At 37.1% G+C, this 136,977-nt stretch overlaps 15 protein-coding genes across 22 annotated transcripts; 8 read left to right on the top strand and 7 right to left on the bottom strand.

Moving 5' to 3' along the window:
• The first annotated feature begins 689 nt into the window (after window positions 1-689).
• Window positions 690-11,266, top strand: arl6ip1 (ADP-ribosylation factor-like 6 interacting protein 1). Of its 2 annotated transcripts, XM_067381961.1 has the most exons (7): window positions 690-827; window positions 1,732-1,865; window positions 6,140-6,259; window positions 7,964-8,081; window positions 9,053-9,137; window positions 10,381-10,513; window positions 10,953-11,266. In XM_067381961.1, the coding sequence occupies exons 1-6, from the start codon at window positions 792-794 to the stop codon at window positions 10,497-10,499; spliced, it is 612 nt and encodes a 203-aa protein (XP_067238062.1). In that variant the 5' UTR covers window positions 690-791; the 3' UTR covers window positions 10,500-10,513; window positions 10,953-11,266. The 2 variants fall into 2 exon arrangements, with proteins under 2 accessions (XP_067238062.1, XP_067238061.1); XM_067381960.1 differs by having other exon boundaries at window positions 10,381-11,266.
• A 4,729-nt stretch (window positions 11,267-15,995) lies between these two features.
• Window positions 15,996-18,260, bottom strand: LOC137011543 (oocyte zinc finger protein XlCOF6-like). The gene is made up of 2 exons (XM_067374468.1): window positions 18,130-18,260; window positions 15,996-17,928 (listed from the first exon to the last, which is right to left on the bottom strand). The coding sequence occupies exons 1-2, from the start codon at window positions 18,203-18,205 to the stop codon at window positions 16,523-16,525; spliced, it is 1,482 nt and encodes a 493-aa protein (XP_067230569.1). The 5' UTR covers window positions 18,206-18,260; the 3' UTR covers window positions 15,996-16,522.
• si:dkey-66i24.8 (zinc finger protein 568) lies at window positions 18,253-21,560 on the bottom strand. Of its 3 annotated transcripts, XM_067374481.1 has the most exons (3): window positions 21,465-21,560; window positions 21,213-21,338; window positions 19,801-21,044 (listed from the first exon to the last, which is right to left on the bottom strand). In XM_067374481.1, exons 2-3 carry the CDS (start codon window positions 21,286-21,288, stop codon window positions 19,801-19,803), a joined length of 1,320 nt encoding a protein of 439 aa, XP_067230582.1. In that variant the 5' UTR covers window positions 21,289-21,338; window positions 21,465-21,560. The 3 variants fall into 3 exon arrangements, with proteins under 3 accessions (XP_067230578.1, XP_067230582.1, XP_067230593.1); XM_067374477.1 differs by having other exon boundaries at window positions 18,253-21,044; window positions 21,213-21,536; XM_067374492.1 differs by lacking the exon at window positions 21,213-21,338 and having other exon boundaries at window positions 21,476-21,526.
• Window positions 21,561-24,879: 3,319 nt separating this feature from the next.
• zgc:153292 (uncharacterized protein LOC100003014 homolog) lies at window positions 24,880-31,786 on the top strand. Of its 2 annotated transcripts, none has more exons than XM_067374454.1 (13): window positions 24,880-25,012; window positions 26,075-26,273; window positions 26,417-26,443; window positions 27,106-27,173; window positions 27,262-27,361; window positions 27,455-27,544; window positions 27,655-27,729; window positions 28,921-29,160; window positions 30,028-30,134; window positions 30,221-30,386; window positions 31,076-31,163; window positions 31,244-31,287; window positions 31,398-31,786. In XM_067374454.1, exons 1-12 carry the CDS (start codon window positions 24,924-24,926, stop codon window positions 31,273-31,275), a joined length of 1,281 nt encoding a protein of 426 aa, XP_067230555.1. In that variant the 5' UTR covers window positions 24,880-24,923; the 3' UTR covers window positions 31,276-31,287; window positions 31,398-31,786. The 2 variants fall into 2 exon arrangements, with proteins under 2 accessions (XP_067230555.1, XP_067230547.1); XM_067374446.1 differs by lacking the exon at window positions 24,880-25,012 and adding an exon at window positions 25,019-25,844.
• Window positions 31,787-32,225: 439 nt separating this feature from the next.
• Window positions 32,226-37,453, top strand: elob (elongin B). Its single transcript, XM_067381958.1, has 4 exons — window positions 32,226-32,368; window positions 33,441-33,575; window positions 36,329-36,437; window positions 36,521-37,453. Exons 1-4 carry the CDS (start codon window positions 32,366-32,368, stop codon window positions 36,631-36,633), a joined length of 360 nt encoding a protein of 119 aa, XP_067238059.1. The 5' UTR covers window positions 32,226-32,365; the 3' UTR covers window positions 36,634-37,453.
• A 143-nt stretch (window positions 37,454-37,596) lies between these two features.
• Window positions 37,597-42,943, top strand: LOC137017570 (uncharacterized). The gene is made up of 3 exons (XM_067381955.1): window positions 37,597-39,397; window positions 40,057-40,297; window positions 41,335-42,943. The coding sequence occupies exons 1-3, from the start codon at window positions 39,065-39,067 to the stop codon at window positions 42,054-42,056; spliced, it is 1,296 nt and encodes a 431-aa protein (XP_067238056.1). The 5' UTR covers window positions 37,597-39,064; the 3' UTR covers window positions 42,057-42,943.
• Window positions 42,944-42,965: 22 nt separating this feature from the next.
• si:dkey-66i24.7 (uncharacterized) lies at window positions 42,966-45,750 on the bottom strand. The gene is made up of 2 exons (XM_067381957.1): window positions 45,285-45,750; window positions 42,966-43,606 (listed from the first exon to the last, which is right to left on the bottom strand). Exons 1-2 carry the CDS (start codon window positions 45,376-45,378, stop codon window positions 42,975-42,977), a joined length of 726 nt encoding a protein of 241 aa, XP_067238058.1. The 5' UTR covers window positions 45,379-45,750; the 3' UTR covers window positions 42,966-42,974.
• A 64-nt stretch (window positions 45,751-45,814) lies between these two features.
• Window positions 45,815-54,367, top strand: armc5 (armadillo repeat containing 5). Of its 2 annotated transcripts, XM_067381954.1 has the most exons (8): window positions 45,844-45,895; window positions 46,222-46,782; window positions 46,877-46,907; window positions 48,166-48,276; window positions 48,491-49,388; window positions 50,233-51,044; window positions 51,135-51,267; window positions 52,359-54,367. In XM_067381954.1, the coding sequence occupies exons 2-8, from the start codon at window positions 46,360-46,362 to the stop codon at window positions 53,605-53,607; spliced, it is 3,657 nt and encodes a 1,218-aa protein (XP_067238055.1). In that variant the 5' UTR covers window positions 45,844-45,895; window positions 46,222-46,359; the 3' UTR covers window positions 53,608-54,367. The 2 variants fall into 2 exon arrangements, with proteins under 2 accessions (XP_067238054.1, XP_067238055.1); XM_067381953.1 differs by having other exon boundaries at window positions 45,815-46,782.
• Window positions 54,368-54,483: 116 nt separating this feature from the next.
• Window positions 54,484-56,994, bottom strand: cox6a2 (cytochrome c oxidase subunit 6A2). Its single transcript, XM_067381959.1, has 4 exons — window positions 56,858-56,994; window positions 55,212-55,289; window positions 54,860-55,002; window positions 54,484-54,732 (listed from the first exon to the last, which is right to left on the bottom strand). The coding sequence occupies exons 2-4, from the start codon at window positions 55,285-55,287 to the stop codon at window positions 54,643-54,645; spliced, it is 309 nt and encodes a 102-aa protein (XP_067238060.1). The 5' UTR covers window positions 55,288-55,289; window positions 56,858-56,994; the 3' UTR covers window positions 54,484-54,642.
• An 11,479-nt stretch (window positions 56,995-68,473) lies between these two features.
• On the top strand, window positions 68,474-86,280 carry LOC137004403 (uncharacterized). The gene is made up of 20 exons (XM_067364688.1): window positions 68,474-68,663; window positions 69,310-69,336; window positions 69,455-69,511; window positions 72,027-72,098; window positions 72,207-72,359; window positions 72,450-72,482; window positions 72,791-72,826; window positions 78,916-78,975; window positions 79,078-79,128; window positions 80,949-81,005; window positions 81,088-81,141; window positions 81,462-81,542; window positions 82,323-82,472; window positions 82,697-82,729; window positions 82,816-83,025; window positions 84,022-84,072; window positions 84,159-84,209; window positions 84,306-84,794; window positions 85,994-86,105; window positions 86,209-86,280. The coding sequence occupies exons 1-18, from the start codon at window positions 68,474-68,476 to the stop codon at window positions 84,308-84,310; spliced, it is 1,371 nt and encodes a 456-aa protein (XP_067220789.1). The 3' UTR covers window positions 84,311-84,794; window positions 85,994-86,105; window positions 86,209-86,280.
• prf1.1 (perforin 1.1) lies at window positions 85,373-90,172 on the bottom strand. Of its 2 annotated transcripts, XM_067381951.1 has the most exons (5): window positions 90,041-90,172; window positions 88,550-89,106; window positions 88,282-88,420; window positions 87,932-88,149; window positions 85,373-86,587 (listed from the first exon to the last, which is right to left on the bottom strand). In XM_067381951.1, exons 2-5 carry the CDS (start codon window positions 89,059-89,061, stop codon window positions 85,717-85,719), a joined length of 1,740 nt encoding a protein of 579 aa, XP_067238052.1. In that variant the 5' UTR covers window positions 89,062-89,106; window positions 90,041-90,172; the 3' UTR covers window positions 85,373-85,716. The 2 variants fall into 2 exon arrangements, with proteins under 2 accessions (XP_067238052.1, XP_067238053.1); XM_067381952.1 differs by lacking the exon at window positions 90,041-90,172 and having other exon boundaries at window positions 88,550-89,942.
• A 591-nt stretch (window positions 90,173-90,763) lies between these two features.
• prf1.9 (perforin 1.9) lies at window positions 90,764-94,869 on the bottom strand. Its single transcript, XM_067381950.1, has 4 exons — window positions 94,314-94,869; window positions 92,780-92,918; window positions 92,461-92,675; window positions 90,764-91,643 (listed from the first exon to the last, which is right to left on the bottom strand). Exons 1-4 carry the CDS (start codon window positions 94,841-94,843, stop codon window positions 90,764-90,766), a joined length of 1,764 nt encoding a protein of 587 aa, XP_067238051.1. The 5' UTR covers window positions 94,844-94,869.
• Window positions 94,870-99,931: 5,062 nt separating this feature from the next.
• paqr4a (progestin and adipoQ receptor family member IVa) lies at window positions 99,932-117,046 on the top strand. Its single transcript, XM_067374434.1, has 3 exons — window positions 99,932-101,600; window positions 113,074-113,292; window positions 115,429-117,046. The coding sequence occupies exons 1-3, from the start codon at window positions 101,426-101,428 to the stop codon at window positions 115,860-115,862; spliced, it is 828 nt and encodes a 275-aa protein (XP_067230535.1). The 5' UTR covers window positions 99,932-101,425; the 3' UTR covers window positions 115,863-117,046.
• A 5,054-nt stretch (window positions 117,047-122,100) lies between these two features.
• Window positions 122,101-130,337, top strand: coro1a (coronin, actin binding protein, 1A). The gene is made up of 11 exons (XM_067381947.1): window positions 122,101-122,267; window positions 123,961-124,164; window positions 126,109-126,231; window positions 126,680-126,809; window positions 127,086-127,267; window positions 127,931-128,050; window positions 128,135-128,239; window positions 128,324-128,469; window positions 128,564-128,621; window positions 129,634-129,849; window positions 129,968-130,337. Exons 2-11 carry the CDS (start codon window positions 123,967-123,969, stop codon window positions 130,055-130,057), a joined length of 1,368 nt encoding a protein of 455 aa, XP_067238048.1. The 5' UTR covers window positions 122,101-122,267; window positions 123,961-123,966; the 3' UTR covers window positions 130,058-130,337.
• A 109-nt stretch (window positions 130,338-130,446) lies between these two features.
• cldni (claudin i) lies at window positions 130,447-134,566 on the bottom strand. Of its 2 annotated transcripts, XM_067381949.1 has the most exons (3): window positions 134,472-134,566; window positions 133,011-133,143; window positions 130,447-131,398 (listed from the first exon to the last, which is right to left on the bottom strand). In XM_067381949.1, the coding sequence occupies exons 2-3, from the start codon at window positions 133,140-133,142 to the stop codon at window positions 130,895-130,897; spliced, it is 636 nt and encodes a 211-aa protein (XP_067238050.1). In that variant the 5' UTR covers window position 133,143; window positions 134,472-134,566; the 3' UTR covers window positions 130,447-130,894. The 2 variants fall into 2 exon arrangements, with proteins under 2 accessions (XP_067238050.1, XP_067238049.1); XM_067381948.1 differs by lacking the exon at window positions 134,472-134,566 and having other exon boundaries at window positions 133,011-133,489.
• Between the last annotated feature and the right edge of the window lie 2,411 nt (window positions 134,567-136,977).

The raw sequence follows: 136,977 nt of genomic DNA, 5'->3' as shown, positions 1-136,977 counted from the left end.
GGGGTTAACCTAATGTTGAATGTTTTTGAGCATTACATATTTTCCATCCGGTTACACACTACTATTGAAATGTTTTGGATCAGTAAGGTTTTTTTTATATAAAGAAATTAATACTTTTATACAGAAAAGATCCATTAAACTTGTAATATTTAACACTTTTAATCAAGTAAATGCAGCCTTGGTGAGCATAAGACGCTTAAAACGATCTAACTGACCTCAAACATTTTAACGTGTATGGGTATTTTTTCACTCAGCAATTGATTGCACTGAAGATTGTATCCATTTACCAGAACTAATATTTAACTTGACGCATGATTTTACAAAACTTCTAACGTTACATCCAGGAAATAACATATGACACTTTCTAAGGATGGTTTGTATGCCATTTTTTCACACAGATTGTAAGTTACTTCAAAGTCCGCTATCCGAGCATGTTAAACAAGATGTACTACAATTTAGAGGAAATGTAATTTTATCAGTAATTTAAAAACCAACATTTGGTTTCAAACTATTTAAGCGCTACTGAGTGACAGCTTCATTTAGATTTCATTTTACAGTTACCGACTGTTTTTCAGCAATTAACTGAGCACATTTTAAGCGCCGTTCATTTTGATGATCAAGCGCCATTTTGTTTTTAATGTGAACTACATTTCCCATGACTCCTTATTCCGAGTTTCAGATAAAAACATCCTGAAAATAACGGTCGGTTGACAGACTGCGGCAGTAGAGGGGAAGCGGGTTCATATCGTTCTCTCCGAGGAACACAATTCTGAAATTCCCCTAAATAAACCATGGCTGAGGGCGATAATAAAAGTGCAAATCTGTTGGTAAGTGGTCTGTCGATGGTACTTTTTACAAGCACTCCGACTGCTGTCGAAATATATTTCCTATCATGGTAGTCTATTTTAGCAATATGGTACGTTACGCGGACATCTAACGTTACTGCTGTCACCATCTTAACACGATTATAAAAATAAGCGACAGGTCACCATAAAACCATAAAGCTTAATATGTCTCTTATTTGTAATGTTTAGTCCTGTTAACGCAGCGAACGGAAGGTAAGTTAAATACGCCACGGAAATGAAGCGCGTGCTAAGATGTTAGCAAGCTAATGCAGTGCTAACGAAAAGGATTACTCTCTATATCTAGCGTCTTACTAAATGGGTTTTCCCACACAAATCTTGGATTTATTTGTTATTCATCAAAAAGTTAATTTATTAAACATATATTTTAAGTTGTACCTTTTAGAAAGAATGGAGCGTTGCTGGGGATAAGCGTGACGAAATCTCCATATGCGGCTCTAAATGGTTTTGAGATTAGTTGTAAAGCCTCCAAGAATTCTGGTTGAAGTTGATGCTTTAGCCTTTTAAAATTGAAACCACTTTTATTGTTACGTTATATGTCTCAGAATGGATGTAACTGGGCTGGCCATTTAAACTTTAACTTGCCTGCTAGTTTAAACAGAACATTTCACAGTTCCTGTCTTTAAATAAAGACATCATGTGTTCCTTTTTTGGTTTTATGTATTATATTTACCATTTTATTTGTTTCTCATAAGCGACTATTTTGTGTTTGTATCAATTTTTAACATTACTGACATTCCAGCTGGATGTGCCCATCCCAAGACTTAATGACACTCCCATTTTTCAACAATCCCCGATAATGGCATGCCACATGACAAAAGAGGGCTCATTGTTTTAACAGTAATATTGACTAGAAGCATTTCTCTAGGCTCAGGAGACGAGTCAGCTGGAAGAGCAGTTGCAAGGATGGGGAGAGGTCATCCTGGCTGGAGATCAGTTCCTGCGCTGGGAGAAGCCGTGGTACCCTGCAGCGTTAGTGGCCGCCACCACAATCCTCTTCACGTGAGTCTGCCGTTCATAGTGTGCGTTAGTGCTGCTTCTTGACTTGAGGCCTAATTTTTCCCTTCAGTTAATCACATAAGGTCACACACTAAAAGCATAAGTCCTTCAAGTATTTAAGGATTTTACAATCATTGCTTTCTTTCTCAGATAGGTATATAGGATTTACGTATTCTAAACCTACTTGTATATAACAACATATATTGCAATCAATCTGATATTCAGAACAACATCACAATTGCCAGTGTAATTGCTTTTAAACAAGTATTGAGCAATTTGCATTTTAGAATAATATTAAATATAAAATTTAAAATAATATTGCCAGTGTCGTGTCTATTTTTGCTTTGGTGAAGGAAGTCAGTTGAGTAAATGATTCAGTGACTCACTCGTAAAGACAGTGGCAGCATTTGAAATTGCTTACTCTGATTAGTAAAAAAAAATAATAATAATAAATTGTCATGTGATGATCTAGGGTCAGTTGCATCATTTCACTGCCATTTACAAATCCTCTCCCGGGGCCTTGTGGGATACTATTGTATGTGCACTTCAGAATCTTGCTAGAACTTATAAGTCATCTGGGTACTTTTTGCCTACTGTTTTTTGAATACAGTTAATTTGGACATACTACACTTTTTATGGACTGTTTTTTGCCCAAAATATTAGGGAAGTATGCATGTTTGGATACAGCCAGTCAGTTGTTGCTGATTGAATCAGAGTTTTTGAATGAATTGGTTGATTTACTGATTCAACGACTGTTTTATAAAGACAGTGATGTCCCAAATCACATACTCTTTTGTGTAGGTACTTATTTTGAATAATTAATTACTTTGCGACTGAGGCCAGAGTGATCCATCCAAATCCATTCATAAATATGTTTGGAAACCTTAAAACTGATGTAAACTACATATTCAAAGAAATAAATATTCTCAGGGACTGCTATTTGTAGTGCAACATCTTACACGAATTCAGCTGTTAATGTACAAATGTAAAACTTTAATGTAAATGTTAATGTAAAACTTGCTAATAGACCATGCTAATGAGATGCACAGGGGAAAGAAGGGTGCCCCCCTCTGATGCCAGCAGCTAATCGCAACACTGGAGTGGAGAAGCACCAAATTGCAATCTCCTCCTCGTCGGAAAGAGATAAATGTCCCTTTCAACAGACACTACTTGCTCTGAGCCTCCGGCATATAACAGAAGGCAGCAATGGATACATTCAGGTTCTTCTGAGTCTCCCAGTTGGTGAGACACTAACAAATACGCCGTCTTGAGTCTTTAGCCTGCAAAAGTGACACAGAAACCAGTTCCATGCTCTGAATTGACAGCTTGTGAGGCAGAAACAGATACAACCAGACTCTGAGGAAAGAGACATTAACAAACACTATGTTCAAAGTCTTCGTCCAGCAAGACGGTAACAATTACAGCATGTCCCGAGTCTCCATGCCAGAGAGAGTGAAGCGGACTGACCCAGTTCCGAGTGTCTGGCCCAGAGGCAGAAGATATACAGACACATTTGCAACAAGGTTAAGCACAGCAGAGCAAACCTTCACTTCAAGGTACCTTCGTCTGCGTGTTCCAAATTAAGGAACTTCTGCACCTACTTCAGGGCCTCATTTGCGTGTTCCAGATTTTAGGACCCTTTTTAGTGCTTTAGCAGATCAGCATCCCACAGAGCTATGTGTTCAAGGCTGTTGAACCGGATTACGGCTCCTTTACCCACTGCATTGTCACCCAGTACAACCAGTGGAAGACGTCACCGCCAACAGACTGCTCACTTGACCATGTAAAACGTAAATATCACTTTACCAAACCTCTTTCCAGAGACCTTGGCATTGTTGTATATTATCAGTATATGTTTTTCTAATTTACATTAGAGGTAATATAACTGATGCTAGTTAATAACAAATAATCTTTCATTTGTTTGTAAAATTAAATTGATCTTTAAAAATGATTGGATTGCACAATGCATTCTAAACTGCCAGCAGGCAGTGAAGCTGCCGGAAGTGTTCAGGCGGCCATATTAGTATTCCCTACCGACAGAGGGCAGAATTAGTTTTTAGGATACATGTATGTAAATTAATTGTTGCTTCGGACATCATCTGTAAAGTTTATGGTGTTTTTTTTTTGGGCTGGATAAATAATATATAGAAATCATCAAGATGGGTGTGTCTACTGCACACTGCCGACACACATAACTGAACTAACAAAAAATAGGTTACTTTATGTACGTAATTATGCAGGGACATATATTTGGGACTATTTGCAGAAATTAATTAGTTATTATACAATAACTATTATAATATATGCTTTGTACTATATTGTATTCAAATCCAAGGATTACCATGCGTCATCTTGCTCTGAGTTACAGTATGCTTGGAAATAAAGCTTCATGTCTTTAAATCCATACACAGTCAGCATTATTTCTCTGATTAAATTGTGAAGCATGTATATTATTTCCTAATGTCTTTTTGTTTGACAAACATCCACCTCAGACTCTTAGATATCTTGTAATCCATTAAAAAGCCACAGGTCAGCTCAAATTCTATGGCTTTTTACTAGCATGACAGTTTGCATATGAATTAAGTGTTGTTTGTATATATTATTAATTTAACCAACATTTAAGTTATTTTTACTGCCTCGAAATGCATGCTGTTAATGAAAACACTGAGTAATTTAAAGAATAAAAACAATATTATAGGCTACAACACAACATTATTACATAACCAGTAAATGACTGTACATGGCAAATGAAGTTGTATCAGTGTGCATGACTTGCAATCATAAATCTTTATTCATTTTTCAGAAGAATTAGTTTGACATTTGTATTATAAATGCTGAGGTGTCTTGTCCGTCAGCTGATCTTATATTCACTACTATAATGAAGATGAATGTAACTTTTAATAAGCATTGGAAATTCCCAACTTAAAACAAATTATCATTTAAATGTTTAATTAAGATGTTTGCATTGTAAGAATGTAAATGGAGATTCTGACTCATTAGGTAATGTTTTCTCATTAAAATCTGATGATTAGAATGTGAGGAAGTATTAGGGAATACCAATATGGCAGCCCAGTGGCTTCACTTTTTATGACGTCATGAGTAATCCTTTCATTTATATAGATCAGTGGTCTTCACCTTGTTAATTTTATCTTTCCATAAGATAACGTAACTTTGTCATAGCCACACCCAACTTAATCTCTTGTATTTTATGAATCTTATGCACTTTATTCCTTTATCATTCATTTAGTAGTTGTTGATTTACTTTTGTTTATCTTTTTGGTAATAAATTGTATTTTATCACACTTCTGTCTTCTTTGTGCTGATAATACAGAAGAGGCTCTACAACTTAAAGGGTTAGTTCACCCCAAAAATGACATTTCTGTCATTAATTACTCACCCTCATGTCGTTCCAAACCCGTAAGACCTTTATTCATCTTCAGAACACAAATTAAGATATTTTTGATGAAATCCGAGAGCTTTCTGATCTCCCTATAAACAGCAATGTCATTGCACTTTTTAAGGCCCAGAAAGGTAGTAAAGACAATGTTAAAACAGTCCATGTGACTGCAGTGGTTCAACCTTAAGTTTGTGAAGCGACGAGAATACCAGCATCAGTTGTGCTGCTTTACTGCTGTTCATAAATCCTCTCCTGTGGCCTCCTGGGATAGTAAAGTGTCCATCATATGCACACTTCAGAATCTCACCGGAAGTAGTAGGTCATCTGGGTACTTTTTGGTCATCCGGAGATGCTTCTTTTGTCACATACTGTTTTTTTTGCCTACTATATAGTAGGGAAATATGTGATTTCAGATGCAGCCGTCAGTTGTTTTGTTGCTGAATGAATTTGTATTTGACTGAATCTGTTCAGTCAGTGATTCAATGACTCGGTCTTTTCACTGGTCTCTACCTACTGGCTTAACCATGTAACCTACTGAAAGAGTCTCTTAAAGTACCCACCATTAAAACACAGGCCAGCAGTCTCAAAGTAAACAAACATTTACACTCTTTAGCTTTAAAATTTAACCTGTTTCATGAGCTTTATCTTTAAGCTCAAATTTTGCATGTTTGCTTAAATGAAGTGTAATATGCTACAACGATTAGGAGAATAAGCAAGTTCTTAGTAGTGATGTCTTTCCCCTTCCCCTTTTACTTTCAAGAACATCCAGTGCTATGAAGTAATGGTGCGTCATTCTGTGTTTTCTGTTGTGACTGTTTGTGTACAGTCACAAATAATGAAATGAATGCAAGAGTTTAATTTCCACTCTCTTCATTGGCAGGCTGATCTACTACTTGGACCCTTCTGTGCTTACTGGTCTGTCCTGCAGTGTCATGATCCTGTGCCTGGCTGATTACCTGGTGCCCACTCTTGCCCCCCGTGTCTTTGGTTCCAACAAATGGTGAGTGAAGGGATAACAACAAGCCACAGGTTTGACCACAGGCTCTCATTGCAATCTCTTCATCTACTAGCAAGATTAATGTCAAATAGCATGTTTCTCTTCAGAACTTGGGTGTTTATTTCTCAATGTAATATACGGCAAAAACTTCAGATCCCCTGAGAACACATGCAGGTGTTTTCACAGCATGTATGTTCTTGCCTCTTTTGGGTTCATTTTAGTATGTCATCCTAGGCAACTTCCCTTGCTCTATAGTTCAGGACCCAGGGTCTCTGGTGTCTTTGAGTGACAAGTTGCAGTTGCTGCTGAGTATCCTGTGTCAGGCAGTGTTGATTTGACTCAGCAGATCTTCACTGTGCTGATCCCATCTGTTTTCTCTGCAGTGAGGGGTCTTGCTATGCGAGATCAGAGCCCTGGCGTTTATTTTAGTGTCTGGCAGCTTCCTGTGGCTCTAAGCTGTAAGCCTTCAATATGGTCATGTTTTATGCACTGAAATAAAATGCATTGACCAAGCAGAAATGGAAGCAGATTTCTAGGGCTGCAACTAATGATTATTTTGATAATCGATTAATCTGTCACTTATTTATTTATTTATATATATTTTATTTATTTTTTATTAATTGGATTTAAAAAAATCTAACAATTATTATACTTTAAAAAATAATTTTTTATCCATTATTTTAAACAATGTTATTCCACATCCTGCCCAATGCTGTCCCCCAAACAGTGTGTAATAAAAAGCCTATGGAAACAAATATAGTGAAAATATCTATGTAGGCTATGCTGTACATTATAAGCAAAAAAGTGTTAAAATACAAATATAACATTCCAAACCAAAAAACAACTGATTTTGACTGCTTGCTATTTTTAAAGCAGAAATTAAAATGACTAAATTAAAAATCATAATAAATAAAAACCAAAGCACAAAATGTTAACTTTGTATGTGGTATGAGGAATACGCATTTACTCATCTGAACATAGTAATTATATTACATTAATGGGCTATTCCAACAACAGTACCGTTACTGCTTTCATACATATGATTACTTGTTACATGTAGAATTTTAATTACTAAATTTCTAACAAATATTTTTGCAAAACGTGTATTTTAGTCAGAATTATTGTTCCTATTCTACCGCTCTCCATCTGTCGTTCATTCAAGTCAGTTAAGTTTAACAAGACTCGCTTGTTGTCAGAATATGCAAACTGGAAATGATTGGGGACTTTCTAACATTTACAGATAAGGATGTAACCATAAAATGTAAGTTATGTGCTGAGGAAAACGCGTGTCAGAGGCATTAAAAGCACACGCATCTGTTAAAGCATGACAGGGCAAGACGTGGTAAATGCTTGCTTTTGTTTAAAGTGCTTATAAAGCATTTATGTTTCTGACAACGTGAATCGTGTCCCGCAGCAGCTTACTTTGTGTCCTCTGCTATTTTCCATGTGCGTTTTGTCCATAGAAATGGGTTATTCACTACTGTAAAGTGACGTGACTGGCTAATGGATTCCCGGGCACAGCGTGTAGACGCAACTAATCGATAATCAAATTCGTTGCCGCTTATTTTCATTATCGATTAGTTGTTGTAGCCCTACCAATTTCCTCATAATTTATGATGTGTGTATTACCCATAAAGACACTTTCATTGAAGAATAAAGATATTGTCATGCATGTTTTCTGAGGTGTGTTGTTTTGTTCCTGCACAGGACCACAGAACAGCAGCAGCGTTTCCATGAGATCTGTGGGAACCTTGTGAAGACTCAGCGCCGTGTGCTTGGCTGGTGGAAACGTCTGTTTGCCCTGAAGGAAGAAAAGCCAAAAATGGTATGCTTCCTCGACTCGTTGAACAACAATTTCCTTGTTTCATGTCTAAGAACTCATTAGTGACTCATAAGCTTTTCGCACTCTTTGTAAGCTGCCATTTCACACTACAAAGTTTGCTTTCACCCTGTTACCCAGCAGTAAGAACAAACAAACATGAGCCTTGCCTTAGTGCATCATTCTACCCATACATAATTAAAGAGCAGTGCACTTGATGCCCTTAAGAGAACATATTTAAAGGCACAGTCAATATTCAGTATTACTGTGTTGTACAAATACAACAGACATCGTTTAATAATGACTACAGGAGTCGGAAACATAAATACATTTGTTAATCGTTAATAATCAGGATATAATTCTCAACTAATCAACAGTTCTTAAGCATTTAAATATGCATATTTGGGGTCAGTAAGGTTTTTTTTTTTAAGCCTTTTATGAAATTACATTTATATTTTAATAAAATAATGTTCTTTTGATATTTCTATTCATCAAAGAATCCTGGAAAAAAATAAAACATCTATCATGGTTTTCATAATGGGGTAATGGCTGCTGAATGCATTGCATTTTAAAATATATTCAAATATGGAACAGTTATTTTAAATTGTAATAATATTTCACAATATTGCTGTTTATCTCTATTTTTGCACAAATAAGTGCAGCATTGGTGACCATGAATGGCTTCTCTCAGAAACATTAAAAAAATCTTAACCTCAAATTTAGTAAAGTGGTAATTTATGTATCTGTTAATGCAACTTTGATACATGTCAATTTTAATGTTTTATCAAATGAGATTTGCACAAACTACCTAATTTTTAATTCGAGATGTCTATATGCTTCTATAGTTCTGCTAAGCTGAAGGCCTGACTCATAAATATTTATTACATCACTTGACTGGATAAGAACTTTATGATATACAAATATGATTGGATGTCAGATGTTGCTCACACATTGTCATTTCTTCTACTTCTCTACAGTATTTCCTCTCTGTGATCAGCAGTCTTGTGGCTGTGGCCTGGATCGGACAACAAGTGCATAACCTCTTCCTTACTTACTTGATCGGTACGTACATTGTTTATCTGGGCTAAAAATTAAGCAAACTGCACGAGAGAAATCCCCCCGTGTTGAAAGGCTGTCGTATTACATCAGAGCAATGCACTGATCATGTCCTGCCTGTTACAACATCACAAATGCATTTGAAGTTTTAAAATCCTAAACTAGCAGGAAAAAGCTGTACGATCTGTGACACGCCAGTGTGCCAACTGCAGAGTCACTGTATTTTATCAGAGCTTAGCTCATGCAAAACGGTGACTAGGCTGCGTGACAAAGAGGCCATTGTATTTAGGTCATGGAAAGCCAAAGTTCTATTCCAGAAATATACTGCCTCTTTCCCTTCCTGCACACAAAATTTGTTAAATGTCTGTACCAATTAGGTGAAATGTTCTTGGACACTTTTTATTTGTTATAAAATTGTTACCACCTTATGAAATGAATAATACTTTTGAAAAATATGAAGACTCCAGTCATACCAGTAGCCTGATAAGAGGTATTTTGTTACATGAAGCGAGTCACCTCATGGGGAACAGTAATTTGAAGTGTTTTTTGTTTTTGTTTTTGGTTTGGTTTTGTTTGGTTTTGTTTTGTTTTGGGGTTTTTTTGGCCTGCCTTTTGTCATGCCCTATGCCATACTACACCACAATTCCATAATTCAGAAGATTACGTATTTTGAAATGTCTGTGGCACAGATGAGTTGGGTAGAGCAAGCTTTAGCAAAGTCCCTTTAAGACAAGTCATTTCACTCGGCGGCCATCTTTGAAATGCCTCTCGGGCATCCTGGGCATCATGCGATGTCTTTGAATGGGGAAACATCAAATTCTCCAAAACTGTTCGCCAACCTTACGATTAAATTTCATATTTGAAATCACCAATGAAATCTAACAACAACCGACTCATAAATTTAGTTTCTAAACGCTCGAATCATGACAAAAAAAACTATTTTTCAGGCTGGATCAAGCTACTGCGCATGCGCAGACCTAAATGCGCGTCTCTTCGGAGGCGCGTCTGACTGTTTCTATAGAAACCGGTGATTCTAACGGCTGCTGAAGAGACGCGATGACTTTACCAGTCGGCGATTGGCTCTTATTCAGAAGGCGGGACTTATTCCGCCATATTGCGCATTACACTTTCTCCCATTCAAAACAATACGAGTGACACGTCTTGTGTTATTCTATTGTCTTTGGCTTTAGTCCTTCATAGAGCCATCCTGTTAGTGACTGTCCACTCATTTTCTGTTTTGTATCCACAGTGAGTTTCCTTCTGCTTCTGCCAGGCCTCAACCAGCATGGCATCATCACCAAGTATGCTGGCATGGTGAAGAGGGAGATCAACAAACTTCTCAAGCAGAAAGAGAAGAAGAATGAGTAAAAGAAAGGGCTTAAGTAAAAAGTTATTTTCTGAAAAATTTAAGTTAAACATGGTCATCTCACCCATGCTTACAGTCAAATCTCTGAAGACCAACATAAAGCTTTTGCAGAAACTGAGCTGATAGTGAAAAGTAACATCTAGTAAACAGCTTAAACGTATGCTGAAATCTCTTGAGGTTCATGTGTAATTTTTGTTTTGTTTTTAGGTTTCATTTCAAAGTATATATTTTTTGCCATCAGAAGTATTTTTTCCAACACCTGAAATGTGTTCATTCTCACATCCATAATTATTTGCATGTCGAGTCAAATTTTAAGTCTGTGCAAAATATAAAGAGTGCTTAATTTCTTCTATCAATGAGGCAACCACCGAACATTTACTTTAACCAATTAGATGCACAGAATGCATCATCAGAAGTTTTGAAATGTAGCCTTTTTTTTTTCTTTTTTTCTTTAGACGGCTTGAAAACATGCATTTCTGCACTGTTCTGAAAATTGCACTGGAAACCACAACTGGAGTGTTTGTGTAGGGGATCTTAGATCCATACTGCTGTACTAGTGCTGTGTGGACCTCATTACTGTCCGCTAGCTCTAGCCACTTCTCAATTCAACACCTGTTTCAGGGCTCTGTGTGTATATATGTTCATTTTCGCTCCTTCTATTTCTTTGTTTCTACTGGCTTGTCTTAAGTTTGTCTTCTCTCCATGTTCTTTTAATTGTCATTTTGTGTTTGAGTGTGTTCTTCACGACAATAAACTTACTCAAAACTTACTCTGTTTCCCCAGATCAGTGTTGTTATTGTAAACCAAAACTATTAAAATAAATTTTTGGTAATTGAAAAACAGCTGAAATAAAATATAAATATTAGATGAAAGAGAAACTTACAACTGATAAGTTATTACATAGCACTAAAATAATAAAGCTAAATAGAAATATGTGGGAAAAACTAATAAAATTGGCAAAAGCACATTATATATATATATATATATATATATATATATATATATATATATATATTATATATATATATATATATATATATATATATATATATATATATATATATATATATAGTATATAAATAATAAACCCAAATATTTATTATATAAATTATATTAAATAAAATATAGCATTAAAAAATATTTACTCACACTTGCATTGTTTTAAACATGATAATTGTTCTCCACTCTCATATTTAATACATTTGCATCATTCATTTACTTTAGTTTATTACTGTGAAGCTGCTTTGAAACAATTTCTGTTGTATAAAGTGCTATAAGATAAAGTTGACTTGATAATGACATGTCCAGTTTTGAGAATATTTTATTGGCCATTTATTGGTATTGTGACTTTCTAGCTGAGAGGTTCAATACAAATGAAAAGAGTCACAATGTGTCTCCGAGCGCCGCGCTGCCCACAGAACGCTCTCCCCAGACTGTCTTCTGGGCCGCACAGGCCCCGCTGAGGTCTTCTCCTCTCCTGTTGCCCAAAAGAATAGAAATATGGATCTTTGCATGGTCATTTGCATGCTGCCACATACAAACATCTAAACTAACTACCTGTGATGATATTATGCCTGTGCCAGGAGACCGGCTGTCCGCTTGATTCATTTGTTTGATATCTGCTGGAAGTGGAGCAGTGCACTGTTCGATACGTTGTCTGGTACGTTGTGGCCTCAGTGGGGTTGGTGACCTCTTTCATCACAAAACCATCACGGTTCTGTGCCCTGTTCTGTACCCCCACTCTCTGTAGGACATGATGCTGTACACATACACGGCAGGACAGCTTAATAATAATTAGGTACATTTTGCAGTTGAACAATGTGTTTTTAGGCAGATTCTTAAATAGACAAATACACTCCGTCTGAATTAACACTTCAGGCTTACTGGTATGATGTCCTTTGGTCCATGTACATCTCTGGAGTGTGTCTGTGCTTGTGTCGCATGTATGTTACTGAGGTCCGGCTTTCTATTATGCTGAGAAGGATAACACGGATCTTGGGGTAAAAAGACCAGCTTGACCGTCACGTCCTCTCCCAGAAAAGCTCTTTAAGAAACAGTACTGAAACTTTAGTTACTGTCACCAACATTATTCGTTTAGAATAAACTTGCACATGGCTTTATTAGTGATAGTTTTCTAATATGAAATTTTGAAATAGTGTCATTACGAGTGCAATTTTCTGTCATTTGTCTCCAACTATGGCTATGTTTAGCTCTGTATGAAAAAAAAACTCACTTCACCTCAAGTTCACACCTAGGCCTACATATAATTGGGATAGAGTAGAGAGTAAACATATTTGGCATGTTGTCCAAGAGGAGGGCTCCGAGCTCGAAATTTGGCTTTAACCCAGAGTACTCTCCCCTATATCTTTAGCTGGGATAGGGAGAGTTGAGAGTAAGGAGCTGGGGTGGTGGAGGGTCATGGGACAGAGGTGAGATTGCGTAGAAGAGTATCTGAACATGCTCCTCCCGGACTTTGTTAATAAAACATAATTTAAATCACACAATTCAGACTGACCAGTTTATTTAATTTGTCCACTATCAATGTGCAACCGGGAATATACCTGCCTCCCTGAATAATTATGTTTCCCTGTGAATTAGCTTAAACAAATATTCATTTTTGAAAAAAAATCTCATCTTGCTAATGCTAATTTCACAGCATTATATGCATCAAAACACAAATTAATATTTTCACACTTTATTACCTTGACTGGAAATTAAGCACATTTACAATATTTTGTGATATTTACATTGATATTTGTTCCCTTAACACTTTTCTCATATTTAATATAGACCTTATTTACAGCAGCGCCATCTTTGATTTTTAACAGGTTGTGAGGGATGGACATCTCTTCAGTGGGTTGTGCTGTTAGGCTAATGTGTTTTTGTATTGTTCTGCTTACGAAACACTGCAAAATTATCTTTCCAAGAAATGTCAGTAGACAAAAAACTCTAGACAACGTGAAAAATTAGGCGCTTTATACAGGTTTTTACAGCAGATGCCATCATCTCTCACAGCCTCGCTTTCATACCTGTAACGTTATGGCGCTGCTCTGAATAAGGTCTATATTAAATATGAGAAAAGTGTGAAGGGAACAAATATCAATGTAAGTATCACAAAATATAGTAAATGTGCTTAATTTCCAGTCAAGGTAATAAAGTGTGAAAATGTGATCTTATCTTGTAATGTTGTCTCCATGTTCTTACCTCTGCATGTGTTGTATTATAAATGGATTTAGTCTGATCGCCAAGAGTCAGTGTGCTCTGATGCATTGACCTCAGGCACGGTGTGCAAATGGGACGCTCTTTGATCAAACTCATCTGATGATTTTCAAAGACACCACTGCAGTTCTCCTCTTCAGTGATGACACGACTTGAAAATAACTGAAAACCACGTTGTGATATATATATATACACTCCTCTCTTTTCGCCTTCCACTTTGATTCTCATATTGGCCAACAGATCATTTGTTGTTGATTATTAATGGTCACAATGGGCGCTAATAGCAACGTCCAAACATTAGACTTTTATCTGAAACTGAAAGCTTGAAAACGCATTTAAATGTCAATTAAAATTAAAACACTAATAATAAATAACATTCTTGAAATTCTAGAATCTAAAATAGAGGAGTACAGACATGGGTGTCTTTGTGAAACAGAGGGGTAAAATTTCGATAACCCTAATGTTGTGTTGTCGGATTGACCTTGCTTTATCTCTGCAGCTGTTCACATCATACCCAAATTATTTTTAAAATATCAGAAGAGAGACGTTCAGACATCACCAACCTTATCACATTCTACATCAATTTCGCTATGTCACAATTAATTCCAACCCACAAGAATAATATCCAGTCAAGTTCACCTCTTTGAGCACATTTTACTGTTTCATCATCCCCCATTTTATGTGAGCAAAGGGTGGAGTGGGAGAAAATGCCCCCCTTAAGGACTTTGTAATTTGTTTTCTGTGAAACAAAAGTTAAAATTGTCCAGAATAGCTATCATAGTTTTAGTGACAATGACATAAATTATAAACCAAGTATGAAAAACGTCTTCATGTATTAGATTTTTAACAAAAAATTTAATTTGTACCAAAGGGGTGTTTTCCCTCACAGGTGAGGTAAAAATGCCACCAGTCTGACAAAGCAAGTTGCTTTATAAATTTACAGCAAAGCAGCTTAAAATTAAAAAGAATATAATCAATAATTATGATTTACTAAATTATAATATCTTATTTGAAAAATACTGTTAGCTGATGCTAACTGGCTAGCTAACTAGTTACCTGATGCTAACTTGAGGTAATTTTTAAATATAAAGTCCAAATATTTTTATTCAACCACCTAGTTAGATTAAATTTGATTGAAAAACAAAGGATTTGATGTGCAGAACAGAGTAACTACAGAAATTATTGTTTTTCAGACAATGTCAGAATTTTTTTTTTCATCATTCTGAAAATATAATTATATTTTCTTTAAATAACATGTACTCCCTATCTACAGGCCTTACAATTCTCATAACAAATACAGTGGGTACGGAAAGTATACAGACCCCCTTACATTTTACATTTTGTTATATTGCAGCCATTTTCTAAAATCATTTAAGTTCTTTTTTTTTTCTCATTAATGTACACACAGCACCCCATATTGACAGAAAAACACAGAATTGTTGACATTTTTGCAGATTTATTAAAAAAGAAAAACTGAAATATCACATGAGCCTAAGTATTCAGACCCTTTGCTGTGACACTCATATATTTAACTCAAGTGTTGTCCATTTCTTCTGATCATCCTTGAGATGGTTCTACACCTTCATTTGAGTCCAGCTGTGTTTGATTATACTGATTGGACTTGATTAGGAAAGCCACACACCTGTCTATATAACACCTTACAGCTCACAGTGCATGTCAGAGCAAATGAGAATCATGAGGTCAAAGAACTGCTTGAAGAGCTCAGAGACAGAATTGTGGCAAGACACAGATCTGGCCAAGGTTACAAAACAATTTCTGCTGCACTTAAGGTTCCTAAGAGCACAGTGGCCTCCATAATCCTTAAATGGAAGACGTTTGGGATGACCAGAACCCTTCCTAGAGCTGGTCGTCCGGCCAAACTGAGCTATCGGGGGAGAAGAGCCTTGGTGAGAGAGGTAAAGAAGAACCTAAAGATCACTGTGGCTGAGCTCCAGAGATGCAGTCGGGAGATGGGAGAAAGTTGTAGAAAGTCAACCATCACTGCAGCCCTCCACCAGTTGGGGCTTTAAGCCAGAGTGGCCCGACGGAAGCCTCTCCTCAGTGCAAGACACAGGAAAGCCCGCATGTAGTTTGCCAAGATGGTGAGAAAAAAGATTCTCTGGTCTGATGAGACTAAGATAGAACTTTTTGGCCTTAATTCTAAGCAGTATGTGTGGAGAAAACCAGGCACTGCTCATCACCTGTCCAATACAGTCCCAACAGTGAAGCATGGTGGTGGCAGCATCATGCTGTGGGGGTGTTTTTCAGCTGCAGGGACAGGACGACTCGTTGCAATCGAGGGAAAGATGAATGCGGCCAAGTACAGGGATATCCTGGACGAAAACCTTCTAAAGAGTGCTCAGGACCTCAGACTGGGCCGAATAATGTAATAATGAGGGGGGGGGGTATATAGGGTATATATTATACCCTAAGTATATTATAATTTGCTGTTTGCATTAATTGATCACACATAATTTTGACAAATACTTTTTTTATTTTTATAACGCACAATCAGCACACAAACATTAGTGGCCTTGCTTAAAGAGACATATTCAATAAACGTTGGATTCAAGTGTACATCTTCTCTCCAGTGTGAATTAAACGTGACGTAACGTGTAGCCAAGTTCTTTGTCCCATACTCAGAATGTGTGCTCTGCATTTCACCGTTCAAAGTGCACACACACACCCAGAGCAGTGGGCAGCCATTTTTGCTGTGGCGCCTGGGGAGCGTTTGGAAGAAAAATGGTTTATTTCTTGGGGAGCGATTGGGGGTTAGGTGCCTTGCTCAAGGGAAAGAGAGAGCTGTTCATTCACTCCCCTCACCTACATTCCCTGCCGGTACTGACACTAGAAACTGCGAAAAGTCAGACTCTCCAACAATCAGGCCGCAACTGCCCACAAATATGTGTTTATCAAGGTTACCTTTACATATGAATCTTTTTCCACAATGAGAGCAATTGAAAAGTTTCCCTTCTTTGTGACTTAACATGTGCCTCTTAAAATTTCCTTTGTGTTGGAATGTCTTTCCGCACTGAGGGCAGGTGAAAGGCCTCTCTCCAGAGTGAGTTTTCATGTGATTTTTGAGGTTTGCGTTTCGCGCGAACGTCTTCCCACAATTAGGACACGTGTGAGGGTTTTCTTCGGTGTGAATGATCATATGTTCCTGAAGTCGTCCTTTACGTGTGTAACTCTTTCCACACTGAGGGCAGGTGAAACGCTCTTTCCCTGGTGTGACACTGAGCGACTCTCTGGTGTGCAGTTTTTCATGTGTTACCAGGTTTCCTGACTGCATGAAGCTCTTTCCACAATATGAGCAACTGTACGGTCGTTCTCCAGTGTGGACTCTTTTGTGTTTTATCAAATAGTCAACTCTACTAAAGGCTTTTCCACACTCACAGCACACATGGCTTTTCACAATCCCATGCGCCTTCTGGTGCCTTTTAAAAGAGTCCATCCATACAAAACTCTTTCCACAAGCAGAACAGTCATAAGACTTCTTTTTGGTATGAGCATTCAGGTGTCTCTTTAGGCATGATGTTGTTGCAAACTTTTTACCGCAGAGATCACAGTTAAATTCCTTTATTCCACCGTGATGGCAGCGCAGATGATATTTGAGACTGTTTCCCCATCTGAAACTCTTTCCGCACTGATGACATGTATAGGTCTTTTTGTGTGTGTGAACTCTCAAGTGAGTTTCAGCTTGAGTTTTATTTATGAAACTCTTTCCACACTGGTTTTCTCCTGTGTGAGTTTGCATGTGTTGTTTCAACTTCACTTTGAGAGTGAAACCCTTCCCACAATGATGGCATGTGAAAAGGCCCTTTCCAGTGTGAATTTTTACTTGACTTTCACGGTTTTCTTTATGAGGCCATGCGCGCGGCCTCTCTTCAGAGTGAGTTCTCATGTGATTCTTGAGGCTTGCTTTTCGTTTGAAAGTCTTTCCACATTGAGGACATGTGCGAGGACTCTCTCCAGCGTGAACTATCATGTGTTCAGAGAGGTTTCTTTTACGTGTGACAGCTTTTCCACATTGATGACTTGTGTAGGGCCCTTTAACTTCTGCTTTTTGAGTGCTGCTTTGTAAGAAACCGTTTTCATTTTGAGAGCAACTCAGTGATTGTTCTCCATTCATGGAATCATCTGCTTTCTGATGCTGGTGTTTCTCCTCCACTTCATCCAGATCTTGACTTTCCTCTTTCACTTCCATCAGGTCTGAAATTATAACATTAAAATGATGAAAATCATTTGAGATAACTAAAAAAAATAAAAGTGAGCCCCAGGGAAGATTATGATTATTTGGATGCATTTTGAGGTCATTTATCGGTTTATTTCTTTGTTATTTCTAATACCAACAGACACTAAATCTGGTGAGCTGACTGAAAATCATAAAGAAAACCAGGAATGGACACCAACCTGCTTGTTCCTCATTTTTTATTCTGCAGAGTTCTGGATCCCACATTACCTCGTTCTCCTTTTTGACAAAAATCATCTTTACAGCAGCAGATCACACAATTGTGATATTCGAGATATGTACAGGCTTTTTCTGGGCTTTATCTTAATTAGTCTTTCTACAATGAGCTATAAGTACAAATGATGGTAAAATACGTCTTTTAGATTTTATATTAGGGTATAATATCCCATTATAAACATACTACTTTGGTGCTCAGCTCCCTGCCATCCAGTTAGTTACAAGAGACTCTTCTTTTCTTGTTTAGCAGCGGCTCGCAAACTGAAATAGCGCATTAGCGCCACCTACTGTTAGCATGGACCAGACAAGCTATTTCATTCTACTGATTTATTACAGAACATTAAGCATTTGAAAACACACTGAAAAAATATCAATATGCATACATGTAACATGCCAAAGAAATCATACTTTGTACATACATTAATTTAGATTTAGCTCCATGAAAGAGATCCACAAAAAAATAAAAATCAAGTTTTTATTTTATTCAAGAGGAATAAAATGAAAGTATAGAAAAGGTGTCACATTAAAATTGTTTACGTTTTTGTTTTCTTACATACTTTAAAATCTCACTATAATGCATTCATAGTGGTTTATATTGTTTTCAATACAGTTAGGTCTTATATATGTGTGTGTGTGTGTGTGTATATATATATATATATATATATACACACACACACACACACACACACACACAGTATCGTCTGCTTACCAAGGCTGCATTTATTTAATTAAAATTACAACAAAACAGTGATATTGTGAAATATTATTACAATTTATAATAACTGTTTTCTATTTGAAAATATTTTAAAATGTAATGTATTTCTGTGATGCAAAGCTGTATTTTCAGCATCATTACTCCAGTCTTCAGTGTCACTTGGTCCTTCAGAAATCATTCTAATATGATGATTTGATGCTCAAACATTTATTGTGTACAGTTTTTTGTTTTCTTTGAAATTCTGATCTTATTTATATTTGAAATATAATTTTTTGTAACATTATAAATGTCTTTACTGTCACTTTTGATCGAATTAATGCATCCGTGCTGAATAAAAGTATTCATTTCTTTAAAAAAAAAAAAAAATTCCTACTGATCTCAAACTTTTGAACAGTTTTTTTTTTTACTGTATTTCTAATTAAATAAATGCAGCAAAAACTAAAATAAAATAAATGTCTTTTTAATGTATTCCTCCAGGCAGCTATATATGCTTGGCCCTTTCTAAATATATAGACACATTATAATAATTGTACTGCGTTTCAAACCCCACTCCGTCTACCTTGGTTGTATTTCTTTCCCTTAAAGTCGGCATGGAACAGAAGTAACTTGTGACAGACTTTGCTTCCCTATTGTGACATATATCCAAGTAAAACAGCTTCTCAAACAGGAAAAAAAAATGTAGGGAGATGTCACTGCACGAGAAGTTATTTTGATTAAAGATTACAAAGGCAAATTATTAGTTGTTTTTTTTTAAATATATAAATAATTGTAATATATAAACACTGCAATATTCTATAAAATAACAATAATTGTCCATTTAAATTTCATGATGACTTTACTTCATCTTTGATAAACGACTTCTAAATGCACTTTCTGCTTCCATTTACATTTGAATGACAGATTATTCCCCACTAAAGATTACAGGTGCTCTTTTGGCAGAAAACTCAATCTTTGTGATTTCAACAGAACATGAAGTCGGCGTGCTTTGAGAACACTGCTTTTCTCTGTGATAGCTTAGACCTTTAGCTGAAGTGAAACTGCTTCCACACTGAGCGCAAGTGTACGGCTTCTCTCCAGTATGCAGCCGCACATGTTCTCTCAGGTTTGATTTCTTACTGAATCTCTTTTCACAATACGAGCACGCGTACGGTCGCTCTCCCGTGTGCACTTTTTGGTGTTTTATCAAATAGTCGGCTCTAATAAAGGCTCTCCCGCACTCTGAGCACACGTGGGTTTTCGCACCCTCGTGTATTTTCTGGTGCGCTTTGAAACACAGTTTCCATAAAAAACCTTTTCCACAAACAGAACACACGTAAGGTTTCTCGTTTCGATGAATTTTCAGGTGCATCTTTAGGTAGGACTCCAGAACAAATCTTTTATTGCAGTACTCGCAGGTAAACTCCCTTTCTTCTGAGTGAGAGTGGCGCATATGAATTTTCAGACAGCTTGCCCATGCAAAACCCTTTCCACACTGAAGGCATTTAAAAGGCTTCTCCTCTGTGTGAATTCTCATGTGATACGTGACGTCTCGTTTACTAATGAAGCTCTTTCCACACTGAGGGCAGGCGAAAGGTCTCTCTCCGGTGTGGATTTTTGCGTGTTCCTTAAGGTGTCCGTTATTCACGAAACTCTTTCCGCACCGAGGGCATGTGTGAAGACTCTCTCCAGTGTGGATTTTTATGTGGTCATTAAGGCTTCTTTTATAACTGAAGCTCTTTCCACACTGAGAGCAGGTGAAGGGCTTGCCTCCATTGTGATTCAATAAGTGACTCTTAAAGTGTTCGTTACGTTTGTAACTCTTTCCGCACTGAGGACAGACGAAAGGCTTCTCCTCGTTGTGTATTAGTATGTGATCTTTGAGGTTTCTTCTGCGTGAGAATCTCCTTCCACACTGAGGGCATGAGAATGGCTTCTCTCCGGTGTGAGTTAACATGTGATCGTTGAGGTGGCCTCTATGGGTGCAACACTTTCCACACAGAGAGCAGGTGAAAGGCTTTTTTTGAGTGCTACTTTGTGAGAATTCTTTATCCGTTTGGGAGCAAATCAAGGATTTTTCTCCGGCGAGGACATCAAGAGCTTTCTGATGCTGATGTTTCTCATCCACTTCATTCAGATCTTGACTTTCCTCTTTCACTTCCATCAGGTCTGAAATGACAATATGGTACACATGGAAATAAGAAAGTACAAAACTGACATCATGATTATTTTTAAGTCATGTATTTGCTCTTGTGATTTTTATAGCTAGAAAGTGAAGTTTTGTCACCTTGATGCACTTCAACAGTTACTAAAAAGCAATCAAGAATAGACACCAACCTCCTTGTTGCTCATTTTTTATTTTGCAGATTTCAGCATCACTCGTGTCCTCAGTCTCCTCTTTAATAAACATCATCTTTATAGTTGCATATCACCTCGAGATATTGTTTGGAAACGTCGTCACGTCTAAGATGGCGGTAACATTACAAGAGTTTTGCTGTATTTAATATTAATTCGTGCCTTTTCTACTAATAACTTAAAAGACGATTGATTGTAAAATATGTTTTTCAAGTTTGTATCCAAAGATATAACCTGTCATTTACTGGGTTGCGTTGTTGTCATCGTCTTCTTGGTTGAGAAGCCACCTTTGGGCGCATTACTGCCACTGACTGGACTGGAGGCAGTGTGGACATGAGAGGAGAACAGCTGATGATTGCAAGGTTTTGGAAAGACATTGGCTTGAATCATGGGCGAGGCTAGCCCCTTTTTAGGGGTGCTTCAGCACCCCTAAAAAGGAGCTCAGCACCCCTAAAACTTGGAGTAAGAAAAGTCATTCTAAAATTTTTGTTCGTCTTTTACAAGGTTAAATAATGTCCAAAACATACTCCGTAGTTTGTGGTTTAAAATGTATGTGTTAAGGATGAAAATGAAAACATCCCCCTTAGCAAATGGTGTCATCCTCTTCTCTTCTTCTACTTCTCTGTATCTGCACCGCTCAGCACGACCGTCATCCAGCGCGAAACACGCAGAGTGAGAACCTGTTATTTAGTGTTGTGAATCAACTAAGTTGCTCCAAAGCTGTGTCTCCCACTTCTTTCCTTTTACCTAGAGTTGTTCCGATTCCGAAACCATATCGGTGAGTAGCCTACTGGAGTCAGTATAAAAAAAATATCCCCCCTGGGTGATGCTACTCCTCAAACCACTAACAGAGCATATAAAGTACCATAAATATAAATCTTTTTTAAAACATCGCCAAGTAAAACGCTGCGTTTATATAGAGCTGTCTCTTTATGACCACAACAAACGGGACACTTTTCAGACGCGCGTTCCGACTTCGCCTCAGCGCCAGGCGCGTCAAACGAGCGCGGAAAAGGTGCAGGTGACGACGAGGGAGCTTCAGTTGAACAACAGTGAACTGCGGTCAGATGAGATGTTGTCAGACTATGTCGGTAAAACTCAGAAAAATTAACACGACTGTCCAATCAGCCGTTATACTGTGCTCGTGGCGCGCACTCAAGAATTGCTGCGCAAATGCGCCGGCGCGCGCTGCATAATTTCTTTATTATAGCTTAAATAAAGCGCAAAAGAAACTTCGAGTAATGACCGTCGTTGTTCTGTTGTAAGTTAAGTCATGAAATTACCAAACATGCGATTAAAGCTGCCTCAAAACTGTGCATGCATGTATGTGGACATGGTTTTAAAGCTATTGTTATCCAATTTGTTGGCCTTAAAACGTATTAAAATGCACATATGTACACCAGAGAAATCTAAATTTTCTCGGGGGAGCATGCCCCCGAACCCCCCTAGCATACTAGGCTACATTTTCTGACCTCGGTAATTAAAACCCCGCGTGCGGCCCGGGTTATTCTATCTAATGAAATCTGAGGTAAACGTGCATTTCTCCAATTGTGCGCACTTTTGGACTAAAAGTTTGTGTGTATGCACTGTCATCAAAAATAAATGCGACCAAACACGATTGAATTTGTGTCTCGTTATTCAATTAATAACTAGGCTTTAAAAAAAAAGAAAAAAAAAATCTGGATTTTGGAGTTAGTTGATTCAATGTTAAAATGATAAAGTTATTTCTCAATAGACATATTTTTGGTTTTTGTGTGAAAAGAGGGTGGGTGGTGGCAGTGGGGCTCATTGGGTGCTCAGCACCCCTAAAGCTCTGACCCTAGAATCGCCCCTGGCTTGAATTATGTTTTTTTTGTTTTTTTTGTGTTTTTTTTTTTGTTTTGTAAAGAGGGAAAAGAAAGCATTGTCCATTTAGTTTATGATTGTATTTATACAAAATTATTTTGATGTGATTTTTTTTGTTTGTTAAAAAAAAGATTACAAACTTTGACATGCAACTCAGAGCAAAAATTTTATTTTTTATATGATAAAGATGTTGAATTTAAAATATGGCACTTATTATATATGGAAAATTACATACTTTTACTTATTTTAAAATAGAAGTAGGTCACTACCTTCATACTGTAACAGCAAAGAGAACAAAGCAAAAAGAGACTGTAAACTACTGTAAAGCCTTAAATCTTCTATTAATACGTATAATCGTATTATTAAATTCTACATGTTTTCTCTTCCATTAATATCCTTATGTTTATCTCAGTATCTGATTTGATCATTTTACATCATGGTTGCCGTTGATTAGGCTATATATTTAAAATGTGTGTATGCATGTGTGTGTGTGTGTGTGTGTGTGTGTGTGTGTGTGTGTGTGTGTGTGTGTGTGTGTGTGTGTGTGTGTGTGTGTGTGTGTGTGTGAGCTTATTTAAAAAGGCTACATTGTTTAAATATTGTTTACATTATTGTTAAAGTATTGTTTAAAAAAAACAAGTCAAGAACAGACTTTCTTATGAGTAAATAAATGAATAAATAGATGAAAATGAAGTTGCAGAAAAGTTTGTTTTGTTCACACCAACTCACTTTTTATCATAGCAGGACCCGGGAACAGACTTTTGTCCTCTGTAGTGGACATTATATTTCAGTGAATTTCTCTGAGACCTTACATGTCACAGTTTTAAGTCCTGTAAAGAGCACATTCAGGGTTTTTCAGAGGTTTCACCATGACCACTCACTCTAATTGGTCTTTAAAAATGGCTGACATTAATTTAGTGATCATATGTAACATCCTTATGGAAATATGATCATATTTTGTAATTATCATTTAAATTGGATTATTTTTTAAACTGTTTGTTATAAATCAGCATCTCAGGAAAATGTTATGGGGTTTCTAATCAAAATATGACTTTCTGTTACGAAACAGGACATTGATTTCATACATGTCCACTGTGGACACCAGGACTAAAATCATGTTTATCAGGCATTTTATGAGACACAACAAGTGAATAGCAAAATAAACATATCAATATTCCTATTAATTATTAGATATTATTATGAAAATGTTGCCAATTATTACTCCCATTATTGCACTTCTTTTTTCATTACAAGTTGCTCCAAGAACACATTAATATGCAAATTACATACAGCATGTAGATACATTGGGAAAACCCATGTATGGCTATTTTACCCACATATTGCATAAAGTAAAATGGCATATCGATTCATTCCATTATATCTTTCATAACATAGTTGAGAATCATCTTTAAACAAAGTTTGGTTAAAAAAAGCCTAAAAATTAATTGGTAATTCAAAAAATCCATTGTTTTTGCCTACATGTCATTTATTGTCATTTTATTTTCTAAACAACTTAGTCCTGCTGTTCACTACAGAGGACATATGAATAAATTATAATTTTTCAAAAATGTTATTTTTCCACTTTTTTCTTATGCTCTAAACATGTAATGATGTGAAACAAAATATTAAATTCAAAACCTTTTTTTTTTTTTTTTTTGGGTCCCTGGAGTATAGCCTGTCAAACTGACTGCAATAACATCCAATGTACGGTAGATGGCGGTAATGCGCCTCTCAGTGAACAACAGCATCCGGAAATACAGACAGACAGCCGATTTCTGCTGTTTCCCTAGTATGCGGCGTTAAACTGCTGGAGTTGAATGGAAGAGTGACATATTCTGGCAGAAAAAAATGCCCGTTTGTTCAGCTTATAAGTGCAAGAAACGCTCCGATGGATTATATAAAGAGGCATACAAAAGGGGCGAGTTTTCTTTCCACACGTAAGTTTTATGTGTTGCAAGTTCAACCTCAACTGCAAAGTCCCCTACAAAATATACACATATAACAACTGTTTTAATATTGTGTAGCTGCTAATCAGACATGCCACAGTTGTGAAAAACATATAAAGTAATGTAATGGTAACCATCTGCGGGACTGTTGTGTGTGTGTTGCATTTTTGAGGAGCTGATTTTAATTGATTCCATTGAGTCGAATCTTTTGAATCCATTCACCAAATAGATTCATTTACTGATTCTTTTTGTAGGTTTGGTTGCTTAGCGACAAATGTCTGGGTCGTTGACGACTTAAAAATACGTTTTTTGTTTGTTTGTTTTTAGATGCAAATTTAATAGGAGAGTTATAATTTTTGTAGTCTAAATAATATGTAACATCCTTATAATACATTTTTAGACATTCATATTCAGACTTAAGTAAACGAGAACGATAAAGATTATTTTCGTTTGAAACAAACACCGATGCTTCTTTGAAGCACCACTGGTTTAACGTTATACTGATCAGATGAAAAATAAGAGAGTCGAGGAGATGTAGAGTAGAGCAGAACAGAACAGACAATGTTCAGTAAAAAGGGGCTCCATCGAAACCGGTAGGTGGCAGTACTCGGTGTTCAATCTGTCCTAAAATCCCACTCGAAGAAGAGTTTTCTGAAACAGCAAATACACTCGCTGATGTCTGTAATGTAAAAATAGCATAGAAGTTGAATACATTTTGTCTGTAAGAAAAAAAAATGCCAGTGTGTTCAGCGTACAAGTGTAAGAAGCGTTCAGATAGAGAGTATAAAGAGGCATACAACAGGGGCGAGTTTTCTTTTCACAAGTAAGTTGTATATATCTCATATGAGTAAAGTTTCAAACAACCTTACAGAAAAACCCGTGTCTCATATTTAAATATGCACGCATTATTGTCCAACATTTGTGAAGTTTTACATTTGCACGCCTATGTCTTCTGTGTGTGTGTGTGTGTGTGTGTGTGTATGTGTGTGTGTGTGTGTGTGTGTGTGTGTGTGTGTGTGTGTTTGTTTGTTCATTCATGTGTAATACATGCAGATTCCCATTAGCTGATGGCTTGAGGGTGAGAGAGTGGCTCCGTCGGATGAGATGGCAGAACTGGTGGCCGACTGGAAACTCAGTCCTGTGCTCGGATCATTTTGAGAAGGACTGCTTTGAACAAGTGGGCAGCCACAAACGACTGAGAAAAAATGCTGTCCCGACTATCTTTAATTTCCCTAAACATCTTCAGTGGAAGGCAAGTCAAAAACAATTTTCTCTGCATGTCTTTAAATTGCATATGCGTGTATTTCTTGTGTTTGCTGCCTCATACTGCAGACTTTCCTTTCATAAACGCTTTAATTTTAGTGTCTTGTTTACTTTTTTTATGTCTACACCCAGGTGCCTGCTGTCAAGAGACGATCTCTGGTATGTATTGGAAGTTAGAGGAATCACTCTGCATCTCAAGTAAAAATCCTCGTTGATACATTTCTAGAAACAGTAGTTCTTTAGGCGTTTCTAAATAAATCAAAGTTATTGGTTTTCTTTTTCAGCCTCTGTCATGCTTGTAATTTTGCACATATTTGTGCTTATGCAGTTCAGGTATTCATAAACTTCAGTGTTTGATTATATACTTTTCTTATGACACAGTCTTTTTCATGCTCTATTGAGGGGTTTCCCAAACTGGGGTTTGTGAGTTGATTAAAAGCTAATAATTAATGAAAACATAAAAATGTAAAATAACAATAAATAATTTTAAACAATCCAAATAAAACACTTACAGTTAAAATGAAACACTCACACATGTAAGGTGACCATTAATCAAAATCCAATATGTTGTTAAATTATTGAACCTAATCTTCAGGAGTATTTAAAGATAATTTTTAGGTCAGAGGGGTTTGGCTAACAGAAAGGTTTGGGACTCTCTGCTCTATTGGGACACCACTTGATGTTTACACTTGTGGTGTAAAATCTGGCTCCTCAAATCGAAACCAGTTGAGAATTACTGTTTTAAAGCTCTTTTAGGCATTCTTTTTATCTTTTATTAAAACCATTTTATTTAAAATGTATTTTATGCTTTTTAAATCCAGAATCGTAAGCCAGTTGAAGTGCCTATCAAACCAAAACCAACCCCAGTGTCAGCGCCAGTAACACCACGGTAGTGTATTTATTATGTATATATTGTCAAATAAATAATTCTCTCTAATTGTTGTACTACTTAACATCTCTCGGTCATGGTTTGGTAGGCCTCAGGGAAAGTTTGTTCGTGTGTCTGTGGATTCTGATGGCTCCAGCCGTGGCCCCTTTCATGCTGGCAGCTTCCACGATGACTACTGCAAACCACAGGTTCATAATTGTTGATTTATTTTGTTTAAGGCTGCCGATTGTTGAACATTTTATACAGTTGTATATTATATACCACACAATGTGTTTTCACAGAGCTTTCACTGGATGAAGCTGTCGGAGGGTGACGATGATGATGATGATGAGGAGGAGGAGGAGGACGATGAGGAGGACGATGACACTAGTGTATGTGTAGACTTTTACAGTCCTTCAGGTTGTAAAAGTAAAATCTTAAGACTGACTGATCTGGAAATCTCCTGAATGGTGATTTAGCATTTTTTATTATTTATATACAGGATCCTGGAAATGATGTCGCCTATGACGATGCGCCTCTTGATACACCTGAAAATCCAAACACACAGTTTATCAGGGTATGCCTTTTACAGATTTGTATACAAGTCCTCTGTTACAGTGGTATTTATTTATGTGTGAAGACTTGAAATTGTTGCCATAATAGTTATGAAAGCTGCTTTTCTGTGAAGGCCGTGACACTAAGCCGATGGTCGCATGTTGGGCTGACGGTGAGCGTCTGTAGGGCTGGTTTTTGCAGTGTGTCCCACACGTCGGTGGCAATGCGCCTGATTCAGCATGTTGAATCTGCATCGAGGCCATCTGTGAGAGAGATCACTCTGATTGCTGTTCAGTTTAGTGAAAGAGGATGAGATTAAAAATGAAAGCGAGTCAAGACAGCACAGACAGAAGGGTGCTCTAATTTTACATCATCTTACCTGAGCATTCGAATACATAAATATTTTCATAATAACATAAGCCGCCTGGAATGAAGAAAGTCAAGTCACCTTTATTTATATAGCTCTTTATACAATATTACAGATTGTTTCAAAGCAGATTTACAGTGATAACAGGAGAATGATTCAATGATGCAAACCGTTCATTTCGGCTGTAAAGCAGCTCTAAAAGAAAACAGTTTCTTATTGCTCGGCTGAAGTCAGTTCAGTGTTGCCTCAGTTCTGTTGAAAAGATCATCAATTATTAAATTAATTAATTTAATCTATAAATCAGCTCTGCAGAAAACAGTGACGTCATCGTCCAGCTCAGTTCAGTTCTCATCCAATCGTGTCAATGCAGTTGAATCAATAAAATAGTTGAATATTAAGTGTCCCCAGCTAAGCAAGACAGAGGCAACAATGGCAAGGAAATCCATCAGGTGGAAGAATGGGAAAAATAAAAAAAAACTTTGGAAGAAACCAGGCTCAGTTGGGAGGCCAACAAACGAACACGGTGTGATCATAAAGTAATCCGCAAGAAATCGGCATGATTGATATTCAAAATGGTAAGCAAACGCTGCTTTGTTTACGGTTTGCATATCTGCAGTCCTAGTTTCGGTTTAACTTTTTGAATGACGAATAAAGACTATTGATACCTGCTGATATAGGATATATGATTTTTGTCCCAGATGAAGCTGATGTGTGGTGACAACACAGACGTTTTTTTGTCACCGTGGACTTGGTGCATCACGGCCTTAAGTCATTTGAAATGTGGCTTAAAATAGTTTTTACCTTCAGCCTCTGGTCTTCTATTACCTTAATGTCTTCTCTTTTCAGGTGACAGAGAGATGGCAGTGGCTGAGTATAGATGTAACAGGGCCATTTCAAGAAAGCAAAGGCCCCTATAGCCACATTGTGGTCATCTGTGACTATTACACAAAGTGGATTGAAATCTTTCCATCGGAAAAACCTAATTCTGACTCCATTGCCCTGCTTATGTGTGATGCCATTTCCCGATATGGTTTTCCTCTGGGATTTCTCACACCTTGGGGGGCAAGAGGGATTCAGGTCAGAACGGTAAGTCTTACATTATGATTGGCTATTCATTTATAATAGAGTGCCCCAGTGATGACGCGTTTTTATAGGCCAACCTGGAAGTTAGCGGCGCACGGGTTCCCTCGGTTGAAAGCCTATGCATTTTTCCCACAGACTTTTGGAAAATCGCAGAAAATAAGCTCTGTGTTTAACAAAGGGTTATGACACCTACACGTTTTGTCTATCAAGATATTCTTTACAAGTGAACACAGCATTTATAGATTTTGAAGCCTAAATAAAGTTGTCAGATATAAAAGGCTAACAGTAGGCTATAAACGGACTACAGCACACCATGGTCGCGGATCACCGTCGTCACCACCAAGCTTCCTCAAACTTTATTTAGAAAACAACTTTATTTACAAATATATTCGCTGATTATGATCTGTGCTGTTATGAATACTTATCCACTTTTTCATGAGAAATGCTGTCCAAATGTCCCGTTTTTAATGATGACGTCTAAAGTCCCCGCCAAAGGAAGTAGTTCCTTTTAGCAATTTGTTAGCAACCGCTGATATTAAGACACAGTAAAAGTTAAAAAAATCACAAGTGGGTTATAACTGGTGTGTTTTATGTCATAGATCAAAACGTGAAAGTATTTAGAGGCTTTGTTAACCACAGACCTTATTTCAGGCGATTTAGCAAAAACCCATTCAAAAAACCCATAGACTTTACGGCGTTGGAACCGGAAGTCCTAAAATGCTAACTCGCTTCCGGGTTTTGCCTACAAAAATGCGTCATCCCTGGAGCACTCTATTGTGAAGTGTTTTTATTTATTGACATGCTAGTTTCTAAAATGTCTCAGTGCAGTATAGTTTGTGATATTCTCCCATTTTGCTTATTTTTGTCAAGGTTAACAGAGCACTCAATAATATTCTGATGATAAAGGATATTTCCCTTGTCTCTCGGCATCACCAGGCTTCACAGCTTGAGCCTCACACACAGTACCATATTGTCAAGTGAGTTTGAAATCGTTTGGACTGCAATCATTATGTTCCAGAGCCTGTAGTTATTTTGAAATATTTGTGGTACTGTTTCTCTGCAGTATGGTAGAGAATCTGGTCAAGAAGCATCCAGACAGTTGGCATGTTCAGTTGCCTGTCAGCGTGCTGCGCTTCAACTGCAGTGTGCACCCAGAAACCAAACACAGACCTCTGTCCCTTCATCGCAGTGCGGGAACTAGACCTTATACATCACCCAGAGATCAGCCAGTATGTATTGAGTTTACTCAAATGTTACTGTGACATTGCAACAGCTTTGTTCACACTGGCAGCCCAAATCCAACTGATTATTGGTTATGATAATATCCAGAATCAAGAGCAGAATTGTTGTCATTTTGTCTAGACATGGACAAATGCGGTGGTTAGTGAAGTTTAGTTTTGTGATTCTACACATGTATGCACAACATAATTTATATACACCGCTCAAAACTTTGGAGTTGGAAAGATTTTTTAAAAATGTTTTTGAAAGAAGTCTCTTATGGTCAAATAAAAATGTAATTTATTCCTGTGATGCAAAGCTGAATTTTCAGCATCGTTACTCCAGTCTTCAGTGTCACATGATCCTTCAGAAATCATTCTATGATATGATGATTTGCTGCTCAAGAAACATTTTTTATTAAGCAGCACAATAGTTTTCAACATTAATAATACTATTTTTGTAGACACTTTTTAATGTGTTTTTTTTTTCCATTAAGTTCAAAAGAACACCAATTATTTGAAGTAGAATCTTTTCTAACATTATAAATGTCTCTACTGGCACATTTGATTAATTTAATGCATCCTTGCTGTATAAAAGTATTAATTTCTTTCTAAAATCCTACTGACCTCAAACTTTCAAATGGTACTGTATGCATAAAGTATATAATTAATTTTTAATTTTGTATTGTTTTTCAATCAAGCTCAGTGAGGATGACCTTGCAAAGTACACCTTCAGAATACAGAAACCAAACCCTTTAAAAGAAATCGAGGCACTAAAACATATATTCCGTGAGTATGATGACCTTTCATCATCAGTTTACCATTCCTTCACATCTGTGCTCATTATCATTTAACTTTTGTTAACACAGGACAATCAGCGGACTGCATTGTCGTTTCATAAGACAAAAAATTAGTAAGTGTACTTTGTTTTCTGATTTTATATCTTGTCGTTACATTTTATAACTCAGAAAATGCACTACTACGGCATATTCAGCAGTTTTACTTTGTTTCCTGTGTTGCTAGTGTGCCTGAATATTGTAACAGGTGTGTGACTTCAGACTGAAGGTCCGGTGAGGAAGAAGTGAAGAACACATGGATGAAGGGATGGAAAATAATGACCTGTTAAAGTCCATTCAGACCCAGACTGAGACATTATTTATTTATTTGTGATTTTTTCATATTGAAATGTTATGCAGCATTGTGAATAAATACCATTAAAGGTATTTAAGTGAATAGTATTAACTGTAAAATAGACTGCTGGGAAAAGACGGCTTTATTTGGTCATTTGTAGTGTTAGTAAATCAACCAAATGTTAATGCCATTACAAACTGATGATACCACAAATATTCCTGTGAGTTGCAGGCAATCCTAAAGGATATTGTGGGGGCCTGAAAGGACGTGCATGACACATCTTTTTTTTTTTTTTTTTTTAAATAAACCTTTTTATCCTGTTGACTCGAAGTTTATTCCAACAAAGTCTTATTCCGAATAAACTGTTTATACTTCTTTTGATGTCTGTCTTTGTGTATTTCATGTCCGTTTGGATTTCCAAGCCAAATACTTTCTAGAATGTACACTAAATAGCTGAAAGTATGTTGATGTCCTATACTAAAAAACAAATTTGGTAATTCCAGTAAAAACAATGTCACTGCTACATTATATACATTATATGCTACATTTCATTCTCAAGCACAAATACTACTAGATGCATTAATATTTGTTCTTCTCACTGGAATAGCCAAAAACTGTACACCAAAATAGTTGGAAATAAAATGGTTTGTGCCTAAGCAACAAGTGTTAGTTTAAAAAAAAAAAAAAAAAAAAGTAATAAATAATGTGAGACCACTAGGGCGCGACCGTCTCCCGCACAGAAAAGAGTTCACGCTGCTCGCGCAAAGACATCTGGGATCGTGGAGGACTGGCTCGAGCGCTTTGATTTCCGCAGTGCAGCGTGGGATACTGGAAGAAGTCAGCGAAACAGTCGTAGAGAAATGGTGAGTGAGCCAGCAAATGAAACCTAGATCAAATGTATTTATTCGTTTTGTGGTCTGAAAACGTAATTGTGAATGTTTTTAGCCAAACTAGCTGCTGGATGAAGTGGCTAGCTTGTGTAAGCGTAGCCTTTTCACAGACCTCTTTGTTTCGCAATATTTTTAGCAGCCCGGCTAACATTCCCAGCTAAATCCGCCCAATTTGTCGTGTAACTTGTTTGTTTGAAACCGAATCGCGCTCGACGGCGGACACGCTCAACCAATATGAAGAGTCGATGGACAATCGGGTTTGTGTTGTTTATTTGTGCGAGAGCTGCGCAGTCCCTGTAGCCGAAGCGGGGCTGTTAATCGCGGTGTTGATTTCATGACAGCTCCGTAATGTAGGAACGGGCTGGTCCTGTCATTGATCACCCCGGGCTGTGCCTTTCAGATGGCCATCTAGTGATTTAATCATACTAAAGTAGAAGAACAGCAAGAGGACTTCCGAGCGCAGATCGGTTTCTAGCCTGCCGTCGTTATCAGCTCCAGTTTGCACGTCCATTTTTAAAAGATAACTTGCGCTAGATAACCTGGCGTCAGCTGAATACACTTTGTTTCGCCGCTTTACCGTTAGTGTAACCGAGAATTCAGCTCTCCGTAACGCTGTTTGCAGTAAACAAACCGCACAGCAGCAGCGCGCTACATTTCCTATGCGTTTCCAGTAGCTAAGGGAACAACAACAACTTGACACAACTGCAGCTGTCGGCGTTTTATTTGTTGAGAGCTTTGCAGTTGTGTAGTTGATGTTTCAGCTGTTCGCCATCTGCTTTTCTTTTCATTATTTAATTTGAAAGCCAGTGGTTGTTTCAGCTGTACATTGCAAACAAACACATCTTTAGGATATTAAAGTTAGTTGTTTTGTTATTAGTATTTACCCGTGTTCAGGGTGGAGAATTGATATTTGTTTTGTGGAGGACACAATGTTCTGAAAGGTTTGAGGACTGTGGACGGTTCAGCTCAGTATAGATCACATCTCCAGTTGAAAATGAGATGGGAATGAATGTTGCGTGCCTCTGACTCCTTGTTTTCTCTTCAGGATGTCTTTTTGATGATCAGACGTCACAAGACAACCATCTTCACAGATGCTAAGGAGTCTACCACGGTCTACGAGCTGAAGCGGATTGTGGAGGGCATCCTAAAGCGAGCACCAGAGGATCAGAGGCTTTATAAGGTCAGCAAAGAAAGTTTTTATGATTATTATTTTCGTCGATGTGTTAGTCAATAATGTTACAGCTCACTTAGTATAGCCTGAAGGTTGTATTTAGTTGGCTCATTTCTGTTATGAAGAAATAAAAGTATGGCAAGTTATGTAATTTAGTTTTAAATTTTTAGTAAGGTTGGTCAGTTTTTTTTTTTTTATTAGTATTAAATTAGTATTTAAATTAGCTTTTATTCAGCAAGGATACATTGAATTGATCAAAAGGGACAGTAGAGACATTTAATGTTACAAAAGATTTACATTTCAAATACATTCTGTTCTTTTGATCTTTCTTTTCATCAGATAATCATGAAAAATGTACCATGTTTTCCACAAAAATATTAAGCAGCACAATTGTTTTCAATATTAATAATAATAATAATGATAATAAATGTTTCTTGAGCAGCAGATCATCATATCAGAATGATTTCTGAAGGATCATGTGACACTGAAGACTGGAGAAATGATGCTAAAAAATTCAGCTTTAGTCACAGGAATAAATTGCATTTTAATATATTTATTAAAATGGAGAAAACGGTTATTTTAAGTTGTAACATTTCACATTGCTGTTTTCGATCAAGTAACATTTTTGTTCCAAAAACATTGATATACTTAATTTTGACTGGTAGTGTAACCAACTAATGCCACAAACTATCACAGAATTAATAAAATCCATCGCTAATGATGGCTAAAACTGAAATTAAAACTAAGGGTTTTATTAATGTAATTGGCTTCTTTTTTAAAGATTAACAGAATGAAAAGTGAAAAACTCAAAGGTACACTGTGAAACTTATGGCGCTGTAGTGGTTAATGAACAGAGAGAAGTAACTCTCAATGTTCTTTTGCAAGATGCATGCAGTTTTGTTTATGTATTTGTCGAGTCACGCGGGTACTGGGTTAATCCACAGTGGTTGTCGTCCTGCCGGGTCTAAAATAGTACAAATATAAACACCTATTATAGGCATACCATAGTGATTAAGGACATAGGCGCCGATCCCCAGTGAAATGGCTGAGCACCCACTGAAGAACACGAGATATTCTCCATTCATTTTATCCAATCCAAAAATCGATCGAGATTGGGTTTCTCTGATTGGTGGATCTCATATTGCGTCCCGGCGGGTCATAATACACACAACTCTAATGCTATATTTAGCACTACAACATAAAAATCTGACACAAAATCTTGTGCTTTCTGTTATTTTGCACGGTGATAAATTGTATTTTACTTAACTCCAAAATCATCAGGTATATCAGTGAGAGAGCGACTCCTGACAACTCTCATGGAAAGAATGTGTTTTTGTTTGGTTGGTTATGTATTTGCAGTCCTTGTTAATCTTTGCGATGTACTAATAACTTTTGTGTAATTAATTAATCAAGCACACCATCACAGGGAGAAAATGACATTATTCTTGAAAACTAACATGAAGTGTAATTAATTGAGTAATGAGCATGGTAAAATGTTTAAAAGGATTTCAAATGAAAATTAGCCCAGGCTTTACTCACCCTTAAGCCATCCTAGGTGTATATGACTTTATTTTTCTGATGAACACAATCAAAGATATTTTAATAAATATCCTGACGCATCCGAGCTTTATAATGGCAGTGAACAGTGTCTCCATCCACATCCATACATCATAAATGTGTACTCCACACGGCTCCGGGGGTTAGTAAGGGTTAGTTAAATGTAAATTCAGTCATTAATTAATTACTCATCTTGTCGTTCCACACCTGTAAGTCCTTTGTTCATCTTCAGAACACACATTAAGATATTTTTGATAAAATCTGATAGCTCAGTGAGGCCTCTATTGCCAACAATAACACTCCCTTTTTTCAATGCCCAGAAAGCTACTAAAGACATATTTAAATCAGTTCATGTGACTACAGTGGTTCAACCTTAATGTTATGAAGCGACAAGAATACTTTTTGTGCGCCAAAAAAACTAAACGACTTTATTCAACAATATCTAGTGATGGGTGATTTCAAAACACTGCTTCATGATGTTTCGAAACCTTATGAATCTTTTGTTTCGAATCAGTGGTTCGGAGCGTGAAAGCCACATGATTTTAGTAAAAAGAGGCTTAGTTACGTCATAAGTGTTTTGAAACTTCAATGGTTCATGTGACTTTGGCAGCTTGATACGCGCTCAACCACTGATTCGACAATAAAGATTCGTAAACAAAAGGGTCATTTGTTGCGTATATGTATGTGTCACCTTGTGTACCCCAGTTATCATTTGCTCATTGATAAATGGGTATATAAACATCTTTATTCTTGGTTGGTAATGTATTTGCATTGACAAGTTTCCAACAAAGAAAGCCGTAAGTGCGTTTGTCATCAGGGGAGTGGAGGTTAGGGGTTATGAAAGATGGTACTCGCTTATATAAATTTTGAACAAAAAAAATTGTTTTAAATTGATTAATCTGAACAGCATTTCCAAGAAAACATTGTTCAACATTGTCAAACATTATAGGACATTATAGAAAGGAAAAAAGAAGACCTATCTGGGAGCATGTGGGAAAAAAATAACATCTGTACATAAATACAGCAAATTAATAGTATTTCTATCATTAAAAATTGTGCGTTTAATACTTCATCCAGTGTATTTAAGACCGTAAAGGTGTTCTGCATATCAGGAATGACCCATTTATAATGACCTCACAAATCAGGTATAGACTAGAGTTGGAGACGGAGAGATTGTTTACTAAAGTGCACTTCATGTCCCCCAGGAGGACATGCTGCTAGAAGATAGTAAGACTCTCGGAGACTGTGGCTTCACAAACCAGACAGCCAGGCCTCAGGCTCCTGCCACAGTAGGACTGGCTTTTCGCATCAGTGGTGAGTTCCCATTTCCAACACTTGCCTGTGGTATTTTTTGGTGATCTGGATTACCTTACCGTGTCTGTTTTTTTTTTTCACAGATGATGCTTTTGAGCCTCTGAGAATAGAGGCCTTCTCCAGCCCTCCTGAGCTTCCTGATGTTATGAAGCCTCAAGACTCGGGCAGCACCGCCAACGAACAAGCCGTGCAGTGAAGGAGGAACACAACGATAAAGGGTTGGGAGGGGGGAGGGAGGGGGGTGAAGGCAGAGGTAAAGAGAGTCCAAAACAGCGGACAAGCAAAACGTGTGTGTTTTAAGATGGTGGTGTGTATCAAATTACATAAAGAAGGGGGAAGCATGAGTGAGAGTGATCTTGTGTGATATTGTAACTTTGCTGAGAATTTGAATCGCTCTCCCTGTTATGCCTCACGTCCCATCCAGCACTAGCAGCTTACTCTCACTGTATTGTCGCAAACCCTTCCAATGTTCAGTGTCTGCTCAGTGCTCATCTACAGATTAATCCACCAATCACAACACCCCTTTTGGCGCAGGCACATTTTGATTTGGTAACGTTTCCCTTCATTTCTGAACGAATTGCTCATTTGTTAGTCACCCGTCAAGAGGTGGTTGGATATCTGAGTATTTAAACCTGTGCTCCTTATTTAATTCACGCAAATGTTATGTTTGGAGAGTTAAACGTTTTGTGCTTTTTGTGTGTTATGATCTGATAGGGCTGGGGTGGGTTTGTGTAAGTGGCTGCAAGGTTTTACAAATGCCCACTTTACTGATCGCATTTACAGTACGCTGTTGTGTGTTAATGAATATTGATATTATAATTCTTATTTAGATCCTTCATAATTTTATTGGGGCGCAGAAGGCCATAGGCTAAACCGTTTTATGTTACCAACTTAGTGTAAATGCACATGGAACTTACTGAACATCAGAATGGGCATGGATGCCATCAGGTTATACCTGCAGAATAATTAATTCCCAGCACATGGTTATGGTGAATTCTGACATACAGTGGTTTCATTGTAAATACATCTTTCCACATGCATTGTTGCTTCTTGAAGTGTTTTTGAATTTCTTTACAATTTTTGTGTTGGAGTTAGTGTCCGCTTGTTTCCTTTTGAATATTTGTTTGGAAGTTTAGTATTGACATTTAATGCTCTGGTTTTGTATTTAAATCAAAGGGGAGTGTAAATGCTAGTCAGGTTTTTTTTGTGTGTGTGTGTGTGCGCGTGTGTGGCATTTTAAAATGGTGGAAAGAATCAAGTAAAAATTTAAAGATCATAAGAATGAAGCCTTTGGGCGCAGTTGCTTGAACAAGTGAATGTTTTAACTTTAACACAAAAGCTGACATTGTGTTCATCCCAAAAAACAGACGCTCCTAATGTTTTTGCGAACTCACCCGTATCCTTCTCAGTGATGGCAGTGTTCCTTCACAGTGCTTTTGCAAAAAAAAAAAGAAAAGAAAAAAGGTTAGAAACTGAAAAGAAAATCATGCTGCAGTATCTGTAACTGCATTTAAATGAATTAAAATCAGCCCTTTTCCACTCCTTGTTTAATGTTCAATGTCTGCTTATTAATAGTATTGCTATTGAGGGTTTTTTATTTTTATTTATAAAGATGCACATATTTTGCAATTTAACATAACCAATAATAGAACAAAAGGCAAGGGAAAGAAAATTAAAGAGAAATAAGATAAATGCATTCAAATGATTGGAGAATTGGCATTTATGTATGTGAAACTTAGCCAAAAGAAGTAATACAAATATAAAACTCTTTTTCAATTTCTTTATCTGTATAAATTAAACCAAACAAACATCTCTTTACCAAATAAAGACAACTGACATATATATACACGTTCAAAAACGTTCCCATTTTTGTGTAATAACGGGGTGAATTGGTTGAATCGGTTCACAAAACCTGAGCGATTCAGACGCGATCGATTCGTGTATCGTCTGCTTCGTAATGAACCATAGTGTTTGAAATGTACTTGTGTAGTCATTTTATCGAAAACAGCCCATGGTTTATATATTTGTAAAACGTGCATAAATTGTGTTTTATGAGCATGACAAGTTAAATCAAGAGCAAGTTAAAAGAGAGAAAAATAATACTAAAAGGGAAGTCACGTAGGACCAAACACTGAATTTGCGCATGCGCAGTAGATCCATCTATCTAGCAACAGAAGCTAATGGATAGAGAGGATCGTCTTTTTTAAAGGTCTGTTAATTTTAGTTTCAGGTGGTAAATTGTTTCAATCATAATTCTAAGTAGTTTAGGTTTAAAGACTTTAATTTCATTTCAGGCCGCATGAAAACCATTTCAAGCCGCTGTTAACTGCCTCCTACGTTGCGCTATCCACAACATGATTAACGTTAGTTCATTAATTCTGCACGGTGAAGTTATAGCGCTATTATAGTAACGTTACCTGCATATCTAACCGGTTTTACACTCATTGTTGCTTTAACTGGTAACGTTATATTTTCTCCGGTTGCTCTATTGAATATCTTGTAATAGCACCGTTTAGCAGCGTCTAACGAGTTTTTGGAGAGACAAACTTTTTTTGTTTTGGCTAGGCTAGCTTTGACCGAAATCATCCGTTTTCTTCCACATTAATCCGATTAAAAATTATATCTAGATGGAGGTTCGTAAAAAGAAAGTGGCGGCCGCAGGACGGGTGATAATGGACGTCATCCAGGCTGAATGGGAGCCGCTGTCCCACTGGGAGCTCGATCAGCGCCTGGACCGGGCAGTGGAGGAGATGCTGGAGGCTGACCTGGTGGCGCAGGTTCAGGAGCAGGAGCAGGAGCAGTCTGCCTCTGTGACCCTGCAAGAGTCTCAACAAGAGGATTCAACGCCTCCAAATAAGGCGCAAGCAGCGACTCCTCGGCTGTTAGAGTCCGGGACACCTGCTTGCGCCTTGCAGCGTTCACATGCTACTGAAGTCATGGAGGCAAATCCTACCGTACAGGTAGGTCAGGTGTCTCGTGCACTTAACATCATTACTGTCCCCGCTTTCACAAACAACAAGGCTTAAGCTAGTCCTAGACTAAAATGCATGTTTGAACTGAAAAAAAAAAACTTGCACTGACATATCTTAAATTATGTCAGTGCCATTGTTTTGTCTCAAGATGCACACCAGTAATGTTTTTTTCTAAGACACGTTTATAAAAGTTACTAAGGCCTAATCCTGGTTTAGGTTAAGCCCTGCCTGTAAAACCGGGCCTAAATGTGATGTTTAATTCCTATCAGTGGTTCTCAACCAGGGGGCCGTGCCTCAACAAACCTCTAAGTATGATTTAAAGAAGTATTAGAATAAGCCAAAATGACTAAAATCAAGATATTTCTTATTTGAACATGTCTCCTCTTTTTTTTATTGAAGAATTAGGATTCCTGTGATCTTGGAAAACCTGAATATATGAGGGAGCCTAATTTAAAAAAGACACGAAAAAGGAATGCAAAACCCCACAGGCATTTTTTGTCACAAATGTATATTTTTCTAGTTATTCCAAGCTTAAAAATATTTTATATATCATTAATCTTTATCCTGTAAATCACAAACAACTGGAAAATCACAAGGCCTGGATTTGGAACTTACGCTTTACATAATGTTGTCTTATTTTTTTGCAGTATGTGACAAATTTTCTGCAAAGCTCCAACACGAGCTACAGCAAGAACCGATTGTCTGGAAGAGCTCGACTGTCCCTGTCTCACACTGTCCTCCTGTCCCTCACCCTCCTGTCCAAACGCATCAGCTATCGCAGCGTGTCCTCGAGTTTCCATCTGGAGAAGGGGAATATCCACAGAATCTTCTTTTCTTTCTGTGATCAAGTGATTGCACAAAAGGATCGGCTCATTCAGTGGCCTATAGGTATGAGTTGATAAGAGTTGATAAGTTCACACATTATTTCAGGTTAGAATCTACAGCTGTTTTCAGAGAACAGGGTGAAATCAGTAAAAAAAATAGATAGAAAGTGATTTATAAATAATTTAGATACAGAAGGATACATTTTGTTTAGAATTTAAGGTTAGTTTACACAGTGGCTAACTGTGTAAAAATTACATCTAAAAAAATTTCACTAAAAATGTGAAGTGGCTTTTCACTTCCCATTTTTAGAAGGAGAATGAAAATACAGTCCAGAATGCATGAATTCTTCATAGTCATCATGCGCATATCATTAACTAAAACTAAAACATAAAAAAAAAATTCATTATTTAAAATAACTGAAATAGAATATATATATATATATATATATATATATATATATATATTCTTATTTTATTTTATATATCTTACTTTATTTCAGCTAGTTGCCAATGCAGTTGAAGTACTAAAACTAAGACATTTTTATTTATGATTTATACATTGATACATATAGGGCAAAAAAAAATTAAAAAAGGAAAAAAGGCATGAAAAAGGGTAATGATGAAAATAAAATGCATAAATACATGTTCATTTACACTTGACAGTAGTACACTGAAAAGCACAAAATATAGACAAAGTAGAAGTACTAAATTCTAAATATAAATCACCCAAATCCTTCTAGTTTTGCAAGATTTATCGTCTAGCCAGTATGTGAGAAAAGCAACAATATCAAAATTGCAGGATAGTGAATGATCAGCAGGAAGGACACCAAACAGGCCAGTAGTCTAAAACGAAAACCTAAAAACTACATAGACATATTTAAAAAGGCAAAAACAAAAATACAAAAAAAAACAACCCAAAATTTTACCAAAACAAAAACAGACTATGTAAAAAATAAAACTTAATTCAAAACATTAGCAAAAACTATAATAGTATATCAATGACACTAAAACAACACTGAAGTAGACATGCTTAATAACACTTTATTGTAGTTACTTGGCAGGTTTACTCATTGTACAGCTGTTCTCTGCTTCCCCCTGTAGGACAGGAGGCCCTACAACATCTGCTTCCTTTCTCCAGTTGGCTGGGTCGCAATCAAGGTCTGGAAAAGAGAGGTCTTCCTCGAGTGCTCGGGGTGCTGGGTGACACACGCATCCCCATCCGCCTTCCCGCTGGCAAACCGGACAGTGAGAGCGAGGCTCCGGAAGCCAAGAGACTTAAGAACGAACCACATCCAGATTCATGGCTGAACTTGGAATTGGTCTGCAATGACAAGGGCCGCTTCATTTACTGCCACATCAGCAAAGGCTCAGAAAAAGACAGAGGAAGTGCGTTAGCTGAAAGGCTTCGGCAACACCCAGAGATGGTGCCTCCAGGGACCTGCCTGATAGCCGGAGTTGGATACCCGCTCACAGAACAAATACTTACTCCGTTTTCAACAGGTCAAAACCCACAGGAAAACCTCTACAACAGATCATTGGGAACCCATTTAGGCCGATTCAACCAGGTTGTGGCGGACCTAAAAGAGCGATTCCAGAAATTGAGATATTTGGATATGGGGAATTATGATAGGGCAAAAGCTGTGGTTCTGACTGCTTGTATATTACACAATGTTTTTCTGGACATGGGGGACGTGACAAAGGGTCTGATAGAGAGAAGCATATTGGAAGTTGTGAAGGAGGTAAACGAAGATGCTGCTGGGGTCAAAATGAGGGAGACTGTAGTCAATCTTCTCTATAGTGCGTTGGAATCGGGAACACAATAAGATTTTGACATTGATTCGCATATTTACAGGGACAGTTCACCCAAAAATGAAAATGTTGTCATTTACTCACCCTTATTTCATTCCAAAGCTGACTTTAATTCATCTTCAGAACACAGATGAAGATATTTTTAATATTCTCTCATTTTCATTGAAAGTACATGTATCATATGTCAAACATAATTGTAAACATAATCCATATGAATCTAGCCATTTACTTCAAATCTTCTGAAGAGACACGATCAATTAGTGACAAACATAATTAAGTTAGGCTAACAAATTAAATTGATAAGCCTAAATTAAATGTTCAGATGTCTCTTCAGAATATTTGAATTAAATTACTCAATTCATATGGATTTCTTTTCGGGTGTCTTTACAAACTTTTTGATCAATCCAAGTTTTGGTTACCTGGACTTTCAATGGAGGGACGTGTGTTTTTAAGATGAACGAAAGTCTTACGAGTTTGGAATGACGTGAGGGCGAGTAAATGACAGAATTTTAATTTTTGGGTGAACTATCCCTTTAAAGCTCTGATATAGACCTAGTTTTACAAAAGCAGTGGGTGGAAAACCCTTTTAAACTTTTATACTGAAATTCTGTGTGTAAATAATAGATATTTGGGGGTTTGAGAAAAAGCCTTGCAGAAATGTTTTGATAAACACGTTGCATGATTTTTATTAAAACACAAAAATACAATGTACAACTTGTCTTGACATCATTGCGACAATTGAAACTGTAACTCAGTGATATTTTACCGTTAATGGAGGAAAGGAAAACCGGGCATACTATATAACAAGTTAATGTTCAATTCAAGTCATTCAATTCTCAGAAAAAGAAAAAAAAAGGCATATCAGGAATTTCGCTAAAAAAATAAAAAATAAATGTAATATGAAAAGACAAGGACAAAAACATGACTAATTCCTATTGCTGGGTAGAAGAGGTGTCCGACACGCACTCTTTGGGTATTTGCATGGCATTGTTCTGGGACAGACAAGTAATGGCACGTGCCAGATTATTGATGGCCTCAATCTTCCTCTCTTCCAGAGCTTTCTGCTGAGCCCACATGTTCAGTTTCCTCTCCTGCAGCTCCAGGTACAACTGCAGCAAATCCTGAGGAGGCCTGGCATTGGGTAACTGTGAAGCTGTAGCTGTGGGTGTGGGCAGAATCGGGGTAAATCGTTTACTGGCTATGGCCTTACCCAGCTTAGTGCCGTTAAGCTTTGCCTTGCGCTGAGCCTCAACCTCCTCGTAGCTCCTTCCCAGCACTTCATGCATCTCCTTGAAGAACTCCCAGTGAACACTATTGGTTCCCAGTCTTTTGGCTCGCTCCGCATTTTTGCGGTACGTCGCTAGCATGTTTCTCCACTTCAGGTCACATTCGAAGGCTTTGACTGAAACATCGGTGCCTTCGTCGGTTCGTAGCTTTGCAGTCACCCTTTCGGCCACAGTCTCCCACAGCTTCTTCTTTTTGCACACAGGCTGGTCAAACTCTGGGTCCATGTCCAAACGAACGTGGACCAGATGCCATGTAGCTTGTAGTGTCCACACAAACTCTGAATAAAAAGACACTACAGTTATTTCAGAACAAAAATCTAACCAAATATTTAGGATTGGAAGGAAATGTAATGATTAAAGTGTGAACCATTAAAAAATGAGGACACATCACAATCAGTTTTAATTTATCATTTCAATTTTCTGAATAAAAACAAAAACTTTATATGATAAATGTATTTAATTTAGGCTAATGAATTAAAGCTAATTAAAAACAAATATAAAAGCCTAAATAAATCTGTTCATCAAATGAAGTGATCATGTTTCTTCAGAAGATTTGGTTTAAACCACTCGATTCATATGAATTTCTTTTATGATCTCTCTATGAACATTTTGAAGCATTATAGTTTTGGGTGCATGGAGGGACAGGTTTCATAAAAAAAGTGCAAAATACAGTTAAAAAGTTTAAAAAAAAAAGTGCACAATACAATAAAAAAAAGTAAATATACACTACCAGTCAAAAGTTTGGAAACATTATTATTTTTTTTTTTTTTTTTTTTTTTTTTTACAAAGTCTCTTATGCTCATTAAGGCTGCATTTATTTCATAATAAATACTGAAAAAAATATAATATTGTGAAATATTATTACAATTTAAAATTATGGTTTTCTATTTTAATATACTTTAAAATGTAATTTATTCCTGTGATGTCAAAGCTGAATTTTCAGCATCATTACTCCAGTCTTCAGTGTCACATGATCCTTCAGAAATCACTCTAATATGATGATTTATTGCTCAGTTATTATCAGTGTTGGAAAAAACAGTTGTGTTGCTTAATATTTTTATAACATGTGATACTTTTTTCCAGGATCCATTGATGAATAAAAAGTTACAAAGAACAGCATTTATTCAAAATATAAATCTTTTCTAACAATATAAATCTTTACTATCACTTTTTATCAATTTAACACATCCGTGTTGAATAAAAGTATTAATTTCTTTCAAAAAAAAAAAAAAATTACTGACCCCAAACTTTTGAACAGTAGTGTATATTGTTATAAAAGATTTCTATTTGAAAATAAATGCTGATATTTTTTCACTTTTTGTTCATTAAAAGAATCCTGAAAAAGTACCAAAGGTTATAAAAATAATATTAAGCAGCACAACTGTTTCCAACAATGATAATAAATCAGTATATTAAAGTGATTTCTGAAGGATCATGTGACACTGAAGACTGGAGTAAGGATGCTGAAAATTCAGCTTTGACATCACAGGAATACATTATATTTTAAAGTATATTAAATTAGAAAACAAATTTTAAATTTTAATAATATTTAACAATATTATTGTTTTTACTGTATTTATTATGAAATAAATGCAGCCTTAATGAGCATAAGAGACTTCATTCAAAAACATTAAAAATAGTAATGTTTCCAAACTTTTGACTGGTAGTGTATATATTATTGCATTTTATTAAACATGTGCATGTTAAGTAAACTTAATGTGATTTTGTAATGTAATAAATTAAAATAGTACATACAAAATATTACAAAAAGAAGAAATGCAATTAAACCTGACAGTTTAAAATATACCATGATAAATGTAGTGTTTGGAAGGTCTGAAGCTATCCTAAGTAACTTCAAGCTGTGAGAAGGCCAGTCGTTACCATCGGGCTCATCGTGTCCTCCTCGCTGGCGATGCCCAGTGTGCACACATCTGCAGTGACTTACTTACATCTCACCTGTTTTTGACTTCTCGGCCTCCAAAGTCGTAACCGTAGTAGTTGATTCCTCCACCTCAATGGCATCTGTGACAATTGTCTCAATTACCTCCATGCTGCATTTATTTTTATTTATCTCGTCAAGAGTTTTTGCGATTAATCGTGGATTTTAACAACTCCAGCGATGAGTTTTTTCCGCGCGTCGACAACAGCGATGATAATAACAACGACCTCGTTTGCACCGGAGCGCGCTGAACAGGGTGTTGTTGTGTTTCTCCGGAAATGGACATTGCGTGTGACGGAGGATTTGTGGGAAATGCATGCCATTGTTTTTATAAGTCTTTCGCCCGTGAGGAAGAACGTCAAAACGCGCAGTCTGTTCTGCTCCTCGTGATAAAATGAACATCTGCATACATTAATTTATACACTTATTATTGTTCCGTTATCTCAGGAATTACAAAAAAGACATTATTTGAGCTGTCCTGAAACTACAACTCCCATATGCTATAAAGAGGTCGAATCTGCGAATGCCCCTCCCTCTCTGAAAAACCCTCCTGTTTATCGCTCTGCTAAAAGATGGCGCCTGTGCAAATCTGAGGAGATTGCGCTTTGTAGCGCGTAGGAAATTTGACGTGAGTAAGATGAACAGTTAACGAAGCCTTCTCACTCTTCATCGAAACATCAAAATACACCCAAATAGATTATTATTAGGCAGCATTGTCAATGTTTTTATTTTTTGTGGCCTACCACCCACTGTAGGCCGTGATGAAATACATCGCACGGTTAAAAGACTTCTTTTCCCAGAAGTCATTGCTTTGGGCTTGCTTTGATTGGTGAACATGGTAGATGTAGTTTTTCAAATGTTTGTTTCTCTGTGGATGGAATGTTTATGTCATAGAAGAATTTTGTATTAATTCTTGATTCTTTTATTTCTTTTTCTTTCTTTTTTTATTTCTAGAAATAATAAGTGTTTGGTATTGTAGCAAACTTATTTAAAGCCACTGAAATATTGTTTATACCTTAAAATATTGTGAAGGTATTAGATTAGAAAAGAGGGGGTGGCAGTGGGGAGGTGGTTCTGGGCTCCTGATTCATCATGTCTACACCTTTAGAACAAGGAATTAAACGAAATTCAAAAGGTTCAAACAGCACCTCAGAGGCATCCACCATTCTCCCAGAATCCTCTCTGACCTGGTGTTTGGCTCAGCTGTCCAAAACAAGCACATTAGCAGACAGTCCCAGCAGTGGACTGACGGGAGCTGACAATAAGCCCATCACTGGAGGAGACAAAGCCAGGGACGCAGACAAGAGACTCAAAGCTGGTCAATGGAGGGCACTGGTGGCCATTCGGACGCAGCACATCAAGGGAGGTCGTGCCATGATAGCCCGCTACCAATCACGAGGAGGACTCCGTCCTTTGCTGGATCTCCTCAAGCGGCCAGAAAGCTCCAGAAAGTTTCTGGACCTGGCTCTTAGCATACTGGCCAACTGCTGCACTGAAAAAGGGACCAGAGTGGAAGTAAGAAACATGATGATATTGACACAAATTTTTCTCTAATGTTTATTTTTTTGTTTAATGTTTTCTGATTAATTCTTTTTTATTCTTCTCGTAGGTAAGAAAGCTTGATGGCATATCTGTTGTTGGTAAGACATATCTCTTTTTTGTGCCATTACACACTGCCATCTGACAAAGTTTTCCCTCATATTTTTTATTTATGCAGAGGGAAAACATATGGGTCAGAAAAATCCTTCAGTGACATTAACTTCTTAAAGTAAAAGTCATACTTGACATGTTTATTTTTGTTGCCTAGTTTATTATAAATGATTTATCCATGCACCTCATTATTTTTTAAGAATTCACGTGCCCTCATAATCTTTAAAGGGGTCATATGATGCTTTCTAATGTTTTCTTTTTCAGTTAGTGTATAATATATCTGTGCATGTGTAAGATCTGCAGTCATAAAGTTATATACATAGTCTCCCACAAAGCCATGTATTCGAACAGCAAACATTGATCTAAAACACCAAATATTACTTACTTCCTCAAACATCCATGTCACAATGTGAAATATTAGCGTAATGCCCGCCCAAAGACACATGCAAAGAAAGAAGGTGAGGTTTCAGCTAATTGAAGTGTTGTCGTCATGTCGAGGAGAAGCTGTGTGTTGGGATGAAAGAAAGCAAAAGCACTTTTAGAGATTAATCAGAGGTTAAAATTTATTTACAAAACTGTTCCTGAGCAGTACAACCCAAAAGTTTGCTTGTGCACAGGCACGGTACAGATTTTCAACCTGGGAGAGTACAATGCCAGCTATATACCTTAGATGCAAACTCCTCACCTTTCAGTGACAACTCACCTTTTTGAGATCAAAATAGGTCACCTATGGGATTTGCATAGATCCAATGAGAAAGCTGCAATAATGTACATTGTACAGTATAAATAATGTGATTTTTAACTATTAAAGTATGATAACCTATTCTGTTTCACCCAGTAATCAAAATAATGAACTAAATAGCATCAGATGAACCCTTTAATCGATTCCTGATGGACAGAATCAAGTCCCACTCTACATTTTTGGCTAATTTGAAAAGCCGTTTCCCTCATATATGTCACAGTAGAAAAGACAATCGCAACTTAAACTTAAATAAACGTTCTTTATTGGCTCAGATGGTTTGGTGAAGAACCTTTAACATTCATGGAACCTTTCCACTGCACAAAAGATTCTTTATATTATTAAAATGCTGCTCATTTGCACATTTCTTTTCTCATAGTTATAGTGTCACTGTCTCTCAAGTCATGAGATTTCAGTTTGCTTTGTTTTTGCAGATCACTGTCACTGTGAAAGTGATTTTTTTTTTTTTTTTTGTGGTCTGCTCACTCTGTGATCTGTAATTTTTGTAGTGGATGTCCTCAAGAGGAATGTCTCTGTGGAGACGGTGCAAAATCGAGCAGCACGAGCTCTAGGAAATCTCGCCATGGACCCAGAGGGTTCTGCTGAGGTCCACTCTGCAGGTTAGTCCCAGAATCTCCTGTGTTTAATATATATATATATATATATAATATATTAAACACATATTTCTACTCCAACATTATATACAGTCACAGATTGTAAAGCACTCTGAGCCATAAAATCATTATATATTCTCCCTCTCTCACATCAGACAAACAGAGAACTGTTTCAATGAGCTTTAAAATAATTATATTTGTGTCCCTCTCTCTCACTCAGGTGGTGTTCCCCTTCTCTTGCTCTGCCTGTCTATCTCTCCACCTCCATCCTCACCCTCTTCACTTACTCCAACACCTGAACTCAGCGCTTCTAAGGTGGAATGTCTTCAATCTGCTGCCCGGGCGCTCATCTACCTTTCTGACACGCCGGCGAACCGACTCCTGCTGCTTTCACAAGGGGCTCTTGCATCTCTTGCATTGTTCATTGCTCCAGAGTACCCTTTAGCTCTGAGACGGGCTTCTCTTCGTGCCCTTCATGAGCTCACCAGAGGTTGCAGTACGGAGTGCGCCAGGGAGATGTCCAGGTCCGGCGCATTGACTCAGCTGGGGGTCCTCGCCTCTGGAGAATGTGGTCGACATTTGGAAGAGCTAGCTTTGAAGACTCTGGCTAACTTGTGCTCTCAAGGCTGCCTGAGGCCACTGGTCGGTTCTTTGGGAGTCATTCAGAAGTTTGCAGAGGAGGTGAAGAAAGATCCTTTGAAATCGGGTGTGTTCTTCAAGGCCCTGTGCCTGTGCTGCAGAGAGGCTGTGAACAGGGCTAAAGTAAAGGAGAGCGGGGGACTGGAGGTGCTGATCAGCTTTTTATCAGCCCATCAAAACCATCCTCTCACTCGTTTCGCTTTTCTAGCTTGTGTGGACTTTGTCTACGACGAATCGGCTCTTGAACAGCTGCAGGAGCTTGGGCTGGTGCCGCTCCTGATCAAGCGGTTGGTGGAACTTGCTCAAGGAGAAGAACTGACCGCTGGAAAGATGGACACCAGCCTGTCCTTTAGCTCTCCATGCTCTGAACTGATGACCTCGTGTTTTGACTCGTTTGACTTCTCAGCCCTTGAAGGGAACAAGAGGGAAGATGTGAATAAAGACCAGACGTCAGGATCCTCCAGCTTCCTCAGCCTCAGGTCAGTTCTTCATAGCTTTATCAAAAACAGAGCACAATATCATAGATGTAATAATAATGAAAGTTTTGCACACATGGACATGCCCTTCATACCACATTTTCACACGTGGCATTGAAAAAAAAAAAGTTAAGTTTAAAAGCGTTTGATCATCATCATGATCATCAAACATTTTTGTCAGTGATGACCAAAATCATACATGCAATGATGATCGAAATGTTACACATGAACATTCCAATCATGCCATATTTTCACAATTGGCATTTTGCTGAAGCTTGGACTAATACTACACTTTAGTAATGTGATGTGCAGTGGGTTTTTTTTTGCTCTAGTCATAGGTTTGTCTTACTTTAAATTGAATACATTTTTCTTGTCAGTATTATTATTAGTTTTTGTTTCTAAATAAAATGACTTAATTTTAGTCTACAGAATTATTAAATTAATATTCTAGTTGATGAGTGCAAAATCAAACCAAATATTCAAACATTTAAATATTATTTTAAAGTATGTAACCTGTCCTTATTGGGAAAACCTGACCTTAACCTGACATTACTTTTCTAGATTCTAACATTTTTCTTCTTCAAAAAACATTGTTATTGGATTATTATCATCTTGATTTGTTTTTGTTTGTTTTTTTCTTGACAAAAGCAGAGAATACAAAATGATAGTAGCAATGATGATTGAAATTTTGCAGCTATGAACATGCCCACCTTATAATTTTTACACTTGGCAGTTTGACCATTAGTGATATGATAAATGTCTGTTATTCATATTAATATATGTGTTATATGGGGGGAAAAATGCTTTTATGGTGCTCATTTTCATCTGTGTGCTTTGCTTCTTCCAGGTCTTGGCTGGTATCTGAGGGTCTGATCTCATCTGAGGGTGAGCTGACTGAATCCCCTTGTGGAACTGATGTCTTTGGTGGCAGCCCTCAATCCTCCGTTTCATCGTCACCACTTACATCTTGCTCTGAGCTCTCCCAAACCCCGACCTTGCGTCCGCCCCACTTTTCTCCCTCCACCCGCTCTAAACCCATCCGACTGTCGTCTTCCTCTTCCACCTCCACCTCCACTCCAGTATCTCCTCGAAACATTCCAGGGTCGCCTTCCTCTTTACAGCCCTCCTGTACCTCCACCCCTCAAGTTGAGCAACCGTCTTCAGTGACAAAACCTTCCGTCACCCCCTCATCTCCCCCCCAAATCTCCTCTCCCCCCAGAAAGAGACTCCGTGCGTCTTCAACCTCTTCTGCACCCTCTTCTTGCTATGGCATGGTCGCCCTGGAGAGCCCCCCTGTGATGTCAAAAACCCCAGTCTACCATCACCCATATCACCCTGAGGCCTGGGCCCCAGAATCCCCCATTTTTCTGCTCCTTTCGCGCTTCTCCCATGCCTCAGACCCCAGCACGGCGCTCATCAACACAAACGTTTTCTCCGGGCTGTTGTACTACCTCACCCAGCACCATGACCCCAGCGGGCGGTGCTTTCGGATGCTAGGGCGGCTCAGCTGCAACCCAAACTGCTTGCAGGCTTTGGTCAGAACTGGAGCCGTGGCTCTGATCAGACAGAGACTGTGTGTGAGAGGAGAGGAGATCGGGGGATGCAACGGAGGAATAGACAGACAATCAGAAAAAGTCAAAGGCAAAATCACACAACTAGGTTTGTGACCTTTTTTAATATACAGTATTGACGACTATTATATTTAAGACTGCTGTTCGTTTGAAGCTAATATGTTTTCTGACTCCTCAGGTTTGTGTCTGCTCAGTAATCTGAGGATTCAGAGCGAGTCTGGATTCGGCTCTGGAGTTCTTACACATATCATGCTGTCAGGCTCTGAATCTGACAAGCTGTACTGTGTCCTTTCTCTGCCTCTGATTAACAGGTGTGACTTAATGCCTTCTTTAATCCACATAGGTGTGTCAGCGATAAAGAAAAGGGAAAAACTCTTTTAAAAATCTAGGCTAAAACATGTGCAAAGTTCTTAGAAATGTACTCTCTACATTCATGTTATTTTCAAATGGTTTTTACCATTTTTAAGAAAAAGTTTTAAATAAATTATTTTTGCCTTGAAAATTTTTTTTACGAATATAAATTATAGAGTTACAATGCCCAGCCACATTTACACGGGCCTTTGTTCTAGAAGTATTTTTCCCATAAAAACTGTACTTGTTAGTGAATTTTATGTGTTAAACCAAACCAACCCGCTACAAGGTTCATCAAAACATTCAAACTTTCATTTGAAGCATAAAAAAAGTTAGAAAATCAGACAAATAAGACAAAAGTACAAGACTGTGTGTACTTAACAGCTTTAATGAGGGAAATAACAGCCATAAAGCACAGCGAATGACAGTCAAAATAAAAATAATTGAGAAATATTGAATTAAGGTTTTTATTGATTAAAAAGATCTTGACTATGTATGTAAAAAAATGTATATATAGTTGGTTGGCGCTAAGGTGTTCTTTTGGTGTGATTTTGTACTTTTTGTTTCTCTGACTGGTGGTCAATTCTTTGTGGAATTATGGGTAATGTAGTTTTTCACAAGGAATTCCACTGTTGAATACTACTTTTTTTAAAAAGAAGTTTGGTCTGATGGCTTCAACAACAGCTAAATCATTAATTTGCAACCTTTTAGCTCACAGTAGATCTGTCCTTAAAGGTTTATAAGTTACTGTTAAAAAACAATTTCCCTTTGGAGAAAATGAATGGGATTTTTACTTCTGGAATACGACTGTTGCGATCTATCCAATTTTTTTGGGAATTGTACTAATTGAATTTTGAATACCAAATACATTTTAATACAAAAATTAAAAGCATGCTCATCATAGAAGAGGTGTATTCAAGTCACTGTATGTATGAATAGCATTTTTTTTTTTTTCTTTTTTTTTCACATAAATTAATGGAACAAAATATTAATGTCACATCCTTGACTCATGTAGTTGGTCTGACCACCTTCTCCTTTTTTCCTTCTTCAGCAACAGAGTTCTTTTGAAGAAGCTGCTGCTGGATAGTGGCGGACTGGCAGCTGCTCTTGAACTGATTGACTGTCACAGTGATGATGATGATGATAATGACGATGGACAGTCTGACAAATGTAGGACATTTCTTGCCGGCTGGTTGCATCCTCTTGAGCAGGTGTCCTCTTTGAGATTTAAATTCCTTTACGTCTCTCTTCTGATTGGCTGCCTCTCCAATCTGCTGTCAGGCTCCAAGGAGGACAGAAAGAATTGTAGCATAGATTCCAGAATGGAAACAACCCAAGTGCTAGATAAGTCCCAAACGCAACAGAACCAATCATGTCCCTACCTGAAAGCAACTCATGACCTAACTTTCCTTCTTGACGATGGAACCCTTCTCCCAGCCAGTCATGAGGCCGTCACCGGGGAAGAGGGAGCTAATGACGTCGGGTCTGAGTATTTCAGAGCCCTGTTGATGGGAGGGTTTGGGGAGGCACAAAAAGCTAAAGGTGAGGCCATCCGGATCAAGGATGTAAAGAGTGGAATGCTCTTACCAGTTCTGCACTACCTGCACGGATGTCGTTTGACTGATGGAAACGAAGACCACATGTCAAAGCAAGATACAAACTGCCTTGTATTGGCCTCTCTAGTCTCTGGTGGGCTGGGTAGACCACAGGACGAGGTTGAATCATGCTTGGCAGAAGAGAAGGAATTTCAGAAATCCCCACTCGCCGAAATGATGGTTGGGGCTTGTAGGTTTTTAGTACCTGGTTTACAAAGGGCAGCTGAGGACCTGTGTATCAGTCTTCTCTATTCTGTACTAAAAATCCTGACCAAGCGCTGCTGTTCAAATGGTAACACTACAACGACCAGCAGAATGGATGTGGGTTCGGTCTGCAAGGGTCCTGAAGGATCACCACAGCTGACTAAAACCGAAGTGTCAAAGTGTCACTCTAAACCCTCTCAGAGTTCCAAACAGGTTCCTTCATCATCATCATCTTCATCATCAAATTCTTCATCCAGTGACACTAAGGGAGCTTGGCTGAAGTCTCTCTTGCCACAAGTGTACTGGTTCTCACAGCGCTACTCTTACCTGCGACTGGGCCAGGTCTGTTTATCCTTACTGCTGCAACCTCAGGGGGTCCATGCTGCACCCCTTCACCCCTCTCTGTCTGCTGATTGCTTCCTGCGCTTGGCGCGAGAGGCGGACTGCGCCAAAGGCCTGAGGCATGACATCTTAAACCTTGTCAAAACAGCCCTCAGGTAGAGGGCAAACAGTAGTGAATAGTGAAATGAATGTAATGAATTATTGGTGTAAACTAATTTAGTAGCTGCTTAAATGCACACAGTATACAGAAAGGGATTGGCAATTACTGGATTTTGGGGGCATTTGGGATATAATATAATGAGAAATAGCTAAAATCTTTCTTGTTAAATTTTAGCTAGCAAGTAGTTATCAAAATATTCAGAACATTCGAAATTCATGCTCATGTTTTTTTCCAAGACATGTTTGTATATGGAGTAGAATGACCAAACTATAAGTTTTTTTTTTTGTTTTTTTTTTATTTAGAAGTTGTTTTTTGTTTTTGTATTTTGTTCATCTTTCTTTTATTCATCTTATTTTGCCAAAAAAAGGGTTTATTGCTGATGCCACTTTCATCAGTGCATCCAGATATTAGTACGTGAAGTTGTACAGTATGTTATGTGAATAAGATAATGTCATAGAGAAAGAGCCATTTATGTTTGATATATTTTTCTTTTTGTATATGGCACTGTATAATTCATTTATAGAAATCTGGATTATATATGATGTTTGTTGGAGTGCTCTCTTTTTTTTTTTCTGTAAACATGAGAAATTGAATCATGGAAATGGCCAAATGTTGGTGGAAGGCAGACGATGGTTCTCAATAAATGAGCTCTGCATTAATGTTGTCTACAGTGTCTTCTTCAAGAATTTAAATCTGATTCATTTGGATTATGAGAAATTTTCCTTAGTCCCAGACATTTTATTTGGGTTTCCCCTGAAGCATCTCTGGAGCAAATAGTAACACTGTGTAAAACATTGTGGAAACAAATAAAAGATCGTTCTAATGGCAAATTTCATTACAATTCAGGCAATTAAAGAAAACAAAGTAAAATACTATTAACTGTTTACCATTTATTGCTTGTGACCAGATACAAGGAATTCATGTGAAAACAGTTGTTTATGTCTGTTACACATGTTAAAAGTATGGCAGTCTGTCGCTGCTGAATGGAGACTGTGTTGTTTGGGATCTGTGTCAGACAGCAGGGGGTGTCCCGCTCAGTGGTGAGATCCCTCATAACCGGTGGGCAGAGGGTTTGTATGAGAGTTGTGGAAGAGGGAGTGATTCCCATCACCCCAGGGCCATGGCTGAGAAAGAAAGATGATGCTATTTGAAAATAATTCATGTCATGTCTTAATTTTTCATTCTGTGTCTTTTCAGGGATCAGAGAAGTCCACATCATGCATACTTTGAAAAACCCAAGAATATAGGCACCTTGGTTCGAATGCGGAGGTGTGGGTATGGCACAAACTCGGGGGTATCATGGGAATGGGCCTGCATCTTCATGTAAGCGTTTGCCATGCAGACACCCACACCGGGCAGGGCCAATACGAAGGACAGGATCTTCCAGGTCCTTGCTGTGTTTGATTCAAATCATTAATACATCTCATTTAATGTTAATGAGCATAATGAATAACAAACTGATCAATGATTATTGGACAAATTTTGTTTTAATAATATGAGCTGATTTTGTGTCAGTATTTCTGTCCTACATGTGGAATGTAAATAACCTGAAAAAGCCTTAATTGTACATTCTTTTTTTTTTAAACACATGAACTTCTCAAACCTCCTCCTTCATGGCTCCCTTGTGATGCAGCCGCGAGAGCCCGACGGGCCACCATAGCAGTCGGTGACATCGCCATTTCTGAAGTAAAGACAGGAAGCATGACTTCATTGTATTTATATATATATATATGTATATGTATATGTATATGTATGTGTGTGTGTGTGTGTGTGTGTGTGTGTGTGTGTGTGTGTGTATATATATATATATATATATATATATATACAGCTATGGAAAAAATTAAGAGACCACTCCAAGATCAGAAATCAATGTTAAGTGGTCTCTTAATTTTTTCCATAGCTGTATATATATATATATATATATATATATATATATATATATATATATATATATATATATATATATATGTGTGTGTGTGTATATATTTTATATAATATATATATATAAAATATATATATGTGTCTTTGTATATATATATATGTATGTATAAAGAAGATTGACATTTCATATATATTTTATGCCTTATGTTCACCATAGCTGCATTTATTTTATTAAAAATAAAGGAAAATATTAAAGTTTTGAAATAATGTGACAATTTGAAATGTTTTTTATTTGTTTTAAAAGGATATTTATTCCTGTGATGTCAAAGCTGAATTTTCAGCATCATTACTCCAGTCTTCAGTGTCACATGATCCTTCAGAAATCACTCTAACATGATTTGCTGTTTAATTTTTTTTTTTTTTTTTTTTTTGGAAACTGATCCAATTTTTAAAGGTTCTTTGAAAAAGGAAAGTTAAAAAACAGCACTTATTTGAAACAGAAGTCATTTGTAGCATAATGCATGAATGTCATCTTAATTGTACTATCACTTTTGATCAATTTAAAGCACCCTTGCTGAATAGTATTAATAAAAGTATTAATTTGTTGGAAGTATTAATTAACTTTGTACAAACTTTTTATGAAACATTCACAATATTAAAGATGAAAAGTGATGATAATTGTATGCTAGAGAAGTTAGAATCTAACAACTTTGTACTTGTTCACAAAACCATGAAATGTCAACTGTGCAAGTGATATTTGTTAACAAACTTGTATTATATAGTGCCTTCATCAAACGAAAAATGGATGAAAATGGAAGCATGGCAGAAAATGTTTACACTTTTACTGCAGTTTTGAACAGTAGCTCAAAGCAAAGGTGATGGAAAAGTCTAAGGTCAAATAACGACCAAACTTGACAAGAATCTCCATTATGTCCATGTAAACTTTGCCTGGTATCTTTATACAGTGAGAAACTGTTGAACTGTTGAATGTTACATAAATGTTCTGCAACATTGCTGTCTAAAGTTAATGAATTATTTAAATAAATAAATATTTTTATATGGTTTGATATATTAGCCAGGCTGTGGCCTGTTGCTTATCTCGTCCTCAGTAGTTTTTCCTGTCCTTCAACACTGAATGCTATTTGATATCTTAACACCCCTTAAAACTTTGCACATGTAGCATTAATACTGTCATACATTTATATTAGATTATTTTGATCAACTTCGTGGCCCATGCACAAGGACAAACAAGCGGGGTCATGTGTTGTTTTACTGCTGTTAAAAAATGAAATGCTCCAATGCTGTTAATATTTAACATTAACAGTATAAAGCAGCTAAAACTATACATCTAATGCAAAGGACACTTACGTTCTCTGCTTTCAAAGAGGGTGGTCGGGTGTTTTTGTTCTTTGTTCCTCAGTTATTAACTACTTTCTCTTTCTACACCTCTGTCTGTTTGTCCTTTGGTCTGTCCTGGCCTGGCCTGAATCATGAGACTCCTCCCTTCTGAGATCTGTCTGTCTGCCAAGAATCATGAAGTTTATATTTGGTCAAGGGAATGGGTAGATCTGTAATAGAGAGATATGGAGGAGCTGTGGGTGTATTAACTGGCTACAGAAGAAAACACTAACTGTCTTTCACTGCAGGACTATGTCAGCTCACAGGTATAGGTTTGGATATATAAACATGTAGAAAAGACAAACACAAGTAGTTAATGAAGTAAGGAAATGCAGCTGTTCAGTTGACAGCTAACTTGTAAGAGAAGTGGGTTGGGTTACTTTCTTCGTGTTTGTGTGTGTGTACGTGACTCTGTGACCGTAAGTGACCTTATGTCACCTCACCCTTGCAGTTTTTCTTTTTTTGTTTGTTTCTATATGTTCAGCACTACACTTCTCTTTTTGAGAACGGTTTAGTTCCGCAGTTTTGACGCCTCTACCACACCGCTAATTTACGAGTCCCACAACTATGATGACTGCTTTACTGTGCGTGTGACTTGACGTTGACACGTACTTATTAATATTCATGAGTTTAAATCGTAATTGGATGGCTAATTTCGTTTGAAACGAATGTTTGGTCATTTAAAGGGTTAGTTCAAATTATGTTAGTTCAAAATTCTGTCATTTATTACTTAACCTCATGCCGTCCCACACCCGTAAGACCTTGGTTAATCTTCAGAACACAAATTAAGATGTTTTAGTTGAAATCCGATGGCTCCGTGAGGCCACCATAGGGAGCAATGTCACTTCCTCTCTCAAGATCCATAAAGGTACTAAAAACATGTTTAAATCAGTTCATGTGAGTACAGTGGTTCAATATTAATATTATAAAGCGACGAGAATATTTTTGCAGCGCCAAAAATAACAAAATAACGACTTATTTAGTGATGGCCGATTTCAAAACACTTGCTCAGGAAGCATCGGAGCATAAATGAATCAGTGTGTCGAATCATGATTCAGATCGCGTGTCAAACTGCCAAAGGCTGAAATCACGTGACTTTGGCGCTACGAACAGTAGATTCGATACACTGATTCATCTGTGCTCCGATGCTTCCTGAAGCATTGTTTTGAAATCGGCCATCACTAAATAAGTCGTTATTTTGTTATTTTTGGCGCTCCAAAAATATTCTCGTCGCTTTATAATATTAATATTGAACCACTGTACTCACATGAACTGATTTAAACATGTTTTTAGCACCTTTATGGATCTTGAGAGAGGAAGTGACATTGCTCCCTATGGAGGCCTCACTGAGCCATCAGATTTCAACTAAAACATCTTAATTTGTGTTCTGAAGATTAATGAAGGTCTTACGGGTGTGGAACGACATGAGGGTGAGTCATTAATGACAGAATTGCAATACCTTTATTATTTATTCACTTCATAGTTATAAAGTAACACGTTTTAAACTTGGATATAACTGTAGATAACCCTACATTCTATTTTTATTTCAAATTATTTAGGCTAGTCATTCATTTATTTTGTATACTCAAATTATTTAGTGGTTTCCCATTTTTATGTACTCAGTGATGAACAATGAGCTACTATGTAGTATACTTACATGTCACAGGGTGGCGCTGTAAGTTTTGCATTGCTGGCATTACAACAATCTTAAAAATGTTGTAGGCCTAATTGTTAAATGTAGTATCCTTTTGTATCTTATCATAATTATTACCAAATGGAATATACAATAATCTTTATCTAGTTATACGCAGTATTATGATAATCTATCTATTATGTATTTCTATAATTTGGAAATTGTCTGGTCATGTGACTGATATTTGCTACCACATCCTTTTTTTTCTGGCTTAAAGCTGGTTTACTGGTCTTGATAGTTTTTATTAAGTTGGTGGCCCCCAATTTAAATCCTCTTGCTGTCTAAATAATAGAAGTTACTCCTTTTATTAGCATGCTTGTAAAAGGAAAAGGCCCTTCTGTTGTTCTAAAGACAATTATGCTCATCATTGCATTCACTTAAGTTCATTCATAGGAGTTTCAGTTCATAATTTCTCCCACTTAAATAAACTCACCTTCACTTTTTTTGAAGGTAGTTTTTTCCACCACAAGTATGGATGCACTTTTGCACTTCTTTTGCACTCTGTTCCATGAACCATGAAATTGTGTTTGAGTATATTTTCAATGAGTTTGTGTGCATTTGCCCACCATGAACCACAAATAGGATCTAAACATTTCCTAATGTTGAGTCTTCAACTCAAAGAAATGTTGTTTGAACAAGAGCCGTAACCTTTAGAAATGTTCCATGCATATAAATGTGGTTTTGGATGCACTGAGTAAAAGACAAATTGGCCAGCTAAATGACTAACTACAATCAATATTTTGTGATGAAAACTAGCTGTGAAATGTTTTCGCAGAATCATTTAATATATAAGCCTAATAGTGGTAGATGCTCCTGTATGTTCTTGTATATGTGCACGAATAAGTGTGATATTATTTTTCACACTTATTTTTCTTTCAACCTTGTCTTGCTTGAAAGCATCAGTGTGTGCAACCTAAATGTGTGAATCTCATTCTACAGAGTCATCTGCACATCGCTGTCTGCACAACTTCCATTTCCATGTTTGCAATGCAAACAGAAATTAGTGCCAGGCATGAAGTAATCCTGAAGCCCAGGCTGGGAAAGAGTAGCCGGGCATCGAGGATATTCGTCTGAGCGTCTGCTCCAATGTTTTTGTGGGCAGAATCGCCGTCTTGCCGCATGTACACAGACGCAGAGAGAAGCTTGTAAAAAGTGTGTTTTTCGTCAAAAGCATTTGATTGCTATGTGAGCTTGTCTATGAAGAGCTATTTTGCAAGCTCATACGGAGAATGACTTCTCTTTCTCTTGCATTCTCCAGGTTAATCTAGCATACACCTGTTTCTGTAAACTTGGCACGACCTTGAGTCTCAGGAGACATGTAGACTCAACACAGTTGAATATGTGTATAAACAGAGAGGTAAAGATTTCTTTGGTTTTGACTGGATCCACAGTAAAAACTACAGAAATCTTTAACCATGAAACTGGTCAGAAACATGAAACTATATCATCACTGGCACATGCAGTCACCCTGCGAGGAGGCCGTGGTCAGTGTCTTCAGAGGATGAATGTGACTAATATCTGCACTGAAATGTATTTACGAGACTCTTTTTCACCGCCTTCCTCTTCTTTTAAATATTTTCACACCCACTCTGTTTTCACTCACTGGTCATGCACGTTTTAATTCCAGTCTGTTTGGCTGCACATGCTGTGATAAAGGAAATCAACATTGTTATATGGTCAGTAGTTTTTAAGGTGGGATGGAGGATTCCTGTGTGAAATGGGCATTGTCATACGACAATTGTCAATACATTCTTAATGGAAAATGGTTATTTTAAATTGTAAAAATATAAGATTACTGTTTTACTGTATTTTTGAGCAAATACATGCAGCCTTTGTGAGTATAAGAGAGAAATTCTTTTAAAAAAAGAAATTCTTAAAATTGAACGGTGGTGTATGAACTGAGAACGTGTATATGACAGGATCTGAGACTCTGCATTTAAGAAAAAAAATGTATATTCATAATGGAAAAAACAAAACAAAATTAAACATAGTCTGGAATTCTTTCTTGATAACTTAAAATAACACAATTTGCTTTCTGTCTGTCCTTGACCTTCATCTCTCCCTTTCTTACTGTCTCATTTCTCTGTATGTCTTGGATCAGGACAGGACTGTGCTTGTCTGCTTTTTGTGTCTTGCTGGAGACTCTTGAGCAAATCTTTGACATGGAAGAATGCACCAACAATATTGTCCCTGTCTGACTGTGTCAGCAGGATACTGGAAAGTAGAAATATTACTGGATAGAGAAATCCTACATTTTGTCTGTCGATAGATAGATAGATAGATAGATAGATAGATAGATAGATAGATAGATAGATAGATAGATAGATAGATAGATAGATAGATAGATAGATAGATAGATAGATAGATAGATAGATAGATAGATAGATAGATTGTTTGTTCTATCCATCTGTCATCTATCTATCCTTCCGTCTGTCTATCTGTCTGTCCATCTGTATGTCTGTCTGTCTATCCATCTGTCTATCTATCTGTCTGTCTGTCTATATGTCTATCCATCTATCCGTCCGTCCGTCTGTCTGTCTGTCTATCTATCTATCTATCTATCTATCTATCTGTCTATCCATCTATCCATCTGTCTATCTATCTATCTATCTATCTATCTGTCTGTCTGTCTGTCGTCCGTCCGTCCATCCATCCATCCATCCATCCATCCATCCATCCATCCATCTAGCTATCTAGCTATCTGTCTGTCTGTCTGTCGTCCGTCCGTCCGTCCGTCCGTCCGTCTGTCTGTCTGTCTGTCTATCTATCTATCTATCTATCTATCCATCTATCTGTCCATCTATCTATTTATCCATCTATCTATCTATCTATCTATCTATCTATCTATCTATCTATCTATCTATCTATCTATCTATCTATCTATCTATCTATCTATTTATCCATCTATCTATCTATCTATCTATCTATCTATCTATCTATCTATCTATCTATCTATCTATCTATCTATCTATCTATCTATCCATCCATCCATCCATCCATCCATCCATCCATCCATCCATCCATCCATCTATCCATCCATCCATCCATCCATCCATCCATCCATCCATCCATCCATCCATCCATCCATCCATCCATCCATCCATCCATCCATCTATCTATCTATCTATCTATCTATCTATCCATCCATCCATCCATCCATCCATCCATCTATCTATCTATCTATCTATCTATCTATCTATCTATCTATCTATCTATCTATCTATCTATCTATCCATCCATCCATCCATCCATCCATCCATCTATCTATCTATCTATCTATCTATCTATCTATCTATCTATCTATCTATCTATCTATCTATCTATCTATCTATCTATCTATCTATCTATCTATCTATCTATCTGTCTGTCTGTCTATCTATCCGTCCGTCCGTCCGTCCGTCTGTCTGTCTGTCTGTGTCATTGTTTAAATTCACTGCACATTTATTTTTAAACTGCACACTATAAAAAAACAATCAATAGTCTAAACAGTCTGCCAATGATAGCAAATCAAAATAATATTTATTTTTTAGCTTTAGATTACACTGTGTAAAACAATGTCTAAAATAAAAATTTGAGAAAGGATTTAGCTTCATTGGGCCCAAATCTTCAGATAAACTAAATTTTACCAAATAATTTGACAAACAAGTGAAAACTACTTTATAAAGTATATGGGACAGAGTGTAAAAAAAATCACCATGTTTCTGTGGTTCAGTGTGTGTTCCCACCGTTTATGTTACACTCTGTGGAGCGAAACGCTAACACAGCACCTCCATCACAGGTGCAGGCAGAGTGACTGCCATACCTGTACATGGGCTGAAAACATGGAGCGCTGTGCACAGAAATACTAGGTGTGTGTGTGTGTGTAGAGTTACACTGCAGAAGTGTATTGTGCAAAATGAGGATAGAAGACTGTTGCAGTGCAATAAAAGTGATAAACACTCATAAGCTGTGTCATTTACACCAAAACACACATTCTTACACATTCATGCGAAAGGCTTCACAGAGAATGAATCTGCCCGTGATTATTTATCTTCACCTTTTCTGTGGTGGTGGCACACAGTCAAACTCCAGCAGGCCTCAAACTGTGTGTGAGGTATATTTAGAAATGGTAAATTCGCTTATTAATGGGTCTGACACCAGCTATCAGGTATTATCCTGTGGTATGGTATGTGTTCCAAACTTCTGGGTGGCTTGTGGTTAGTGTCTGGGTGTCCGTTTAAGTGGACAATAGAGCCCAAAGATTCCCAGCAACATCAGGCCTGTCTCTCTCTACATCTATATTAGAGTTGTGTATATATAATCTCTGTAACTCCATTTGAATCTTCCTTTGTTTGTAACTTTAACAACGTAACAGTGATTTTATCATGATCAGCTGGTGTTTTAGTTTGTGCACTGAGTGCAATGAAATCTTTTCAATAAACTAGGTGACTGAAGACATGGCACACTAGTTGTGCACAAGCTTGCAGTACATTAGCGCTGTTCCATTATCTTGGGCCTCATTTATAAAATGTTGTGCAGAAACCACCCTAAATTTGATCTTACAATAATTTCTCAGTCATCATTACAATCATTTCACAATCATTTCTGTGTAGAATTCATAGAATGAATGAGAAAACGAGCATACGCCTCTATTTCAGATGTGAAATCTATAAATCGCAAATGATCTTGAACTTGTGCGTGACTGAATGGTTTCAGTTCTCCACGTTGTAAACGACACCTAATTAATGTCATTTACATATAAAAGATCACCAGTCGTCATCCAAATCCTTTAATTTAGAATGGTGAGCTGCAAGAATAGCTTAGATTTCCAAAAACCTGCAGTAATCTGACCAGGAAAAGTGCGTACGTCTGCTCAGACCCTGATGTGGCGCTAAGCACTTTTGGAGTGGAGTGGATTTAAGTGTATGCACACTCTAAGATCAAATCTGTGCGTACACACGCTTTATAAACGAGGCGCATATGAGGCCACAGAGCAAATGAAATCATACAGGTTTGGAGTGAGTGTGAGTAAATAATGACAGGATTTTCATTTTTGGGTGAACTATCCATTTAGTAAGCAATTGTAAAATGGTTGGTTTTTAACTATTTATCTTTTTTAATCAATATTGTTCAGTATTAAATTAATTGCATATATAATATTATTTACAATATTTACATTGCTTTATCTATCATGTTGGAATGGTTTTGCCTTTTTTTAGCTCAACATGATGCATTTTGGGATTGCATTACATTTCTGCCTTAGAATTTGGCCAAAGAAAGCTATTTTAGGGGCCAGCACAAATTAAGTTTCATTGCTTTTTGGAACAGCCTTCGTGTTGGGACTGCTGTCTACATCTATTTAAACAAGTCCATAAATAAATAAATGAACAATATTAAATGTCATTTATTAAAATGAAAGAGAATAATGTTACTGTGCAAAATTAAAAGTGTTTTCCAGAGGGGAAAGCCAAGTTAATATTGTCCAAACAAACATATTGAGAGTTTAATGAGCATATTCATCATTCACCACACTCATATGAAGTCAGCACAAACACATGGACAACCAGACAGGACACTCGCACGTAAACAGGTGTAAGATTGGAGATAGATGGATGAATGGTGAAAAAGTCATTAGTCTAGTTCTATGCTGTTTTATGTGTGCATTGTGTCTGATGGGTGTCTGTCTGTGTTTGTACTGCTAAAGATTATAAAACAAATAGATTGTCAAGTAAAAATGGAAAGTGGAACCATGTGAGTGGAAAGTGTGAACCATGGCTACTGTGATTTACTCAGTATGTTCTATGTTCGGCGCAAGGTGCTTCTACACGCATTTTGAGAACAAATAGACGTAAAAGAACGAATGCAGACAGAAAACGTCAAAAGTCGAAATAAACTGCTGATGACGTTGTGGTGGAGGCTTTAAATTGCTGTTAAAATATGACTTCACTGGACTCGGTCTCTGCCAGTGACTGTCCTCCCGTGAAAAACAAACTTTTATAAATGCTTAATGTGGAACCTTGCATCTCCACATCCTACACTGGTTTGTATTATTCCCCTTTTTATATTTGCAAAGCTTCACTAGCAGGATATTTACACGATTTGTAATTAAAACAAAGTCGCACAAGTTTACAGAAAACTAACATGCGGACCTGTCTGGACTTGGACTTGAACTTTTTAACCTTATCCACAACAAAGTGCCCCTGTCCTTCTTCCATTGGGTGTTTTTCATCACAGGACCTGGACTGTCTGTTCTCTCTCACACAGGTCTCAACCCTAAATATTTTAGACTAACTCATTAGACAAATGCCTGCTTAGAAAACAGAACAGTATGAAACAGTATGAAAGCCTTTTTTTTTGTTTTTGTTTTTTTTTTTCTGAATTTTTGCCAACAGGAGCTACTGCAGTGACTCATATGGTGTTTTTACTGCAATAAATCATGGCACTTGATTCTCAGTGTGAGGTGAAGCCCTGTCTTGAATGTCAGGCCATGTGTTTAAGCAGACTGACCAAAACTGATCTTTGGGCCAATGCACAGACATCAATAAGTAAATTATTGGCTCTGTTTAGAGAGATCTCTAATAATGTGTGGACATGTTCAAAATCATAAATCACTTTGTTCAGATTGATTTGAGATTTTAATATCATGTTAATAATGGTATTAACAATACTTTTTAAATAAATATAATAATTTGTATTTATGTGATCTGTGTAATGATGTGATATGTATTATTGTGATATTGTTTCATAAAATTATATATTACATATTTTTCAATAATGACTGACTGACTGTACATTATTATCCCTTTTCAGATAGCTACCCAATATTCTTTGTACAAATAAATATGTGGACATATGATATTATTTTATTTTAAATTATTTTAAATGTTACCTGTATATTATCTTAAAACTTTCAATAAGAAAAAAAGGCCACTACATACCCTAAAAAAAAAAAACTGGGTTAAAAACAACCCAAGTTGGGTTGAAAATGGACAAACCCAGCGGTTGGGTTAAATATTTGCCCAACGTGCTGGGAAGTTTTATTTAACTCAAATATTGTTTAAAAATTACTATATGGCTGGCTTAAATTGAACCCAAAATAAGTTGGAAATTAAAAATCAGACACATAATTATTTACTAGAGGCAACAATAATAATCAAAAGGTGAACATTTAGTAATAAGCAATTTAATAAATGTTAATTGTTTAATTATTATTCATTAAACTGATTAAAAAAAATTTATTCATTAAACATATTAATAAATGTTCATTTCCAACATACTTTGGGTTCATTTTATGCAAGCATTGCATTAATTGCTTAATTAAAATTACCCAGCAGGTTGGGCAAACATTTAACCCAACCGCTGTTAACCCAGGGTAGGGTAGCCCATTCACTGGGCTAAAACAACCCAATTGCTGGGTTTGTCCATTTTCAACCCAACTTTGTTTGTCTTTAACCCAGCATTTTTTACAGTGCAGTGTACAAAACAATCAGCCTAAAAACAATATTACTGTAATTTTGAAGTCCTTGAGGTCATTTTCAATGCAACCAATAATGAAGACATAAGATGGCTTTCAGTTACCCAGATGAGCTGATATACATCTCTGCCGATGTGCGATGGTCAATATTAGGAAATGATAAAACTTTATTACAATGGTCAACTTTAGCAATAGTTAGTAAAAAGTTAGTAAAATGTCTATTTACTATTTACTAACTTTGCACCTACATGTCAACTACCAGTCATTAGAGTATTAGTAGACTGTCTGCTTAATATCTGCTAACAGACACTCTACTGATTATAAGTAACATTGCAACTATGTCAACTTATCTTACTAACCTGAACCCTAACACCTAACAGTCTACTAATACTGTAATGAGAGTTAGTTGATATGTAGTTGTAAAGTTACTTATAATTAGTAGAATGTCTAAAGTGGACCATCGAAATCAAGTGTAACCTAAGGAAATATGTGACCACCGTAGGCGCCATCTATAGGGGCATATCACAACAAACATCTGGATGAAGCTGGCAGTCTTCTTCAGACTTGGTAGAGCATGAGGAAAGGTGGTAAAATGAGGAGTGAGAGAAAGGGTAGGTGATTTGGTCAGGGGTGCCCAATAGCACAGCAGAGGGCAGGGCCGGTCAGAGGAAAGACAAGGGCTTCCAGAGAATAAATAAAGGCCAGACGGCAGATTGACCAGTGGTGCTGCTTTCAGCTGAGGCTGCTTGACTCTCACTTCAACTGCACTTCACCTGTGTGCATTTCTGGCTGTTCGCCGTCACCAAGTCTTATCTGTCTATCTGCAAACATGCTGGTCCGGGCACTCCTGCAGACCTCACTGGTACTGTGGCTGGTACAGAACACAATACAAGCAGGTAAGTTAGTCTTCTGAGGTGCTTTTTGAAGAAGTTTGAGGGTACAGAGAAATGAGGAGAATTTATCAATACAGGAGTGGGAAGAAAAGAAGAGTAGAATATTTTAGCACACATGGGGTCAAATCATTGTAATTATGAATTAAAAGGAAACCAGATTATCTTAAAATGGGACTAAATGTGATGGAAGAGAATCAGTATGATATGTAAATATGCATGAAAAGATCAAAGAGAAAAATCATAAGAAATAAGGAATGACTACATTTCTTTCAACCAGAAAAATACATTACAAATCTTTTATAACAATATTACTGTATAATACATGATATATATTTACTGTATAATTTAGAACTGCAATAGCATTCAGAAGAGGGGTTCGGGGAAATACTTATCTAATTAAACTTTAATACCCTTTTTTATTCATGTCTCACCCACTAATGTCATGATGTGTTTATGTGGCAATGCAGGGTACCTGAAATCAGTTTGCATACCATTGGAAACAAAATATTTAGACAAAAAACATAAGAGTTGGATCACTGAAAATTTTCAGACACTGAAATTTTATGAAAAAGTCATTAGTATAACCTTTTTAACCACATCTAACCCCTATATGGACTTTTATTTGAATTTATTGTGCTGCTAACACATATGTTAAAGTTATATTATAAAACTTTCAAAATTAGGGTTATTACATTTTTTAAATTGTCCAATTAAACATCATGTAAAATTTGTGCATATACCACTAATACACTATTTGATTAACTAGACGTACAAATTTTAGGTATAGCATAGGGTAAGTTTAATCCTTTTCCCAATATAATATTGTCAGCCCTTTGGTGACTATGACATGAAAACACCTCACTGAGGTGTGGTGAGAGTGAATCAAGCGCTAAAGTGTGCTGCTTTTCTTTCTCTAGCCAGGGAGGATGAGAAAAGTAACTGATCTTTGAATCGTAGCTTAACTTGCTGTCCATATCTGATGCAAGCTTTTATATTTCTACTTATTTGCACTTAGTGTAGATTATCGAATAGGTGATTCTGTAATTGTAGGTACATTTGGTGTCCAAAGTCATTTTTTTCTGCTTTTTTCAAACATCAATCATTTGTTACTCATGGATCACAAGATGTTACGGGCCATAACAATTTAATATTTTCTGTAAAAAGTGTATTACATAGCTGAAAATCATGATTTCTTGTTGTATGAAGCAGTCAGTGTCAATTCTGTTACTGTCAAACTCTGTTACCAAGGTAGAGTAACAGTGTTAACATTATGTAACAGAACTGACTCCCGCTCTCTCACACTCACATATATGACTGTGAGCACTGTTACTCTACCTTGGTAACAGAGTTTGACAATAACAAAACTGACACTGACTAATTCGAAAGTCAACAAGAAATCATGATCAGCATGACACTGGTTATATGATTTCATCAAATGTTGAGCCAACAGTCACGGATGTTTGTACGTCAGACTAAAAGGTGTCTAGAAAATTACGTAATAAAATGCCCACAACGACTGTATGTTAAATGTCTGAAAGCTCCGACAAATGGAGAAAAACACCTCTGGAAGTGACGTGTCTGAGTTTGCCTGGATCCGCTCCAGCCTCTCTAACCTTGACCGCATCTTGAACACTCGTATTTCATGTCTGAAGATCAAAACCTTGGGCCTGCAGGTGACGGCGGTGGTCAAAATTTGTCGACCTTCTGTCAGTGCTGACTTCATACGACTGATGCACAGTCAGTCCATTTTGTCCTATAGTGTTTGAGCATCAATAGAGGCCTGTTCCGAAAATGTGGAGATGGTGGAAATTCGCACTGCTAAACTCTTATTATGTCAGATGGCACAGTTTCTCAACCATGGAAGTTTTATAGGCTGATTCTAAGAATTCAAACAGGAGTCTCAAAGAGACATATATCCTGTGCATCAGGAAGTGCCAACATCTATTTGACCACCCTTTTTTTAGACCTACCACTGCTTTACGACCCCTGCCCTTAAAAAGCATATTGCGGTAGTACAATGATGTTATCAGATTGTAATACATCAGCAGATTAGGCACTCTGACATCATATTCATGTGCCACAAATACGTATTTGCCTAGTATTCAAAGGTTTGCCAGAAAACAAGGTATCATCATGGTAAATGTCAAAAAAATATGGTATTCTATGGTTATTCTTTATTTCCATATTTTAGGCTGAATGCATTTACAGTTTTTATTGCCCTTTTTTTTAAAGGAGTTAGGCCACAGAATGGAGCCCTGGGAAGATTAGCGAATCGAGGTACTTTTTAATTTCTGTATATACATGTGGTGTATCTGTGAGATATTACAGAGGGTTAAAGGTCAGAACATTACATCAGATAATACCTTCTGTCTTTTCTCTGTAGGTCCTGGTATCGGTGCAAAGACCGGAGGTACGTCTGTCTGCCTGTATCTGATGGATGCTGTTGAATCCAATTAGCAATTTGCTTATGTCAGTGCAACAGTTATCTTATCTTACTTTCTTTCATTTCTGTGCTTCGCTTTGTCCAGTGGCTGGTATTCTCGGAGCCCGTGGCTATGGGGCGGGCAAGCCGGGAAAGACAGGTGGTAAGTTCATTAAACACTAAAAAGCTGAGATAAAAATAAGAACAACAATCAATAAATAAAGGTTCAAGTAAAACGTGCCAAAATACACAGGGGTGCCAATGAGACAATTTACTAGGATGTTTATTTATATACAGAGATTTTTAGTCTTTTGGATTCTATCAAACGGATCATCTAATGCTGTTTTTTACCTTCCCAAACAGCTGGCCGTTATCTTGGAGGTGAATTTATCTATTCTTCGCTTTTGTTTTGCACACTACCATTCAAGAGTTTGAGGTTGGTAGATTTTTTAAAGTCCCTGTGTAAAGCAACATTAAAATATGCACAAAACAATGTTTTAATAACCACCCCGCCAAACTTGAATGATTAAAAAAACGACAAGAAACTTAAATGAAATAAGTTATCAAAATCTTGAAAAAATAAGCAGTTTTCTTTGCTCTCAAACGCTGGGGGCGTGTCCGTTGTCGGCGCTGAAACCACGCCCACTCGCGAGAAAGTTGACTTAACTTACTTGTCTAATAATGAGTCAAACATACTGATGCATATAAACAAAAGAAGCACGTTAGAGGGTTGCATAATTTAGTAGAGTTACTGTGGACTACCTACTAATTATGACATAAGCACACAAGGCATCTTACACGCATTTGGTGGACACGTGCTGCCGACTGAGACACCAGATGTCGGCGCCGCGAGACGGGAGGATGAATGCCGAGGCGGGAGAGACTCTGTCCGGCCACATTCACCAGTAACAGCGGATTATCAGTGAGTCTCAGTTGTCTCTGATGAAAGTTTGTAAAACTGTCTGGTGTTAAATTATCACTGCAGGTTTTGGTGGTTATTGTCAGCTCTCCGTCATGATAGCTCTTCACAAAATGAATCCACATCTTCAGTTTTTTTTTTTTATTTAAAGGTGCAATATGTAATATTTTTGCAGTAAAATATCCAAAAACCACTAGGCCAGTGTTATATACTTTGTTCACTTGAGTACTTACAATATCCCAAATGTTTACAACTATTTGTAAATCGTGAGAAAATTGCAATTTTAACCAAGGCTCCGGGACGTGTGAGGAGTCGCCTGTCAATTGAGTCATACCCGCGTTACCCTCGGTTTCCGGTTTTATTTTGTAGAAAACATGGAAACGCCAAAGACGCTTTAATATATTACACATTTTAATAGACAAGCGAACAACTGTTTTGATATATAGACAGAAAACTAATTGTTGTACAGCTCAACATGTTTAGTCTTTTTTAAATCTAGTTTTCTTGATTTTTTGCACGTACCATGCTTTACCATGCCTCAAAGAAAACACCATTTTGTCAAGTAGCTAACATAGCATAATCAAAGCTTTATTTTTTAGTAACAGTAATACAGCATTTTCTCCATTTAATATGATATTCTAAAATCGATCTATTTTACCGCAGTGTGTAACAGTGTCTCACAGCAGCTGCCGAGTGACCGCACAGAGTAACGTTATTACGTTTTCAACAGACTCAAATATATCTAATATGATAAACAGAGCTGTTTTACCTCATACTCGTGACCGGAAAAGCAGAAGCGGCACTGGTGACTGTGGCATAATAAAAGTTCTGCTGCTTGTGAGGCATGACCACATGTCCCATGATTCTGTGCTCAAACTTGGCGTCATCAAGCTACGCCTTTGTTTTGAATAGGCCTCTAGCGAGCTCTAGCGGACAGAAATCCTACATACTGTACCTTTAAATAAGGAGACCGAGCTTTTTTGTATATTATCGCAACCAGGTAATATGCATTTGGTGACGAAAGCATACCTAGCTAGCAAAATGTAGGCTGTAGTAACTAACTGTAACACAGTACATGCAAATGACCATACGAGCCACTGATTCTAATACGCTGCAGTTATTATAGTTTTGGGGCGGGGCCATGCTCGGTGGCTCCAGAGCATCATCGAGCCCAAACAAACTCCTGAACACAGAATTGAAAAACTGTCGAAAAAATGGTCTAACTCCACAATTCAGTAATACATAGTTAAGTCTTTGTAATGTGTTTCAGCAATACATTTGTAACATTTATAATATGTTTAGAAACAATTCTCAGTATTGACTTTACAGGGACTTTAACATTTTGAAAGAAGTCTCTTGCATACTGACCCCTTAGGGCAGTTGTGGCCTAATGTTGAGAAAGTTGGACGTGTATCTAGGTCGTGGGTTTCAGTCTCAGTACTGGCAGGAAATGTAAGTAGGTGAAGTGAATGAAGAGTGCTCTCTTCCTCTCATTACTCACAACTGAGGTGACACCTAACCTCCAATCGCTCCCCGGGCACCACAGCAAAATGGGCTGCCCACAGCTCTGGGTGTGTGTTCACTGTGTGTGCACTTGAATGGGTGAAATGCAGAGCACAAATTTCGAGTATGGGACACACGCCACTTCACAAACATTTGAATGGTAGTGTAAAATGCATGCAAGCATGTGTGTGTGCAATAGCCTGTGTTATTATGTGCATATGTGTGTAGTATGTGTAATGATTATGGTATCTGTTAGGGGCAGCATACAGACCCACTGCGATTAGAGGAGGCCTGAAACAAGGATATGGAACACTTGGTTATGGAGGAGGTAAAACTGTCATTCCTAAATAACTATAATGGGCAGTTATAAATGTTTACATCTGATGGATTTATTATTATTGCATTCATCCTCATGGTCCTACTATTTTGGTCTAAGCCGCAAACCTTGGAGCTGGACTCGGAGCTGGACTCGGAACGGGCCTTGGAACTGCCCTTGGGGCTGCCGGGCTGGGACACGGAACAGGGTATGGCCTTGGCAACGGGCTGGGAGCAGCCTTGGGATACCCAACAGGGCAGCTTGGAGGAAGAGGTGAGTGCTGCTCATTTGCTTTGCATTCATGATACATAATTACTCTTACAGCAGACTTATTATTCACTGTTTAATTTTGACATATTCTAGGTTATACCAGTAATGGCTATGGAGCACAGATTGGTGAGTGTGCGCACCATAACGACTTGAAACTAATACACATTATATGACACATTCCAGTTTAATGCCGTCTCTGTCCGACCCTAAGGTTGTGTAGAAGATTAGATCTGATCTAACCAATTAATCACAATTTGACCTTGCAGTGTGATTAAAATCTTTCACACGCAGTGATATATGCTGTCCATTTGGCATGATTAGGTGCCATATTTTTGATGAAGTTGTGTGGGAGTGGGAGTTTGTGTCAGCTTCCACTAAAGAGGCATTTATTTCTTCTTACTGTAACCTTGACATCTCTCTTGTCTTGTTGCCAGGTTACGGTGCAGGAGGATACCCCGGCGCTGGACGCGGTATGTAAACTCTCCCTGTTGAAGCATTATGAAAATGTGTGTTTAAACTCAGGGGTCTGGACAATGTTTCGTTGTAAAGACCCCTGAGGCTGCTACAGCAAGTGACCAACTTTATCCACTTTATTTCAGGAAGCGGTTGGATCATTTTGTTCAAATAATATTTTCTTTATTTCAGATTACTCCAGTAATGAAACTCTAGTGATAAAGTGAATATTTGTCACCAGATGGAAGATGATTTTTTTTTTTTTTTTTTTTCACTCATAGTATAGCGGTATTTAGTAGTAATTTAGGTGCACCAAATTTGTGTTTATTTAGACTCTCGTGGCATTTCATAGCTAAGTATTTATGAAATAATTTATTAGGGTGTTTTGAAGGGGGGACATTAACCCCTTATTGCAGGGGTACAAAAGTCAATCTTTTGATTAATTCAGCAGTTACTTTAAAACTATTGATTTAATTTGCTATATTCAAAAAATATTACATATTAGATCAACTTATTTCAAATGTGATATTTTGATATTGCATGTTATGACCTCATTGATCAAATAAATAGGTATTAAATACAAATTAAAGTAAATAAATATTACTTTTACTAGTACCCTTTAAGCCATTGGGCTTAATTTTAAAATGCTAAATTAAGAATTTTAGGTTTTTTTTACTGCAGTACCTCTATGTGCCACTGATTGGCGCTCCAAAACGGTAAAATCTACTGACCCAGCTGTGCTTGCATCGTGTTTGTCTACACTTAAAGGGACAGTTCACCCAAAAAATAACAATTCTCTCATCATTTATTCACCCTCAGGTTGTTCCAATCCTGTATAAATGTCTTTGTTCTGTTGAACACAAAGGAAAATATTTAGAAAAATGTGGGAAACTGAACAGTTCTGGGGCACCATTGACTTCCATAGTATTTTTTTTTCCTACTATGGAAGTCAATGGTGCCCCAAAGCAGCCTGGTTACAAACTTTCTTCAAAATATCGTCCTTGTGTTCAACAGAACAAAGAAATTTATACAGGTTTGGAACAACCTGAGGGTGAGTAAATTATGTCAAAATTTAAATTTTTGGGTGAACTGTCCCTTTAATTATTTTCAGAATTATTTATATAGCCTACTTTTATCATCGTTTTACTATATGTTTGCATGCATACCCAACCTCTCAAAAGTAATTTTAGTGTAGGTGGATGTGAATGGTTGTTTCTTTATAGCACATCATATTTGTCATAGGTGAAGTCAGTTTGTAAGTGTTATGTGTGCTTAGTTTAAATGTTTACCCTAAGCAAACATTGCTATGACAAGTATTGCTGGATAATTTGATCCATTTTCTTGCCTTTGTTTGTTGTTTAATTCTAGTAATCTTTTAATGTGTGCTTGGCATCTGTAATGAGCAAAGCTTAATCAGATTTTTATGATATGGCACAGGAGGAGTAGGTGTTTCTGATGGTCAAGCTGTGAGAAGCAAATTGAGAGGCAAATTGTTGGGTGTTTTTCTGTAGCTGACAATTTAATTAGTGTTGTAATGTACATGCTTTTACTGTAGCACATATGTCAGAGAACAAAAATGCTCATCCCCTTCCAGGGTGTTTCAAAGCTGTGAAACTGACAGTAACAGAATGATTTTGTGATCTTCAGGATATGGTGTACCAGTTGGCACACCCACAGGGCAAGGCTCAGACCCATTAAAACTGGGTAAACCCTCCAATTGTGAGTTCCTAACTCATTCTTGCATTTCTTTTAGGGATAATTAATTCCTGTTCACAGAAAATGTCATCTGTTTTGTAATGAGGAGATTCATCTTCAAACGCATTGTTTTATTGTCCCTTCATGCTCATTTACTCTTGTAGGCTATCTTAGCTTGTTGCGTCGTTTGAGTTTGTTTGGGCCCGACTACACTGTCTCGTGCTGCTATTTTTGAAGGTTTAGGAAGTGATAGAGCATAAAAAGGACTCAAACCATTGGATCATCTAGATCAGAGGTCTTCAACCCCTGCTCCTGGAGACCCACTGTCCTGCAGAGTTTAGCTCCAACCAGTCAAACACACCTGAACCAACTAATCAAGGTCTTCAGGACCGCTTGACAATAACAGGCAGGTGTGTTGAAGCAGGTTGGAAATACACTTTGCAGGACAGTGGGTCTGACCTAGATTCTCAGGTTCATATTTAAAGTTCAGTTTAGTTGTCCAGCCTGCAGAGGGCATATTATTTTGCCTATGCAAAAACAATTGGAGGAAACATTACAAGATATTTTCTTATCTGCAGGTACTGAAGGCCAGGCCTGAATCAAAAGGTTCCCATTTATATATATTGTTCTCACTTGGTTGTTCCACCCTCTGGATAAAACAGTTTCAGATATGATCAAGACGTCATGACAACATAACTCATAACAATTTAAGCAATTTCAACTTTTTATAAGCTATACAAGATTCAACTCAATTTTTCCAAGTAATTTTAATATAATTTATGTTGAAATGATGTATTCATCCAATTTGATTATACTTAAAAATCTAAGGCTGCAACTGAACTTACATTTTAAAGTTAAAACAGGTGGAAATTATTTAGATTATTAGCCATCCAGACAGATTTGGATGTCAGAAAAGTTGTGTTCTTGTACAATTTTTTATGATTTGCTTTATTTGAAAAGACTATATACCGTTATAAGAGATATATACCGTATATTGCCATTCAACCAAAAAAATATGGGGATATGATTTTTTTGGCCATATCACCCAGCCCTATAATGTATTTAACTAATGTAAAGTGTTATAATTAAATTGATAACAAATACCAGTTTGCAACAACAAGCAGCATAACATACTGTTTTTGTATAGCTATTATGGCAAAGCTAAAGTTGATTAGACCTAGAAAGCAGGATTGTACAGTACTGTTGTTGTGTATGTGCAAGAGTGTGTTGTGTTATTCCATCGTTCTGTCCTGTTTCTTATCTCGCGGTCGTGACACAATAGAGATATACTGTTGTATGTAGTGATCTTTGTCAAATCAGGAATCAACAGTGTTGTGGGTAACGCATTAAAAGTAATGCGAGTTATGTAATCAGATTACTTTTTCATGTAACTAGTAAAGTAACGCATTACTTTTAAATTTACAACAAAATATCTAAATAAATAACGTACGTTACTTTGTTTTCCCATTTATTGGCTGACGCCTCTCCTGTCCCCGTGTTGAGAGAAATCGGGAGTAAGTGCAGAGGCGTTGTCTGCGCAGTGTCAACATGATGGTTATTCTAGACTAGTTCTAGACTAAATGTGAGCATACATTTACTCATTTACTACTTCTCCTGTGTCCTATTTTTCTGTATTCCAAAATGGCAGCTCAGCTGAAAGGCTTGTTTGTTAGAGCTGCGCCCTCTAATGTACAGGCATGAATTTGCATTTCCTTCAGCCTGAGGCTTATTCATTTCACTTTTGGTGTGAAAGGGCCTTAACATTTGCCAAAACTAGAACTTTTTTGTTATTACAAAAAGAAACAAACAGCCCAGTCCAGCCCAGATGAAAAAAAGTAATGCAAAAGCAACGTAACGCATTACTTTCCATAAAAAGTAATGGTTACTTTTTAGGGAGTAACACAATATTGTAATGCATTACTTGTAGTATAAAGTAACTTGCATAGTGTTTGAAAAATCAGAAATCTGCTTCAATACACGATCGTGGTCAGGTTAACACTCTAATAAGTGCAGTTTGTAATTATGTTGCTTTTTTATCTTTCTCACCCTTGAAATCATTGCTTCCCGCTGATATGTCTGTATTCACAGGTGTTGGGCCTACAGGTGGCCAGCCCGTGTCACAAGGAGAGAGGGTCAATGGTAAACCTCAGTACTTCCATGTGTGACTTTCCTGCTTTTTAAAGCATTTTAAATCTGCTGTTCTGAATTTTTGTTTATAGTATTGAAGCCATTTACACTGCATGATGCACTGATGACCCTAATGTGACACAAAACCATGCAATCCCATGAAAATAAGCAAAAATGATTGCTCTCTGTTACCTCATTATACATGCCTATCCTAAAATGTGTTGACTTCTCTCCTGCAGAGTCCCATCTCTTATGCTCTTGCATCATTGGCAGCTGCTGTGTTGATAGTGTCTTGTTAGCGAATGTTAACTGGTGTTGTGATGTTTAGGTTATGGTCACGGAGGGGTCCCTAATGGACAGGGTGCTATTTCCAATGGTAAACCTCATCCCAGATGTATGTGTGAATTGGTTTTTGCATGATATTAATTACTGTAGCGTCTCTGTTTTAATTTGATAGTTGTAGTATGTGGTCAAATAAGTGTAATATAGTTTATATATACCGTTCAGGCAAGGATAAAGTTGAGTAGTTTTGGGAGTTTTGTCTGTGGGACTGGTACATAGTAACTTTAGCTGCGGTCCATAGGTTTCCCCTCAAGACCAGGAGTGACCAATGGAATGAGGGCTCAAATTAAGGGTAAACGCACTCCATCAGCTTATAGCTTGTTGATTTACCTGAATTAATGGTAATGAAAACACATCAGATTTTAGGACAATTATAATATTTTGTTTTTAAAATCTTCTCTTTGTGCCCATGTACACTAACGTTCAAATGTTTGGGGTCAGGAAAATATATATATTTTTAGAGTCTCTTATGTTCACCAAGGCATATTCAGCATTTATTTGATCAAAATGCAGTAAAAAAGTAATGTTGTGAAATATTATTACCATTTAAAATCTCTCTTTTCTATGGTAATATATTTTAAAATGTAATGTGATGCAAAGACTCTTACTCCAGTCTTCAGTGTCACATGATCCTTCAGAAATCACTCTTTGACGATTTGATGAAAGATTTCTTATTATTATCAATGTTGAAAACAGTTGTGCTGCTTAATATTTTTGTTAAAACTGTGAAGTATTCCTCAAAGAATAGAGTTTTTTGAAGATTTTTTTTAACAATATAAACGTCTTTACTGTCACTCTCGGATCAACTTGCGTTTTTACTAAATAAAATTATTCAGTTTCTATTAAAAAAAAAATCAAAACATAAAACTTTTCTGACCCCAGACTTTTGAACTGTAGTGTAGATGTCTATGGATTCAATTATCAATATAAGACCCTGTACTTTATGTAGGTAACTACTGTTGTAATCTGTAGGCAATGGTCCAGCAGCAGAAATGGTTAATGGACAAGGAGCTAAAAAAAATGGTAAAGCCTTTACTGTATTTGTCAAATCAAGTTTTTTTTATTGCCTCAGTAGCATAGAAACTCTTGTTCGGTCTTATGCACACCACAAATAGAGTATCTGTAAGTAAGTGGCTAAAAGTTTCTGTAAAAAATAAGTTTACCATGTGCATTGGAGGTAAGGGGAGAGGGAAAGGCAATGCATGCTAAAACACAGTTTTTAAAGCATATTGCATTGATGATGGGAACTATGTTGGACTCTCAGTGTTGAGATAAACTACTGTTGTGATACAATACAGGACCAGTTTTGCCCAGCAGACAGGGTACCAAACCATCCAATAAGGGTAAACATCTTCCATATAAAAATGTCACCGGTTTATGGCCGAATGCATGTCACGAGGTGGTGTTTTCCCCAGTCTAAAATCAATACAGTACTCCAATCGCTATCAAATGAAATGAATATATGACCTATGACAAATTACAGTGTTAATGGACTAACACTGGACACTGCACTTATTTTCTAGTGGATTGTGGACTGGAAAATCCACCCCTCATCATGTACTTACTGCAGCTGCAGGTCTATGAATAAGTGCTTTTCTCCAGCACAGCTGTTCAGAAGGGTTTGTGTATGTGTGTGCTGGACTAATGCCTCATTTGTTTCTTGAGGCTGTTCTTTTTTCTGTTCCCTTTTCTTTTTATATGCTTCACCTGAGCCTTTATCTTTATATCTACCTCTCTACTGATGTGTGTCCAATGCATGCTGCATTATTTTTCTCCCACAGGCCACATGTATGGACTAGTCACACAGTGAAGTGTCTTGCATGGTTACTCTGACCCACAGGCCTCTGAATGATCATGGGATTATGTGACAACCATAAAGTAAAAAAAAAAACAATATAAACCTAGTGGCCAAAGTTTCACAGTAATCATGTTTTGTCTATAGGGTACGGCCTTGGTGCTGCTGGCTATCTTGGAGCTGGTTTTTCTGACGGTTATGGAGCAGGTATGTATAAATTGTAAAATATTGATTCTTTCGCAGAAATATAGGCTAAAGTATATTCATATTTTGGTAACAGTTCATTTATTTACTTTATTGCTGATGCAGGTCTTGGGGTAGGCGGATATCCACAGGGAGTTCGAGCGGGAAAGCAAATTGGTGAGTGATGAGTATTTCATCATTAAAGGGTTAGTTCACCCAAAAATGATAATTATATCATTAATGACTCACCCTCATGTCGTTCCAAACCCGTAAGACCTTCGTTCATCTTCAGAACACAGTTTAAGATATTTTAGATTTAGTCCGAGAGCTTTCTGTCCCTCCATTGAAAGTGTATGTACGGTAGACTGTCCATGTCCAGAAAGGTAATAAAAACATCATCAAAGTAGACCATGTGACATCAGTGGGTTAGTTAGAAGTTTTTGAAGCATCGAAAATACATTTTGGTCCAAAAATAACAAAAACTATGACTTTATTCAGCATTGTCTTCTCTTCCGGGTCTGTTGTGAATCCGCGTTCACGATTTTTGATAAAATAAATTTCTTATCAATGTTGAAAACAGCACAACTGTTTTCAACATTGATAATAAATGTTTCTTGAGCAGCAAATCATCATATCAGAATGATTTTCTGAAGGATCATGTGACACTGAAGACTGGAGTAATGATGCTGAAAATTCAGCTTTGCCATCACAGGAATATATTACATCTTAAAATATATTCAAATAAAAAACAGTTATTTTAAATTGTAATAATATTGCATTTTTGATCAAATAAATGCAGCCTTGGTGGTTTCTTTCAGAAACATTAAACACTCATACAGACCCCAGAATTATTAACAGTAGTGCATGACGGTTTGTAACACCTAGTTGAAATACATATTTTTGTTTTCATGCTAATTTTTGTGAATTTTGTCCTCTACACTAAAATTCAAATATCATGCTGGGCGTTTTTTTCTATCCGCTTGTTAAGTCGTGACGTAAGGAACGCCGTTTCCAGGTCCAAGCCTCGACTCATTTCACTTGAGATTGCCATCGACGGCTGTTTATGAATGCTATTTATTCATATTAAACATCAATCATTTTAAAAAGTTAAACATTTTAAATACTTACAGTCTACACAACAGTCTTCGTGCTCACAGCGTCACAGATATTAATATTTTAATGATTTATAAAAGATGAATCATTGTCTGGCCATCTGGAATTTTGGTAGGAGATAAAGGTTATGATTATAATTTTTTTGTAGTATTACACCACATCGTGTGTGTATATTAGCACCATTTGTTGTTTTCTTGTGGTATGGGATAGAGCGTTAGGACCCGGAAGCGCTGCCGCGTGACGTCAGACTTAACAACCGAATAAACAGCTCATGTCACATTTATACTGGGGCGAGTTGCCACTTCAGTGTCACGTTTACATTGTTTTGTTACATGCTTTCATGGATGGTTTTACATTTCATAATTACCCTGTTCAAAATTTTCGGTAGGCTTCCATTTGTGACAACTTGTATGCACTCTATAATGCCCTAAAATATTTACTGTAGTAAAAAAAAAAAAGTGACAACTATAGGTCTTTTCCCCTTTACATATACAGTTTAAATAATGTCCAAGTGTTTCTTCTAATAACTATTCTTGTCTCTGTTAGTAGTGAAGTGAAACAATTTGTAATATCAAATATTGGTGCACTGATGCATTAAACAAAGAGTGTGGTCTGATCAGCAGGCTGCTGGTTCAGCACAAAGCCAAGAGCTGCTCTAGAGGCAAATTGCTCCTATAAGACTTTTGTGCTTGGGTGCTTGCAGAAACATGTGCAAGATTTGTGCAAAATTTCACACTCTACGTTATGCTCATTTTTTCCGAATCATCTTGGTTAGAAAGTGGTTGACCATGAATAAGAAAAAAACAGAGGTGCTTCCTGTGTTACTTTAACACATCACCGTTGTTTTCCAGCACTGAGTGTTGAGTTGAATATTGTCTTTTCAGCAGGCTACAATGGATACGGCAGTGAGGTTTATGGCACAGCAGACGGTTACGGGGCAGGTGAGACTGGATTGTTATGATGGAGCATGTCCTAACATATGGGCATAATTATAATTGAGTGACAATTATAATTATGTTACAGGACCTGTCAACCCATCAGTGTTAGCTGATAATGTTGGCCTGAACAGTGTAGCTGGTAAGAAATAGGTTATGAGTGTAACCAACATCATCCAGCATTTAATTCACTCTGTCCTGTGATTATACACAATATTATTTTACTCCCAAATGTAGAAAATAACATCATCGAATGGGTAACTGAAGTATCTGAACTGCAATAGTAGTTGTTGCCTTTGCAAATGTTTTGTATACTAATAAGGTAATCTGATCAAGACTGTGATTTGCTACTAGAATACTGCTAGCAGGAATGGTAAAGCAAGTGTCTTTGCCTACCTTACCTAGAAGCAGCATCCTCTGCATGAGAAATGAACTCACAGAGGTCAATGTCTTCTCCTGCAGGTCTTGGAGCTGGAGGTCTTGGAGGTCCAGGGCTGATAATGAACCCCGGCATGGGTGCTGATGCCAAGTCTAGAAAATATGGTAAGAAAAAGACAACTGAAGGGTCCAATATTGACACTCAACAAATGTGAATAAAAATTAACTTGGCAATTACACAAAATGTAAAATGAGATTTGTCCAATTTAAAAAACTATCATTCAAAAGTTTGGGTTCGGTAAGATGTTTTAATGTTTCTTATGCTCACCAAGGCTGCATTTATTTGATCAAAAATTTAATTGTATAGTGAAATGGTAATATTGTGAAATAATATTACAATGTAAAATGGCTGTTTCCTATTTTAATATATTTTAAAATATAATTTATTCCTGTGATGGTAAAGCTGAGTGCTTTTTAGTCTTCAGTGTCATATGATCCTTCAGAAATCAGTCTAATATGCTGATTTGCTGCTCAAGAAACGTTTATTATTATTATCAATGTTGAAAACAGTTGTGCTGCTTAATATTTTTGTGGATAACGTGGTACATTTTCTCAGGATTCTTAAATTAATAGAAAGATCAAAAGAACAGCATAAATTTAATGTGTCCTTGCTTAACAAATGTGTTTTTTTTTTTTTTTTTTTAATCCTACAGACCCCAAATTTTTAATATATATATATATATATATATATATATATATATATATATATATATATATATATATATATATATATATAATATACATGCATACATATATAGTTTCTGAATCTTTCCAGCTCCTTTAATCAGTGTTCAGTCATGCTAATGTTCGCATATTCTTCTTTGTCTGGATATGTCTTAGTGGTTGTGGTTGCTTGATCCTGTCATTCCTCTGATTTGTCTAAAGGGGCTGGTGGAGTTCTTGGAGCTGCCGGATCCTTGCCTTACGGAGGCCAGCCTGTGGTCTCAGCTGGACTTGGCCCTCAAGGCAAGAATGGTGGATATGGTGGAGCTACATATGGAGGAATACCAACCCTTGGGCCAGATGCTGGTTTGGGTACGTGCATTGCACACGTTTGTTATTCAAATGCAACATGCAAATCCCAGCTTTCCTGATGCTTTGCCTGAGGATTTGACTTGAACGTGAAAGTCCTGTGTGAGAAAAAGAAAGAAGAAGAAGATTTAAACAACATAATAAAGTATATGATTAAACCAAATTTGATCATTAAGATCAGATAACTAGATATAAAACAGAAAGTAAAGATGGTCTGTCTCTATTAGGTGGTACAGGTGGAGCAATGGAGCCTTTAGCAGGTAACATTGAGGAGTTTTAGCAAATATATTTATAATAATTCATACCTAAGTCACTCTTTCTTGATAACAAATTGCTACTGGCACAGGTGGAGCTGTAGGCCAGATTCCTTACAGCGCACCAGTCATTTCAGCTGGGATTGATGGTAAGTTGGTAAGAAAAAAGAGAGAAAGAGAACTGGACTGTCTGATTGTGATACAGGTGTACATGTGTTTACCCGCAGGTGAGGCTGGTTATCCCTTTGGTGCTGAGCAGCTCAGTCTGGGCGCTGATGGTTCAAAGGCAGCTGCCAAATATGGTGAGAATATGAGCATTTTTGTTTGATTCATATATAATATTAAGATCAATAAAAAATAAAAAAAGCATTATGCATATTTGTTTGCTTTAGGTGACCGTTAGTATTGCGTTATTAATAACTTGGAGAGTTGTAGTAACTCAGAATTGCTCAATAAAAATAGTTTACCTGTATGGATCCATTATTGTATGACCACTAGGGATTCATCGATTAATTGCTATAATGATAATAGCTTTCATGTTATGGCCGATATTAAAACCGTGTGCCGTTTTATCAGAATGAATTAAATAAAGAAAGAAATTAAACACTAAAATCAGGTTTTAAATGTAAATTTAGGCATCTCAAAAATAATGTACAGAATGAAAAATGGATATTCATATTGAGATTTCCTAAATATTAGCTTTAAGTGAGTGTTAGATGACAGCAATAGTAATTTAAATGTAAAAAATCTATTTAATATGCTGCTGTTCAAAAGTTTAGGGCCAAAATTTTTTCAATAATTTTTATATTTACTTTTATTCAGCAAGGATATATTTAATTGATCAACAGTGATAGTAAAGACATTTATAATGTTACAAGTGATTTATATTCATCAAATAATGAAACAAATGTATTACAGTTTCCACAAAACTATTAAGCAGCAGCTTTTTTAACATTGATAATAATGTTAATTGAGCACCAAATCAGATTACAATATTCATCACAATATTACTGATTTTACTGTATATTTTATCAAATAAATGCAGCCTTGGTGAGCATAAGAGACTTCTTTCAAAAACCTGCAAAAATCTTACAGACCCCTAACATTTAAATGGTAGTATATGCATTAAATGTCTACTAAATATCGACTGATTAAACAATTAAATAATCAATATGAACTGCTAACTGACCACCCGTCTTGATCATTTCTCCACTAACATGTTAATAGCTAGCAGACATCATTGACTGAATACATAAAGCCTTTGACTAATAGCGTGTGTGATGACTGATCATTTCTAGGCACAGGCTACGCAGCAGCGCTAAGTACTGGTGGTCAAGGTTCCTACGGTGGTGAGAACAGAAGCCGTTTCAGTTAAACCAACAAGTTTACAGATCTAACGTTGTTAGTTTCACTATGTTTAATCTTTCTTCTGCAGGACAGAAGGATGGAAGCAAGCTTAGTGGCGTTTATGGGAATGGGTACAAAGGTAGATGATATATTAGAAGATCTGTATTCTTAACTCAGTATATTGTGTCTTCTATCCTTTTTTATTTCTCACTTCTCATCCTCTCTGTCTTTTTAGGTTGATTTCCAGGGCCATGCTGTTAACCTCGTCAATGGTTTTTGGCCCCCTTTCCCCTACTGCTCCTCGCCATTGTGCAGTTTCGTGACGTGTTTTGGTCTGCCATATTGTTTTAGCTTTACTTTTGTGCCCATCTGTGTGGGCATGTGTGTTTTGTGTGTATGTGTGGTTTTGATGTCTATTGTAATGTGCCTTGATGTTTGTGGATGTTCCCCCAGTCTGTTTATTTGTCTTGTCCAGTGGAGTGTTTCATGTCCTTTTGTGTCTCTGTATCTAACTAAAACATGCTAAGCACTTCATTGGCTGTTATTTTAATTCTTATGAAACACTAAATATTCCACCTTCTAATCTGACTCCCTAGTGTTTGTTTGATGAACCATGTGATCATTGAGGATGTCATAAAAAAACCTGCCCAATGCTGGTGATAATCGGGTTTGAATCTGCACTATAAGCATCAGAACAACCAAAGAGATGGTTTTGATTTCTATTGTGAGGACATTTCTTTTTGTCTTATCAAATTTAACATTACATAATGACTGAGTATAACACAACGGTGTTAATCTTGTATGCTTTTATATGAGTGTACATACTGCTCTCAATTCTCATCCGTCTACAGGAAAACCACACAACAAGCATCCTGTGTCACAATGATGAGACACCATTTAAGAAATAAATGAATCAGAGCCATTGTTAAAGGAAGAAAAATAAAGATTCTGTCATAATTTAATCACACTCATGTTACTCATTCCAAACCTGCTTTGACTTTTTCCCCTAAAATGTCTCAGTTTTATAGACCAAAAATTGAATTTTTGGTCTATACGGTAAAAGTCAGTGGGGTCAGTGTTGTTTTGGACACTATTTATATTCATTGTATGGACAAAAACTGTTTAAACATTCTTCAAAATATCGTCTTTTTGTGTCTTGCAGAAAAAAGAAAGTAAAAAAAAAAAACAAAGGCGTGTAAATGATGACAGAATTTTCATTTTTGCGTGAATTATCCCTTTAAACAAAGCAGATGGGTCAGAAAAGGCAAAACAAATACAACCCCAAGCAGATGATTTGTGGCCTTTTTGAGCTTTTAATGTCACAGAACATAACATTTTAGTTATATTTCATCATAGTGAAGGTTATGAAATCAATGGCACTTACATTAAACAAAGATGATTATAAATAATACAGTGTGCAGACTGAAAACACGGTACAGTTACAGTGTATATAATGTGTTTTTGAAAAATTGCCAGTGCAAGCATCCTGCAATAAAGACTGCAGATAATAAATATGTATTGCGCATGGTCTCTAAAGTTGAGAAATATTAAAGAATTATATTACATATGTCCCTTTAATAGTGATAAATACAAGCGCGAATTAGGTTTGAATAGTCGCATGATCATATCCAAAGCTAAAAAACTTACTACAAAATAGTTTTTGCACTGTAATTTGTCTTCTGATATACGTAAAGTTTGTCCAGAAGCACTCCCTTGCTCAGTAGTATTTCTGGTGGCACAGGTCGTGCATTTCGAGACACGTATACCTTCTCCAGGTGAAAGTTCATCGGAGAACCCACATACATTGAGCAATAGGGGCCAGACAAACTTGGGGCGCATGTGACTTCTGTTTTATAAAACAGCATGCCATGATTTAAATTGCAGAAATTCTCATTCTGACCTGCTTTTATGGGTACTTCACAGGTTCCCAGCAAATCATCGTCCCATTTACTATCTTCATCCCACACCTCCAGTTTCATCTTGTCATTCTCTGCCAGGACAACATCACCCAGATCAAAGGTCCTCCCCCAGTAGGGTGAGTTGTTATTTGTGATCATATCGGTGCGTCCGACTTGCACGTTATGTTTGTCGAACACTTTAACGTACCCATCTGTCGCTGTGGTTTGGTCACCCCATAGACCCTGAGCTCTCACGATTGTGACCTTTACCCGAGAAAGTCCACGCTTGGATGGGCAGCAATCTGGTGTGATCCCTGGATTGTTGTGACAAGTGCAGACACATGGATTCTTCAGGTTGGTTTTGACACCATTTTTGCAAGAGTCGGTGCAGTTCCTCCAGAGGGACTTTTCCAAAATGTAGTCATGGATTGCTTGGCGCAAGTGTTTGCGCACTGGATCTTTGGTGTGGATCAGCTCATGAAGCGACTCCAGAGAGTAAGAAATCACATCTGGGTTTTGCGGAAGAGACGCAAGCCATTCTTTGTACGCTGACGGGTCTTTTCCTCCTGAGAAAAGGAGCTCGGGCTCTGTGGTGTGACCTCCAGTGATATCGGTCAGCCTTTGAGTGAAAAAACAATGATAATGTGGGATGCACCAATATTAAAATTCTGTCTAAAAACTGAAAATTGAACTTCCTACTCTGAATTTTTGTCTTGTTTTTCAGTACAAATATGTAAACATTCTAAAGTCAAGATACATTTACTTGAGAATCAAAATGACAAGATATTAAGTTGTGTTTTCTGATACATTTATCAAAATTACGTGAGATTACTCAAACATTTTTTACTTCTTTTTAAAGTTTACTTGTCATTCTGCTCAAGTAAATGCACCTTGTTTTAAAGGGTTAGTTCACCCACAAATGAAAATTCTGTCATTAATTACTCACCCTCATGTCGTTCCACACCCGTAAGACCTTTATTCATCTTCAGAACACAAATTAAGATATTTTTGATAAAATCAAATGGCTCAGTGAGGCCTACATAGACAGCAAAGCCATTGAAACTCTCAAGATCCACACTAAAGACATATTTAAAACAGTTCATGTGAGTTCAGTGGTTCTACCTTAATATTATAAAGTGACAAGAATACTTTTTATATTCTTATATAGTGATGGGCTGATTTCAAAACACTGCTTCAGAGCTTTATTATTCGAATCAGTGGATCGGAGCTCCAAAGTGATTTCTGCAGTTTAGCCTTTTGATAGGAGATCTGAACCACTGATTCGAAACAAAAGATTCATAAAGCTCAGAAGCTTCAAAAAGCAGTGTTTTGAAATCAGCCGTCCCGAGATATTGTTGAAAAGTCATTTCTTGTCGCTTTATAATATTAAGACAGAACCACTGAACTCACATGAACTGATTTAAATATGTTTTTAGTACCTTTATGGAACTTGAGAGTTTGAATGGCTTTGCTGTCAATGGAGGCCTCACTGAGCCATCGGATTTCATCAAAAATATCTTAATTTGTGTTCTGAAGATGAATAAAGGTCTTACGGGTGTGGAATGACATGAGGGCGAGTAATTAATGACAGAATTTTCATTGTTGGGTGAACTAACCCTTTAAAATGTTTAGATAAAATACTGAATAAAAAGAAAAAGTAAACCCCACACAAAAAAATAAACAGTTTTAATGCTACAAGTGAATTTAGGCATCACTACAATATAATGTAGAGTATGAAAAATCAACACTGAATTTGAGATCTGTTAAGATTACATTTAACAGTGTTATTAAATTAGTGTTTTTAAAGATTAACTTTAAGTGAGTGTTAGATCATGGCAGAGCTTATCTATAAAATGTGAAATGGTATCTATACATTATGCATCACTACTTTGTTTGAGCACGGACAATATATGTATTACAAGCTATGAATTACAATACATAATGCGTCCTAATTTAAACCCACCTGTCATTAAAGCGGCTGGAGAAGCTGCTTTTGTGCTCTGTTTTGTCCTTGTCTTCATTACAATGCTTAGTTTCTGCTTTCATATTTACTTTGCCTTGAATGTTGGCATTTGCCTCGACTTCCAAGCATGTTTTCACTTCATCCACACTTAGGCCCTGTAGAGCGGTCTCACACTGTCTGATACTGGTCACAGACTGTACGCTTCCACCAAGAGTTACCTGGGAAAATCAAAAAATGTAATCTAGGCACTTCTAATTACTGATTTGACTTGCATTGTGTTTTACTGTTGCTTTATGGGCCTTTGAAATCACAAGTTGTGTAAATTGTAAAGAGGGTGAAACCAAAATTACCTTAGTGATGTAATGGGTTCCATAGGTGTTAATAAACTTGTAGAAACGTGGTTTGAAATCAAGATTGTATGTCTTGGGAAGCTCCTTCACAGAGCGTTTGAACTCGGGATGTAGAACAGGCTTGTTGGAGACCCTGTAGCTGTTGGTAGACATTGAAACCTCATGTTAGAGGCGATAGAAGACTACATACTCATTCGTTTCCTTTATAATCAATAAAGTATCCAATAGTCAAGAAAGGCATGAATCAGTGAAAACTGGTATATCATACCTGTAAAAGGCACAAGAAATACTTTGACTGGCAAAATTGTACTTGTCCTTTTTGGTCTTCTCCATCGAGTACTCCGCAAGTTTCGATTTAGTTCCAGCCAACATGAATGATCCACTATTTTGCCCAATATCTATCCCCAAATTTGCACCCCAGTTGTTCTCAATAGAGGAGGTGCTGGAGCTTACCAGGTCCTCGCTGGACTGGTACAGGGAACTTGATATTTTTATGCTGCACTTCTGGCTGGGTCTCCAATCCACCACAGATATCGGAAGCCTTTGCTTTGCCCCGTCCATATAGGGGTTCCTGCAAAGAGTGCATGATTTGTCCTTTCGCCTCCAGACATCCGTGTTAATGACAAAGGCTCCCTTCCGCTGCATCTTGGTCACATCGTATCCTTCTCCGGCAAGGTTGGACCCGGGGGCGAAGTATGCTTCTGCACATTCGTTCGGTTTACCTTTATCGCATGACTGCACGACGGGCAGAAAGAGGTAAATAACAAGCCCGGCCCACATTTCTGTAAAATGGGTCGAGATAAGGTGTATGGATGCTCTTCTTTTCTATGAAAAACATATAAAGTTATCAGTTTTTTACCTGAATTTCAAAAAGGCAATATAAAATTACTCATTCAGTGGTGAGAAATGACCCCCCACCCACTCAAAATTCAAAATTATTGTAAAGACATGGTTTCACTTTACTTTGATGGTCCCTTTAACACATTCTTTTGCATTTACATGTGTACTAACTCTTATTAGAGTGTTTGTAGAGTATTAGCAGATTTGTAGGGTTAGAATAAGTTGACATATACTTGCAAATTTACTTATAGTCAGTCTTTTGGGGACATCACAATAAGGAATTAGCAGATTTTAAGCAGACTAATACGAGTGAGAGATAGTTGACATGTAGTTGCAAAGTTACTTATAGTTAACAGAATGTTCAAAATAAAGTGTTACCAGTCAAATAAATACATAAAACTTCCTCTCTCAAAATATATCTCATCTCTTCCTATTATGTGTCATTAGAAATCAATTGTTTATCACAACTAGCATGAGGAGAGCAGGGTAATCCTTTGAAAGAGTGTAATGTAATGTAATAAAATGAATATTAAAATAATAGTTAGTCATCGTTATCAAATGGAATTGTTGCAAAGTTTAACCAACACTTCTGAAGTAAATAAAACATCCTTTATATAATACTTTTAAACTCTAGTCTCTAAAACGTAACTAATTTTGAAATATTAACTGGACTGTCATAACAGGATGCCTTGTGCTGCAGGTTTTTTAATAACAGCGTGTTGTGCATGATAAAGGATAATCATATTGTATAGTAGTTAGGATTATGGAATTTGTGAGACGATTTAGTGGATCTTGCCTGCAGGAATCATAAGGAATAATGTTAAAAAATTTCAGTTGCTTATTTCCTTTGCATTACATCATATACATAAGCTTAAAAATCACTGTTCTGTTAAAGGTGATGTAAAAAATCTCTTCTTACCTCGAGCTACTGTGTTTTGTCTGACTGACGTTTGTATGTAATGTGTGAGAGAGGAGTTATGTGTGACATATAAACCTTGTGGGTGGGCTTTACCGTTACGTGCTAGCAATAAAAAGTACACCCTCATCTGTCGTGGGTAAGTGTTTCAGTTCAGAGGAATTGTGTGGTCTTTAATAGCACTGCTGAATACGCTCTGTGGTGCAATGGGGGCTTAGACATGTCAGTGGAACATGTGAGCATTCATTCACACACTGACCTGTGCATTGTTAAAACATGGAGCATGTAGACACTAACCGTAATACAAAGTTAGTCAGATCAAAACTTTACTAATTGTTAAATGTTAGTCACATAGTTCCTCTTGTGGTAGCCTTTTAAAGAGACTTAACCTCCTACATGCTTTTCACAGTTCAGCAACATAAAGCCATGGCACGACATGAATCACTTAAGCTGCTCTTTTCATAATTGCTTTATTAACCACACAAATTAGCATGCAAGCATTTGCAATACATGTTTAGAAAATATAGTGAAAAAGGTTACACTTTCACTGCGATAGTCCATTTTAAACATTCTACTAACTATAAGTAACTTTTTAACATGTCAACTACCAGTCACATATCATATCAAAGATCTGAATAACATCGAGAAAACAAAGAAAACGTCAATTCTAAAATACAAATGCTGAGAAGCGCGCTTTAATGCTAAGCATTATTTTCAATGTAGCTTTCACAAAGTCTGAGTTTTTCTTTGAGGATCACTGGTCTGACTGAACTGAAAGCGGCGCTCATCTAAAAGCACCCCCATTTTCACAAGCACATCTTTCGGGATGGGCAGGGCATGTCGTGACGCGTAGATCTTCTCCAGATGGGAAGACATTGGAGAGCCCACGTACTCTGTGCATGAGGAGCCAGCTAAACTAGGACCACAAGTTACCGATGTTTTGTAGTACAGCACACCATGGTTGAGTGAACAGAAGTTACTTTTTTTGCCAGTTTTCAGTTGTATGTTGCAGGCCCCAAGGAGGTCATCGTCCCACTTGTTGTCTCTATCCCACACCTCTAGTCTCAGACCCCCAAACTGAGAGAGAACGAAGCTGCCGAGATCAAACTTCCAGTTCCAGGTTGGTGAGTTTCGGTTCCAAATCACTGGTGTCTCCCCTAGAAAGACCTTGTGATTTCTCAGAACCTTGACATACCCATCAGTCTGTGTGAAGTAATCTCCCCATAGACCTGTCGCCTTTGTCACAATTACAGTAATTTGAGCAAGTCCGCGCTGGGTAGGGCAGCAGTTTGCTTTTACTCCAGGGCTGTTATGACAGCTGCACACACAGGGTTCCTTGGGGTTTCTTGCAATACCGACCTTGCAAGGTGAGGAGCAGTTCTTCTGAAGGGCCCTCTGCAGTATGTAGTCACGAATGGCTCGGCGTAATTGGCCATATTTTGGGTTCTTGACTGGCATCAACATATGGAGTGGTTTCAATGAAAAGGAAATCACATCTGGTTTTCCTGGCACTGAGGAGAGCCACTGTTTGTAAGCTCCGGGATCATTAGTGGCTGAGAAGAGAAGCGTGGTGTCTTGAGTGTGGCCACCTGTGATTTCAGATAACCTTAAAAAAAATGATAAGAAAAAGTTTTAGTGTGAACCCCTTCCTCCTATATTATATTATATTATATTATATTATATTATATTATATTATATTATATTATATTATATTATATTATATTATATTATATTATATTATATTATATTATATTATATTATATTATATTATATTATGAGAGAACAAATAAAAATATACTGTTCAAAATTTTGAGGTCTGTAATATTTTTTAAATGTTTTAGAAAAAAAAGTCTCTTCTGCTCACCAAGGCTGCATTTATTTGATCAAAAATACAGTAAAAACAGTAATATTGTGAAATATTATTACAATTTGAAATAACTAATAATAATTTTCTGTTTTATTACATTTTAAAATGTAATCTATTCCTGTGATTGAATTTTCAGCATCATTACTCCAGTCTTCAGTGTCACATGATCCTTCAGAAATCATTCTAATATGATGAAACATTTATTATTGTGTTGCTTAATATTTTTGTGGGAACTGTGATATGTTTTTGAGTATTCTTTGATGAATAAAGTTAACAGAAAGATCTCCATCAATATGATTTTTTTGTAACATTATAAATGTCTAGTGTCACTTTTGATCAATTGAATGCAGCATCCTTGCTGAAGTTGAAGTTTGAAAAAAAGATGTTTATTTGTGATGTAGTTACACGTTACTACTTGTACTTACTATAGTAATACCAGTAAATTATGCATAATTACAAGTAACTAACCCTAAACCATAGCTCTATAGTAAATACATGTATATTACTCAATACTTATTTGAGTCACAATCATATTCTCATAAGCAAAAGCACAAACCTGTCACTAAAACTGTTAGCAAAACTGTGCTTGCTCAGTTTTTTGTCTTCGGCCTGTTTACAGTGACGGTATGCTGTATCTACACTAATTGCCTTTACGCTTGCAGATGCCTCGACGTCCAGACATGTTTTGATCTCATCCGTACTGAGGTCCTGTAGAGTAGCCTCGCACTGTTTGACACTAGTCACAGACTGCACCGCTCCACCCAGTTTCACCTTTACAAACAACAATGACGAATATGAGATAGATGGAGAGCAATATTGCACAAGTGTAAAATAAAAATATACTTTGTGGTATGTATAAGCGTTTTTGGATTTACATGGACAATGTAATGTGTGCCAAACTTTTCAACAAGTGACAAGTAGCTTTCTTTTGTTTGGTTGTCATATGTCTCTGGAAGGTCTGTGAAATCTTGGTTTAGTTCATGATGTATTGGAGAGTGGCTGGCAATCCTGTAGCTGAAGACAATAGTTTATAGTACAGTCAACAATAAACCATGATGTTCATCACAACAATTGACCTACATATATGTAAAAAAAAAAAAAAAAAAAAAAGAAAGAAAAAAAAGAATTTACTTACTTTAAAAAAAAGTAAGTTACCTGGTTGCCTTAATTTTGAGTTCATTGAAATTAAAAATTTGAGGTAATGCAATGAAGGTGATTGATTTAATAAACAGAAAGTCAATATTATTATATTATCTGAACCAAATTATCTAAGCTGAAAAAGTGTTGTGTTAACACATATTTTTTTTACAGTGTATATATTAAGTGGGTCCCCCTTTATATTAAGTGTCTTTAAAGGGATAGTTCACCCAAAAATGAAAATTTGATGTTTATCTGCTTACCCCCAGTGCATCCAAGATGTAGGTGACTTTTTTTCTTCAGTTGATCACAAATGATGACTTTTAACTGCAACCGCTGCCCTCTGTCATTCAAATAATGGCGGTTGATGGGAACTTCATCTATAAGAGTGAATAAACCTTGCTTAGACAAATCCAAATGAAACCCTGCGGCTCGTGACGACACATTAATGTCCTAAGACACGAAACGATCGTTTGTGCGAGAAACCGAAAAGTATTTATATCAGTTTTACTTCTAAAACACCACTATGTCCAACTCCGTTCAGGACTCCTTTAGTGATGTCTGATCGCGCTCTGTCAACGGCAGTGATGTCTGACACTCATTGAAGTATATGCGCGAGACATCACTGCCGTTGACAGAGCGCGATCAGACATCACTAAAGGAGTCATGAACGGAGTTGGACATAGTGGTGTTTTAGAGGTAAAAACTGATATAAAAACTTTTCGGTTTCTCGCACAAACGATCGTTTCGTGTTTTAGGACATTAATGTGTCGTCACGAGCCGCAGGGTTTCATTTGGATTTGTCTAAGCAAGGTTTATTCACTCTTATAGATGAAGTTCCCATCAACCGCCATTATTTGAATGACAGAGGGCAGCGGTTGCAGTTAAAAATCATCATTTGTGATCAACTGAAGAAAAAATGTCACCTACATCTTGGATGCACTGGGGGTAAGCAGATAAACATCAAATTTTCATTTTTGGGTGAACTATCCCTTTAAGTACTAAGATTTAAATTTAATAATTTACAATGCACTTTTTGTGTAAATGCATGAGTTTACATGTTTTTACATACACCTTAACCCACCCTTAAACTTTACCATACCACCTTACCCGTATGCCACTTAACAGCAGCAAAAATGTTCTGCAATAATATACAGTAAACACAATAAGCACATTGAACCTAACTTTTTTATTTATTCATTTTTTACACTGTTTTTGAAGTACGTAGTAGCTAAAGACACTTAATATAAAATGTGACCTATTAAGTCTTACCTGTAGTATCCGCAGGATACAGAGTGTTTGATGAAGCTGAACTTGTCCTTTTTGGTCTTCGTCATTGAATACGCAGCGAGTCTGGAGTTAGTTCCAGCGAACATCAGTGACATCTTACTCATCAGTCTGCCTATTCCCAGGCCGACTTTCCAGTTGTTCTCTACGGAGAAGGTGCTGGAACTGACCAGGGACTCGCTGGATTCATAAACGGAGCTGGATAATGACATGCTGCACTTTTGGGTGGCCCTCCAGTAAATCACAGACATTGGGAGCTTCTGCTTCGTGTTGTTCATGAATGGATTTTTGCACAGGTTACATGTGTTGTTTTTGAGCTCCCACTTACTCATGTCGAAGACGAAAGTCCCCAGGCGTTGCATCTTAGTTATGTCAAACCCCTCCCCAGCCAAATTGGATCCTGGTGCAAAATCAGCATCTTGACACTCTGCTTCTTTACCTCGAAAGCACGCTGGGCTGGTTGGAGGAGGAAGGTGCAGAAAAAGCCCAAACCACAGGATAGCTATAGGAATCATTGTGAATTTGGGTGCGTGATGTTATCCTGCTGTGAAATACGTAAATAAAAAATAAGGTTGAAAGCAAAATATTAATATTGTTAATCTCAGCATTGTCATTTACAGTACATTACTATAGTAATGTACTGTAAATGACAATGCTGAGACTAACAATGTTAATATTTTGAGATTAACAATATTCATATTTTTTATATATAAAATCAGGGTATGCATGGTTTTTAAAACCAAATTTAAGGGATTTTATGTCCTATTTTATTTAAACAAATAACATTAATACCATAGAATGACTAAAAACAATGATTTAAGGCATTTTTACAGTTCCAATAATGCAGGTTTTGACATTTATGTATAAATGTACTTACTATAAAATAAGTTTTACACATTCAAGATTTTAGCATTTGATTTTCGATGGCTTACTCACTATGATATTGACGTTCGCTATGAAACTGTTACATGCAGATTCAGTAATGCTGTTAAGGTGATGATACACTGGGATACACTTTTTGAGCAATGTTGCCGGGCAAGCGATGATGCTTGGGCACTTTTCCATTGATAATGGGCAACAAATTTCAATCTGGATACTTTTAGTCAAAATTTGTTGCCTATTCTCAAAGAGAAAGAATCGCTTGGCAACATTGCTCAAAAAGTTGACCCGTGTATCATCACCTTTAGAGCTTCATCATCAATTTTTTTTTTTTTTTTTTTACAGGAGCAAAGGTCAGTATCAAAAAATCTTGAAGATATTTAAGTATTTATTTGTTTTCAGCAAATGCTCATTCACAGTGAAGTGAGTTTAGGCTCTTTTTCTCTTATCTGGAAGGTCTTACCTGGAGGAGCGTCCTGCATGCAGATTGAGAGGTGCCTATGCTGTGCTCATATTTATAGCAAACAAAAATATGTCCAATCGTGGGTCATGTATAAGATCATTCACACCTAGATGGTCACTGACTCATCGTGTGAAAAGGGTTCATATGTGTAAAAGTTTGGAACTTTTGAAAAAGTGTTGCTTGACAAAAGGATGTGGTTCAATTTCAGTAAAACAATGGGTATAACACAATTATCTTCTTCAATTGCCAGAAACAGACATTCACATGATCATATGCAACATTTAACAGTCAAAAAAGTATAAGCTGATGCAAATCAAACTCTAAACATTGATGTTTGACAAAGGGTCATGAAACCCCAAAACACTTTTTTTGAGATATAAACAGATATGTATAGGCTGCACATCATTGAAAACACTAAAGGTACTAAAGGTAGACTAAAGGGCAACCACCCTTCCCGCTGGTTGAGGTCTGAAAACAATGCAAATAAATTGATGCATGGTATGCATGCATGATGCATGTTTTTAACCATTAATGTTGAAGTTTGAAAGAATATGAATGTATAAGGCAAATTCTATCTTACAGTATTTAAGGCAAACTTATTTTTCACCGTTTTTTATTTACTTGTTTTATCCTAATTAACTTGTTCCTTTTAAATGTTAAGAATGCAAACCTTCCATGAAGACATGTTTGCAGATTTATTCAAATTTATTTATTTTATTTTATTTTATTTAACCTTTATTTTACCAGGCAAATTATTAAGAACATGTTCTTATTTTCAATAAAGGCCTGGCAGGAGAACAAAAAGTCTCCCGAAGGCCAAAATGAGGCCTTTAGCACAGGCCCAGATGCAGATAAAGACGTTTGTAAAATACATGCACTTGCATGTTAAATAAACAAGCTCTGTGAGACTGTCAAGACTGTGGTGTGCTTGGTTTGGTCTGGGCATCATGACTCATAAAAAGGTGAGGATTTCACATAGTGGTTGGAAATTTTAGATTCTCATGTGGTGTATGTGTGAAGCTTATATGTGTTAAATATTATTTTTTACATCTCTAAAATGGCCAGAGAGAGAACTAAAATCGGTGGACACTGTGTAATAGTAAAAAATGTAGAGGCTTTGACCTGGATACTTAGTAGCCTATATTGTTGCAGGGCCTTGTTGCTAAAATAAATGAGCAATTAAACAAAAATTGACAATTTTGTAACTGTTTACCCAAACAACTTACAGCTTAAGTTTGTGAAGAGCTTTATATTATTCAATCTTTTACTGTAGGGGAGCATGGGGCACAAAGTAACATGGGGTTAGTTGTAACACATGTGGTTTAAAACTTTCCACATGCCAGCATGATGAAACTTAGTGTATATTTACTAGTTGCCATATCAACAATATGCGCAAAAAATTGCGGCAAAATTAAAAAAATCTTTGGAAGATATCACTGAACATTTATTTAACCATAGCAAAATTATATTTCTTACTCAAGTTATTTTTGTGTTTATTTAAAATCAGACAAATCTGATATTATTTTAATCTTATATCTGTTATTTAACAGTTGAGATAGTCCTTTAATGCTGATCTAACCTGCAGAAGACACTAGTCAGGTTTAAATCTGAGCAGGTGGGGCATGTTGTAACACTATATGCCCCCATTAGAACTCTGCTATTCTATTCAATACTTTTATGAATTCTATTGAGAAACCAAGAGAAAAAGGTGAATAAAGACTGAGTCAATGTTAAGAAATTATTAATTATTATTATGTTTAGAACTATTCTGTATAGCTGTGTTTTGCGGTGTGTTTGTTGTCAAATGCAAAAAATACCATTATTTTATATGAAAATGTAATAATTGTATTTTATTGACAAAATATTTTAGTTTCTTTGATTAGATCAGATAACATTTTAAGCTGCTGTATGGTCATGTTACAATGTGCCCCATCACATGTTACAATGTACCCCACCCCATGTTGTCACATTTCACTTCCAGTCTTTCGGGGTAAATCAAGAAAAAAGTACACACTGTATTAATGAAAAAAAAAAAACCACATAATTGTTCTTGACATGTGTGAAATTAATGTGGGAATAAATGAATACTCTGAACCCCAAGTTAATATACACAAACTGACAAAAGTCAAAACGTGTTACTTTGCGCCCCACCCTCCCCTACTTTATCGACTGTGTTTTAATAATAATTGGTAATTTAATGTGTCCCAATTCATGATTCAGCTCTTTAAAGAAGGAAATAATATAATTTACAATTAACATTACTAAAATTCATTTAAATATCCTGTCTGAACATATAAATGCTAAACATATTTTCAGTACATAGTAACATTTGTTACGTTTTACTCGGCCATTTAGGCCGGCATGAAACACAAGGGACTTGATTTTGTCCATAGGGAATGGGATCATGGGCGAGGCTAGCCCCATTTTAGGGGTGCTTCAGCACCCCTAAAAAGGAGCTCAGCACCCCTAAAACTTGGAGTAAGAAATGTTATTTTAAAATTTTTGTTCGTCTTTTTACAAGGTTAAATAACGTCCAAAACATACTCCGTAGTTTGTGGTTTAAAATGTATGTGTTAAGGATGAAAATGAAAACATCCCCCTTAGCAAATTATGTCATCCTCTTCTCTTCTTCTACTTCTCTGTACCTGCACCGCTCAGCACGACCGTCATCCAGCGCGAAACACGCAGAGTGAGAACCTGTTATTTAGTGTTGTGAATCAACTAAGTTGCTCCAAAGCTGTCTCACACTTCTTTCCTTTTACCCAACAGAGCATATAAAATACCAAAAATATAAATCTTTTTTAAAACATCGCCAAGTAAAACGCTGCGTTTATATAGAGCTGTCTCTTTACGACCACAACAAACGGGACACTTTTCAGACGCGCGTTTCGACTTCGCCTCAGCGCCAGGCGCAATCAAACGAGGGAGCTTCAGTTGAACAACAGTGAACTGCGGTCAGATGAGATGTTGTCAGGCTATGTCGGTAAAACTCAGAAAAATTAACACGACTGTCCAATCAGCCGTTATACTGTGCTCGTGGCGCGCACTAAAGAATTGCTGCGCAAATGCGCCGGCGCGCGCTGCATAATTTCTTTATTACAGCTTAAATAAAGCGCAAAAGAAACTTCGAGTAATGACCGTCGTTCTGTTGTAAGTTAAGTCATGAAATTACCAAACATACGATTAAAGCTGCCTCAAAACTGTGCATGCATGTATGTGGACATGGTTTTAAAGCTATTGTTATCCAATTTGTTGGCCTTAAAACGTCTTAAAATGCACATATGTACACCAGGGAAATCTAAATTTTCTCGGGGGAGCATGCCCCCGAACCCCCCTAGCATAGGCTACATTTTCTGACCTCGGTAATTAAAACCCCGCGCGCGGCCCCGCATATATTATATCGAATGAAATCTGAGGTAAACGTGCATTTCTCCAAATGTGCGCACTTTTGGACTAAAAGTTTTGTGTGTATGCACTGTCATCAAAAATAAATGCGACCAAACACGATTGAATTTGTGTCTCGTTATTCATTTAATAACTAGGCTAAAAAAAGAAAAAAAAATCTGGATTTTGGAGTTAGTTGAATCAATGTTAAAATGATAAAGTTATTTCTCAATAGACATATTTTTTGTTTTTGTGTGAAAAGAGGGTGGGTGGTGGTAGTGGGGCTCATTGGGTGCTCAGCACCCCTATAGCTCTGACCCTAGAATCGCCCCTGAATGGGATCATTGGATTGTTGGGGTTTGCTGTGATCACATGATGTGAGTGACACATTCTGACTAAAGACTAGAGGGCACATGCATGTAAAAAAAAAAAAAATCATTTAAATAATTTATAATAAATACTGCAATATTCCTGTCAATTTTATGGTGACTTTAAAGTAACTTTCCGCTATATCAGTCAAATCATCGGTTACATTACACTCCAAATCGGCTCTTTGCGAATCGGACATGAGCTCGGGCCAAACGATTCAGTGAGATTCATTCATTCAGTTCGAACGAATCGTTAAAACCCGGTTCTGTCCAATCGATTCATTAAAAAGATCCGACTCGTTCAGAATCGGACACCGCTATTCTTGGGCCATCGTTATAAAATACTAATGATGATAATAAAACAAGACGAGCGAAAACACACATTTTAAACATCATCTAGCTATTTAATTCTAAGAAAATATATTTCGATGGGAAAATGTCTAAAAGACCCAAACTGAACGCATCCTGTCCTCGCGCCACCCCCGGCTCTTCCCAGTTGGTCCAGACTGGATTAGAGCGCTGCAGCATCAGCGGATGATAAGGAATGAAGGCCGGGCCGCTGCGCCCCTCCACCAGCCGCATGTTCCCGCACACCGGTACCACACCGCCTATAAGAAAGGAGCCGGGGACTGTAGAGGATAGTAACCTATTTTTGGCATAGACGCTTATCAGAAAGGCATTTCCTCACCAAAGCCCTCATTTAAAACTCTGCTGGCTGAAATCACTGCAAGCTAGCAGCAACATCACTTGGCACCATAAGGGAGACGTGTTCCTGGGAGCCGAGCACCACGTACATTCCTCCGTCTGTTGGATGACAAATGCCATGCCCACGGATGCATTTCAGTCGGAGTAGGGGGAATTGCAGGAATGCATGTGCCGCTGTTCGGGAAACCCGGCTGTGATGTTTAACCGCTGCTAAAGCAGTGACTGAAGCTCGCGCGTGTTTGCAGTCAGCACAATCAAGGTGACGGCAGCTAGCCTGTTAGCTCGTGCGCTATCCGGGCAGTGTGTGACAGGGAACAGAAAACGCACTGAGTGCGTTTGATATCAGAATATCCGTAGTTGTTAAACTGAAAGAGGAATGATACATGTGTGCGCTTTTTCTTTGCACGGTGCACTCAGTGCTCATCCCTGATGAGGAGGAGATGCTTGATGTCTGGGGGAGAAAGAACTTGACACATCTATGAGAATTTCATAATACTACATATCAAACTTGCGTGCTTTTTTCTTTTTCTTTTTTACATTAGCCGAATATCTTAATGTTAACCCCCTAAACGCCGTGCGATTCTTGCACTGTACTTTATAGTTTGTATTGTGACTACTTGGTGCCAAGCAATACTGTCGTATCATCACTATATTAAACGCACACCTGCCTCTGGCTTCTTTCAGGTCGACATGTCCCCTAAATGAGTCTTTTGCATCAGTTTTTTTTGCATACACACGGGTCCCACAGAGCGCTGGATGCCAACGCACCGGCCGGATGATGATGATGATGATGATTCACTCTACGGGAATATGAGGAAGTTGCCCTGAACCGAGCGTTCACGAAACCCCTGCGGTTCCCGATGGTGAAATTATCCAACGGCTGTTTGATGAGCAGCAGACGAAAGCCACCTCTCGCCGGGTCGCCTCTGAAGTCGAGCTGACAGAAGCTGGTGGGGTTTGTCCGAAAGACTTGAGCAGGGTGTGACCGCACTTGGTTTCAATGTTACATGCTGCACTGTATGGATCAGCGAAGCTCACTATGAACGCAGCCGGGAATTTCTACGTCAACCCGTGTGGATGACGCCGCCAGCGTTTGAAAATAAATCGCAAAAGTTGATTTTTAAAATTCCTTCGGCTAAAGAGCAGGTCTGTTAGCCATGTAGCTGGCTGCACATGACCGGACTGGACTTCTCCGACTAATGTCTAGGGTGTCAAATCTTTTTTTAGTCTGTGTTGTGCCGCGTGTATATGTGTAGATGTATAGCGTAGTTATTTTAGCGTCGTCGTCGTGACTGTTTATGGTTGCTATGGCATTTTTAAACGGTCCCAGACTGTTGGACTGGGCAAACTCTCCTCCACATTTACAGTTCAACAAATATGTCCTGACTGGTTATAGACCCATTTCCTCCGTCCAGGAGTGTATCAAGAGTCTCTTCTATCTGCACAATGAGCTAGGAAACATCTACACACATGGTGAGTGAGATATTGCCGCTATAGAGGAAGCTGACAGTGCCCGCTCTCCTTATGTGCTTATTACATGTCATCTGCTTCACTTTTTTGTGTCATTATATTACTTTTTTAAATGCATAACTTCAGTCATGTCAGAATGAGCTTTACCCATCCTGGCTGCTTAGGTCTGCATTTGCATTTGTATTACCCATTCATAGATATAGTCTAAACCATATTTAAATGGTCAGTGTTGCTATACCAACAGAAACAGGAAATGGTCTATATTTCCTGAGTGTTTGTAAACTGCAACTTACTACATGTTATTGGAGTAGCCTAGTTTCCTGAAAATGAAAATGTTCATTATTTATTTACTTATTATTTATTTATGTTGGTCTAAACCTGTATGAATCTGTTGAACACACACACAAAGGAGAAATTTGTAAGCATGTCTTCATCAGTGTTTTTCATGGAGTGGCATCTTCAGTCCTCATTCATTGTCAAGCATGAAAAAGTGAGCAAAATCAGTGTAAAAGTAGTCCACATGACTTATGTGCTAAATATATTTTGAAGTCTTAAAGGATTAGTTCACTTTCAAATAAATTTAGCTGATAATTTACTCACCCCCATGTCATCCAAGATGTCCATGTCCTTCTTTCTTCAGTCGAAAAGAAATGTAGGTTTTTGATGAAAACATTCCAGGATTATTCTCCTTATAGTGGACTTCAATGGACTCCAGATGGTTGAAGGTCAAAATTACAGTTTCAGTGCAGCTTCAAAGAGCTTTAAACAATACCAGACGAGGAATAAGGGTCGTATCTAGCGAAATGATCGGTCATTTTCAAAAAAAAATGTATTACGCCAAAACCGCATTTTCGTATTCTTCAAAAAGCTTTCGCTGTATGTCCTACACCTTCCCTATTCTACTCACGGAAAAAATGGAACTGCCGCTGCGTAGTGTTGCACGATATACCGGTACTAGAAAGGTATCGCAATACCTTCTTTTAAAAACGGTGCGGTTCTTCATTTTATTATTACCTGTATTTCCTAATGTGCGACAGCAGGGGGCAGTGTGCGTGCAGCGCGCTGCTTCTAAGGCACACTGAGTGCGCGCAACGGCTGTTATGGTAATGAAACGAGAGGTGTGGTTGCAAAAACAGGTGCTCTTGCAGAACGTCCACAAATTGTTGAGAAAGCAAATGCACGAAGCAAAATATGGCATTATTTTGCTTACATTGCCGACAGCCAAGGCAAGCCCACGGACACCACAAAGCCCGTCTGCAAAAGATGTTACAAAATAACGCAAGCGAAGGGAGTCAAAAGCATCTTGCCGTCAAACATCCTGATTTGTACAAAGAATTTAAAGAGCGGCAGGTTAGTGTGATACCAGCATTATGTTTATGCTCTCAAACATTAAATGAGTGTTTTTTTTATTTATTTTACTCGTGCAGGCAGATCGCCGCAAAGAGGTGTATTATTGAGTCTTAGTTTAATAAGTGATATCTGGTTTCAAAAATAAAATTAATTTAAAAATGTATAAATATGTGAAGGGTATATACAGTTATTTTAAACCAATTTATGCTTTAATAACATTGCTCTAATTATTTACAGTAATATAATTTTTACAATAATCTTACTGTCAAAAACACCTAAATGTATAAAAAAAAGCGTAACAGCAAATAATTTACAATTTTATTGAGCATGAAAAAATAAACATTAAAAAATATATTAACTCTAACAACTTCATGGCAATGAAGCTCAAATCCAGAATTATCAGCCTGCACACTGGTGAAGAAAGAAGTTCTGTCATATGTTATTTATGTACTTTCCTGCTTTTTTAGGTTTTAGCCATAGTATCGTTTAAGAATCGGTATCGTGATATTTAAGTTGGGTATCGTATCGAAGTCAAAATTTTGGTATCGTGACAACACTAGCGCTGCGTTCTTTCCGTAAGTAGAATAGGGAAGGCGTAGGACATACAGCGTAAGCTTTTTGAAGAATACGAAAGTGCGGTTTTGGCGGAACCACTTGCAAGGCGATCATTTGTGTTTATAAAGCATATACATGTTTTAAGAAAATGACCAATCGTTTCTCTAGATAAGACCCTTATTCCTCTTCTGGTATCGTTTAAAGCCCTTTGAAGCTGCACTGAAACTGTAATTTTGACCTTCAACCATCTGGAGGCCATTGAAGTCCACTATAAGGAGAATAATACTGGAATGTTTTCATCAAAAACCTACATTTCTTTTCGACTGATGAAAGAAAGACAAGAACATCTTGAAAGGCATGGGGGTGAGAAAATTATCAGGAAAATTTCATTTGAAAGTGAAATAATCCTTTAAGGCCAATTCACACTGCATCGACAGACCGATAATCACCATCACTTCTCAGTTCATCATTCATCACTTCTCAGACATTCCACGACCCGAATGATTCTACACGTTCAGTCAGTGAAAACAAGCATAGACCAAGGCTGTGTCCAAAATCATCCCTTATACCCTCAATCACTATTCCCTACATTAGTCCACTAATATAGTTCACTTGAGGGAGTGAATGAAAACGAGTGAGTGAATTCAGACAATGAGTGTGCTGAAAGGGCTGCTGCTTTTGCATAGTTTATTTAATTATTTGAAACTTAGCAAACTGGCAGCTCCAGTAGTAAGATGAAACGATTCATGTCATGGGAACTATGTATAAACCTTAATTAAACAATTTAATAATCAATTAAAAAGGAATTAATACCTGTATGATATTACGCTGAAGCCACATTGCACCTGCGGTTTGGAAAATGGATTGATGGATGATTCCGCTGCGGGTGGCATCTTCTGGCGGCATTTTTTCCAAAGATGATTTCTGCCATTTTAGGTAGTTCTTATAATGCAGACATATTATAAGAACTACCTAGAAGACGTAAGTGTTAGTTTTTCCAGTATGTTTGGCTTTGGTTATTTGATGCCATAAAAACGGGGTGTAACATTGTGATTGACAGCTGTGTTTGCGATTGAGTACACAGGAATGGGAGTATGGGCAGGACCTTAATACCATGGCTCCACCTTAGGATCACTACTGCACAGACTCAGGCAATGAACGTTTCTGGGATATTTTGGCTTAATTTTTCTAAAGTGGATGGAAGTGAAGGTTCGTTTGTCGCAGGGACCCCTTAAGTGCGGGGCCACACTGGTTGCACTGTCCTAAGGACAGCCCTGGGTGGTTTAAGCCATGTTTCCACCACAGGAACTTTCCCAAGGAACTAGGAACTTTGGGGTGGTACTCAATTACCCCTTTTCCACCAAGGCCATTTGAGTGCTGGTTCGGAGCCAAAGCATAGTTTCAAATCAGTTCTTTGTCTTTCGACACGAAAAGCACCAGCTCCGAACCAGGAAAAGTGGTTCGTAAGTAGCACCAAAACATTGCTGGGCTAGAAGCATAGGCTTGAAGTAAGAACTGCTTGCGTCAGGGGCTGGGGGCGGGATTACCGTGACCAAAAAGACACCTGTGGCCGCCATTTTTGAAATAGCAGCTAATCGAGCTAATAGCAGCTCGATTGTAATCTCCTTCTTTATACAAATTACAGCGAGCCGTGTTTGGATGCCGTTGTAGGTTTGCAAAGCCATGAGCATCAACAGTAGTGAAACATCCGCGATTGTTGATAGAAAGCTTGTTCGAGATGCATCGGAGCAGCGCGGATCTGTGGGAGAGTTTGTAGAGCATACGACTCCTTGTGCTTTTGGATCATTCTCGCGGAGCTTTGATGTCATGCGCCGACCGCTTTGCGAGAAGCCGATGCATCTCAAACAAGCCTGGTGTGTTTGTGTTTGGCGCTGCAGCGCTAGCTTGGCTGTGAAATATGAGACGTATACAGTAACGCAAGACCTGGCTCTGTGCTGGCTCTCAAACCCGTGGAAAGGCAACCCGGTTCTTAGAAGGCTTGTCAGTTGAACCAACTCTGAACTGGCACTAGCACTAGCTCTGAACTAGCACCCGGTTCTTGCTGGTGGAAAAGTGTTTCGACCGCAGGAACCAGGGTCTAAATCAGGGATGGACAACTCCGGTCCTGGAGGGCCAGTGTCCTGCAGAGTTTATCTCCATCCCTGATGATAACTCACTTGCCTATAACTTTCTACTAATCCTAAAGACCTTAATTAGCTGGTTCAGGTGTGTTTGATTAGGGTTGGAGCTAAACTCTGCTGGATACTGGCCCTCCAGGACCGGAGTTGTCCATCCCTGGTCTAAATGAAGTTTCAGGTAAAAAAAATCCCCCCTCTGAAAGTTCCTGCTCGCGAGGTAGTACTTTTTCAAAGTTCCAGAACTTTCAGAGGTGGGACTTGGGCGCTGAACATGCTGATTGGTTGAGTTCACTCAGCATTTTGATTGGTTGACTCCACACAGCATTTTATTTAAACCATCGTTTTTCTAAAGTCTGCTGCGGTGCGTGCAGTAAGAGTTGTTTTCAATTCGATTCAACAATGGAGTTTAAAAATACGACCGATGGACTAACGGTGAGGTTCAGGATTTATTAAGCTTATATGCGGAGGACGAAATCCAGCGGGAACTGGAAAGTCACGCACAGCCCTACGTCACCGGACTATCTTCACAGTACTTTAGACCGCTATGGAAACGCAGCTAGCAGGTATTGGGAAAAAAACGTTCCTAAGAAAATTGTTCTGGTTAATTTTGGTGGAAACGCGGCTTTAGTTGTGTTTGATCAGTTGGAGATGAACTTTGCAGGAAGGTAGATCTCCAGGAACAGGATTGGGCAATGCCAACAGGGGTACCAAACTGATTTTACAATCACAGCAGCACAGACGTCACAGCAGCACCGTATATCACGCCGTATATATAAAATCTAATAATGTACATTTATACTTAGGACTTAGTATGTGAATTAGCTTGATCCAGCCTGAAAAATATTTTTTTTTTTTTGTCATTATTCGAGAGTTTAGAAACACAATTTATGAGACAGTTGTTTTCAGATTTCATTGGTGTATTCAAATATGAAAGCTTGGCATACGGCTTTGGAGAATTTGATGTTTCCCCATTCAAAGAGATAGGAGCTGCACTTGCATGCCTGAGAGGCGTTTCAAAGATGGCCGCCGAGTGAAATGACTTGTCTTAAAAGGACTTTGATAAAGGTTCATGTATAACAATGGTAAATGGGACCTTTTATTTGTTGACAGTCTTCACCTTCAGTGACTGGATCATTGAATAAATCATTTAGATTTATATTGTGAGTTGCATTAACTGATTCACTGAAAAGATCAGACTTAAACGAATTATTCGCTCTGTTACTTGAAAGACTTGAAATATGAGTCTTGTGGATTACTTTTTTAATGCTTTGTCATTTTGTATCCTTTTTGAACCTTGACATTTTCAAACACCATTGAATGGAAAAGAGAGACCAGTACATTCTTTAAAATATCTAATTTTCTTTTCCACAAAAGAAAGAAAGCCATACAGGGTTGGAACAACATGAGTGTGAATAAATGACACAATTTTCAATTTTGGGTGATATCCCTTCAAATGGTTGTACAGCTACACCATAAAATGCAAAGATTGGCATCTCTCCATCCCACTCTGTTGCTGTGTACATCACTATATATGCTGCAGTTTGCTATAGGGATGTCCCGAGCCGATCTCAAGGATCGGTATCAGGACCCGTTTAAGTTTTTTGAACTAATCGGTATTAGCTGTCCTAATCCCGATCCTTTATTAAGCCCGATCCTTTACAAAAGCTGTCATGCAGGTGTCGTGCAGTAGGCTAGGTTACGGACAATGCTTCTTCAAGTGGGTTTGCCAACTGCCATAAAAGGAAAAGAAGCAGCTCAAATGTGCATGCGTGTGAGAACCAATGAGGTCTGTTCTAGCATGTCACACACGGACGTTCTAGCTTCCGTGTTTAGCATATTTGATGCACACTAACGAATCACTTGAAAGTAAATTATTTACTGTTTATTTTTATCTGCCCGTAAGACTGAGAAGTTGCTATGGGTTGCGTCTTGCTTCGGACTGGCATTCTGGCACTGTGAGCTTCATGCTTTCTAACCTGATCTCCATTTTTTTTTTCTTTTTTGTTGCAATTAAGGCCCCGATATACTTCAAGCGAAATCGAAGAACAAACTGATGTGACATCATTTCGAACAAAATCAGAGCAAAACGAAGTTTGTTTGGAGTTCGTTTTGGGAGTTCGAAACAGCTTGTCAAAGCGAACTTTCCGGAAAAGTTTGCTCCGGCTGGTAAACCCATTCAGACTACAATTGGTCCATGGTGATAATGTAATAGGTAGGTGTGCTCTGAGGCTCCGCCTTCTTTCACGTGGAAAACTTCTCCGGTTCATTTCTTCTGTTCAGTCCATCGAGGTCAGACGTCTGCGAGTGAAAACATAAACACACTCAAGAGCCGCTTTATAGTAGAACATGAAGTTGTACTTCTGAATAAATCAAACACTGACACTGTTTTTCATGTTTGATAATGTAAAGCTGCTTACTTTTAAGCAGTCTGTTGTATAAAGTGCTAAATAAATAAACATGACATGACTTTACTAGAGTGCCGAATTGCAGAGCTCATGTAAACATATCCACGTTGCTATGATTTTCTTATGCTTTATTAAAAAAATACTTGGTGTTTTCTCGTTTTTTTGTGCGTTTATTTTGTTATTGAGAGGACAGTGCACAGCATGTATTTTCATGTTACACATTCGCTAATAGTATACCGCTCACGTATTTCATGAATATATCGGGGCCTTTATTTTTTTCAGAATCAGAAAGAGCTTTATTGCCAAGTATGCTTACACATAGAAGAAATTTGTCTTGGTGACAGAAACTTCCAGTGCAATGATAGAATGACAGTAACAAGACAGATAATAAAAATGAATTAAGTGAATAAAAATAAATATATAAAAAATACTAAATAGACAATGGACAATATATGTATGTACTACAGGTATGTTATATACAATGCAAGGGAATGTGAATAAGAGGTATGGTATGCTAAATAAATACTGAGTATAAATAGTGTTCTCTATTGCACTTTTATTGCCCAGTGGGAGCATTTTATTGTTCACGGGGTAGATGGCTTAAGGAAAGAAACTTTTCTTGTGCCTGGCTGTTCTGGTGCTCAGTTTTGGCTTGATTTCATAATGTAAAACAGTTGAAAACTACATAGTCACTGCCTGTTTGGAGTTTTTAGATCAAGTATGAATCAAAGATGAAAATGGCTAAAAGAAAACATAAAGACTATGGGAACTGTTCTTTGTGGTCTATCTGTATAAATATGCATTTGTGGAGTGATCTGAATCTGTGGTTTGTCTCATTTGCAATTGAGTTGCTTATCTAATGTGAAGACAAATTACAAAGCACTCACCAAAACCATGATCAGAAGTCTTATAAAGTAGTGTTCAATTTATAAATGAATTTGTTTTTGTATATATATATATATATATATATATATATATATATATATATATATATATATATATATATATATATATATATATATATATAATAACTTTAATGTACTTGAAGTGTGCACCAAGCACTAGGAAAATACAAGCATTGGATCAGAACTAGGTATCAGCAGATACCCAATATTCAGTGATTTGGATTAGCTTGGGGGCACAAAAAAACTTGATCAGGACATCCCTAGTTTACTATACATAATTGTTTGTCAATAGCAAAAGGAGTTATTATCTTTAGCAATTTTTTTTCTGTATTTTTGTATAGCAGCTGCAGTGAGCAGTAGCTGGATAAGCATTCTAGTGCATTGGTTACTGAGAGGAAATATAAAAAAATGTAATTGGACATAAAGGTCAGCTCCAAAGGAATTTCCGCTTGTAAACTTGTAGGTTTAATTTCAGTCATGGGTGGAACTATCAAGCTGGGTCATGCATTGCCTGCAGGTGTACTGTCATGTTCCCTTCCAAGAAACTCCCATGTTGGCTGATAAAATTTGTTGGTGCTATACAGAGCTATACAAAGTTTCAAACATAATTCAGAATAGTGCTAGCTTGAGCAAGATGAAAGAAATAGTGAAAGCATAGAAGAAGATTTTTTTTATTATTATTTTTATATAAATAATAAAATTATATTGTTTTATGATGAAGAGTGGCATTCACAATAATGCACATTACTGAAAACCTGTGAAAAACACTGTGCACACTCTCAAAGTTGATGTGTGTTCTCAAGCCAGCATTGTTTCAGAGTATATTTTAGAGCGTTCTGGCCTACTGTAGTCAAGTAAGCAGAAATTAGAGGTTTAAATTGAGTGACACAGCTTAACTTGACCCAAGAGATGACTTTGCTGTAGGGAGTTGCACCTGGTTGTCCTTTTTTAAGCTGAAATATTTGTAGGATTATTTGTTCTGTCTCTACTGTTTTGACTGGTATAAATACCTCCAGTTAGAGTTTGTAAAGAAGCAATGACAATAATGAAGACCGAGGAATGAACATTCCTAGTGGATATGTTTGTTTTGTTTTTGGGCTGATTTCCATTCTTGCATTTGAACACGATCGAGATGCATGCTTCTTCACAGTGTTTGCTTTATATTCAAGGATTTGTGTTTTACTTTGCATAATTCGTATGCACTATTTCATTCCATGTTTGCATGCCATGTCTTCACAGCAATATTTGATATTCTTGTAGGTTTCTACCTACATCTGCTGTTTGAAACTGCTGTTTAAAGAAAGATTAAGATCTTAGCCTGATACTTGATTATGACTAATAATCTTTTCTGATCTGTTCCTGGTCTTACCACATTTGCTCAAGTGTTTTTTAGGTCTGTGGGTTTCTCTAACCCATATGTTGTCTGTCAAGCCGCTGATGGAGGTCTATGATCTGATAGCAGGCTTCTGCTTAAATCGACTGATGCTTGCACATTCACTGCAAAACTAATGGCATAGTTAAAAAAAAAATGTTATTTCATCCCGTGTTGTTCAAAACCTTTCTTTCTTTCTTTCTTTCTTTCTTTCTTTCTTTCTTTCTTTCTTTCTTTCTTTCTTTCTTTTTGTGTCTCAAAAGAAGTTATTTTTAAAGATGACTCCATGTTTTTTTTTTTTTTTATTGCCAACACAAAAAATTGTTATATGGAAGAAAGAAACATTTGAACATACTGTATGTCTGTGTGATAAGAACTACCTAAAATGACGGTTCAAAAACATTTGAAGTATAATTGGATTTTTTTTTTTTTTTTGGCTTGCATCCCAATCAATTACATGGAGAAACTCGTAAAACTTTCACTCATCTTTGAAACATAAATGAAGATAATTTTAATGAAATCTGAGAGATGTCTGTCCCTCCACAGTCCACACCACTACCACTTTTTAGCAGGGCTGCACGATAAATCGCAAAATAACATGCAATCACGCTTAATCCAATTTGGCTTATTGCGATTATGAAATCGCAAAGGCTGCGATTATTATTATTATTTTTTTTATGCCCCGCTTGTGAACGCTGCTCAGTCTGAAAACACTGCGAGTTTGAGTTGCTTATAACATGCACGGCGTCAAACATCTTTCCAACCATGAGAAGCATTTATGAACCTCTTGTCCAACAAAAGACAATATTTAATAACATGCTTTTACTCCATACTCACTTCATAATGACAGTTGAGCATCCTTCTGTGAGATGATGTGGCTTCTTACACAGAATAAGGCACACAACATATTTCATAGTATTCTATACAGTGATAAAGGCTATGTCGATTAGCATTAAAAGTATAAATATACTTTATTATCGTGAAAATACCCAAGGAAGGCTTGAAGAACTCAGATAAACCATGTATTGTTGTAGTTGTGTGTTTATATTAGTCATGTTTAATCATTTCAATCTTGTGTTTATTTAGCTACAGCAATAGTATGATGTCCATAGGGATTTCTTGGAATGACATGCGCTATTGTACTTCTGCAGGGCATGTTTGGAGTTTCAGTGCGAGAGCGCCATCTGGCTTTCAGATGGAGCAGCATTTACTACTGATCACAGAGCCGTGCTACACTGACAAGCTGCGCATAAAAAAAATGTAGCCTTTGCCAAATCGTGTGCGGTTTAATTTCGGTTAATTGTGCAGCCCTACTTTGTAGCTTCAAAAAGTTCATAAAGAGATCGTAAAATTAATCCATATGACTCAAGCAGTTTAATCCAAATTTGCTGAAAAGACACAATTGCTTTATGCAGATTTAATTTAGGCTTTTATTCACATATAAACGTTCATCACCACACATCAGTTATAGTAAACAGAAGCTCAGCCATGCTTGATGTTCGAAAAACCAATGAGGTTTTTTCTTTTGTGTTACGCAGCACTTTTGAGTTTCTGCGAGAACCAATGAGGTTTGTTCTCGCGTGTCAAGCATGTAAGGTTGAGCTTGTTTATTTTTGCAGATCAATGTATATGTGATTAAAAGTCTAAATTCAATATGTTCATCATATAAAGCGATTGAGTCTCTTCATATTATTTGGACTAAAAATAAAAAGACTTTCAACTGAGGGACAGAAATGTCTCAGATTTCATTAAAAATATTTTCATTTATGTTTCAAAAATGAAAAAGTCTTATGGGTTTGAAACGACATGAGGGTGATTAATTGATGACAATTTTTTTCATTTTCCCTTTAAGCACTGAAAGTGTACCTTTTGACACTTTCAATAAAGTTTGCCTCAACTATCTAACTACTATAACAATCATGCTTTGTTAAAAGATAATTATGAAATAAAAAGTTATTTTAAAAAGTCAATTATGAATTTTGATAAGCATGACTTGTCATAATAATGACTTTTCTTCTCATAAATACTACTACTATAAATAATACTTTTTGTCATAATGTTGGGTTATGTCATAATGATTTACCAAAGCATTTTATTTTTCTTGTTTGTTTTTTTTTTTTTGTTTTTTTACACATTTGCAGTATGTACAAAGCATAAGTGTCACTCAAATCCATGTACTTTTCTAGGGTAAAGTGCATGTTCTCTAACAATAGTGTCTTTGTCAAAGCGAGAGTTAAGCCAACAGAGATAACTCACTCAAAATAGATGTGCTAGAAGGCATTGGTGCTTTTACCTGACCAGGGTAAATCATTTGACACTGGGGGAAAGACAGGGGCTTAGAGAGAAAGAGAGATTCACAAATAACCAGAAGATTGTTCAACAGTCCTTTCATATACTTTGAGTCACTATTATAAATCCACTGACTTCTAAAGACTTTTAAAGATCTTTGTTTTAGTGTGTAGTTTGCATTTTGGCAGCTGCTGCTAAAATTAGCTCAGCAAAGCCGCTGAGACCCTCATTGTACTGGGCCGTACCGTGGGCCTCAATAAATCCATGTGTTGTTTAGGCTGCAGCGATTCAACTCAAGGGACGCGATAAAACACTGCAGGGCCTTGTCTGAGCATAATGCCCTGTAACAATCTTCTCGCTCTCTTCATGGGCCTTGCGTGTTTCAACAGCACTTTACACGTCTTCAGTACACAATGACTCTCCTGAGCCTCGTTGTCTCGTTGTTTCTTTTTCTTCACTCAGGAATCCCTCTGCTCTGCTTCCTGGTGCTGCTCCCGCTCAACATCCCCTGGTCACAGATCAGCGTGACGTGGCTCGGTGTGGTGCACTTCCTGGCCTGCTTGTCTCCACAGCTGGGATCAGTGGTCTACCACCTCTTCATGAACCATGAGGGCGGCGAGCCCGTCTATAAAACCCTGCTCACGCTAGATATGTGCGGAATCTGCATGATCAACACGCTAGGTCAGCATCTCAAACTGCTGTCAGATCAATCCGTGCTCTCCATCGCATTATCTCTCTGTACATCTTTTCAATTCTCTTCTCTGTTTTCCTCTGCTGAGTCAAGATTTTTTTTACCCTGACACCTCACATTTGATATTTTGTACAGGTTGTTCATACCTGATAAGGTTACCTGATTAAATGATCTGTCATCAGGTCATTTTTAGCGGTGATTACCAAAACTGTCTGTATTGCGATAGAGACCTGTGTGTCACAGCAGCCTAGTGGATAAGTAAAATGTGCATTTCCCCCTCAAAATCAAAGAGAAAACAAAAGGAATGCATCAAAGTGCCTTACAACAAGTTGTCACATGTAAAGCAGCAGTGATAGGGCACTTTCACAGCACTTCTATTGTCTCTTGCTCAGTTTATTTGTTAAAGATCTCATTCATTTTAAAGTGCTTTTTCAAACATTTAGTTGGGAAACAAAGGAACATTTTGTAGAAAGTTGAAAAAGAATATTTTGATGAATTTGATTTACTGGAAGAGTGAGTTATGATGAGGCAGAATTGGTTCACTTCTGAATTAAAATTTCCTGATAATTTACTCACCCGCATGTCATCTAAGGTGTTCATGTCTTTCTTTCTACAGTTGAAAAGAAATGAAGGTTTTTGAGAAAAACATTCCAGGATTATTCTCTATTTAGTGGACTTCAGTGGGTGAAAGTCCAAATTACAGTTTTAGTGCAGCTTCAAAGGGCTCTACCCGATCCCAGATAAGGGTCTTATCTAGCGAAAATATGTCATTTTCTTTGTCATTGCTTGTCTTGCACTGCTCTGCGATGCGCCATGCATTACGTTGGAAGGTCGTACCGTAAGGCGGAAGTACCGCGGTAGGGTGAAAAAACTTCATCTAATTTTCTCCTCCAACTTCAAAATCATATGTAATGTGCTTTGAGTACCCAGAAAAGCGCTATATAAATGTAAGGAATTATTATTATTATTATATGGAGAAGAATCCTGGAATGTTTTCCTCAAAAAACCTTCATTTCTTTTCAACTGAAGAAGAAAGACATGAACATCTTGGATGACATGGGGGTGAGTAAATTATTAGAAAATGTTCACTCAGAAGTTAACTAATCCTTTAATAATCTAGTTTTTATATATTCCCATTTCCCAGTGCAAAGATTAAATGATATCCTTTAAAATTCTGAACATATTTATGAGAATAATGTAAAAATGACATAGTAAAAACCTGTTATTTGATTAACAATCAGTTAAAATTAATGATATATATATATCATTAATATATATATATATTGAAATATACATATATATGTATATACATATATATATGTATATTTCATATATATATACACATACATATAATGTTTTAATTTTTATGGCTTTTACAATTTTTTTTAATTAAAAATGACAGTGCATGTACAGTACAGTCCAAAAGTTTTGAACCACTAAGATTTTTAATGTTTTTAAAAGAAGTTTCGTCTGCTCACCAAGGCTACATTTATTTAATTAAAAATACAGTAAAAACAGTAATATTGTGAAATATTATTACAATTTAAAATAACTGTTTTCTATTTGAATATATTTCACAAAGTAATTTATTCCTGTGATGCAAAGGTGAATTTTCAGCATCATTACTCCAGTCTTCAGTGTCACATGATCCTTCAGAAAAATTCAGCTTTGCATCACAGGAATAAATTACTTTGTCAAATATATTTAAATAGTACACAGTTATTTTAAATTGTAATAATATTTCACAATATTACTGTTTTTTTACTGTATTTTTAATTAAATAAATGTAGCCTTGGTGAGCAGACGAAACTTCTTTTAAAAACATTAAAAATCTTAGTGGTTCCAAACTTTTGGACTGTACTGTATGTTTGCAGTAACATTATTAATTTGTTTTTGTAGAAATATACAGTTATGATCCGTAATATATACAGATTCCCCAGTGCCATCCTGAAACATTGCTATCATATTTATTTCAGTAAACTCCTTTTTTTTTTTAAGTGTACAGTGGGCAGCAGTTGTGTTAAATACACTTAAAATTCCCCCATTCCTGAATGATGTGAGCTATACAGTTGTATGTTAGGTAACAAGAGCTTGTCATCTTAGTAACACTGTGTTTTGGTTCACAGGAGCTCTACCCATCGTGTACAGCACACTTCTCTGCTACCCCTTCACTCGCACAGTGGCTCTGCTGATGTACATCCTGCTATCCAGTTACGCCATCTACTGTGCCATCACAGCACGCAGCAGAGTGCGGCGTCTGCGTTCCTTCGCCTGGCAGTTACTTTACCGCTTTTCATTTTTCCTTCTGCGCTGGGTAGGTGTGGGCGGAGGGAGTCCCACCTCACTGCGTCACTTTCTCACCATGGATGCACTAGCAGTGTTGGGCGGGGTCATCAATATCACACGAATCCCCGAGCGGTTCCGCCCGGGCCTCTTTGACTACTGGTGCAACAGCCATCAGATCATGCATGTGCTGGTGGTGGTCTCCATACTGTATCTACACTGGGGGGTGCTGGATGACTTACTGTGGATCAATACCTATCACTGTCCCTCAGACTGACAGTGGCCCCTGCTAGTCTGGAATCGTGGGTAATAGGGCGTAAGGACCTCTTTTAGTAATGAGATGTTTGGGAATGCGACGTAATTGGGCAAAGAACGGTATGGGGTGGGGGGAGACTGTTGTGCTTTGTATATAAATGTGTGCACGAAAGTCCATAAGAAGTGTTTTACATGTTTTTTAGGAGACACCAGTGCCAGCTTCGACACACATGCTTGTTTGTGTTGTCAGTAGCCAGAATGTACATATCCGTGTTTGCATAAACATTGTCTGTGCATGGCACTGTTTAGACTTACTAGCTCAAAGGCAAATTTTTTTTTTTTTTTTTTGGTTCGAGACCTACACATTCTATAGGCGTATACACTATACACACACACGTACAGGATCTGACATTATTCAATGTCATATATTCACCAGCGTTTAAAGCATTTCTTAAATAACCCTCTAAATTTAGTTTTAGCGGAACAATAAAAGAACATATCGAGCCCTCAAATGATTGGCTCTCAAAAAGCGAGATTTAACATATCACAATCTAAAACTCGTTGCTCAAATAGCATGGCTTTTGTGAAAACTAAGTACAGTTTGTCTCTATTCTCAGTTTTTGCTGGTGACACAAACAAAGATCGCTGGTGCAGAAATATATCCACCTCCAACTTTCAACTTGCTACTCTATTGCAGACTATGCAGCATATCAGATGTTATATCAATGCTAACACTACACACACAAAATGTACTGTAAGCCCAGTCTCACAGCAACATTTACTGGAAATACTTGAGTTGTTTTTTTATTTGTTTTATCATGCTTGTGTTTTTGTTTTTTTTTTCGTACCGTTTCTATGTTCAGGTCCATATTTTTCACATTCGTACAAATTAGCTGTAAGTGAAGGGTGAAGCGGTCATTCCTTGGGTTGTAGCCTTGCCATTTTTATTTTCATTAGGTGATTAAAGTTGCTGAGTGCTCATTTTAATTTTTTGAGTGCCCTCTGTGACTTTAATCATGTTTGTTAGCATCTAAGGGGCACTTATTCAATGCCGTTTTTTTTCTTTTTGCAGGAGCACGACTTTAATAACACCCTGGGAAACATTTCACGTTACCTGCAGGAGATATTTTCTCTGCTGTACCGCCGAACAGTCGATTCAACCTTGTGTGGTTTTAATATCCTAGTCTGTAGTTTGGAAGATTGGATTTTGTAGTGCTCTAAATTAGAATTAATTTCTTTCTGACCTTTAACCTCAATTATCTATGTAACCTTGGATTCAAGACCAGGCAAATTATTTTTTTAATGGCATGCTGTTTGCACAAAGGCTTTAATTCTCTGCTGGCCATCCTCGACCAATGCACACCTGATGTTCCCGCTCATAAGATGTGGCAGAGGAATATTAGACTTCAGAATGGAGTAAAATTACTCATGCCAATACACTATGAATTCGCCAATGAAGACTAGGAGAATATTGGTATTGCTCACTTGTGCCAAATTAATGATATATGTAAGGTTTATCTAAAGCCCGGAACACACCAAGTCTACAGTCGGTCGTCGGGCAGTTTTTGTACGTCGGTCGACTAAGTTTTCTCAGTGTGTTCCGCACCGTCGGCTGAAGTTGGTCCTCGTCTGCTTTTTTTTCGGCCGATTCAACACTTTGAATCGGCGTCGGAGCTCGTCGGTCAGTCGGGCCATCTGATCATTCTGATTGGCTGTTCAGCTACTGCCACCTGCTGGTATGAAAAGGCATTTCTTCTTACGCAGGCGCAGAACGGACGTGCTACTTGGCCGTCGGCTGTCAAGTGTCGGTTTGGTGTGTCAGGGCAACTTTGGACCCAGACACTGCCAACGTGAGCCAACCCCGCAGTCTGCTTTCGTCACCACTAGTTCGTCGGTGTCGGCTTGGTGTGTTCCAGGCTTAAGTCTTTAGTAATGGGATGAATTTGATTTGAAATAACTCATTATTATATCAAAATTTCTGTCATTAATGACTCACCCTCATGTCGTTCCAAACCCATAAGACCTTCGTTTGTCTGCGGGAACACAAATTAAGTCGAACATGTTGTTCCACACTTACGAATGTGGAACGACATGAGGGTGAGTAATTAATGATAGAAATTTCATTTTTGGGTGAACTAACCCTTTAAGATAAAGACTTCAGGTTTAACAGAGTTGAAGAAAAAGTCTCATCTATGTGATTTAAAGTGAAATAAATTAGTTCTTATAGCAGATTGCACTATGGAGATGTTGACATTGCTCCAAATGGGCTGTATTATGCGACTGCATTTTTTGCACACTTGAATTTGTTACCTTAGCATGCTTATGCACTACTGAAAGGAACAAACCAAGAATGACCCTTCTTACCCTTCCAACCTCACTAGTTTTAAAGCAATGTGATAACTTTGTTGACACAATCACAATGTAGCTTTCGGAATGAACATCAGTGAGGCCTGCCATACATTTCAGTTCAATTACCTCCAATATTTATATCACTGGCATTATATTTATCATATTTATGATTATGTTTTACTGTTTGGAAATGTTTGATGATATTTTATTTTAATGCAATTACTACTGTGTTTTTATTATTATTATTTAACCAGTTGGGGATCACATATCTTAACATAACCACAGTACTCCAATAGTCCAATAGCCGAGGTCAGACCTGTTAGTGTAGAACTGGTGCATGTTAGGTAGATTGTTGCTCAGATGTATCTGACAAACACTTAAAAACTCTATGCCAAATGATCTGTTTTTGGGGCTTCAGGTGTCATACATGATGGTCCTGATCTTAGCAGACCAGCATGGTTTTAAATTTAAGCCACAAATACAGTCCCTCAGAACAGGGCCGATTTACCCCAACCCCTTTAATGCTATTATCAAATGACAAACATTAGACTCTGAAATCAAGTGGTGCATGTAAATACTAGTAAACCAATCCCCTTAAACACAACATGCAATTTCCTGACGCTTGCGCAATGCAGCCACTGACATTTGTGCTTAATGTGCGGAAACAGAGCTAATGCATCAAATATATCTGTCTATAGAAAGGGAGTAAAATCAAGAAAGCAGCCCAGAGGCAATACAACCATATCAAGTAATTAACTGCACTGTTTATTTTTTTTTACCAAAAGGGCTTTTGGATCAAAGTAAAAACCAATTAAGAACTTAAAAGTCCATATGGGTAACGTAAATACCTGTATGTAGACTTTATGCATAAAATGCAAGTGGCATACATACTGACATTTTTATATATTCATATTAATATTTAAAGCAACAATGTTGGAAGAAAATATATTGAATGTTAATGTATTTCATCTCAGAGGGCGACACTTGATATGAATTGTCCGATTTCATTTCGAAGACAGCTGTGATTTGATCTATCTGTGTACGTGTAAAAAGCTAAAATTGTGACATCACAAGGACAGGCCTGACGGCAGAGCTAACTAACAATGCTGTTACGTGATTTGGTAGGGTTAATGTCTGTACTACTATGATGTCATAATGTCATTAACACGGTCTTTGGTTTTTAAACAGTTTAGAAGGGATTGTATTATAGTTTGGTTGGCAAAATCTCTTTTTTACATTATGAAAAGTAGGGAGAGGCTGCAATACAGATATTTTGGTTTGAAAAATGGGGGTCCTGATATGTTATTACCTCTGAAACCCACTGGATAACTATGCATAATCAAACTATGTACATATATATATATATAAATATATACACACAAACATGTTTGTACATGTGAATTCCAAAAACAAGATGTTTTACCTGTCCTGAAAAGAAACAGATTTGTGTATTCACACCAACTTGTTTTGCTCAGACCATGCCATCCTGGGGTTTCCTCTTCTCAGGGTGCCCTGTCAGTGCTCACTTGTACTGAGTGACCTCAACAACTGATTTCGGGCCAGTTTTCTTTTCATCCTGTCATGTCGTCTTTGCTTGTTCTGGTTAAAATTGAAGACTGAAAAAAAAAAACATGATGACAGTTCTCTGTTTTTAAGGGCAAAGATCGTGATGGCTTGTCAGCCATCAAGCATTTGGACCATGCATCCTTCTTGATGCATATTGCCTTTTTGTAGGGCCGAATGTGTCCATAAATGCTGATCAAGAATGTGTTTATTTATGTAGTTAGGTGATGTGAGAATGTGCAGAGCATGTTACATTGAGCCCTAAAGGAAATGGATTGCATCATAACCCATGTTTTAGAGGAGGAACAAGGATGATGTTCTCATGGATGATGTTCTCCTGTCTGTATATTCTAATGTACTGTGGTAAAAAAAAAAAAAAAAAAAAATGACATGATGTATGAAACTATAATAACATTTTTTTTTCTTAGTATGCAGGTGCTGGATAGCCTGTTAATGATAATTTAAAAACTACTCGTTAGTTACACTTCGCATTATTATGATAATGGTATATTGTTATTATTATTCTGAGATGGATTACCACTATCAATGATAATCTTAATTTAAGTACAAAGGCTGAGAATACTAATGCACATAGGATGACAGGAGGTCTCTGAAAGATCTGTCGTTTCCACTCTTGCTTGAATGTTTCTGTTTATTTTGGTTGTTGTTTAGCTCCATCTGGTGGCCACAGCACTCTTTTGGCTCTTTATGTCTGTAACAGCATAAATGATGTTCAGTTGAACCGTGTTGACAATCTGGATAAAGTCAGACACATAGGTCACTCACTGAGCCACGTTGGCCATTTGTTTTATTAGGTCTCCTAAACTAATTTATTGCAAAATTTGTTATAACCTTGGCTTTACATAAACATTTCTTGTTGTAAAATGGTTTTATCTACAAAAGTGTGTCTCTGTTGGTTTATTATATGGGCCTATAATTCTCTCTCAGTCTGTTTGTGCCCACGGTTACATTTGTTCACTCAGACAGATCTTCCAAACCCCATGGTCTCCTGCAGCGATTGTGCAATAAATTGAGGTTTATATTTTTATATTGTGTCTTTTGACTTTCTTAATCATTTGAAAATGGACTGTTGATGTAAACAGGATATGTCTGCTTTTATATTTTGACCTCCACTTCAGGTTATTCATATTTGCCATGTTTGTTCTCACTTGTGTGATGATGTGCTTGTGTGACTGAATTAATATTATTATATTGCTTTATATATTAAATCTGCCACCTTTGAACTGTATCTAACTTTTCCCCCTGGATCCATATGTATATTAGATGCATATTATTTTATAACACTTCTCAGCCGCAATACATAATGCTAAATGCTGTATTACTGTGCAAAATACATAATGCCAGTGCCAGTTTACTTTCTTACTAAATATAAATCAACATGCACATGATATACAGTCAAACCAAAATGTAATCAGACACCTTGAACATTTCATTCATTAATACAGTTTATTCACTATAGTTTAAAAAATAATGTTAATAAAATATGACAAGATCTCAGAGTGTCAGAATAAATTGATCTTAATTATGTCAGATAACACTTTAGCAAAACATGTTCAGCTCAAAGTGTCCAAATTTGTATCAATTTTACTGGTAGTCCACTGTATGAAGAATTTTTGGGTATAATATGTCACAGTTTACTTTATTTAGCTATCCTCACTTACATAAAGAACTATAGTGTCCTGCACCCACTAGTAAACATATATCAAAAAAATGTCTGAATAGTTTTTGGTTTGACTGTATGCAATGTTGCCAACATTTACAGACATTGAAAACATTTGTTCTCTAAAACAAATTAAAAATATTTCTTCTTATTGGATTTTCTATTTATAGAAAGTACATTTTAAAAGTCATTTGTGGCCCACATATGGATGTTAGAGTAAGGTTATAGATGATAAACTAATTAAGTTTCAACCAAACTAGGCTATGCTGTAAAACAGTGCAAAACAAGTGTATCTCTTTCAACCGGTGCAAGAAGCTTTCGCAAGATTTATTTATTTATTTATTTATTTTGGATGACACAATTTGTGGCTTAGTTACCAAAGTTTTATTTGTACATTGCAGAATTGCGGAAATATGGTGCATGCAAATGTTTTTGTTAAGGGCATTTACTTTAATGCTGCATTTAATTCCTTTGGCTTTTTAGTTGCCTATTGTTATAAAACAAAGATGAAGAGATAAACATTCAGAAAACATGTCGACGAAAACCGCAAACTTTATGCCAGCGCACGTCACGTTTGTGTTGCTATGACCACGATACGATGTGAGATCAAGAGGGGTTCAGCTTCATGCAACGTAAATCACTTTAAAAGGAAACATAAAGCGAGGACACCTCCCATTCTCATCTACATCTTAAACTCTCACTTCCTCCATGATTTAGAGTGAGATCTGGCCATAACTGCTGGCATTCATCCGCTTCTCTCCATCTGTCAAACGAGCCCAGCGCTTCATCCTCTCGCCTCAGGAGCCAGAGTCCCTCCCCAGCCACAGTTCTCAGGTACAGTGCCCCGTCCCATCATATTGTGTGTTGTGCTCCTGTCCGGTGTTTTTGGTTACCGTGCATAACTTTGCATCTTCGCCAGCCTTTCAAAACCTAGTAAGCTGACTCTCTAGACAGCATGTTGGGCGCGCCTAAACGCTCCTATACGGCCTAAAATGTTGTTTAGTTTCACTCGGTTTAGTTTCTGCTCCTTAATGTTGAGAATTTCCATTGCTAAAAGTGTCTGTGCCTTTCTGAGCTGTGGTAAGGCCACGGTTAAACATTTGAGGAAGTTTTGTAAGAGAACTAAACAGTATTTCCAGATAAAGGTGAAGCTGAGTTCTTCACTCATTCTCACAGATATTTGCATAGAATGGTGTAGTTTGCTCAACATGAACTAGGAAGAAATAGATAAAGACAGAAAAAGAATAAAGCACTGTAAAAATGTTTAAATTCATCAAAAATAATAATTTTTTTTTAATCCTTAAAGGGATAGTTACCCCAAAAAAAGAGAATTCTGTCAAAATGTACCTTCATGTCGTTCCAAACCTGCATGATTTTTGATGTTTGGCTGAAGAACAGTCTCAGTCAGGATTAACTTTCGATAAAAACGATTAATGAATGGTGACCAAGAGGTGTCAGTCCCTCGATTTATGCCTAAAATATTCATTTGTGTTCCAAAGAAACAAAGCCTTTATGTGAAAACTAGTTTCAAAGTTTCAACTAACAAGTGTCATTCGCTTCAATTATTGTGAGAAGTTAAATGAATGGAAACATTTGCACAGTCTTTCTGAACCAGTGTGTTTGTGTGAAAGGATGTGGTGTAACTGAAGTTCTGAACATCTCCTGCGCTCCCACAGTTGCTGCGGTGTTAGTCCAGTTACAAGTTTCCTTTATCAGTCTATCTAATGCTTGCATCTTTCATTTTTCAGTTTACTGAGAAGTTTCTGTGAGAATACAGGGCTTCAGTGATGCATTGCAAAAGAGAGTGACATTTGTTAGACAACTAATTAAGCATGTGCATGAGACTGCATTTGATATAGTGATGAGAAAGGAAAAACGGCAATAGTAAGAGAGAGACAGATGAAAAGAAGGTAAAGTGCACTATTACTAAAAACCTGCAGACAACGTGGCATCAGACTTGGAGAAGTAGAGCATTTTCTTCTCAGTTACTTCTTGCTAGTTTCCTCTTTCCTTCCTCTTTCTTGGGGCTTATTGCCTACATACTGTTTTAAACATAGACAGATGAAAAAAAAAAAAGTGTTTACAGGAATTCATTCAAATTCAAAACAATTTAGTTATTAAACCAGTACAACGTGTGTGCAAACATACTAAACCCCAGCAAAGTGTTAAGATCACCATCAAAAGCAGGAATTGGAGTCAGCCATTTTCACCACAAATCACAAATACAGAAATACCTCAAAAAAACAGCTTCCTGTAATGAATACATAACCATGTATCCTATATTAAGATACACATTTTTGCAACTAAATGGTTGGAAACATAATTTACATACATTTCAGACACTTTTATCTAAAGCAACAAAAGGTGTATGATTCATCAGTTCATGCATTTAAAACCCCCAACCTTAGCATTGCTATAGCAGCATGCTCTACTGTTTGATACTAAGTTTACTTTTCCAGTTGTTTCTCATATTGATATTGTTTTCTCTCTCCATCCCTGTGTCTCCTCCTCCTCTGTCATTCCTCAGGTCATCATGTCTAGGAAGGTGGTCAGGACCAGCAAGTTCCGCCACGTCTTTGGCCAGGCGGTGAAGGCAGACCAGTGCTATGATGACATCAGGATCTCCCAGATGACCTGGGACAGCAACTTCTGCTCCGTCAACCCCAAGTTTGTGGCCATGATTGTGGATGCCAGTGGTGGAGGAGCTTTTATTGTCTTGCCCCTGAGCAAGGTGCATACAGATAGCACTCATTAAGCTGAAATTAAATGCCAAATTAATTACAGTGTTCATATTGTTGGGCAGTGGGTGTATATATTGTCCCTCATTCAAGGTTACACACACACACACACACATATATATATATTACGATATTAAGTTAGTTGGACTGAATTAGGGCTTGATCGTTTTAGGTTCAACCGTAGTTTTAACCCATTACCTGTTTCAAATGCTCTTCTGAGTTCTTTGAATTTTGAACTCTAGATATGTCATGCAGCATTTGTCTAAATAAGGAAGTTCAAGGTTGAGTTTCATATGTACGTGTCACCAGACCTAGCATCTCTTCTCTTTCTGCTCTCTTGCATCTTGTTTTTGCCATATTTGGAGTGCGCTGCTGTCAGCCCTGCACAGGATGTGGTGACAGCTTGCAGATTGAGTGAGTGACAAAAACTATGAGAAAATGACAGCTGCCACTTGATGTGCCTACATTTTTCAAGTGATCAGCTTGGTTCGAAATTTGAATATGTAGTTTTTACTTCATAAAGCTTTCTGATATTTTCAAAAACAGAAATATGGCAGAAACTATTTTTTTTGTCTTCCTCTTTTTGTCCTTGTTGAGTTTATTTCATGTGTCATTTCATGCTTTTTTTCTTCTCAGTCCATCATCTCAGGTCCTCTGTTTCTATATGTTACCCTGTCTGCACTTTTGGGTCCTACACTAGAGAATGAATGGGAGTTCTGTCATATTCAATCTGCTGTGCATCTTACACTCGGTGCGTTGCTCAATGGCAGCCATTGTTTCCCAATGAACACGAGAATCCGAGTCAAGCCCTTTCATTTTGTTTGGGTGGCATGAGGAACTTTTGAAAGCTCAGTTTTGAAACTGATAACATGATCATCAGCTTTTGAACACACTATTGAAAGTCATGCATGCCATGAAAGGGGGAATAATACGAAATTCACATATTTTTCTTTTTTTCAATTCATGCCGATAATACCATTTGTAATTCATATTTTTTATTAAATTAAATATTAATGTAGTGCTTTCAGACTTTTGGACCCCATTGAGTTAGACTCTTTAGAAATAGATTAATTTGTTGTTCTTTAAACTTAACCAGTCACTTCCTCTGACAATAATTAAATCATCTTTAGTCCAGTGTTATTTCAGTGTTACTCAGTAATATCAATGACATAATAAATAGTATTAGTAACATTGTATGTTAGTATAGTATCTATTAATATTTTGAATTGTCTATTATTTTTAGATGTTCACTTTTCATCTTAAGTTTATTTTTTTGTGCTTTTGACATTTATATTAGTTTTTTTTATTATTATTTAGCTTTGATTTATTTTATTTCAGTTTCAGGTTTTAGTCATTTCTTTTCTTTCAGTAAGTTGCGAAAGCAACATTTCTAATTTTCCAGTTAAGGTTTTTAAGTTGAGCTTTTTCATCTAATAATATTAATATTTTATTTTCAGCTTTATGTAGATTAAGTTAACAATATCAACATTTTTCAAGAATTTTCATGTTTTTTTTTACTTACTGCAGCCCCTGTGAGAGAGTCATAATTCATAGCCTATTCTTGTTTATGGACTTGCACACAACACTCACATTTAACAATAAGATTTTTGCAGAGTGAATGTGCTCTCCGTGTGCATGATGGGAACTCCTGCACGGTGCTGTCCTCTCTAAACGGGTTAGTAGTTATTAGGCGTAATTGAAGGCATAGCTGTAAAATTGAGATCAGCTGACACAGCCCTCCTCATCTGTCTGAGATCTCTCCTGCTCTTTTTCTGCTCTGTTTGTCAAAGTTTTAGAGACTTCATATTCTATGTTTAGTCATTTGAACGACTTGTGCATGAGTCTATTTGTGTACGTTTGTGTTTCCACTCCTTCATACCAATGTTTACCTAATAGTAACCCATTTGTCCCTTTTGGGTCTCTGATTCCTGTTTTAGACGGGTCGCATCGACATGTCCCAACCCACTGTCTGCGGTCACACCGGACCCGTATTGGACATTGAATTCTGCCCACATAATGACAACATCATTGCCAGTGGCTCTGAAGACTGTAGTGTCATGGTGAGTGACTTGAGCCATTAGCTTAATGGTTTGATCAAATGACATTTAAAACAGTTAATCAGTTCTTGTGTGAAAACTCTAATATAATCCATAATTATTGGACCAGTGCCATCCACATCTACTGATTATCATAAATATCTAATAAATTAATGATTAATACAATTATTTTGCTTAAGTAATAATATTATGTATATAAAATAGCTCATACTAGGCTTGCTACAATATACGGTCATGTCGGTTATATGCATTATGAAAATATATATCGGTTTAAAGGGTGAACATTATGAATGAAAATGCCTATATCATTCCTAATAAACATTAAATAATGCTCATGTGTACCTGTACTTTTCATAGACGAAAAAAAAAACAAAAAAAAAACACGTTCTGTCTTTTAACTCTTAACTCACACTACTTATTATAACATAAGGTCAATGTTGTTGTGTAATAGATCTGGGAGATTCCAGAAGGAGGTCTCATATCGCCCCTGAAGGACCCAGTTGTGAAGCTGGACGGGCACTCTAAACGTGTGGGCATCCTCAGCTGGCACCCCACGGCCCACAATGTGCTTATGAGTGCAGGTAAACCAACATCCCAACAGCCAAAAGTGCATTTATATACAGTCTTGAGCTACATCTATGTATGCATGGCTAAGCACACTCATTCATGCAAGCATGCCACTTTTAAAGCTGAAATGGTATGATAGCGCCCTCTGCTGATTCTTCACAAACACTTCTTTACACAAGTTTTTGCTTCCTTTTCTCTATATCTTCCACCTCAACCTCCCTCCTTCCCCCGATACACCTGATTTACCTTGTTGGCCATCTCTCTCTTTCTCTCTTGGTTTCTGTCTGCAGGCTGTGATAACGTGGTCATCCTGTGGAATGTGGCTCGTGGAGAGTCAGTGGTGCGCATTGACTCAGTGCACACTGATCTGATCTACAGCGCCTGCTGGAACAGAAACGGCTCTCAGATCCTTACTGCCTGCAAGGACAAGAAACTACGAGTGTTCGATCCTCGCAAGGGCACCGTCATCTCTGTGCGTGCATGCCTTCAATGTAAAAAATGATAATGCTAACCAAAAAAAGGATGCATAGGGGATAAATAAGTAATGTGTTTGCAGTGTTCACCAGAATCGCCACATTAATTTGATCACATCTAGTAAGTCTTGTGGTTTTAGGATGGATTTGTTGCTGTACTTAAAAAGATTAGTTGGTTGTAGGGTTTCATGTATTTTTTATGCATTTCATACTAATGAATCAGCACATAAGACTAATGTAATGAAAATTTAAAGCCATAGTGAATAACAGGAAATCTTTTAAGTGTTAATTTAATGTTTTCTTAAGGCGCAGTCACATTTGCAACATTTTGCAGACAAAAAAGTCCATTGTATTTCAGTAATTTAGCAATCACAGCTCACATGGAAGTTGCTTTTAAACCAAGCAGCTTTCTGTTAGCCAACGCAGTGAATCCTCATAACCAACTTGAATTCCTTTTGAAATGACTTAGATTTCATCCTTGACCGCATTTTTGTCTTTTATCATTTCACATTCAGTGAATGGATTTAACCTTAAAAAATAAATAAATTGAACTCAAACTTGTATATTTTATAGCTTATACATCTTTTTCTTTCAGCTTCATTTCGGCCAGCTTATTTTCTGCTCATGTGACCTCTCTCTGTGTAAATGTGTGTGTGTTTCAGGAGAAGGACAAGGCTCACGAAGGTTCCAGGCCAATCAGAGCTGTGTTTGTGTCTGATGGCAAGATCCTGACCACCGGTTTCAGCCGCATGAGCGAGAGGCAGGTGGCGCTGTGGGATCCTGTGAGTACATCATGTGATTTAGAAGCTCTCTTTTTCAGTTTTACAATCAAGTGACTCACAAAAATGTGTTGTTTGTGGTTGCAGAACAACTTTGCTGAGCCCTTGACCCTGCAGGAGCTGGACACCAGCAGTGGAGTGCTCTTACCTTTCTTTGACCCTGACACTGGTGTAGTCTACCTTTGTGGCAAGGCAAGGAACTAACACAAGTTTTACGATCATGTAGAGCTATTTGTTCATGAAGTTATATGTTAAACAGTGTATATGGTTTGACAGGGTGACAGCAGCATCAGATACTTTGAGGTGACAGACGAGGCGCCATACGTCCATTATCTCTCCATGTACAGCAGTAAAGAGAGTCAGAAGGGCATGGGCTACATGCCTAAGAGAGGCCTGGAAGTCAACAAGTGTGAGATTGCACGGTAAACACACCCAGCTTTCACCAATGCCTATAGTGTAATTGCTTTGTCCCACAAAACATATTAAAAAATATTCATTATTTTATATGTATTTTAGGTTCTATAAACTTCACGAGAGAAAGTGTGAACCTATTGTCATGACTGTGCCTCGCAAGGTAAGTTTGGTTTTAAAGTCAAAGATCAGTTTAAATGTTGTCAAAAGTTTGGGGTCAGTAAGATTTTTGTTTGTTTGTTTGAAAGAAATAGTTTGATTCAGGAAGGATGCATTAAAGCTACACTTTGTAAATTTTTTGATTAATAAAAAAATAACCATGTTCCAAACCATGTGTTTACTTTACGCAGATACCCTTTGATACATTTATAATAATGATTTTTTTTTTTTGAGCTTTTGGGACAGATTTTACAGGAAATTGCATATACAGCCTACATCTTTCACCTGTGCATGTCCGGTAAAATCCAACTGTGGGTATCGTGCAGTTAAAACTTTGCAATCTAACAAGAAAAACTGACCATTTAAAGGGTTAGTTCACCCAAAAATTAAAATTCATTCATTAATTACTCACCCTCATGTCGTTCCACACCCGTAAGTCCTTCGTTCATCTTCAGAACACAAATTAAGATATTTTTGATGAAATCTGATGGCTCGAGGCCTCCATTGACCGCAAGATAATTAACACTTTCAATGCACATAAAGTTACTAAAGACGTATTTAAAACAGTTCATGTGACTACAGTGGTTCAACCTTAATGTTAATGCGATGAGAATACTTTTTGTGCGCCAAAAAACTTTATTAAACATTATGTAGTGATTTACGAATCTTTTATTTCGAATCAGTGGTTCTGAGCATGAACCATTGAAATTTCAAAAAGTTTCGAAATACTTATGACGTAACGAAGCCTCGTTTACTGAAATCACGTGACTTTGGCAGTTTGATACATGCTCCGAACCACTGATTTGTAAACAAAAGATTCGTAAAGCTTTGAATTTATTTAAATTTAATAAATGAATATGTCAGCCCTGGTCAGCATACAAAATGCCTTTTAAAAACAGAAAAAATCATATCAGCCCCAAGTTTTTGAATGGTAGTGTATGAATGCCACACTGTTGACTTAGTGCAGCTTATTTGTTTTACTGTCTTAATCCAACATTATCATTTCCTTGCTTTAGTCTGACTTGTTTCAAGAGGACCTTTACCCTGACACGATTGGTCCAGAGCCATCGGTGGAGGCAGATGATTGGTTTGCTGGTAAAGATGGGGAACCAATTCTGATCTCCTTGAAAGACGGTTTTGTGGCTACCACCAAAAACAAAGAGTTCAAAGTCATCAAGAGCTTGATGGCCACAACATCCTCTTCCTCGAACAACCGACAGTCTGACAGCGGGGTACGAGAACAGCCTTTTTAATGCATTTTATTTAACCCCAAACACAGTGAATTGTGTATAAAACTGAGTTTCTGTCACAAATGAACTCATCCTGCCTTTATTTCTCTTTCACATACAGGAAGTGCAGGCCTTGCAGAATGAGGTGAAGGAGCTGAGAGAGATAGTTGAGCAGTTGACCAAGCGAGTGAGCCAACTGGAGAGCAAGTAGCTGAAGAGAGACCCCAGTAAAATGAGAAATATCAAACTACACACACAGGATGTGTAAATAATGAAATTGCAAAGGTGCATATATTTGTAGAATCATGTGAAGAGTTTTCACTGGAAACTATTTTGCAGACCAAATTTTGCTCTTCAGGGATTTAGCCTTTTTTTGTTTGTTTTTTTAATTTTTTAACTTCACTAGATTTGTTTGAAGCCCATTTTAATATATGTTTTATAGAATTTGAAATAAATACCAGTGTTATTTTAACTAAGATTTATTTATGTGTCAAATTCATTGTTCATTCTGCACACACAATTGTTTTTGTTTTTTTTCAAAATCAGTCAGTTTTATTGAAAATACATGTAAGGCAATAGAAATGATTATGACCAAATACACACACACACACACACAAAATCTTAAAGTGTGTAGCAACTGTACAGTAGCCTATTTGCAGTAGATTCCCATTTCCTTTAAAAGTTCTTAAAAAGTTCCTTATAACTCAAAAATATTCAGAAGCATATTTTGAAATAGCATTTTCTGGCACAGATATAATGACCTGAAAGTATTTTGGACTCAAGCTTGGCCCATCCCTGAATTTTAATACGCAAGTGCATAGTTTATTAGTTGCACAAAGAAATTGCAGAGGTAAATATAATGTTAATTCATTAAAAAGCTTAAAGACTGTATTTCTATGAATGCTCCAAACAAATAATATTTACATTTTTCTAGATCTTGACCTCACACCAACAAGCCTGCTAAGGACTACTTACTAACATTAACCCATTTTAGACTACAGCTATAATTACTGTGACTACTTATTAGTTTAATCCCATTTTTATTTATCTACACATAATTCTTGCTTGGTGCAGAGGCGCTATTGCTGTAGTATTTGGCGGTTCCGCTTGATCCTCCAGAGCGGGGTCTGCTGAAGCAACACAGAAGGCCTCCGGCCAGCAGAAGCAGGACTCCTCCTCCCCAGCCCACGAAGATACACGCTCCCAGCTCTCTCTTATTAGACTGAGCGACTAGTGGATTGTTGAAATCGCGTATAACATTATTGGCCGCCCAGCTGACGGGGATGATCAGCAACAAGCCCGCGATGATCAGCCCGATAGCGGACACCAGACTCACTTTGGGTTTGACATCTTCGTTTTCAATGCAGGTGGTGAAGTCGGCTCCGGCACACAGAATGAGCAGGGACAGGACTGTGAGCATAGAGCTGATGATGGTCATGGCACGGGCCGCCTGAAGGTCAGAGCCCAGGATGAGCAGCGAGTCGTAGGCTTTACACTGCTGCTGTCCGGTACTCTGAACCACACACTCCATCCACAAGCCCTCCTCCTGAACCTGTGAGGAGAGAAACAATTATTTAGGTTTATTAATGGAAAATATAGCCTGGCTGGGGGAAGTTACTTTTAGATAGGCCTACACAAATTTTCAAAAAAATCAAATATACCCTCCCATCCACATAATTCTTTCAAAGGATAATAAATAAATCAATTTTCTTTCTTCCGTGGAACACAAAAGGAGTTATTTATAACCGAATGTCGCTGTTTTCCATACACTAAGTAGGCTATTTACATGTGCAGTAATAATCTCCATCTCTCTATGCATGACACATTATGTAATCGAATTTTATAATGATTAAAGTAAATGTCTCTCTTGCATCTCTTCTCAGATGATGTGTTTACTGGCATGAGGGCGGGACAACCTGTCACTCACATGACATCACAGCTCATCCAATGATCCAATCAGTTCTCAATTGACAAAATTAAGTCCCGTCCTACATTTTTCTTGTTCGAGAAGCCATTTCACTCGGATATAGCCTATGTCACAATATGGGAAGAAAGACTATGGCAACTTCTATTTCATTCCGAATTTAAATAAACATCACGCCTGACTTCTGTTTAGAGGAGGGTGCACACAACGTCAAGGACAATTGTGAATATGTATACATGCTTGATGAAGATATTTGCATTAGCTAGATACTTCTTGTAATGTTTTGTCATTTTTATTAGTTTTTTTTTTTTAAATAGTTCTATTTAGCTTTTACTCGTTTTTATTAATTTTAGAAAATGATTTTATGTAAGCTTTATTTTAAATAATAAAAACAGTTTCTGACTGTTTTAATTAACAATTACAACACTGATATAAACGTACTTTAAAGGGTTAGTTTACCCAGAAATGAAAGTTCTGTCATTACGTACTCATCCTCATGTCGCTCTAAACCCGTAAGACCTTTGTTCATCTTCGGAACACAAATTAAGATATTTTTGATGAAATCTGGATGTGTACCAAACTGCCAAAGCCATATGAACCATTGAAATTCTGAAACGTTTCAAAACACTTATGACGTAATGAAGCCTTGTTTACTGAAATCATGTGACTTTGGCAGTTTGATACACGCTCTGAACCACTGATTCGAAACAAAAGATTCGTAAAGCTTTAAAGCTTCATGAATTCAGTGTTTTGAAATCGCCCATCACTAGATATTGCTGAATAAAGTCGTTATTTTGTTTATTTGCTGCACAGAAAGTATTCTCGTCACTTCATAACATTAAGATTGAACCACTGTAGTCACATGAACTGTTTTAAATCTGTCTTTAGTAGCTTTTTGGGCATTGAAAGTGTTAATTATCTTGCTGTCAATAGAGGCCTCACTGAGCCATCGGATTTCATCAAAAATATCTTAATTTGTGTTCCAAAGATTAATGAAGGTCTTACGGGTGTAGAACGACATGAGGGGAGTAATTAATGACAGAATTTTCATTTTCGGGTGAACTAACCCTTTAAGGTGAATAGTGATCATGGCTGTCAGACCATTTACATTGAAAATTTTAGTCTCTTCCTCACATCGCTATATAATATTCCTATAGATCATTTTATGGTGTTTTTGTATCAGTTTTTTTGCTTGACATTTTTTTTGTGCTTGTGATATTCTTTTAGCTGAAATGTTTACCTGTGCTGTGATAATGTTCTGACCAATAAAGGCAGAAACCTTCCATCTTGGAACAGCAATGGTCACGACTGTAGCAATGAGACCTATAATTCCCAGCGCCACACACACGATCTGTACACCAGAGGAGCCCATTCTGAAAGAGTGAGTGAGGGAGATGCTGTTAAAACTGAAAAAATAAATAAATGGCATGACAAAAAAATATACACTCTGCAAAACCAGATGTGAAGACTGAGGTCTTAACTTCTTCCTGTTTGCGTCATTAGTAAGTGGTATGTTTTGTAAGACATATTCTATAGTGTTTATGTATTTGCCTAGAAATTCAATGGCTCCTCCCTTAAGACAGGCCCATACAAGAATTTGTGTCCTAGGGCTAAAGAGGAAAAAAAAACACCGTCACCAAGTAAACCCACAATATGAAGCAAAAGCCTCAAGTCTCAACAGGTTCTTCTAATCTATATCTGCTCTCAGGGAGTGGCAGTTCACTGATGTAACTAAGAGCAGATACAGATTGTTAGAACTTATCTCAGGTCCCGCTCATTCTATTCTATTCTATTCTAATTCTATACTATTTGGATGCAGGGAAAAAAAAAAAAAAAAAAAACATTGTGTAGCTTTTTAGTGAACTGCTCCCAAATGTCTGTGGCTTTTTATTTATGTCGATCTCTCTGAACTTCTCTTCAGGGTTTGCACTTGGCTGATTCATAAAAATATACTGTTTGAATGTGTGGACTGTAGTTAAGACCCCATAGTCCACTCTAGTGCACTGTATTATCTTCCTACTCAACACAAAGCGCCATGGATCGGTGAAGAGCTAGAAGGGGTGACCAGGTGGTGTGTGGGCACCAGCAAAATGACTAACGGTAATTGTGGCTGTTTTTAGTTGACCGTGAATCATTCAACAGCTCTCTGAGCGATTAACATGCTGTTCGGCTCCTTCAAAATTGTATTCTTTCCATCTAAGCAATCATAATTCTGCTCTTAACTGAGCTAAAATCATGAATGATTGAGAAATTTGGGGTTTTATGTATTCATATGTGCTATGCTGTCCCGTTTTAATGTCAGTTACATTCACACAATATTAACAGTCCATAGTGAAACACCTGTCTCTTGTTTCACAATATGAAACCTTCTAGTAATTTTGTAATATAATGCTTTATGTATGATGTTACATACAAAGACAACATGATAAATGTTAAACAATGTCATATACTTTTAAAAAAAAGTTCAAAATCCATCTAAACATGGATATCTGCCAGGCCTTATTCTTCTTTAACATAACACAATACACAAAGGCACCACACTGTAACCTTACAATTATAACCATATATATATATATATATATATATATATATATATATATATATATATATATATATATATATATATATATATATATAACATTTATCCTTCTTTTTAAATAATTTATGTAGCCTTGCAAAAATGAAAAAGCTTGAATATTACCTTTTATTGTAGCTCTTTGAAGAAAATTTGTTTTTCGCTTTGTCTTTAAGTTAGTCTCCCACCTTACCAAACGGTTACCTCTAATGAAGGTGTTGTGATGAGGGGATGCTTTTGTAGAGGAATGCAATGGGTGGGGTATCAGACAGAGGCAGGTTGCTAAGGAGGAAAAGGCCAGACTGGACTTGTTCTTTTTCACTCTGCTACTTCTTTATGGCTTTATGTATAACCTCCCTCAAGTTTTTATATAGAGAAGGTCAAATGAAGAAGGAAAGAAAAATGGTATTCATACTTGTACTCTAATATCATAAAATATCATTAATATCATTGATCATATTTTGTTTTCCACTGTACATCATGTTACTGTGCAACTAAATGGAAACTTGGATCCAGCATCATGATACTATGAATCATAAATCCTTTGAATCTTCCGTCATAATCATGACATCTCAACAACACCCTCATACCCTCTCCTCATAAGCTCTGCCCAGTCACCGTTGAAACCACATATGACGGATAGAAACTGTCACAGGTTAGAGTGGGTGGGCTTTAAATTGTGAAACATCAGGATTGGGAGATGCATCATAATAATAACACAACTGGCTTAGGCAATTGATTCATTTTAAAACTGTTTAAAAAAAAAAAAAAAAGATGGAATGGGAATCATGGGAATTTTTTGTGAACTGATGAGGCACTGATATGTAATACACTATGTGCAATTCTGATTCTGGACAAGAAAAATTCTATGCACCAATTACTTCAATTTTCCAGTTTTTTGACTTTTATTTCACCATTGCGTTTCTTTTTTTGTGAAAACAAAAAATAGAAAAATCTTGCAATGAACATTGTTCTACTCTAAAATCTCATCCGCAAAATGTCATCAGCAAACTTAATGAATATGAGTTTTAGTTAAAAGTGCCTAAAAATGCATTGATTGATAAAATCTAAAATGAAAAGAATCTTGAATCTATGCGATGTCTTAACAGTTTATTTGGCAGGAATATGCAACCAAAAACTGTTCGATTTCTGGGTATGGCCTTGTTCAGGTACAAAATATTAACTTTTAATATCAATACTGAAATTAATAAATTTCTGAATTAATGATTGATAAATGTTTTTAACCACTATTTTTAAAATTGCCCCTCCCACACACCTGGGAAATTTGCGATTACAAATTTATAATAATAATATCTTAGTCTAAATCTAAAAGTATAATCTTGACAAGCTATATATCATTTGAAAGCTTTCAGACTCTAGTTTTCATATTTGGTGGCAGTTTTTCAAAAGAAATGACAAAGGAGTAGATAAATAGCGATAGATTCTCCATTTATGATTAGGTGCCCAACTATAACGCTCTGGTTCTTTATGTCTGGTTTTTAATATGCGTTTTAGAGATTGAATTCAAATCAAATCTTACACTCTAAAAAATGCTGGGTTAAAAACAACCCAAGTTGGGTTGAAAATGGACAAACCCAGCGATTGGGTTGTTTTAACCCAGCAGTTGGGTTAAATGTTTGCCCAACCTGCTGGGTAGTACTATTTAAACCAACTGTAACGAAGGCGGGACTCAGAGAGAGATCCACATGCAAAGCTTTATTAAATGTTGAGCGTGGTCGTACAGGCATGGTCAAACGGGGCGAACAGGAACATCAGAGACAGGCAGAATCGTAGTCAGGAAACAGGCAGTGGTCAAAAGGCAGGCAGCTAACAATCACAGAACTGTAGAACCAGACAGGGAAACAGAATAATAACGCTTGGAAATGTCACACAGGGAAAACAAGACCTAGCAGTGAGGTAATGTGTGTAAGAGTCTTTTATAGTCCTGGTAATGAGCTGCAGCTGGGTGTGGTGATTAGTGATTAGTGTGAAGTGTGTGCAGGTGAGTGGCAGAGAGGATGATGGGAGATGTAGTCCGGGAACTGACAGGAACAGACGGTGATCATGACACAACTATTGTTTAAAAATTGCTATATGGCTAGCTTAAAATGAACCCAAAATAGTTGGGAAATTAAAAACCAGATGCAATTAGAGACAACAATAACAGACAAAAGGTGAATTTTTATTAATAAGCGTTAATATTTTATTAATATAAATGTAATAGTTTAATAGTTTATTAATATAAATTTATTAATAAGCAATTTAATAAATATTTATTGTTTAATCATTATTCATTGAACATGTTGAAATGTTCATTTCCAACATACTTTGGGTTAATTTTAATTAAGCAATACAGTAATTTTTAAACAATAGTTGAGTTAAATAAAACTACCCAGCAGGTTGGGCAAACATTTAACCATACCGCTGGGTTAAAACAACCCAATTGTTGGGTTTGTCCATTTTCAACCCAACTTGGGTTGTTTTTAAACCAGCATTTTTTAGAGTGTATGATTACAGTCCAAAGTACTTATGAATAGGATATCTCATAAATATTTTTAAAATTATGGAAATATATGGTTCAGATCACTCAAACCGTATCCTCCTGACTACCATAAAACAGTTTTGTGAATTT

Source organism: Chanodichthys erythropterus, chromosome 3, assembly GCF_024489055.1.
Source record: "Chanodichthys erythropterus isolate Z2021 chromosome 3, ASM2448905v1, whole genome shotgun sequence".
Lineage (NCBI taxonomy): Eukaryota > Metazoa > Chordata > Actinopteri > Cypriniformes > Xenocyprididae > Chanodichthys > Chanodichthys erythropterus.
Note: the sequence above shows the minus strand (reverse complement) of the source record. Positions and strands in the feature narration are given on the sequence as shown.

Coding starts and splice junctions, on each gene's coding strand:
- zgc:153292 (XM_067374454.1), top strand. CDS start 24,924: ATGCCCGTTTGTTCAGCTTATAAGTGCAAGAAACGCTCCGATGGATTA. Junction 27,362..27,454: donor ATGACTACTGCAAACCACAG/GTTCATAATTGT, acceptor GTGTTTTCACAG/AGCTTTCACTGGATGAAGCT. Junction 30,387..31,075: donor CATCACCCAGAGATCAGCCA/GTATGTATTGAG, acceptor TTTTCAATCAAG/CTCAGTGAGGATGACCTTGC.
- armc5 (XM_067381953.1), top strand. CDS start 46,360: ATGTCTACACCTTTAGAACAAGGAATTAAACGAAATTCAAAAGGTTCA. Junction 48,277..48,490: donor TGCTGAGGTCCACTCTGCAG/GTTAGTCCCAGA, acceptor TCTCTCACTCAG/GTGGTGTTCCCCTTCTCTTG. Junction 49,389..50,232: donor TCCAGCTTCCTCAGCCTCAG/GTCAGTTCTTCA, acceptor TGCTTCTTCCAG/GTCTTGGCTGGTATCTGAGG.
- elob (XM_067381958.1), top strand. Junction 33,576..36,328: donor AGGATCAGAGGCTTTATAAG/GTCAGCAAAGAA, acceptor CATGTCCCCCAG/GAGGACATGCTGCTAGAAGA. Junction 36,438..36,520: donor ACTGGCTTTTCGCATCAGTG/GTGAGTTCCCAT, acceptor TTTTTTTCACAG/ATGATGCTTTTGAGCCTCTG.
- prf1.9 (XM_067381950.1), bottom strand. CDS start 94,843: ATGATTCCTATAGCTATCCTGTGGTTTGGGCTTTTTCTGCACCTTCCT. Junction 92,919..94,313: donor GTATCCTGCGGATACTACAG/GTAAGACTTAAT, acceptor TATTGTCTTCAG/CTACAGGATTGCCAGCCACT. Junction 92,676..92,779: donor GCACACATTACATTGTCCAT/GTAAATCCAAAA, acceptor TTGTTTGTAAAG/GTGAAACTGGGTGGAGCGGT.
- si:dkey-66i24.7 (XM_067381957.1), bottom strand. CDS start 45,378: ATGGAGGTAATTGAGACAATTGTCACAGATGCCATTGAGGTGGAGGAA. Junction 43,607..45,284: donor GGCCGAGAAGTCAAAAACAG/GTGAGATGTAAG, acceptor CTTTTTATTCAG/AGTTTGTGTGGACACTACAA.
- LOC137004403 (XM_067364688.1), top strand. CDS start 68,474: ATGGAGAAAAACACCTCTGGAAGTGACGTGTCTGAGTTTGCCTGGATC. Junction 69,337..69,454: donor TATCGGTGCAAAGACCGGAG/GTACGTCTGTCT, acceptor CGCTTTGTCCAG/TGGCTGGTATTCTCGGAGCC. Junction 81,543..82,322: donor TGCCAAGTCTAGAAAATATG/GTAAGAAAAAGA, acceptor ATTTGTCTAAAG/GGGCTGGTGGAGTTCTTGGA.
- LOC137011543 (XM_067374468.1), bottom strand. CDS start 18,205: ATGATTTTTGTCAAAAAGGAGAACGAGGTAATGTGGGATCCAGAACTC. Junction 17,929..18,129: donor AAAAAATGAGGAACAAGCAG/GTTGGTGTCCAT, acceptor TTATAATTTCAG/ACCTGATGGAAGTGAAAGAG.
- si:dkey-66i24.8 (XM_067374481.1), bottom strand. CDS start 21,288: ATGATGTTTATTAAAGAGGAGACTGAGGACACGAGTGATGCTGAAATC. Junction 21,045..21,212: donor AAAAAATGAGCAACAAGGAG/GTTGGTGTCTAT, acceptor TTGTCATTTCAG/ACCTGATGGAAGTGAAAGAG.
- paqr4a (XM_067374434.1), top strand. CDS start 101,426: ATGGTTGCTATGGCATTTTTAAACGGTCCCAGACTGTTGGACTGGGCA. Junction 101,601..113,073: donor AGGAAACATCTACACACATG/GTGAGTGAGATA, acceptor TTCTTCACTCAG/GAATCCCTCTGCTCTGCTTC. Junction 113,293..115,428: donor CTGCATGATCAACACGCTAG/GTCAGCATCTCA, acceptor TTTGGTTCACAG/GAGCTCTACCCATCGTGTAC.
- prf1.1 (XM_067381951.1), bottom strand. CDS start 89,061: ATGTGGGCCGGGCTTGTTATTTACCTCTTTCTGCCCGTCGTGCAGTCA. Junction 88,150..88,281: donor GAACCCATTACATCACTAAG/GTAATTTTGGTT, acceptor TGATTTTCCCAG/GTAACTCTTGGTGGAAGCGT. Junction 86,588..87,931: donor TCCAGCCGCTTTAATGACAG/GTGGGTTTAAAT, acceptor TTTCACTCAAAG/GCTGACCGATATCACTGGAG.
- cldni (XM_067381948.1), bottom strand. CDS start 133,199: ATGCCATTTATTTATTTTTTCAGTTTTAACAGCATCTCCCTCACTCAC. Junction 131,399..133,010: donor AGAACATTATCACAGCACAG/GTAAACATTTCA, acceptor CTCTCCTCACAG/GTTCAGGAGGAGGGCTTGTG.
- coro1a (XM_067381947.1), top strand. CDS start 123,967: ATGTCTAGGAAGGTGGTCAGGACCAGCAAGTTCCGCCACGTCTTTGGC. Junction 126,232..126,679: donor CTGAAGACTGTAGTGTCATG/GTGAGTGACTTG, acceptor GTTGTGTAATAG/ATCTGGGAGATTCCAGAAGG. Junction 128,240..128,323: donor TAGTCTACCTTTGTGGCAAG/GCAAGGAACTAA, acceptor ATGGTTTGACAG/GGTGACAGCAGCATCAGATA.
- cox6a2 (XM_067381959.1), bottom strand. CDS start 55,287: ATGGCGATGTCACCGACTGCTATGGTGGCCCGTCGGGCTCTCGCGGCT. Junction 55,003..55,211: donor AGGGAGCCATGAAGGAGGAG/GTTTGAGAAGTT, acceptor AATCAAACACAG/CAAGGACCTGGAAGATCCTG. Junction 54,733..54,859: donor ACCTCCGCATTCGAACCAAG/GTGCCTATATTC, acceptor TTTCTTTCTCAG/CCATGGCCCTGGGGTGATGG.
- arl6ip1 (XM_067381961.1), top strand. CDS start 792: ATGGCTGAGGGCGATAATAAAAGTGCAAATCTGTTG. Junction 828..1,731: donor ATAAAAGTGCAAATCTGTTG/GTAAGTGGTCTG, acceptor GCATTTCTCTAG/GCTCAGGAGACGAGTCAGCT. Junction 9,138..10,380: donor CTTCCTTACTTACTTGATCG/GTACGTACATTG, acceptor TTGTATCCACAG/TGAGTTTCCTTCTGCTTCTG.
- LOC137017570 (XM_067381955.1), top strand. CDS start 39,065: ATGGAGGTTCGTAAAAAGAAAGTGGCGGCCGCAGGACGGGTGATAATG. Junction 39,398..40,056: donor AGGCAAATCCTACCGTACAG/GTAGGTCAGGTG, acceptor ATTTTTTTGCAG/TATGTGACAAATTTTCTGCA. Junction 40,298..41,334: donor GCTCATTCAGTGGCCTATAG/GTATGAGTTGAT, acceptor TTCCCCCTGTAG/GACAGGAGGCCCTACAACAT.